Source organism: Sarcophilus harrisii, chromosome 1, assembly GCF_902635505.1.
Source record: "Sarcophilus harrisii chromosome 1, mSarHar1.11, whole genome shotgun sequence".
Taxonomy (NCBI): Eukaryota; Metazoa; Chordata; class Mammalia; order Dasyuromorphia; family Dasyuridae; genus Sarcophilus; species Sarcophilus harrisii.
In genome coordinates, this window is record NC_045426.1 from 462,323,253 (window position 1) to 462,467,431 (window position 144,179).

Genomic DNA, 144,179 nt, shown 5'->3' on the forward strand with positions numbered 1-144,179 from the left:
ATAATTTAATTTTACTTACTTTATGAACCAAAGATAAAGGTAAAAGAAGTTATTGTATGTGATAAAATGATCTACAAATGTGACCAAACTAAATTCCAGACATACATCATATGCATAATTACATCACTGAACTCGCCCTAATTGTTCTCTCATCTGTATTCTCACCTTTTATTCTTACAAACACCACATCATTAACATGTGCCAGTATGATTTCAATAACTTCCTAACCAGTCTTCCTACCTTTGCTTTCTCTTCACCCTATTCCATCCAACACACATTTGCTAGATTTTTAAGACTGATTATCTCTTTGCTCTGATCATAAACTTTTATTGTTTCCCTGTTCCCTAAAACAAAATAAAGTTCAGACTTCTTAGGCTGGCATTCCAAGGCCTCCACATTTAAGTGCCACTCAAAAATTGAGACTTACCTGATACTCTTTCCATATCTGTATTGGATACTTTAGCAAAATGGGATTGTTGTGATCCTGGGAACAAATAATGTATTTTGCTGCCTCTTTGCATGCATTTCCTCATGCTATTCTGCCTTCAATGTTACATCTCCACTTTTTGAAATCCTATTCATTCTTTATAGTCCAGATCAAATGCTATCTTTTCCATGAAATCCTTCTTGAGTGCCCAGTTAGTATTGCTTAGTTCCTAATATTTCCTTTTCTCTATCACTCTAGAATTTCATATAGCACTGTTTAATTTTTCTGACATACTTTCTTTTTGCCATGCTTTATCATTTTATTTCTTATTAAAGCTTTTTATTTTCAAAATAATGCATGGATAATTTTTCAACATTGACCCTTACAAAACCTTGTGTTTTAAATTTTCCCTTCTTTCCCCCCCACCTTCTCCCCTAGAATGCAAGTAATCCAATATCATATATACTTTCAATAAATTATTTGGAATTAGTTATTTATATCTGTCTAGCCCCATCCTAGACTTTAAGCTTTATGATGTTGGGGATTATACTTTGCCTAATATTTATGTCTTTTTCTTTCCCTGGTAAAGATAGATACTTAATAATTTTTTACTAAATAATGAATGAATGAATAAAAGAAGGAATGGAAGAATGACTGGCTGGCTACATGACTGGATAGATGAATGAAAGGAAAAAAGGATGGGTGGGTGGTAGATGGATGACCACTTACATGATTAAAAAACTTGACAAAAGAGAAGACATGAAGGAGACCTTTTACAATGATAGTAGATGAAAGACATATGAAGAAAGAAGTTGTCTGCATCCAGAGAAGGAACTATAAATAGAATATATATGTGTGTGTGTGTGTGTGTGTGTGTGTGTATAATGTGTGTGTGTATATATGTACACACACACACATATATATTCTGTGTATATGTATATGTATACTTATATGTATGTATGTGTATACATATGTATATAATATATATGTATATATTACCTATTTGTGTTTAATGGTAAGCATCACTAGAAAGAAATTTGCATGATAATATTGTATATTTGAAAAGCATAGCAGGTTGTACATAGGTGTGCAGTATCATTATACTATGTATAATGTATACTATGTTATAGAAATGCTTGCTTCATTCCATAATTTAAAAAGAAAAAAAAAATTAAATAGTAGATAACCATAATGATAGCTAGCATTTATATAATGCAGGAGGGTTTGCAAACCTCATTATACACATTATTCATTTGGTTCAGATTGTAGAAATGGAAATGGAGGTTTCAATTTAAAACATGAATTTCTCTTTATTCTTCAAAATTGAAACAGTGTACTCTGGTGGATATTCTATTTTTGACATGTTTTCCAGTCCAATTGTTTGCTAGTTTGTGCAACACTATATATCTTTGGGTAGACAAAAAGGAAAAGAAGAAATTAAAATTACCCTAAAAATTTTTATACCACAAAAACAACTAAGTCCAAGCCAAATTTCTTCATTTAATAATATTTTTCATTTAAAGAATATCTTCTGCTTCTCAATATGATTTCATATATATTTTTTCATCAATCATATATCTATAGACAGGTCAGAGGTACATATCTGACATGCGTTTATGTAACAAGATTTAAGTTGAGCTATATAATGTGTGTTTTTGTGCTATCTCAAGATTGTTGTTTGTTGTTGTTGCTATTGTTATTGATTAAAACACATTCAGTATGGTCCTGTTTCAAATTTACAGAATATTAACAAGCTTCACCCAGCATGGTAGAGATGGATATGTCCCAACCAATACTGTGGGATGGAATGTCCACTCTGCTAAAATTATAGATCCATTTGAGGTTTTTAAGTATGGCATATTCTTTTGCAAGTTAGCCCATTTTTCCTACTGCCACAAGTGTGTCCAAACTGGCATTGAATATCATAGGACATTAATGCTTGTCCTTTAAGATTCAGATATTGTTAACATAACAACCATTGTTCTTTTTTGGAATTGTATTTGTAAAGGAAAGATTTTATTTTTCACAGTTATTTTTGCTCTCATATATTTGTTTATATCTATGGAATGCAAAGTGACAGGACAACTAACATTTGAAGGAAAATATACTATTTTCAGATCAGATACCAGCTGTCAACTTAGATAAAGTATGCTGCTTCTGAAATTTTACAGCCCAGTTCACAAAAATTTTACGTGCTTACAATTCACTTTTTGGTGTGAAATATTCACTGAAATGTCTTGCATATGGAGCTCGTGATAAGAACTCACACAAACATCACGTGTAAAGATTCTATTGGGTCAAAAATGGTCAAATACATTTTAACAAGAAATAGAACTGTAGAAATGGGGAAAATATTTATTGAAGTAGATAAGATTTACATGTAATTTTTGTATGTACAAATTCATTCAAAGAAGCACAATATAATAAGGGACATAAAACAAATTTACTATTGAAGCCATATCAACAAGCATTTATTAAGCACTTTATATGTTCCAGACAATATACTAAATGTTAGTAACACAAAGATGGGCAAAATAAAACAAAATTAAAAAAAAATAGTTCCTGCTCCCAAGGAGTTCACACTCTAATAGAGGACACAAAATTCAAACAACTACGTACATACAAGATATATATATATATATATATATAGAGAGAGAGAGAGAGAGAGAGAGGATAAAATTGAGCTAATTAAGAACAAAAAGGCACTAAAATTAAAGAGAATTGAGAAAAGTTTCCAGTAGAAGATGGGATTTTTAGCTCAGATTTTTTAAAAAAGAAATTAATGTTAACATGTCACATCATTGTTACTTTCTAAATGAGTCATCTGGAACTTCAGAATCAAATGAAATTGTAGAAAGTTGGTGGATAAATCCTTCAAACAAGGACACATTCTTTTTTGAAAGACTATTTACTATTAATGTTTTGATGACATTTTAAAAGCATTAGATTATATACAGTTCCTTTCAGTAATGATCATAGTATATTTCTCTAGCATGGTATATGTACTATATACTACATGGTATATGTACTATATACTACAAAAAATTACAAAATATTAATAATCATTCTGTAGATCCCAACACACAACTTGAGAAATGTAGATATAAAGATTTTTTGGTTTTGTTTTTGTTTTGCTGTCTTGCAAAGAATATGCATTTTTGAGGCACGTAAGTTAATACTGTATATTTGTCATACTTCTAGGATAAATTGTACAATTCTAAATCATAATCTTGAATCTTAGTGCATAGATAAAATTATTTAGTCTCACTACAGTCTGAGAAGGGATTTGAAGTTAAAATACATCTCTTTTTGATAAATACAGCTATCTTAGATCTAATTAACACACTTAACAATCACATATCATTTCTCCAGGAATAATCTCATAATAAATCAAAGTGATACATGGGCCATAATGAAATTTACACAATGGCTTTCTTTTAAAAGCCAAAGTTCCCTATCTGTGTGACCCTGAGCAAGTTACTTATATCCAATTGCCTTGCAAAAAAACAAAACAAAACCCATAATCCATATATATTCATCTATGACTTCATTTTGGTATTCTTTTAACAAATAGTTGCCTGACAATAACCCTTGCTAAATAATTTGGTAATTATTGCAATCACTCAAAATAAAGAATAGTTTTGGGGGAGGAAGGAGAATTTAATTTAATCTACCTTTATGATTTAATGGTGTAAAGAACTGATGGTGCAAAATTTGCCTCTACTCATTTGTTGTAATTTTTGAAATCAGAGTTTTACATTGGGATACCATGATATTATCTAACTTGTCCATGGTAGCAGTCTAATAATGTAAGAGACAGGAGATTTGAGCTGAAGCTTTCTTGACTTTAAAAAGAGCCATTGAACTATTCTACTTTTTAAAGAACATTTGTAAATATATGATGTTACTTTTTCTTAACTACATATATACACACATACATGAAATATATACATATATATACACATATATTTGTAAAGAAAAGGAGAAAGGCAAAGAGAGTTGATTTTTTTTATAAACTATAAAATCACTCATTTTTCCCAACTTCCAACTGCAACAAACATTTTTCAGAGAGGAAAAAAAAAAAAAGAGACCACTTTATTAATCCCTAACCCTAGGAAAACTTTAGCACTGGCTTTTTCCAGCAAATGGTCTATTAAATGTTACTAAAGAAGGTCACAAAGGGTTTGGCTTTGATCACACTATAAAATCATACTTTCTCACTTTAATGGGACCCTCCCTAGTATTGACAACATTTTAAATTTATTTCTTGACTTTTTATTACATTTCCTACTACATCCATTTATTTTGTGCATTTTCACACTCCTTTATTCTCTCCAACTTCAGTAAAAGTTAGTAAACTCGTCTACTTTACTAAAAATGCTTGGGTTTGCACCTTTAAGAGTTTACACATTAGAGCTCACACATTGGAGTTCACAAGTATGGGAGATACACAAAGTTAACTTCGTAACTTTATAAATTCACACCTCCCGAAATCCCACTCTTGGAGGAGGAGTCAAACTTTGAGTTTACACCTCTAAAAGAGCATAAAAAGAGCTTCAGGCAGTCAGTCAGTCAGTCAGTCAGTCATTTCGGAAGATTGCCAGAAGTCGGAGTTGAGCTAGAGGCAGAAGTTGGCAGAGGCAAAAGACAAGCTGCAAGAACTCTTGGAACCAAGTAGGGAGAGAGACCTCTAAGAAAGCTAACCAGGCCCAAGGAAAGAAATAAGACTTGGAAGGAGAAAATAAATGTTTGGATTTTATCAGATGGCTGCATTTGGAGTGATTATTACTTTGAACTGAAACTAAGGCTGCTTCCAGAAAACCTCTCCAAGAAACCTGCTCCCAGAGAGAACCATCATATTATACAAAAGAAGAGAACACCACAAAGTAGTATATGCAAGGTCCCATAGATAGTAGATGTCTGAGGGCACATTTGTACTCAAGAAGATGATTCTTCCTGACTCTAAACCTGGTACTCTATCCCTTGTGCCACCTAGCTACCCTAAGGTAGGGGGAAGGGTAAGTGAAACACTTCAAATAATAGTTGGCAGAATTAATTCTAAATGGAAAACAGAGGAAATGGATGAGTCTAAAATATCTCACAAAATTTTGTTTTCTATGTGCTTGATGGCTATTGACAGAGACAGGATAATATAAAAAGAGATCTTTTTTTGGAGGGAATGGGTATTTATACTCAAATACAGTCTAATTGTAAAGGACAATTTTGGTGTCGCCTCCAACCTAGGTCCTAATATTGCTACTTCCCCATCTTTGTTCAAGTAATTCCTTCTACTTAAGAAGACCTTTTCCTCTCTTTCTAATATCATGTCTATAATTCCACTGGAGTGCAGAATTCCTGATATGGAAATCTCCTCCACATAAATTCATATCTTGTCTGAAATTTATAATCTTAGAGAATTCCCTAAGATACTAAAAAGATCCATGACTGGCCTAAAGACTATATGACAATTTCAAAAGCACAGATTATTTTGACTTCTTATTCTTAGATACTAGATCATACTCAATAACCCAGTGCTTCTACAAAACTATTCCCTAATGGCCTCAGTGCAGTTAGGTAGCTCAATGGATAGAGCACCAGGCATAGAGACTGGAAGATTCATATTCTTGAGTTCAAATCTGGTCTCACAAACTTATTAGTCATGTGATCCTGGCAAGTTACTTTACCTTGTTTGCCTCAGTTTCTTTTTCTGTGAAATAAGGTCAATAAGGAAATGGAAAACTTAGCTAGTTGGTTGGATTTACCATCAGAATGACAATTAGGTTGGATTTACAATTCCCTTTATTCACCCATTCCATATGTCAAAAGGCTTATGCCCTGTCATTTACCCTAGCAAGGTTTGGGATGGTTTAATCTTAAGCCCCTTTGTCAAGAACTTTGTTATTTAGTCATTTCCTTGACTCACAGGGTGAGATATTTCACCTCTCCCTTCATCCTGTTTTGACAAAATCTGTGGAAGCCCAACTTCTCATACTCCTCACATGACACAATTATTTATATGATATACTTGCATATGTTTTACCATATCAAATTTGTATGTCTTGTCTCCTCCAACTAGACCGCAAAAACATGGGCTATGTTCTTTTCTATTTTTATATCTTCCATGACTGATTCAAAGTTATAAACCAGTAGGGGCTTAAATGGTTGTTAAATGATTGAATTAGGACATTTACCAAATTCCTATAGATATGAAACTCATAGTCTAGGAGAAAGTCAAATATCTTTTAAATCCCTTTGGGGTGTTTTTGGCCCACTAATTTAAAGCCACATAATCTGTGGATCCTGGCTAAATGTTAATTGACCAAGTGAGGTTGATAATAGCTAGAATGAGATAATTTTCTTTGCTGGACACTTCTGAGATGTCTACAAAGTACTGTGGGTCAAATTCTGCTCCAAGATCTGGATAGAGACTGTAGAATTTCTTCCAACATGCATCTATTACTTTCTTCAATGACCTGAAACTCCACAAGAACAAGGTTTGGAATGAGAATTTATCTTTTGGCTTTTTGAAGAAAGGTAAGATGGAAAATAATACACATTTAAATACAGGAAGTCTTTAACTGATCCTACTTACCCATCCCCCTCTCCCCAAGCCTCAGGGGAAAAAGAAAAAGTCTCTCTTTTGAATTGAGCCTTTTAAAGAGACTCCTACAAGCATACATACAGACAAAAATACACACACATGTGTGTATGTATGTATGTACTTGCCTCCTGAGCTGAGCTCAAATACCTTATCAGAACTTTCTCATCTAAACAACCAAGGTGCTGAAACCTAGGCTTTTTGATGTGGGTCCTATCAATTAAGGGAAAAGAGAAGAAAGGGAGCAAGAGGAGGCAGGGGTTTGTTTAGGTTTCACTCAGCTCCAGCCTATTAAGTTCTAATTCATTATGTATTTTACCTGATAGTGCTCCAAGTGATAGCTCATTGTATTTCTTTGTAACATTGACATTTCCTTCACACAATTTAAAATTAAACCTTTTATTAATCCAGAAAAGGCTGAGTCTGGAAACAATAGCAGCTCTGGGAGAGTAATTATTTTTGTTCCATTGTGTGGGATGTTGGAGCTTTTGATGAGTTACACTTATACAGTACTTAACAGCTAACCAATCTTCTCATGATTAACAATACATGAGAATTTTCCGATCCTAGCAGCTAGCTGCTCTCTCAAACCCCTGAAACGTTGGTTGGATGTGTTTCTTGGTGTCTTAAATCTTGTTTTCAAAAATACCTCTCATTTTCTGGGGTGTGCATGAAAACGACCATGCTATCAGCAGCATGGAGTAGAGCGCAGCAGGTTCCAAGAGAGGGGATCACTAGAAAATGGATGCAAAAAGCTGTGGGTTGTAAGCCATTAAGCTTTCTCAGTGTGCTTCTAATGAGCTTATGATGGTCTCACAGAATTACTGTTGCTTCTACAGCCTAGTAAATTACAGTATGTACAAATTAAATCAGTGGGACACAATACAAGCTGGTCTTCCCCAGGTCCAACACTTTGAAGGATTTTTATTTATTTTTTTAATCGTGACATACTGCAAGAGTTAAATATTTCCCCTTTTCCATTGTCTCAACTAGCTGACCCCTACTCGCTTTCTGTGATCACATGGGGTTTGATTTTCCTCGAGGTACCCCATATAAACATGCATGTTTTGTGCAAAAGGAGAAACTTGACTTAAATCTATTATTTTATGCAACTGCTATGCTTGTTTTGCTGGGCATTCCAGGCTATTTGATACATGAACAGTAGATTTGTACTATAAATTGGCATTCCAATTCAATCATGCCCTTGTATGTTACTTCCCAAGCATACATGGGCCACTCCTTGATTTTAAAACTGTTCCCCAAAAGAGGGGTTTAGTTAATTGCATATTATTTGAGAGCAATAACTTATGTTACATAGGCTTAAAAAAACATTCTTTAGAAACCTTGGTGAGAGTCTGTAAATGCTGCCATCTGCTTTGTGAATAGCTATAGCTGTCTAGCTAAAATAAGCCAGACTATTTAGCTAAATGTTTTCAAGAATGAGAGAATGCAGTAAAGACCTGGACTGAGAGAAATAATAATATACATAGAAAATGGGATAGCTAGCACCTCCCTCCTGCTATTGCATATGACAATAACAACCAGTTTATACTACATGTAGAACCTCTGGTGAAAGGATAAAAGGTCCCCTGCAAATGTTAATTAAGGTTTGCCACTTTTTTTTTTTTTTTTTTCTGTTAGCATACCTTAGTTTGCAGTTGTAGTAAGCTAAAGCAATGGTAATCTATAGTGACTTAGTTTTGGCCACATTGAAAGTCAGGAGTGGAGACCAAAAATAGACCTTTAGAGTCTTTTACTCTGAGTTTCCATTTCCTGTAACTCGACAGCATATACTCTGTCAGTTGTTCTCCTGTAGAACTCTATTCATTTGTTATCATGTCACTGGTATGATGGCAAAATTAGGCCATTTGATTTGTGGCAAAAAATAAACTCCCTTGTTCTTCTCCCACCCCTGTACCCTCTCACACAGCTATGGGCCTACACTGGCTCTACTCACCATGGCCTACATATAGCCCAAACCAATCTCTGCTTTTCAGAAGGGCAATAGTGCTTTCTATGGTTGCAAATAAATAATTCACATTATTATTTTTTTTCCTTTTCCTCCTTTTTATTTTAAAATAAGGTTCTACAAAGAGCTGGTTTAAAAGCTGGCATCACGTCCCTGCATATGTGAAACATCAGAGATGATTAGTGCAGACAGGAGATTGGAAAACCATGAAGCATTTTTGAAACCTTGATAGGAAGTGACTCTCTCTGGATGCAGATTTATTGATACTGACAACATTGTTGTTTTCCTCATTTTTTAAAAAAGTGAAAGTATCTTGTACATGGAAAAATACCCAAGCCCAGGGAATAATGGAAGAACAACTCAGTAGGACTGAATGTCCTAGCTCCTGAAAGAACCTGAGTGTGCAGTTTAAAAAAAGAAAGGTTAAACACTAAATGCTTCAACAGAACTTCTTTATAAGGAATCTATATAATTTTTAAATGGTTGCAAAAATTTAACTCGACTTAATTTATTTCTTAAGAAGCAAAGCTGTAACAGTGCACAATAATAACTCAGAGCCAGGAATCTCTTTGCAAGCAGTATCTTTCAGGGTCCACATTTGACCTTACTAGATAAGGAGAGAGAAAACACAAAAAAAAATGAATTTTTTTAAAAGTCAATATTTCTTGGATTTAGGGGAGAATTTTTTTTTTCCTTTAGCGTAACTAGGTGGAAAGATCTGAGTTCAAATCAGGCTTCAAATATTTATTACTTGTATGATTTAACCTTGTTTGCCTCACGTGTAAAATGAACACAAGAAAGAAAGAGCAAAGTACTCTAGTATATTTACTAAGAAAATACCTCCAAATGGAATCATGAAATTTAGGACACTAAATAACAACAGCAAAGTTTTTTGTTTTTTTTTTTTAAGATAATTTGTTTGAGGCCTTTCTAAATTCACTACCAGTTGAGACCTAGAACAGCTGGATTAACAGGAAAATTTTAGAATTGTAGTTGGATTTCTGTGCAGACTATCAAACCTTCTAGCAAATATCTCCTGAAATCTTACTAAGGGTTCCAAGAGAAGATAAAGATCCTTGGTAGGGTAACAAGAATTACTATAGATAGTACTCTGTTATGTTGAGACTACCCTGATACATCCTGGGGTTCCCACAGATAGTGATGAAGTCCTGAATGGTGGGTGTTGTTGACAAAGAGAAACGGGAGTATAGATAGAATTGTTCCCTGGAGAAGGCAGGAAGAAGGCTCTGATAGAGATCAGTTTAACACTCCATGATTCCAACTTCTGTAGAGGTCTTCTAGTCACAAATCCAAGTTATGTTGTAGGGGTCACAGGCAGCCTCATCTTGCTATGTTCTGTCAGAAATCCCAGGCATGTCCCGGAGATTAAATTTTCTCTATAAATTTGTTTATGGCCCTGTTATCTTGGCTGCCCTCCTTTGGGGCAGTCTGTCATGACACTCTGTCTCATGATGTCTTTCTCCTTTCCCCTCCCCCATGTCCCGAGGTATCTCTCTTAAAAGTACTTTGTCTTATGGTACCTTTCCTCTCAAACTCCACTTCTTTCCCTTAGAGCTAACTAATTCTTTTAGGATGCTAAATCTTTGTTTTAAGGATTTAGCCTACCAACAAAGGATACCCCCTAACTTCATGGGATATTTCATTTTGTCCTGGCTAATTGCACAAGAGATAATACCAGAGCAGTTCATATGTGATATAAATGGTGCTACAGAGTAGAGACAGATGTCACTGATAAAAATTAGAGAATTTCCTAATGTAGGCTATGTTAGTCAATTGCTTTGAATGTCTAAGAATGCAAAAGGTTTTTCAGATCTAAATAGCCCATTATTTCACACAATATGAATGATTTAAGCAAAATTTAATCAAAGTTCTGAGAATAAATAACTACTATTTCCCACCAGTGGTCATGTAATCATGTTCAATTTACATAAATACAAATTTTTTTTTTAATATAGTCATTTAAACCAGCTGTATCATGCAAAATCAGTCAACAACAGAAATTTAGGGAATTACTTTCATCTTTCCTTAGAATCTGATTTATAGCTTTCCTTATTTCTTCTACCCTTCATATCCAAAGGCTCTCCCTATCTGCTCCTGGACTCAATACTACCTTTAATACTTGGCTGTAACAGGACTCTCAGACTTAGTCATATCTGCCATTAACATCTCAGTCAGGAATATTTCCTTCCTGGTAGGAACTTCTTTGGATAGGTATGAGGCATAGTGTTGAGGTGGGAGGTACATAAAGATATAGATGCTTAGTAATGGCTTTTACTCAAAGACTATCTTTCATTTATTGACTCTAAATCCCTTCATCCCTTAGTTTCTAAACAGAGAAGTCAGATAACATTTATACTTAAGATAATTATATATATATATATATGTGTGTGTGTGTGTGTGTGCCTCCCTATCTGTTGGGGGGAAAATAGGAAGAAAACATGACACTTCACTATTAATTTTATTTGATAACTAATTCATTACACCATAGGAAATTATAAAGAAAATTAAATATCAAAATGAAACATGGAAAGACAAAGCCAGAGGAAAAACACCTTTTTAGCTCTGTACCTTCAGGATCAAATTAAATAAACAACTTGAAAAGTAGTTTGAGTTTGAAGGATTTTGAAGTACAGAAATTGGTGATAAAATTTATTGACTCTAGTTCTTAAATGCTTATGTTTTGTTTTTTGAAATTTATATACCACTCACAAGAAGACAGGAAATTTACAAACCACACCAAAGATTACACAATTAAGCACTTAGGCTTTTGCAGTAAGCTTATTTAACATAGGCAGTTAAACTTCAAGTAAACACAGTGATCACAGAAAGTGTGTTGGTGATTAAAATTGATTGAGGTAGTCAGCTTAAAGTGGGACAACTAGAGAGCCAGGCCATTCTTTCTAACTAGGTCTTACTTTTGGAACACTCGCCAGATTTTTGTTTGAAAGAATCCTAGATTTCTGATCTTCAGAGAATATCTAAAAACCAGCTTTTTGGTTTGCTTTCCACTTTTTGGTGATGCCTTGAAAATAAGGATTGTTTTATACTAAGTCTCTGTATGCCCATTATCTCACATAGTGCTTGCCATATGGAATAGAAGCTGGATCCATAATTTAATTAATAGATGGAACTGTTGAATAAAGAAACTCCTCCCATGAATGTGTATCGATACTTTCTCTAAAATTTATAGATTATTTATGTATTTTCTCAAAGCACCAAACTGTTGAGTAACTTTTTTTTAATAGCTTTTTATTTACAAGTTATATGTATGGGTAATTTTACAGCATTGACAATTGTCACACCTCTTGTTCCAATTTTTCTCCTCCTTCCTCCCACCCCTAGATAGTAGGATGATCAATAGATGTTAAATATATTAAAGTATAAATTAGATACACAATAAGTATATATGACCAAACCGTTATTTTGCTGTATAAAAAGAATAGGACTCTAAAATATTGTACAATTAGCCTCTGAAGGAAATCCAAAATGCAGGCAGGCAAAAATATAGGGATTGGGAATTCAATGTAATGGTTCTTAGTAATCTCCCAGAGTTCTTTTGCTGGGTGTAGCTGGTTCAGTTCATTACTGCTCCATTGGAACTGATTTGGTTCATCTCATTGCTGAAGATGGCTAGGTCCATCAGAATTGATCATCATGTAGTATTGTTGTTGAAGTAAATAATCATCTCCTGGTTCTGCTCATTTCACTCAGCATCAGTTCATGTAAGTCTCTCCAAGCCTCTCTGTATTCATCCTGCTGGTCATTTCTTACTGAACAATAATATTCCATAATATTCATAGACCACAATTTATTCAGCCATTCTCCAATTGATGGGCATCTACTCAGTTTCCAATTTCTGGCCACTACAAAGAGGTGCCACAAACATTTGTGCACATACAGGTCCCTTTCCCTTCTTTATGATCTCTTTGGGATATAAACCCAGTAGTAACACTGTTGGATCAAAGGGTATGCACAGTTTGATAGCTTTTTGAGCATAGCTCCAAATTGCTCTCCAGAATGGCTGGATGTATTCCCAATTCCACCAACAATGTATCAGTGTCCCTGTTTTCCCACATCCCCTCCAACATTCCACATTATCTTTCCCTGTCATTCTAGCCAATCTGACAGGTGTGTAGTGGTATCTCAGAGTTGTCTTAATTTGCATTTCTCTGATTAATAATGATTTGGAGCATATTTTCATATGCCTACAAATAGTTTTAATTTCTTTGAGAATTGTCTGTTCATATCCTTTGACCATTTATCAATTGGAGAATGGCTTGATTTCTTATAAATTAGAGTTAATTCTCTATATATTTTGGAAATGAGGCCTTTATCAGAACCTTTGACTGTAAAAATATTTTCCCAGTTTATTGTTTCCCTTCTAATCTAAACAATCTCATCTTAAAGAATGATTGGGTGACAAAGAAAGAACACTGGGAATTGAATGTAAACTGCTTGCATTTTTGTTTTTCCTCCCGGGTTATTTATACCTTCTGAATCCAATTCTCCCTGAGCAACAAGAGAACTGTTCAGTTCTGCACACATATATTGTATCTAAGATATACTGTAACCTATTTAACATGTATAAAACTGCTTGCCATCTGGGGGAGGGGGTGGCAGGAGGGAGAGAAAAAATCAGAACAGAAGTGAGTGCTAGGAATAATGTTGTAAAAAATTACCCTGGCATGGGTTCTGCCAACAAAAAGTTATTAAAAAAAAAAAAAAAGATGAGATTGTTTAGTTTCCAATTACTTTTTGGTCTATTTACCCCTAACTTTTTGTTGAATGTAGTTTTTATTGCATCGTGATCTGAAAAGAAAGCATTTACTATTTCTGCCTTCTTGCATTTAATTTTGAGGTCGTTATGTCCTAATATATGGTCAATTTTTGAATAGGTTCCATGAACTGCTGAGAAGAAAGTATATTCTTTCTGTCTCCATACAGTTTTCTCCAAAGATCTATCATACCTAATTTTTCTAATATTCCATTTACCTCTTTAATTTCTTTCTTATTTGTTTTGTGGTTTGATTTGTCTTATTCTGAGAGTGCAAGGTTGAGATATCCGACTATTACATTCTTGCTATCTATTTCTTCTTGCAACTCTCTTAACTTATCCTTTAGGAAGTTAGATGCTATACCACTTGGTGCATATATGTTTAGTATTGATATTGCTCCATTGTCTATGCTACCCTTTAGCAAGATATAGTTTCCTTCCTTATCTCTTTTGATTAGATCAATTTTTGCATTTGCTTGATCTGAGATAAGGAAGGCTACCCCTGCTTTTTTGACTTCACCTGAAGCATAATAGATTCTGTTCCAGCCTTTTATCTTTACTCTGTATGTATCTCCCTGCTTTAAATGTGTTCCATGTAAACAACATATTGTAGGGTTCTGACTTTTGATCTAGTCTGCTATCTGCCTCCACTTTATGAGAGAGTTCATCCCATTCACATTTATGGTTAAAATGACTAATTCTGTATTTTCTGCCATCTTATTATCCCCAGATTATGCTTTTCTTTTTCTTGCCTCCCCAACCCTCTTTCCCAGTTTTAAACTTATGGGTCCCAGTTGAATCATGCCACTCACCCTCTTTAGGATCCCTCCCTACCCCTTTTGAATCTCTTCCCCTTTCTTCTACCCTTCTCTTATTACTCTTTTCATTTTCCTTTTTCTTTTCCCTCTTTTTAATGAAGTGAGAGAAGATTCTCTGTAAAACAAATACGTCAATTATTTTCTTTTTGAGCCAACTCTGATGAGAGTAAGATTCACACAATGTTCCTCCCCCTCTCTAAATTCCCTCAGATATGACAGGTTTCCTTTGCCTCTTCATGGAATGTAGTTTCCCTCTTTTTATCCCTTCTTTCCCCTTTTTCTGACACTGTCCCCTTTCCATTTCTAATTCCCTTTTTTATGTTATATCAGTAAAATCAAATTATTCAAGTAGTCTTTATGTATATCCACAACTGTATGTATATACAATTCTCAAGAGTTCCTTTTACCTTTTTTGCTTCTCTTGAGTCCTATGGTTGAAGATCAAAATTTTTGTTTAGTTCTGGTTTTTTCCTTAGAAACAAATGGTATTCATCTGTTTCATTAAATGTCCATCTTCTTCCCTGGAAGGAAATGCTAAGCTTGGCTGGGTAGTTTATTCTTGGCTGCATTCCAAGTTCTTTTGCCTTTTGGAATATCAGATTCCAGGCCCTTCAATCCTTTAATGTGGAGACAGACAGATCTTGGGTGATCCTTATTGTGACACCTCGGTATTTAAAAAAAAAATTTTCTGGCTGCTTGTAACATTTTTTCCTTAATTTGATAGTTCTGAAATTTGGCCACAATATTTCTTGGAGTTTTTATTTTAGGGTCTTTTTCAGAAGGTGTTTGATAAATTCTTTCAATGCCTATTTTACCTTCTGATTCTATTACTTCTGAATAGTTCTCTTTGATGATTTCGTGTAAAATAGTATCTAGCTCCTTTTTTCATCATAAGTTTTGGGAAGTTCAATAATCCTCATATTATCTCTCCTAGATCTATTTTCCAGGTCTATCATTTTCCCAAGAAGATATTTAATACTTTTTTTCTTTATCATTTTTTTTTTTTTTGGTTTTGCTTGACTGATTCTTGATGTCTCAATGAATCAGTTTCTATTTGTTCAGTTCTGATTTTTAATGAGCTATTTTCTTCATTAGCTTTTGTTTACTTCTTTTTGTGTATGTCCAATTGAGTTTTTAAATAAGTTGTTTTGCTTTATGGAAATTTTTTTCCATTTCATTATTTTTTTTTAGTGAGTTATTTTCTTTTTCCAATTCACAAGTCCTACTTTCTTGGGAATTCTTTATCTTTTTGAATTCACAAATCCTACTTTTCTGGGACTTTTTTACCTTTTTCAATTCACAAATTCAGGGGAAGGAGGTTACCAGCTTCCTCTGCAAAGCAGGGATATACAGGTTGCAAAGAGCAGTGAGGTATGAGAGTGCTCTGGGAAAAAGTTCCCCTCTTCCCCCACACTGGAAGTGATTCAGACCAGGTTAGCCAGCTGGCCCAAGCTGTGGAAGTACCCAGTGAAGAACCCCTGCTGGGTGGATTAGCAACTACCCTGAGGCTAGATGCTGAACAGTGAAAGTGTCACTACCCCAGGCCAAAGCCCACAGAGGAGCTGTGGGTATTAACAAGTGACCAGCAAGTAGTCCCTCAGGGACTGGAAGTGTTGTTGCCTAGGGAAGCAAAGTCACACTGTGGAAATTCTATTGCCCCAGGCTGAGCTCCCCACTGTGCAGATTAGAGATTGCCCTGGACTGTGCCCACCTGCTGTGCAGATTGGTAACTGCCCTGAGGAAGCCCTGTACTATGGTATGTGGCTGAAGAACTGTGTTACGGTCTGTGCTGAGTCCCTCACTTTTGGTTTTGGGTGGGTGTAGCCAGATCCTGGTAGGTTTTTAGAGTTTTTAGGGAACTTTCTGCCTTTGGATTTAATTTCTCTGTTGATCTGCTGTTTTGCAACCAAGGCAGAGCAATCAACCTAAGCCAGAGTCACCTCTATAGTTTTCTAATTGCAGAGGCCACCCCCTTTCCCTTCAGCTCTGTTTGCTAGCCTTTCCTACTTCCCCGCCTGCGCTGGTTTGTTCACTCCCCTCGGTACAAACCTTTCCTGGTGATCATCCAGATTATTTTTGGCTAGTGAGCTGTTGTAATTCTAATCCTGGTGGATTTTACCAGTCAAGCAGTATTTTTGAGGCTGAATTTAATAATTGGTCATGAGGTTTTGAGAGGAGCTTAGAAAGTCGCTTGTGCCTTCTCTGCCATCTTGGCTCCATCCCCTTCCCTTTTTTAGCCTTTTTAGTTGCATACCTAATTCATTGATCTTTTCTTTCTCCATTTTATTCCCAAGTTCTATTTTTAAGGCTTGACCTCTTTCCTACCAAGAAACCAGTTACACACACACATGCACTAACACCTACATATATCTTAATTTCTTAGTTGATAGTTTAGAATAAGATAAAGAACAAATATTGTTTCTGATATTTATGCTATAGTTAATAAATGATATCTTTAAAATATGTCTCCAGTTTTATCTTCCTTTCAAATGCCATAATTAAAACCTGGCACCCCAACTATATTTTAGAGGGAAAAAAGAGCAAACTTCTATCTTTTCATTATAGAAATGTTCACCTAAACAAGTCATGGGATTAATAATACAGCTTTCAGTTGATGAGTGAAACAAAATTTTCTTGATGCAGAGCAAAGGAAGCAAGTAGACTGACTCAATAGCAATGCCTTCTTCATCAAATAATGGGTTCAAACTTATTTCTGAACTGATACCTTCTTTTGCAAAAGCTTGGGACATCATCGCATTTAAAGGCATAGCCTTGTTTTTCAGAAGAAGGGAACATGGCTAGAAGCACTGTACTGTATTTTGATTATATGTAGTAAACATGGTTTCAGTCAAGTTTTTGGGGAGCATTTACTTTTGAACTTTGCTCTCTTTCTTTCTTTACTGATGAATTATGACTCAAGAGCAATCTGGAAAAGCTCCCTGTTGAGAATTCCTTCTCTACTCAAGACAGAGTACTCTCCAAATTCTTTGTGGAAAGAGATAGGTTAATGGTTATATTTTTGGAGACTGAAGTAGCAATCAGAATTTTTTCTTCTTTTGTTGCTTTTGCAAGAAATTGAGGATGTCATCTACTCTTATGCTCATGCAGTCCTTTTTGTACTGACAGATATTGATTTATTATATGAGTTTAGAATTCCCCTACAGTCTCTGAACTGGAAAAAAAAATTCTCTCTTTCTTAAGCAATATAGCTTTGCAACTATATTATGACTAAAAATGAAAAATCAGGCATCTTGATACCTACAAGATATGTTTATATAACAGACTCAATATCTCCAAGAAATTAATGGTTTTACTCACTTTCAGTACATTTGATTAAGGATTGATTAAATGAATCATTACAGTTGAAAAACTACTAAAGATATTGTACAACTAGTATCTTTAGCTCTAACTTATATAATATTTAAAGTATTCTTAGTTTATTTTTAATCTAATAAAGTAAAACAACGAATCATTCAAAAAGTAATAAATCTTTATGTACCCAGCATCATAATAGTCATTGTAGTAAATGCTGTAAAATGGACTAAATCCTAAGGGATTTAGCAGGTAATTGTGGAAATTAGATTAGCACATACAAAACAACCAACTTGGATTGGTGACCTTGGAGGTGCCATTTAAACTTTCAGGTTTTTACTTTCCTTATTTGAAAAATGAAAAAAAAAAAGTTGGACTAAGTGTCCATGTCCATCTCAACTTTATAAATTCTGTATATTGGAGAGGAATGAAGTATGGAGAGAGTGAACTAGATTGGGGTATTTAGTCCAGAAAATGATGTTATTTCAAGAATTTTCTTTTTAATTTTCTCTGTGTTGACAATCAGTTCTCAATGAAAATTTTTCTGAAACATAACCAAAATTTCTATCAATACAAATTACTTAATTTTTTCTTATCAGATTTTGGTTAAAGAATTATTTATTTGTTCTACACGCTCATTCTTATGCTACATAATCAGTCACCTCCATAAGAGCTATAAAAGAGATCACAAAAAAGAAAAAAATATATAATTTTAATCATGGAAGAATGTCTTCAAATTCTTCAAAATACTTTGTTTTATTTTGACCTTTGACTGCTCATTCTCTTTGAATTGTGGTTTTTCATGTATCTGTTCTTTGAACCCATAAAAACTAAAATTTTAAAAAGGTAATTGACTTAATAACTTCAGTAAAACATCAAATTGGATCATGAAGAGTAAGTGTTTAATAAATATTTCTTGTATTGAATTGCCCTGAGGAGACAGTCACAGCTATGGGGAAAATTATATCTTTAAAATGAGCTTTTTTATTGAAATAACAGAAATCAAGTATATTTTATATTGCAAAAAGTTGGCATTTCCATGCACATGAAAACTTTGCTAGATGAGGGAGATTCCCCACCCTTCCCTCTCCCCCCTAAGAAATGACCATTTTTATTTCAATGACTTTTAAATATTTTAGTCACGTTAAAAAAATCAAATGATATTTCCAGTGTAGGTCAATTTTGACACGTGTTTTCATGTTATAGATTCATATTTATTTTTGTTCTTTTGGGAGATGACTCAAAAGCAGCAAAAACAAAATAACATTTATGTAGAAAACTTTATTTGAATTTAGTCTGAATAGCCACATAAGATAATAAGAATTATTGTCTGATATTTTTATTAACATAGAAACTATGTGGGTCTTTTAAAAATAATGTAGTAATTTAAAATATATAAAATATCATATTTTTTCAGGTTAGGAATTTAGCAAGATAGAAAATCACTGTCAAGCATGAAAATGTGTCTATCATCTGCATTTTTTCTAAGTGGGAACTTTCCCCATTTTACATATGACACACATATACAAAACCATATGTGCATTCATACACATATATGTATACTTTATTAGTTGACTTAAAAAAAAAACTTTTAGATGTGCAAATGACTATACATATTATGTCATTCCGTCTGCAAAATAAGCCTGTGTTTATCTATATGTAAAATGTGTGAAATGGATATAGACATATTTGTGTGCATATATGTGTATATAACCAGAAACAAAAACATTGTATATTTGCTGTATTTCCATACTCCTGTCATCAGAGCCTAAAAAAGTCAAACAGAAAGCCAAAGTAGATTTATGATATATAAATATACTTGCCTCTAAGACTTTTATTGGAAATTTCAGATGAAAACCAGGAAATGATAAAAACAAGCACTTAATGATTTTTATCAACTGATTTTTTTTTTTCCTTTTAGGATTACCTAGAAAATCAAGAGTTGGCTTTTCCAAAAGTTTAACCACTATTCATAGCTTTAACTAATGAATAAGCAAGGAAAAAAGAAAGCAGAAAAGGGGAGGTAGCGGTGAAGGGAGAAAAAAAAAGCAATAAAAAGAAAGAAATAGAAAGTTGAGCAAACCAAGAGCTTTAAATACTACATAGAATTTACTAATTTTAGTAGGACATATAGGCACTGTAAAATAAAATTTTAAAGATCAAAAAATTTACAATTAGTATTTAAGTCATCATATTTTAAAAATCAAACAATAATTTATTGCCACTTTTATAAATTTTGAAGTCATTACAAAGCTCAATGTAATTGAAAAAGGGTATAAAATTTTACATATAATAACAAACATATATAAAAGGCAAAGCAAAACTCTTAAAATTCAAAATGCTAATAATAAAGTCACAAGAAATTATGGAATTGTGGCTTTATACATATGGTTTTATAATACCCCGTGGGAAAGTGAAATAAAAATGTTTCTTGAAAAGAAAAGCTTGGGAAAATTTCTGACCAGCAAGCACAAAAAGAAAAAGGTGATCTTCAACAGATATTGCATATGTGATGCTATTCATACATGGATAGATTTTTTTTTTCAATTTAGTCAATTTTCATGGATTGAAGTAGAAGGAAAGAGGTGTACACACATTTGAAATTGCTTTAAGACATCTAGCTGGTCGAGAACAGTTTCTGGAAGACCTTTAATGCCATGTGGTCTTGTCAAACAAAACGGGGGAAAAGCTTCTGAAGATGACTAATCGTGCTCAAGAAGCAAAGGTCTTCCATTTTCTATGGCCCTGTGTAACCAAGGATCAAGATGACTCATTACTCTTCAGTCAGGCTGAACCTAAAGAAATCACCCTATTGTCTTCTGCTTTATTCTTCCACATCCATGAGGGTCAAGCAGCAGACACACAGCATAGCCTTAGACCTCTCTATGGAGAGATTATCCCGAAAATTCCTGTGGTTCAAGTCCCCCAATTTTTCAAAAAAAAAAAAGAAAAAAAATGTGGAATTCACACAAGATTTATAATGGAATCAATGCTCACAGGGATATGAATGTACAAAACTGTATTTAGTTCCATCAGATTGACCTTAAACCAAAACCAATCTGATTCTATTTGACCTCCAATAGGTCCTAGAGCAAGTCCCATTTGGTCATTGTTTGAATTCTGATTGAGTCAGATTGAATATAAATAGCAGTCATTTCTGCTTAGGCCAGAAACCCTGAGGGTCTTTCCCTCCCAGATTCATATATGTCTTTATTTAGACTATTTTTTGCACTACCCAGTCTTAATCACTGAATGGTTGCTGCCTCAGTCAAATTGAAACTTTAAAAGGTGAAGATCTCTGATTTCATCAGGGTCATCTCCAGTCATCTCTTTCTACATTTACCACTAGACCCAGATGATTCTGGAGGGGAAAGTGAGGCAGATGACTTTGCACTGCTCTCCCTCTCTTAAATCTGATTCACTTGCTTGTCATAGTATCACCTCCCTAATGTCTTGGTCCTCTTCAATAAGGAAAGACAAACAACAGTTCCATAAAAAAAAAATTTGAGACAGAAGGAATAAAAATATGGTCATTAATAACTGATATGAAAGCAAGTCTAATACAAATTTTATTCATCAAAACATTTCCTGAAAACTTACTAAATTTAAGACATTCTTCTAAGCACTGAGGACAAAATCATGTAGAAGACATATTCTAGAATTTGAAGTATCTTATAAAATTGTTGGGGTAGAGCCAAGGTGGTGGACAGGACACACACTTCTTTCTGAGCTCCCCTACTACCCTCAAACTATTTACGAAATTAAGCCTTTGAATTAGTGCTGGACTGTCAGAATCCATGAATATTGGGAACACAACACATTACCAACAGAAGATAATCTCTAAGATTGCGAGAAAAAATCTATTTTGATCATGTGTGAGCGTGGGAGGAGGCCAAGCACAGGGACAGGTAAACAGGCAGGTAGAGCAGAGAAGCCAACATATGCTGAGCAGACATGGGGGGATGGGGGGGAGAGGCGGTCTCCACAGGGTGGGGAATCTGTGGGAAGGATTCTACTGCAGTGTTGGCTATTCTGTCTTGGTTACAAACCAGTAAAACAGCAGAGAAGTTATAAAATTTCCAACTTAAACACAGAAGATAAAGATTGTACCCCAAAGTGATGGAGTCTTACAGGTCCTGGCCATACCCACCCAACACTGGGAGTGAATCAGTGAGATCCCAGGGCAACATCTGATCCCAGAGCAGCCTTTGATCCGAGTGCAGCCTCTGATCCCACTGCAACCACAGCCATTCCACTGCTACTTCGCTGCTACTTCCTGTTGCCTGTTGAGGAAGCTTGGAAAGCACTTCTTGCCCCAAAAGCAGAGCCCAGCATTTTTTCCAATAATGATTAAAGGTAAAGTGTTCTAACTATATATAGCTTCTATAGTGAAAGAGGGCAGATTTCAAACCCTGAGTAGACTAAAAGCAGATTGTCTCCAAATACTGGGGAGGGGGGTAAAGGGGAAAGGAAAGAGAAAAGCATAATCTGGGGATAATAAGATGGCAGGAAATAACAGAATTGGTAGTTTTAACCATAAATGTGAATGGGATGAACTCTCCCATAAAACTGAGGCAGATAGCAGACTGGATCAAATATATTGTTTATAGGAAACACATTTAAAGCAGAGGTACATACAGAGTAAAGGTAAAAGGCTGGAGCAGAATCTACTATGTTTCAGATAAAGTGAAAAAAGCCAGGGTAGCCATCCTGATTTCAGATCAAGCAAAAGCAAAAATTGATCTAATTAAAAGAGGTAAGGAAGGAAACTAAATTTTGCTAAAGGGTAGCATAGATAATTAAGCAATATCAATACTACACCTATATGTACCAAGTGATATAGCATCTAAATTCCTAAAGGAGAAGTTAAGAGAGCTGCAAAAAGAAATAGACAACAGAACTATAATAGTGAGAGATCTCAACCTTGCATTCTCAGAACAAGATAAATCAAAGCACAAAATAAATAAGAAGTTAAAGAGATAAAGAGAACACTAGGAAAGTTAGGTATTAATTTTTCTTGAGCAGCAAGATAACTGTATAAATATGTGTACATATATTGTATTTAACATGTACTTTAACATATTTAACATGTATTGGATTACCTGCCATCTAGGGAAAGGGGTGGGGGGAAGGAGGGGAAAAGTTGGAACGGAAGGTTCAGTGTTGCAAGGATCAGTGTTGAAAAACTACCCATGCATATGTTTTGTAAATAAAAAGCTATAATAAAAAATTAAAATTTCTGAAGGAAATAAGGCACACTAAAGAGTGATATTGGACCTTTGATCTCATTGATTTAAGGAAATCTTGGATGAAGAAATTCTCTATCAAAGCAAGAAATCACATCCTCTAACATTTATAGTCTCAGAAAGTTGCCTAGAAAAGCCATGACAAACTCAGTGAAACAGGTAATTAGAGACTGCATATTGACTTTAAAAAATCTCAAGTGAACATTTCATAGGTTGTATCATAATTTTTTAAATGTTATTTTATATTATCTCCCAATTCCATTGTAACATGGTTAGGGCTGCACTTGGGAATTTTGCAGTTGCCTATGGGGCCCAAAGCATGAAGAACTTATGTGTCTTTCTTAGAATCACCCACAGAATACTGTCAAAAGTAGGACACCTTCCTGGCTACAATACAAATTATCTATTTTTTTTAAAATGTATATTTAGTACTATGATTCCCCAATTACATGTGAAAACATTTTTTTTAAGAAATTTGAGTTCCATACTCTCCCCTTTCACCTCAGTAAAGGCAAGTAAATTGATATAATTCATGCACAGTCATACAAAACATTTTTCCATATAAGTCATGTGATTAAAGCCAACAGATCCCTGAATGACCAAAAAAAAAAAAATAAAGTTGGAGGAAAAAATGCATTCTTCAATTTTCATTCAGACTCTGTCAGTTCCTTATTTGGGGGTAAGTGGCATTTTCTATTATAAGGCCTTCAGAACTATTTTAGATCATTATATTTCTGAGAGTAAGTCATTCACATTTGTACATCATATAACATCGTTGTTTCTCTTCATAACGTTCTCCTTGCTCTGCTCATTTCACTTTTCATCAATTCATATAAGTCTTTCCACATTTTTTCTGAGAACATCCTGCTTATCATTTCTTGTACTACAATAGAATTTCATCAAATCATATAACACAACTTGTTTAGGCATTCCCCAATTAATGGATAATCCCACAGTTTCCAAGTCTACCACCATAAAAAGAGCTGCTAGAAATATTTTTGTACATAGGTCCTTTTCCTTCTTTTAATTAATTGAGAGAAAAACCTAGTAATGGTACAAAACCAATTATTTAAAAACCTCTACCATTTCTCTTTATTTCTATATCTTTCTCTCTCTTTGTCTTTATATTTCTCTGTCTGTCTCTGTCTCTCTTGTTATTTGTGTCTCTCTGTTTTTGTCTATCTGTGTTGTTTGTTTCTCTCTCTCCCCCAAATATGTTAGCATTTTAGCTCTGATGACCTTCCTCTCACTCTTCTATTCACTCCAAACCCATGAAACCTTTTCCTGACCCCCGGTAAAGGTGCCATTAACCCTGCCAGATAGTTATCAGGGATATTCTGTAAGATTTGCACACACTACCTTTGCACCATCCAGAAATACTTGGCAATCTCCTTTGATTTCTATGTTGTTCATACTCTATCAACTGATTTAAGATTGTTGTGAGTTGTGGGAATATTACTATTCAATTAATACATATTTAATTATTAATTAATTCTACTGCTCTCCATGCTAATATCAAAGGTCATAAATTTTCTTGCAAATTCAGTAAAACATATCTTTTTAGAAATTCCTAGTTCATATAATCAACAAGAGAAGTAATTAGAAATTTTCTTTCAAGAAGTTGATCCTCTCAATCTCTCAAAACTCTTCAAAATGAGTATCAACAGCAAGAAAAAAAAATCATTGCAGTTGTTACCATGCTCTAACAATATAATTGATGAGATTCTAATTGTTGCTCCCACCCTGAACCTCTCCTGTACACAGCAACAAGCAGGTCACACAATGGTTACTGCACCAAGTGATTTAAAAATAAGACAGAATTCAGCCAATAAGAGAGAAACACCAAAAGAGGCAGGATGTTGTACACAGAAGAAATTCCTCAATGTGGAGCCTGCACACTTTCTTTGCTTTGCTATTCTTAAGTGGACTTATTGTATTTGTGGTATTATTATCATACCTTAAGACTTACCACTTCCATCCCAGAGTGGGCTTTTTTGTATGCATTCTGGGTACCTGCACATACAGTTCTACCAAGACATTAGGACCTCGCTATGATTAGCAAATCTCTCCTGGAACTTCACATTTTACATATCTTGTGATGTAATCAGCACTATTTACTCTATAAAACTCTTTGTCTTACTTTATTAGGCTGTTGGTTCCTTCAAGGAGCTTGGCTTATCCACTGAGTATATACATCTCAATAAATGCCTTTGCTTTATTTGGAGATGATACTGAATCCCTTACTTAAACCCCAATACAGCAATTTAATGAACAGCACATAAGGGTTAACCATCATATTAGAGAAAGCTAACCCCTAATTCTTAACCTTCTCCTTCATCACTCTTCCTCCTGGTATAAACTGGTCCATGGCTACCACCAGAATTTAACCATACCACTTGTTCCTCTATCTGTGAAAAGTGGGAAAGCTGATCGGCCAGTGATAGTAGCAGTAATGTATATAATGCAATATTGTAACAAACTGGTACAATGTTTCAATATGTGTGGAGATTTTTTCCCAAAATAAAGGGTAAAGGCATCTGGGTGAAGTTAGGTTTTGTAATCCAGGAAAAAAAAAAATTGTGGCAGAAAAGGAGGCCAATGAAAAGCAGCTTTAAAAGACAGGTTTGAAGTCCAGTGTCCAGATCAATGTCATAGGAGAAAGAGTAAGAAAATAAGTAATGTGGGGATATAAAAGAAAATAAGTGAAATTACCAGAGATTTCAGGTGGAATAAAATTTATTTGAAGACCTTGACCACAAGAAGATAAATCAAAATAAAAGAAATTAATAACATAGGGGAATATGTCCTCCAATTCAAATAAACAGATAAAATAAACATCTTCTGATAAATACCAAAAGATATAGGGAAATAAATCAGTGCCCCGAAGAAGCAAAAGACAATGTGGATTGTAAAAAGAACAAGGATTCACAAGAAAATGTTCCTGAAATGCAGAAATAATAAGCAGAATAGAAAAAGCATAAATCCATAATGTAAAATCTCACATAGAAAACAAAAGAAAGAATAGCTTATTGAGAAAGCAAATACAGAGATGTAAAGGATAACCTGAAAGAAGAGTAATAAAGAACAATACTATTAAAAGAAATTATGATTCTAGGGGCAGCTAGGTGTCACAATGGATAAGAACACCAGTCCTGAAGTCAGGAAGACCTGAATTCAACTCTGACCTCAGACACTTAATACTGCCTAGCTGTGTGACTCTAGGAAAGTCACTTAACCCCAATTGCCTCAGGAAAAAAAAAGAAATTATGATTTTTATACAAGCAAAGCATATTGGTCTTAGTGACATGACATGTAGAGAAAGTTAGAGATTATGTCTCTCAGAAGAACTTTAAATCAAGGAACCTGAACAGCATAATGCAAGGAATGATATAAGAAAACTACTCAACCCAGAAAATAAAGTTTTAATGAAAAGAAGCCACAGATCACCTCCAGAAAAATATTAACAGGGAAAATAAAGGGAAGGAATATGGCCCCCCATGATAATAGTGGAGAATTTAAGCTGCAAATTCCAAGACACATTGTGATCAAATATGACAACTCCAATAAAAAATAATGAATTCTTCAGTGACCAAGAAAGATAAATTTAAATAAAAAGGCAAGAAATTTAAATCATTTAAGTCTATTCTGTACCCACCATTCATTGTAACAGAAAATGAAGTAAGATAGTTGTGTTCTGTGTTCTGTTGTGTTCTTGGGGCATTTTAACTCTACATCTCACAAAAGTTTCAAAATCAAAATGTCCAAAAACAGAACTATTTATCTTTTGCCAAAATTTCTCACCTCAAACTTCCCTATTTCTATTGAGTGTAATACCTTCCAGCCATCCAAGTTAGCAAATTCAAAATCATCCTTGACTACTCACTTTCTTTCACCATATATGTCCAGCAAATTAAGTTTTATTCATTATATGACTTACAATTTCCTTTTTTTATACATCTTTACTAGCACAACTTCAATCTGAGTTTAATTTCTCTGTCGTGACAAGATTATTGCAATGGCCTCCTAATCGGCCTTCTTGCTTCAAGTTGTTCTCAGCAATCCATCATCTACATCCCAGCTTCTTATACTATCATTCATGACCTATACAGGGTCACTTAACTGAATGTGGGAGTTGTGAAATTATGACTTATTATCTGTAAATATTTGATTTGTATACCTATTTTATATAATTGGGATCATGTAAAAATTCCTTGGGAAAAAAGGGGTCTCAAGTTGAAAAAGTTTTCTTTTGAAATAATTATAGCTTTTTATTTTTCAAAACATATACAAAGATAATTTTCTGCATTCACCCTTGCAAAATCTTGTGTTCCAATTTTTTCTCCTTCCCTCCACATTTCCCTCCTCCCTTAGCAAGAAGTAATCCAATAAAAGTTAAACATGTATAATTCTTCCAAACATATTTAAGTGGAAAAAAATATAAAAAGCCTTGCTGTACACAGAAGTCAATGCAGTATTTGTAAAGGCAGATATGACTAAGCAATTCCCCAGTTCTAGTCTCCAGTGGATTTCAGTTACCTCTTAGAAACATCTCTGTTGAGGATGTAAAACCATTCAAAATTTGGTTCTACCTAATATTCCTAGATATATATATACATATTACCTTCCATGAAAAATATAGTAGATATAAATATTGCCAACATTATGTGATACTTTGAAAGTTCACAAAGCCTGTTATATAAATGATCTAATTGATCCACATATAATCTAGTGACGTAGGTACTATTATTTGTGAAGACCGTGTATTTTTAAATCAGCAGGAGTCAGGAATTCAGGTTAGGGGAAAATCGTCAGTCTTTATTCTCAGTGAAGAAGGATCGGAGGTGGAAAAGAATAGGCGATAGCAATGTGTGCAGCTGAGTCAAGAAGCTAGCTGGATCAGCAGCCACACAACCAGCAGCTAGGGAGAGAGGGCCCAGGCCCAACCCTCCCAGCTTCTCTTCCTGTTCCTCTCTCTGCCTCCACCCACCAAAATCGTCATTTCCTGTACAACACATCAGGACTTGCACAGAGAGTGGGCAGGGACCATTCTTTATCCAATCATGTATATTAATAGAGTATAGTCCAATTACTATTTAGCCTCATGTACTTGAGACCTCAGTGCATCAACTCAAACTTCAGCCCATTACATCTCCCGCTTTCTTTTATGGTCATGCCATCCCTGACTCCTCAGGGAGGTCAGAGCCCCCAAGGGGAGGTGATCACAGCCTCCCTGACTTCTCAGGAAAGGCGGTGAAAGCACTAAAAAGGAGATGATCATGCCCTCCCTGACATCTCAGGAAGGGAGATGAAAAGCACCAAAGGGAAGTGAGGGTTGCTAGCAGGTTTCTGGGCTGAAGGGTCTTATGCACAAACCCATCAGCATGGGAGGTATTACAGAAGCACATAGCAATAACGCAGAGGCTATTAGGGATGACCCTCCCCTCAGTCAGTGCAGGCTCGATGTGGTGTAATAAACATGAATTGTACATGCAAGTAGCAGCATAGCAAACAATATAAATCAACATGGTGTTGGAAAAGATCACCAGAAGTCCTAGAAGGAGGTTATGTAAACAACAGTCACACAGACACCTTCTTCAGCAGCCAAGAGATAGTCCAAAACCAATCTATTGTCCATTGTTTCACATGTCAGGGAATCCAATGATCCCCCTGAGTTTTTGAAGTCCTGCAAAAGTCTTTTTATGTGTTAGGGAATCCAATGATTCGAGCAGATTTTGAAGTCCTGTAACAGTCTTATCATTTCTCAGAGAATCCAATGACTCCTGGGAGTTTTCAAGTCCTATGTCTCAGAGAATCCAATGATTCCTGAGGGTTTTGAAGTCCAACAATCTTTGATGTCCATGAGTCAAACGCCATAACTGCCACGCTCTTTCAATGGTGAGCACAATCAAACAGAACCAATCGATATTTCTTGTCTTTCCTTTGTTTCAAGGGTCTGCTTCTGTCTCTCCTCCGATGGACAAGGCGAATATGGCTTGTTGGCACCATCTGATTCCTTTCTCCACCTGTAGCGATAAAAGCAAACCCTTCCCAAAGAGTTAGCCTATTTGGTTCCTTTCCATTCACCACTTTCTGGATCTTTTCCACATCACCTGGCGATTATCTAAAGGATAGTGAGCTCCTCACACTGGACACTAACCTTCCAGTGGGTTATAAACCTGGTCAGCCAGGCAGTACATCTTTTGTCAAAATGAAGAAGTTAATATATAAGAGCTAGATTTAGAAGTTCTCTAGGGTTACCTGTGGCCCCTTTCTTTTGTTTGTGGAGGAGCGTCTTAATATTCTGTTTCTCCTCTCTACTATGCCTGTCCTTGAGGATTGAAAGGTATGCCTGTGGTATGTAAAATCTTATACTGTGCAAAAAGTGTCAAAATATTTTGAAGTATAAGCAGGACCATTGTCTGTTTTATTGCTTGTGGACTCCCATAATGGCAAATTCTTGTATGAGGGAATTAACGACCACTGGGGTTCTTTTGCTGCTGGTATTGCAAAAGTGAATCCGAAAAGGTGTCTACCACAACGTGGATGAAAGACAGACGACCAAAAGATTTATAATGGGTCACATCCATTTGCCAGATTTCATTGGGTCTCAAACCATGAGGGTTCTTCCCTGGAGGCAGTGTAGGAGCGTGGAAAGGAAGGCAAGCCATACAGGCTCTTACTATGCTCCTGTCTTCCTCTCTTGCTATTCGAAATTGTAAACGTAAAGCTCGAGCTGCCTGATGATATTTAGAGTGAGATGCCTGGGCTTCCTGGAATAAAGGGGTATTGACCAACATACTTCATATCTTAAATATTGAAAAGGAGCATGTCTTTGAATTTTTTCTGGAGCTATGTATAATTTGTAATTCCTTAGTGTTTCTATGGTCTTTTGTAGACATGCCTCTAACATTTGTTCCTCAGGTGCACATCCCAAAATGTCATTCATGCAATGTAATAGCATAACTTTTGGGAATGTTTTTCTTACTGGAGCAAGAGCAGCAGCAACATACATTTGACACATAGTAGGTCTGTTTTCATTCCCTGTGGCAAAACTGTCCATTCATATCTTTTATAAGGCTCAGCTAAGTTAACACTGGGCACTGAAAAGGCAAATCTTTTCATATCCTCCTTATCCAGAGGGATAGAATAGAAACAATCCTTAATATCTATGACCCAAAGAGGCCATTCTCTAGGCAACTGAGTAGGAGATGGAAGTCCAGGCTGAAGAGTTCCCATAGTTTCCATCTGTTCATTCACTTTCTTAAATCCTTAACATCCTCCATTTTCCAGATTTCTTTCACAACAAAACTGGGGAATTCCAAGGACTTAGTTTAAGTGTCCTTGGTCAAGCTGCTCCTGTACTATATCTAATAAGGCCTGAATTTTATCGTTACTTAAGGGCCACTGTTCTATCCACACTGGTGTATCAGTTTTCCATTGGATAGGAACAGGTGAAAGTGTTGGCAGGCCTTCAACAGCAGCCCTGCTTAAAAAACCGAAGTACTCATTTTTAACCCTAATTGCTGCAAAATGTCTCTTCCCCACAGATTGATGGGGATTTTTTCTACTATAAAAGGAGTAAAAACTCCTGTTTTGCCTTCAAAAGTCCATTTCATAGGGGCAGCACTAACTTCCAGCTGCTATTGGATCCTCCTACACCAGACATGTAGGTGTCTGCTTTAATCTTTGGATGCTGGGCCAATTGGCACCTCTAATGACGTCCGATCTGCACAGTGTCTACCAATCTTCCAATGGAAGGCCATTTATATAGATCGTGAGCATAGGTCGGTCCAGTTTAACACTACTGTCCAATATATTGCTGGATTTTGTGATCTGAAATCGGAATCTGGGTGACTATCAAAGCTGCTTATTAAGTTCTGTATAGTAAGCCTGATGCTACTATTTCTCCTGGGTGATAAGTCACACATTGTCTCCTATATTGTGACTGGATATCTACACATTCCCCAGTTTCCCACATCAGTGTGTGGATGGACACTGTTTTGTACATGCTCTCAGGAGGTAAAATGGTCAAGCCTACTGTGTCTGGAGGCAACGGATCCATAGGCTGCAGAGGAACAGATTTCACCTCTCCAGGGGTATCTCAGTTGTCTCAGCTGCATACAACCTATTCTCCCTAATTGTAATCCCTTTCTCCCATCAGGTTGCTTCCTGGCTGATTGATTGGTAATCCCTTTCTGCCATCCATTATGGCTTCCTGGCTGATTGGTCATATTGGGTATTGGCCGTCGGCACTCTCTGGGTGCACCATTGGCTGCCATCATGCCCCAAGTATTTTGCCTGGGGCCCTGGGGCTGGGCCCCTCATCCATTTCCCTGAACCTGTCTACATTCTGAGGCCCAATGGAAGCCTCTGTTGCATTTAGACATGGGGTACGGGTCTTGTTCTCCACCCTGCTTTCTACCTGCCTCTATACCAACATTGAGCTTTAATCCCCTACTTTACCACACGAAAGCATTGACGTTCTTCTAGAAGTCCCTTGGGAAGGGCCCTGTCTACCATTTGGGATCTTGGGAAGTCTGCATCATAGTCTGGCTATAAAAGGCATTTGTGCCCACTGGGCACAGCGTCTTATGAACTCCTCTAAAGGGCATCTTTGGGAGTCCTTTAATCCTTCTGCACCCCTATTGCATTTTCCTTGCAAGTTGCCTTAAAAACATCTGTTGATGAATTTTTCCCATTAGTTCTTGTGTGATCTCAAACATCCCAAAAGTCAGCAAAGGCCATCTGGCCCCTTGTGTTATTTTGGAAGGCCTCCCCTTTGTCATTTTATTGTGAATCAAGTCCACGCTTTGATAGCATTAGCACAATTTACTCATATGTTGTACTGGATAATTAATCTTGCTGTGACATCTGCATTGGACCATACCTGTTAGTAGGTTACAGGTGATCGCAGCATGAACAGCGACTATTTTGTTGGGCTTGTATCCACAGAGCTCACTATATTAGAAAACCACATGTAATTTTGTCAGGTTCTAGGATACCCTTCTATAGATTTTTGGTCATTAAGTCAAGATTTCAAAAGAAATTCTGTTATGCATCGTTAAGCTGTGTAGCCCCATAAAAGTGCAAGCCTTTTTGGTCTTTGATGATTTTTTTAAAAGGGCGTATCTTGACTTTGTTGACCAGGCATTAAACTGGGAAATTACAGGAAAGATATTGGCTGGAGCCCCTGGGTCCATGCCCTTTCTTTTTCAAAGCCCTCTTGTAATCTACTCATAATTGGATACTGGGGATGCTGGGGGGAGGGGGGAGGTGCTGGTGCTGTCACTGCCCCCCCCCCATTGTCCCTCCTCCCTCCATCCTGGAGGGTGGAGTTGATGGAGGAGATTCAATCCCTTGCTCCTGAGGTGGGGCTGAAGCTGCCTCCTGAGGTGGAAAGTCACCACACCCTTGCTCACTTAAGTCTCCATGCCCTGTGGGGATATGGTCATTAATCTCTTCATTGCCTTCCTCCTTAATATCAGGCCTCCCTCTTTGGCTACTCCTAGTGGGAGCAATGGGTTTTTTCCTTCTTCTAGGGATAGGGTTTCTTAATGCTAACTGAATTATATTGTATAAATAAAATACCTCAATGGAAATTGAATAAGGACCATTTTCATTGTAATATGCAGACATCTGTTGTCCAACCAGGGACCAGATCTTTCGAGAGATCTGCTCCTGCTCTACGAACCAAGGGGAGATGTGGTTTAATGTACCTAGAAATCTAGCTACCTGTTCCCAAGTTATAAGTAGCCCTTGTCCTTCTGTCAGCTTAAGCATGCTTTCTATAGCACTACTAGTGGGTGGGGTTGAAGGGGTTGAAGGGGTTGAAGGGGTTGGGGGTGGGGATGGAGAGTCTTTAGCTAGCATTTGTCCCATTTTAGCCAAAAAAAAAAATTACTGGTTTAGTTTTTAAGAAAATAAGTTCCCTGTTTGTCTATTAACAATACTCACCCAAGTTCCTGGGCACCGGAGACTTCTTCAGTCCTTGGTTCCATTGGGTACCAAATGTGAAGACCGTGTATTTTTAAATCAGCAGGAGTCAGGAATTCAGGTTAGGGGAAAATTGTCAGTCTTTATTCTCAGTGAAGAAGGATTGGAGGTGGAAGAGAATCGGCGATAGCAATGTATGCAGCTGAGTCAAGAAGCTAGCTGTATCAGCAGCCACACAACCAGCAGCTAGGAGAGAGGAACCCAGGCCCAATCTCTCCCAGCTTCTCTTCCTGTTCCTCTCTCTGCCTCCACCCACCAAAATTGTCATTTCCTGTACAACACATCAGGACTTGCACAGAGAGTGGGCAGGGACCATTCTTTATCCAATCATGTATATTAATAGAGTATAGTCCAATTACTATTTAGCCTCATGTACTTGAGACCTCAATGCATCTACTCAAACTTCAGCCCATTACAATTATTATCCCCATTTTACAGATGAAAAAACTGAGATTATAATATTAAATGATTTGCTTAGCATCTCACAGCCAAGTAATGTCTAAAGCAGGATTGGAACTGAGATATTCTTGACTCAAAGTCCAGCAATCAATTATCAGCTACACAATCTAACTGCCTCATAAAAATTTCCCATTCAGCATTCCATCCCTGGCTCCATATTTTCACATAGACTTTCTCGGTTCAAGGAATACATTTCCTCCATCTGTATCATAAATTTTGTAGGTTTTTTTCAGAGTTCTATTCAAGCTACCTTCTATATATAAAGCTATCCTGATTCTTCCAGGTGCTAAAGTTTTCTCTTCATCAACTTGTCATGGATTTATTTTATATATATTTTGCATCTACTTATATGCAGACATGGTATCCCCTGTTTTGAATGCTACCTTCTTAAGAGCAGAAACTGTTTCAATTATGTCTTTGTTTCTTTGTTGTTTATTTTCAGTTGAGTCTGATTTCATGATCCCATTTGGGGTTTTCTTGATAAAGATACTGAAATATCTTTCCATTTCCTCTTTTTTTTTTCCTGAGGCAATTGGGGTTAAGTGACTTGCCCCATATCACACAACTAGGAGGTGTTAAATGTGTGAGGTCAAATTTGAACTCAAGTCCTCCTGAAGTGGGAGGGAAACTATTCCCTTTACTGAAGTTGTCTTCCCTTTAAGATTATCACTCTGAAACTGTTTTCTTTTGATCTGTGATCCCTTTTGGAGTCTCAGCCCCTCCCCCCAGATAAGTTATTTTTGGAGATGTCAGAGCCTTTGATTCAATTAGAAATCCTGGTCATAAAGCACCAACTTGAAGTATTGTTAATTCCAATAGATCTGGGATGAAAACTGATAAGCATCTAAGCCTGGGGACCAAAAGGGTATTTTAACAATTCTCTTATTGTCACTAACCTCATCACCACAGGGAATAGAGAGAATGCAAACCTCATCACTCCTGCCTTCAGGGCTGGTGCTCTATCCACTGCACCACCTAGCTGCCCCACAGTCCATTTCCTCATTTTACATATGAGAAGGTAATAGGGTGGAATAACTTGTCCAGGATCATAAAGTTAATCAGTTTCTGAGTGCCACCTAGATGACCTTTATATCTCTAGCACCTACCTTAGTACCCGGTACATAGTAAACATTTTGTAAATACTGAGTAATTGGAAGTCCATGTCACAATGCGAGATATTGTTTTTGTCTTCACAGGTCTAACAATATACTTGAGAGATAGGAGATATAAATATATATATATGAAGTTAATGGTGAAAATAGGTAGTGATGTCAAGGGACAAATGAATAATATCAACAATAAGTACTAAAGGAATGTGGAAGAGAGACCACTCTCCGAAGCTGTTTGTTGTTTCCAAAAAAGAAACAATCCAAGCCATTCATTTTGAAAGAAGATCTGGATTTAAATATAATATAAAGGAAGGAGAAGTCTTTCCAGGCAAAGGAAGCAATGGGAACAAGCATCATGAGAAAGAAATCAATGCAATATTGGGAGTAAATGAAGAATATGAAATTGCAAACCAAAGTTTACTTAATACATTCAGTCTTCTTATTTTGAAGGGTTGTCAATTAAGGCCCAAACAAAAGGAGCTAATTACTCAGCCAACAGATAACAAATACTAACTTTCACTTTTCATAGTTTGCAATGTATCTTATATGCATTATGTTTTCATATGAGCCTCATAACAGTCACAAACTTCAAAATTACAGCATGAAAAGAGAACTAGTTTCAGAGGCAAGAGAAGCTGAGTTCAAGTCCTGACTTTGACAGAGAAAGGGTAACAGTATCAGTGACTCTGGAAACGGTACTTAAACTAAAATGCTCCAGGCAATTCTCTTAGATAACAAAGTGCAAAACAGTTGCTAAGAATTAATAGAGAGAATTTCCTCACTCTACCAATAAAATCACAAATCTGTTTTTTTTTTTTTGTTTTTTTTTTTTGTTGTTGTTGTTGTTTTGTTTCTCTTAAGAAGTTGGTAGGTGAATACTATAGGTATTATATTCATTTTACTAATGGAGAAAGAAACTCAAAAAATTAATGTGACTTTCTTAAAATCTCACAACTTGTAAATTTCAGATTCAGGACTTGAATCATCTCTTGATTTCTACTATCTTCTCCACTATATCACAATACCACTCTATTAACTCTTTAGTGCCAGAGCTGGGACAGGAAGCCATTTTTCCTATTCTAAATTCAGAGAGATCTTCCCAATTTGTCAAGAGCAAAGGGTTTGTGTAGAGGAGTGTGGAGGATTAAGATTATCAGAGGTGTTGGGACCCAGACTGTGGACAAATATTATCTCACAAGTAATGGGTTCTTATTGAAAATTAATAAGCATAATGGTAATGTGAAAAAAAATAATGTTTTAAGAACCTGAATCTGGCAGCAATAGATAGGAAAGATTAGAAAGAGATGTTTTTATGATAATTCATGTGTTAAAGTAAGAGTTGATTGGATTCATCATTGAATTGTCCCCAACTCAAGTGAAGTAACTAAAGTAACTAACAAGATGCCATTTTTTCATACCTATATCCAGTATGTACCTGTCTATTCAATCAGTCAGTCAAAGGACATTGAAATAAATCCTAATAATCTAGTTAATCCGGTTGGGAAGAAATAGAATGCTTTTAGGAACTGGATGAAATGAAGAAGATGCTTCACAGAAATTTTATTAGATTTACCTAATGAGACTCAATTAGGCCTTTCTGGCTCATAAAACATAGCAAGACATAGCAAGATTCTAGCACTCCAGCCAGGCAAAATGAGTTCTAGCCAGGCCCCTGGGAGGGAATTGTTTGTAAGGAAACTAGAGGAACTTCTGCCATGTGTTGCTCCTTGGCCAGAGGAAGAGCAATGGATTTCAAAAAGTTGGAGAATTTGGATTTTTTTTATTTCTATCTTAGTTGTGGTCCTCAGAAGAGCAGTGTCAGGTTGCAGTAGTGTTTTAGCATGCTCTGGGGAAATTAATTCAAGGGCTCTACCCTGAAGAAGCTTTATTATGCCTCAAGGGAATTTCTTGAGGTCTATAGAAGTCAATCAGTCAATAATCAATCAATCATTATTTATTAAATACCTACTATGTGCCTACACTCTGCTTTGAGAATATATAGAAAAAAATTAAGATAATTTTTGCCCTCAAAAAGCTTATAATCTAAAGGGAGAAGACAATACACAAAAGGAAGCTGAAAAGGGTGGTCTGGGAGGAAGGGAAGGTACCTATTTCAGTCTAATGCAATGTAGCTGGGTGAGAAATGAACAAATGTTTGACTTGGCTGTTCTCCTTAAACCAAAGTTTGGGAAGGATATAGCATGAGCTACATAGACATAAGCAGCTATCCATAAAGTTTAATAAACTGTATTTAAGGGGTAGAGTATAAAAGGAGGATCTGGATTTTAAGTCTGGTAGAAGAATATTATTGACAGAAATGAAGTTGTAGAAACAGAACTGGTTTTTATAGAAACATAATAAATTCTTATTTCAATGAAAGGAACTGAAACTCTTTTGGAATTGAACATTAGAAAAGTCTAGTTAAAAACTCAAGAAGTAAGTAAGAAGGTAATAGAGTTTAAATGTCATTTTCCCAGAAAGAAAAAAGCAAAAACTATAGTTATTCTGAATTTGAAAAAATACTCCAATTTAAGTATATCCATATCTATGTTGCCTTCTAAGATTGCAATCTTCTGGCAATTATTTAGGACCTTGCATATGCTCACAGTCATCTTGCCTATCTTTTAAAATAAATGGACCAGAAACAATCTCCATTTTTAAGTGCAGAGCTGTGTCAGTGATTCAGATAAATTCTTTAAAAATGTAAATCCCTACAGAGGAAACTGACTTTGGGTCAAGTCTTTGAATTCAAGTAAAATTCCTATAACCTTCCTATCATCCAGTCCATATTGCTATTTACCAAAGCTTTTATTATAAATGTAGAGGTGTGTTGTATGCATGTTTTTACTTAGTTGATTGGCAAAAAAAAAAAAAAAAAAAAAAAATTCCAAGAAAGGCGTTATGCTCACATATAATTCCAAGAAAACATATCAATAAAAATTTAAAAGGAAAAGAAATCAGTATATCACTGCAAATAACAACAAAAAAACTGTAAAGACAGAGAAAGAAACCTACATTATAATTACCAATCACCAAAAAAAGAGATAAGCTTGAGAAGATGGAAAAATAACAAAAATCTGGGTTTATTTTTAGTGTGTCTTTTCCACAGATAGAAATGAGGACATTTTTCTTTTCATAACAAAGGCCATTTCATGAGAAATTGGATTGTGGCCTTGGTAAAGTTATAGAGTCACTTGAGAAAATGTAAGCGTTGTAAGTCACCAAGAAAGTATGCTATTCAGCCAAGATTTCTAAAATGAAATGTAAAAAAGCAGAGATACAGATATTAAAGTTTCTTTGAGAAATTCTCTGAGTAAAAACATTTGTTATCATTATAGATAACATAATGCTTATATAAGCTGAGTCTAAAATATTTTATAAATTGAGCACATTAGTCCAAATGGGTATATTTTTATATCAGTATCTTTGGGAAAGTATTCATATAAATGTAAAAATTATTATGATATGCACACATTAATTCTCCTTAATCATTATATACTTAACATATATGAAAATAAAGCTATTCATAATTTTAAAAACCCATCAATATTGCTTTCCTTTAAAAATTCTGCAGAAAACCTTTATATGTTCAATAATATCATTTCTTTTGTACAAATTAATGGCATTCATAATTTTAATGAATTGACAACATAGGGAAAATTTACATGAACATCTTTTTTGAGTAGACAGAAGCAAGAGTTGTCAGAACTCAAAGATTCTCCAGATTTCATTGATGTGGCTACTACCCTCACCACTACAAATCATAAGACCTCCATTTCTTAGTAGACAGTTTAATGAGCTACAGTGGCAGAAAAAAAAACTGTTATCACCTGGTATTTAAAACTACTCAGATTGCAGACATGCAATCAATCATCAGGCTGATATTCAAAACCTTTTGAGACTCGTAATGCTTACCAGAACTTGTATCCTCCTGTTAAAGCCTTTAAAAACTCAGCATCACCTCCACAATACAAGGAGGGATAAAATTAAAACTCTTCTGCTATCCAGGAGGGGAAAAAAGACTCAAAGAACCTAACTTCTGGAAATCATTCCATCTAGAATTAATTGCATGCATGATATAGCAAAAACTTCTTTAAAAGAGATCCTAATAATATATATATATATATGGATAGATAGAAATATTCCCTGATAGTGAAGAAGTGAAATCAGATCACTTACACATATAGTGGAATTTGCCTTTGCACCATCTCTTTCCTTATGAGAGAGGGTAATAGAAAACATAGTGAGGGAAGACATAGATTATATGAGCTAAGAAGGAGAGAGAAAAAGCTCTAGAATGGCCTCATTTCTTTTTTTTAGTGAAATAAATATGAAACAAGATCTTTAACTGAAAGAAAGAACAGGAGTTATGAAAATCTGAGGGATGAAAAAATGTAGAAAAGCTAGTATGGTATGTGGAATATCAAATGGACTGCCTTACAGCAGTGAGGGTATCATTGAAATTATGTAACACAAATATGTAGATATCAGTAAGCAAATTTAATGTTTTCCTCTCTTTGGTTTCAAATACATGAATAAGAATAGAAATAATGAATAGTGGACACAATACAAAGCTAGGGCTTGATGGAAAAAGATTAGGAATAGTATAAAGTGGCAAGAAACTCAAGAGCACAGGTTAGTCTAGAAGTAAACTGGTGAATCCAAAGGGGTCAAAAAAGCAGATGTGTAATATGTAGCAAGATGGATTTAAGAAAGAATTGAGGCGGGAGGAAGGGTTTGGATCAAGTTGAGAAAAAAGAATTGAGTTAGAAAATGGCAGAAAGATGAAAATGATCTCTAAAAATTAATCAGATAAAAGAAACTTCAGAGTCCATTAACATAAAAGTAGAACATGTAGCTGTTTAAATATCAAAAATATGTTCATCCATGTGCATATATGATGTAGTGATAAAATATTCATAAGAAGTGAGAAAAATTGGGAAACTGGAAAGTTGAGTGTTTTAGAGACTAATACATATATTGAAATCCCTTAACAAGGGGAAAGGAGTTGGGGAGACCCCATTGCAGCATTGAACCAATTGAAGAGACATATCCTGAAGGTATGTAGGTAATGTTACCAAAATCCTAATTGAGGGATAACACATAGATTGAATGTACCTAACAGGTGAAGGCTTTACTGAGTAATGGAACTAGAGAGAAAGTTTGGACATGGAAATGATGTCCAGAAAAGTTGTGTTATCAAGAGAGAGCTGGTTTTTACCTAATATAAGAAATGAAAGGAGTGAGGAAATAAAAAAAAAATTAAGATAATAGATAGGAAGCAAACATCAATCTTCTAGAAAATACAATGGAAAAAAGATGAGTAGATCTAGAATGGAACTTTGCAGGTTTGGTTTGAAGTAAATAAGAACTAGGAAGTTGGTAGTGAGGACTAGGCAACGAGGATTGTTAGAATGTCAGATGTCAGAATGTCAGAATTCCTTAGGTGAGGATTGTAAAAGAGTAGGAATATGGTAACCAATAATGAATGATTTCAGGCAAATTATTGTCCCCAATTGTTGATATAAAAGTGGAACAGGTAAGTTTATATTAGAGACTGAAAACCATGGCTAGGCCTTCTCATGCTATGGAGATAAATAAAAGTTTATTGAACTAAATCATGTTGTATCTTGCCATCAGGATCCTAAATTTACATACTTCAAGCAGCACTGACATTCCAATCCAAAATTATTTCATTCCCAATTCATGGGATGTTATTTACTCTGACTCCCTCATTTTATAAATAAGTAAACTGAGGTTCATAGAGATTATTTAGCTTACCTCAGATTATACAATTATTGAGAAGTAGAGTCTAAATTTGTACTCAGGTGTATTGACTTCAAATCTATTATTCTATCAAAATTTTTCTTTCTTCTATTTTTACACACCACATATATAAAGGATAATACATACATGGTAATATGGTGGGCTTTTAAGATACTATTTTCAGCATAATTTCCCTTTGAATATTAATAGATTTCCACTTGTTCTGGAAATCAAATCAGTTTAGTTTTATCCAGATCCAGAAATTCACATGCAATTTGATTATACCTGAGAAAAGAGACTGCAGAAAATTGGTGGAGAGAGGAAGGAATAAATTAACTATTGTCTTCAGATTAGTCAAGAAAGAATCCCTGGATTCCATACATACAGCCCTCTATTCTGAGAGGATTCATTGTGCTAGATGCACTATGAAATTACATTATTTAATAAGTACTTATTGAACCCCTACAACATGCCCAATTTTCCATCTAAAATGTTCCAGCAAAGAAAGAGTAACAATTTAATTAAGTAGGAGCTAGAGTCAATATGGCAAATCCTATTTCCCAAACAATGTTTTTCACCCATACAAATTTATTATCTGTTTTTCTAAGATTTTGAAACCTTTGAAGAGTGCAAGAGAGTTGTCTATAAGCTAGATTTGAGTGATATAAATAATGCCTCTCATTGCTCTCAAAGGAAGAAAATAGAGACTGAGTAGAGACTGGGAAAATATCTTTATTGATTAGTGGTGAGTTGGAGGAAGTCCTTTGCCTCAATTTGCTCTCTTGTCATCTTCAATAGGAGAAACAGGAACATAATAAAAGGAAGAATTAGTTATCTTTAATTTGCTCCATGATTACAGTTGCTTTTTTTTAAAAGGTTATACATTTTTAAAAGATTGGTATTTTGTTCTTTATATTGAAGATTTTGAATTTCTGAGTAGAAATTTTTGCAGAGTACTATAGTTTTGAAATAACAGTACAATATATTTAGCAGAGCTGTACATTTCCCTTATGCAAAATTTATAACTTGTGGATAGTAAAGCATGTGAATTGAATATGCCTTTTTTTGCAATGTCAAATATAAATGTATGCATATGTATGCATTTGTATATTTAAATTTCAAATAAATTTTATTGATACCTATTGTTTTTATATAACCCATGTTTCCTTTCTTTCTTCATGAAATAAAAAGGAGGAATTTAATAAACAATATATCAAAGTCAAGCATTTTATAACATTTTGCTCCTGTAGCTCCTTATCATATCTGCAAAGAAGAGATGGAAGTACCTTCTTGGGAAACCAATAATAATTTCAAAGCATTCTATTTCAATTGCTTTGTTGTTATTATTTACATTTCTATTGTTGTATTCTTCATATATGTTTTATTTTTTTCTGATTATTTTGCATCTTCTTGTATATCTTCTCATACTTCTCTATAGTTTTCATATGCATCATTTCTTATAGCAGAGTAATATTCCATGATATGCATTTGCTATCACTTGTTTAACCATTTGTTTGATTCTGATTTTCAATGAAGTATTTTCTTCACTCACTTTTTTAATATCTTTTTCTAATGTCCAATTGAGTTTTTAAGTGAGTTGTTTTATTCTATGGAATTTTTTTTTCCATTTTGCCAATTTTATTTTTTAGAGAGCTATTTTCTTTTTCCAATTCACTAATTCTGTTTTTCAAGGATTTGATTTCTTTATCTACTCTATTTTTAAATGAGTGGGATGACTTATCCAGATTCTCGGCAAGCTTCTCTTTCCTTTTCCCATTTTTCTTCTATTTCTCTTGTGAGAGGCTTCTAAATTTATTCTATGAGAGTCTTATGTGTTGAGGACCAGATCATATCCCCCTTTGGGGATTCATCTGGAGACAGTCTGTTTTTAGTCTCCTCAGAGTTTAAAGTCTGCTCTCTATCCATATAAAAGCTATCAATAGTTAGAGTGTGCTTTAATTTTTTGTTCATTTTGTCAAAGAAGAGTCAAAAAACAAAACAAAAAAAAAAACTAACAAGAAAAAACAAATGGTCTGCTTTTTTGGGGGGGGATGGGAGAGGGGGTTGAATGATATTACCAAGCTTCCTCTACATACTGCAGAGGGCAGCAGTGAGGCACTAGCAGGATAGCAATGGCTGTGCTGTGTCTGCACTCTGAGACTCTGAGAGCATGCTGAAACACTGTGGCTGGGTGTGGCCAGGTCCCAAGGGAGCCTAGCTTTTTGGGGTTATAGTCTTCACCCCCTGTGTTTTTAGTTTCTTTGCTTATCCAATGGCTTGCTGCCTGGGCAAAGTAGCCAATGCTATGTTAAAGCTCTCTCCACAGAAATGGCTGAGATCATGCCTCACCCCCTTCCAGTCTGCTCAGCTGTGAGCTGCCTGCTATGCTCTTGCTGCTACTGCCTGCTCTCAGCCTGCACCCGGTCTAACTGTCCCCGCCCTCAAGCAAAGACAAACCTTTTCTGGTGAATTTCAAGGATATCTCTATTATTATTATTATTATTATTATTTTAGTCAAGCACTGACTAAACACAGGGAGAAAACACGGAGCTTAAGCAGATGTGTGTGTCCTCTCTGCTATCTTGGCCAGAAGTGATGTCTCAATTTTTTTAAAGAATGAAATAATTATTAAAAGTAGTCAAGAAATTATAAGTGTCTCTGCTTTGGGCAAAAACCGAATTTTATGTGTTTGATGAATAATTAATATTTTACTACAGTAGCATGCTTCTGTTCCAAGTTTGTGATCTGTCTCCAAAAAGATCTCATCATATTTTTTTTTTTCTGTCTAGTTGATCTGTAGTATATTCTAATAACATTATCATCTCTATTTAAGTCACTATTGTTCATATGGACTTCAATTAACATGGACTTCAACTAATATGCACTTCAACATGCTGTCCTCTCCAGTTCCTCATCTTACTCATATAATAATATCTTCTTAATATTTTTCTCTGTTTTCATCTACATCCTTAATCCCTTTTTGAGTACCTTTTATTTTCATTTAGAATAAGGTTTTACTATTCAAAAGCTATGATCCAATCATAGATTTAATGCTACCATGTCTCAGTGAATAATGAGAGGTAAAAATTTGCCCTTTAAGTTTGGATTTCTGTTGCTGATACTTTAGAACGTGTGTGTGTGTGTGTGTGTGTGTGTAAATATAAATATATTACATATTGTGATAATTATATATGTTTATATATATTATTATGTTCTATAGTTGTGTTAAACCTCTTACTCATGAGTTTTATTGTAAAGTATAGAAAATATTCCAAGTAATGAAGATATCAAAAGTAATGGTACAGATATGAAAATTGGCAAAATGGAACAGAAAATCATATAGTTTGACTGAAAAGGAAAGTCTTTGGCTTTGGTGAAGAGTGTTATAAGATTGAAAAGTTCACAGAAGGGAATTAATTTGATGAAAGTTTTTGAATGAAGGCTTTTAAATAAACTATGCTGGCCAATAAGATATTTCCTTTTTTATTTTTCATTTTATTACTATACTTCTTATTTTTCAAAAACATATGCATGGACAATTCTTCAACATTAGCCCTTGTAAAATGTTGTGTTCCAATTTTCCCTCCCGTCCCCCAAGCCCTCCCCTAGATGGCAAGTAGTCCAATATATGCTAAACATGGTAAAAATATATGTTAAATCTAATGTATGCATAAATATTCATACAATTATTGTGCTACACAAGAAAAATCAAATCAAACCAGTTTTTAAAAAGCAAATTAAAATGCAAACAAGCAACAACAAAAAGAGTGAAAATGCTATGTTGTGAAACACATTCAGTTCCCACAGTTCTTTCTCTGGGTATAGATGGATCTCTTCATCACTGAATAATTTGGAAGGGATTTGAATCATCTTTCTGAAGACAGCCACAGTCATCAGAATTGATCATCATATAATCTAGTTGTTGCCATGTATAATGATCTCCTGGTTCTGCTCATTTCACTTAGCATCTCATGTAGATTTCTCCAAGCCTCTCTAAAATCATCCTGCTGGTCATACCTTACAGAATAATAATATTCTATAATATTCATATATCATAATTTATTCAGTCATTCTCCATTTGATGGGCATCCATTCAGTTTCCAGTTTCTTGCCATTACAAAAAGGTTACCACAAACATTTTTACACATCTGGGTCCCTTTCCCTCCTTTAAGATCTCTTTGGGATATAATCCCAGCAGAAACACTGCTGGAACAAAGGATAAGCACAGTTTGATAACTTTTTGAGCATAGTTCCAAATTGGTCTCCAGAAGAGTTAGATCTGTTCACAGTTCTACAACAATTTATTAGTGTCCCAGTTTTCCCACATCTCTTGCAACATTCGACATTATCTTTTCCTGTCATCTTAGCCAATCTGAGAGGTGAGTAGTGGTATCTCAGATTTGTCTTAATTTGCAGTTCTGTGATCAATAGTGATTTAGAGTCCCTTTTCATATGACTAGAAATAGTTTCAATTTTTTCATCTGAAAATTTTCTGTTCATATCCTTTGACCATTTATCAATTGGAGAATGGCTTAAATTCTTATAAATTTGAGTCAATTCTCTATATATTTTAGAAATGAGGCTTTGTTCACAACCTTTGAGTGTAAAACTGATTTCCAAATGTATTGCTTCCCTTTTAATCTTGTCTGTATTAGTTTTGTTTGTACAAAAACGTTTTAACTTAATATAATCAAAATGATCTATTTTGTGATCAATAATGATCTCTAGTTCTTCTTTGGTCACAAATTCCTTTCTCCTCCACAGATCTGAGAGATAAACTATTCTATTTTCTTTTAATTTGTTTAAAATATAATTCTTTATGTCGAGATCATGAACCCATTTCGACATTATCTTGGTATATGGTGTTAGGTGTGGGGCAATGTCTAGTTTCTATCATATTAGTTTCCAAATTTCCCAATAATTTTTGTTGAACAATAAATTTTATTCAAAAGCTGGGGTATTTGGGTTTGTTAAACACTAGATTACTATAGTCATTGAGTTTTTCTCCTGTGGACCTAACTTATTCCACTGATCAACAACTTTATTTCTTAGCCAGTACCAAATAGTTTTGATGATTGCTGCTTTATAACATAATTTTAGATCTGGTACAGGTAGGCTACCTTCATTTGCTTTTCTTTTTCCTTAATTCCATTGAAATTCTTAACCTTTTGTTCTTCCAGATGAATTTTTTTTCCCCTACTTCAATAAAATAGTTTCTTGGGAGTTTGATTGATTTAGCACTAAATAAATATATTAGTTTAGGTAGTATTGTCATCTTTATTATATTCGCTCAATCTATCCAAGAGCACTTGATATTTTCCCCATTGTTTAGATCTGACTTTACTTGTGTGTAAAGTGTTTTGTGGTTTTGCTCATATAGTTCCTGACTTTCCCTTGGCAGATAGATTCCCAAATATTTTATACTATTGGCAGTTATTTTAAAAGGAATTTCTCTTTGTATCTTTTGTTGTTGGATTTTGTTAGCGATGTATAAAAATGCTGATGATTTATGTGGATTTATTTTTTATCCTGCAACTTTGCTAAAGTTATGGATTACTTCTAATAGTTTTTAGTTTATTTTCTAGGGTTCTCTAAGTATACCATCATATCATCTGCAAAGAGTGATAATTTGGTTTCCTCATTACCTAGTCTAATCCCTTCCATCTCTTTTTCTTCTCTTATTGCCAAAGCTAGCATTTCTAATAAAATATTGAATAGTTATGGTGAGAGTGGGCATCTTTCACCTCTTATCTTAATGGGGATGATTCCAGTTTATCTCCATTACTTGTGATGCTTGCTGATGGTTTTAAATAGATACTACTGACTAAAGAAAAGTCCATTTATTCCTGTATTTTCTAATGTTTTTGATAGGAATGGGTGTTGTATTTTATCAACTGCTTTTTCTGCATCTATTGAGATAATCATATGATATTTATTTTATGATTTGATTTATCTAGCTCAGAGAGAACAAGGTTGAGATCCCTCACTATCATAGTTTTGCTTTCTATTTCTTCTTGAATCTCGCTTACCTTTTCTTTAAGAATTTATACACTATACCACTTGGTGCATATATGTTTAGTATTGATATTCTTCATTAGCTATGGTACCCTTTAGTAATATATAATTTTCTTCATTATCTCTTTTAATTAGATCAATTTTTGCTTCTGCTTGATCAAGATAGCTACTCCTGCTTTTTTTTTTCTTTTTTTTTTTACTTCACCTGAAGTGTAATAGATTCTGCTCCAGCCTTTCACCTTTACTCTCTTTGTATCACTCTGCTTTAAATTTGCTTCTTGTAAACAACATATTGTAGGTTTCTGGCTTTTAATCCACTCTGCTATTCATTTCTGCTTTATGGGAGAGTTCACCCCATTCATATTAAAACTATGAATTCTATATTTCCTGCCATCTTATTTATCCCAAATTATATATTTTTTCTTTCCATTTCCCCTTTCCATCCTCCCCAGTATTTTACTTATGAGCCTCACTTACCTCAAGAAGCTCTCCCCTTTTAGAGTCCCTCCCCTTTTCTTATATGGTTCCCTTACTAGTTCTTTTTTCTTTTCTATTTGCTCTATCCCCTCCCTTTTCCCCTTTCCCCTCCTACTTTTCTATAAGGTGAGAGAAGTTTCTCTGTGAAACCAAATATGTTTACTATTCTTTCAAACTGAGACAAATATGATGAGAGTAAGATTCACACAATGTTACTACCCCCTCCCTTATTTCCCTCATTTATAATAAATTTTCTTTGCCTCTTTATCCGATGTGATTTCCCTCATTTTTTCTCCATTTTCCGTTTTCCAGGAAAATCTTCTTCCCATCTATAGTTTTTTTTAAATATTATAATAGTAAAATTAAGTTATATGTACATTATGTATACCCATAACAAAAATCAAGAATTATTTTCTTTTTACCTTTCTGTGCTTCTCTTGACTTCTATATTTGGAGGTCAGCTTTTTTGTTTAGCTCAGGTCTTCCCATCAGAAATAAATGGAATTCATCTGTTTCACTGAGTGTCCATCTTCATGAAAGAAATGCTCAATTTAATGGGATAATTTATTCTTGGCTGCATTCCAATTTCCTTTGCCTTTCAGAATATCAAATTCCAGGCCCTTCCATTCTTTAAAGTGGAAGCTACTAGGTCCTGGGTAATCCTTATTGTGGCGCCTTGGTATTTAAAATGTTTTTTTTTTTTTTTTCCTGGCTATTTGTAATATTTTTTCCTTGGTTCAATATTTCTGAAATTTACCCATGATATTCCTTGGAGTTTTAATTTTGGGTTCTCTTTCAGGAGGTGTTCAGTAAATTTTTTCAATGGCTATTTTCCCTTTTAATTCTAGGACATCAGGGAAGTTGTCTTTGATGATTTCCTCAAAAATTAGTGTCTAGCATTGATGCATTGTTGGTGGAGTTGTGAACGAATCCAACCATTCTGGAGAGTAGTTTGGAACTATGCTCAAAAAGTTATCAAACTGTGCATACCCTTTGATCCAGCAGTGTTATTACTGGGCTTATATCCCAAAGAGGTTATAAAGAAGGGAATGGGACCTGTATGTGCACAAATGTTTGTGGCAGCCCTTTTTGTAGTGGCTAGAAATTGGAAACTGAATGGATGCCCATCATTTGGAGAATGGCTGAATAAATTGTGGTATATGAATATTATGGAATATTATTGTTCTGTAAGAAATGACCAACAGGATGATTTCAGAAAGGCCTGGAGAGACTTACACGAACTGATGCTGAGTGAAATGAGCAGGACCAGGAGATCATTATATACTTCAACAACAATACTATATGATGACCAGTTCTGATGGACCTGGCCATCCTCAGCAACGAGATCAACCAAATCATTTCTAATGGAGCAGTAATGAACTGAACTAGCTATACCCAGAAAAAGAACTCTGGGAGATGACTAAAAACCATTACATTGAATTCCCAATCCCTATATTTATGCACACCTGCATTTTTGATTTCCTTCACAAGCTAATTGTACAATATTTCAGAGTCTGATTCTTTTTGTACAGCAAAATAACGGTTTGGTCATGTATACTTATTGTGTATCTAATTTATATTTTAATATATTTAACATCTACTGGTCATCCTGCCATCTGGGGGAGGGGGTGAGAGGTAAGAGGTGAAAAATTGGAACAAGAGGTTTGGCAATTGTTAATGCTGTAAAGTTACCCATGCATATAACCTGTAAATTAAAGGTTATTAAATAAAAAAAAATAAAAATAAAAAAAATTAGTGTCTAGGCTCTTTTTTTTTCATAATGGAGTTGAGGAAATCCACTAATTCTTATATTGTCTCTCCTAGATCTATTTTCCAGATCAATTGTTTTCCCAAGTAGGTATTTTACATTTTCTTCTATTTTTTTTCAGTTTTTTGATTTTGCTTGACTGATTTTTGATATCTAGTTGAATCATTTATTTCCATTTGTTCAGTTCTGATTTCTAGTGAATTATTTACATTTACTTTTTTATTTCTTTTTCTATTTGTCTAATTGAATTTTTAATGAATTGTTTTGTTCTATGAATTTTTTTCCATTTCACAATTTCTGTTTTTAGAGAGTTTTTTTTTTCCATTTTGTCAAATCTATCTTTTTATGAGTTACACACTTTTTCCATTTCACTGTCTATTTTGTAATGAATTTTCTTGAGATAGTTTCCGTATTGTCTTTTCCAAACCCTCTTGGAAAGTTTTCATTTCTTTTTCCCATTTTTCTTCTATTTCTCTCTTAAGATCCTTTTTAATTTCTTCTAGAAGAGCCTTGTATGACAGGGACCAATTTATATCACTCTTTTGGACTTAATCTGGAGACTATCTGCTTTTATTTTTACAGGGTTTGAAATCTATTCTTCTCTTTCATCACAAAAACTATCTATGGTCAGAGTTCTTTTTGCTTTTACTCATTTTTTTTTTAAGTTGAGATCGGCTTTTAAGGCAAGGGAGATTTCCCAGCTTCCTCTATAAGTGATAGTGGCTGTACTGGGTCAGTCAGTGCTGACTGTGCAGAGCAGGTGCTTACTGACTTCCAGTGTTGGGTGGGTATGGCCAGATCCTGTGAGATTCTGTCTTTTATGGGTTCCCTATTTACCTTTTGTGTTTGTGTTGGATTTTTTAAAACTTCTCTGCTGAACAACTGGCTTGCAGCCAGGGCAGACTAGCCAAAACTGCTGTAGATTCCTCTCCATAGATTCTCCATCACACACCACCCTCAGCCTGTGCTGCCTGTGCTTAGCATCTTTGTTTGGACTGCTTGTGCTTTGCCCACTTCCCCCCTTGCACAATTGAAACAGACCTTTTCTGGCAATCTTTGAAATTATCTTCTGCTGGTAATTTGTTACACTCCCAATATTCATGGATTCTGCCAATCAGAATCAGAATTCACAGGCTGGATTTGATAATTAGTTTGAGGGACGTGGGACAAGGTCAGAAAGAAACATGAGTCTTCTCTACCATTTTGGCTCCATCCCACAGGAGATATTCTTGAATAAAAGACTGACATAGTTTATTCATTAATTTAGGTGAAATATTCTCAAAGGTTTGTGTTGAATAGTCTGGAATGGAAGAATAGCTAAAAAGTTATTTGTATGGTCTAGGTTTGAGGTAGAAATGGCAAGGGAGTGTCAAATCTAGAGGTAGGGCAATTATGAAAGTTATTTACATCAGAAATAGGAATAAATGTTTCAAATAATTTAGAGACAGAAAGGATGAATGTGTTGTAGAAAATGGGTAATAAGGAATTTAGAAAAAGTTATATGTAGAGAGCAAATGAGAATTGATAGATTATAGAATAGACAAATATAGAATATTCATAAATATGTATATGTGTGTATACATAAACATATGTATACATACAAATGTGTATGAAGCATATGTTATATATTTATATATGTATACATGTGTGTGCATGTATATGTGTACATATATAAATATGTGTGTGTATAAATATGTGAACCTACATTTCAGGTAGAAACTCTTCCCAAAAAAACAGATAATTGTAGTAGACATTTTATAGCAATTTTATCTTGTCAAAAGCTCATTATATATCATATTTGATCCCCATATTAACCCAAGGAAGTGTCCCCCTTTATCAACATGAACAATGAAACTGAACTAGATCAAGTGATTTGTCCAGAGTCACTCAATTAGCAAGAATCTGAGGCAAGATTTAAGTTCATATCTTTGAGATTATAAGAGTCACGCTTTATCCCTTAGGCCATCCTGCCATCTAGATTAAATAGGGGGGAAATGTAGTTTCAAGGTATAATAGTTATATCTTAACTGTTAGCAAAAGAAAGAATGCTTCTTCTCTTAAAACAGATGGTCTGAGGATGAAAAATGTATACCAAAGAGTTCAATTCTGTTGGAGATTGTTATCTATAGTTCAATGCTACAACACATTAATATTACTTTTAGCATTTCAAAAAGAGATACCAATATCTTTAAAAAAAAAAAAGTATAAGAGCTGTATTTTTTTCATGTAGAAAATATTCTCTCAAAAATGCTATAGAAACTTTTTTTTGAAACCTGCAAAAATTTGCAACATTCTGACTTGATTTGCATATGTTATCATATTGCTATTTATACAATACTTTTTATAGAATGATAATAAAATGAAAATTGTTACAGAGATTTTGAAAAATTGTTCTTTGCATGATAATAGCATTTGTGAAGTGACTGCTATGTTCCAGGCAATGTGCTACTTACACATACTTTCTCATTTGATCTTCACAACAACCCTAGAGGTAGGTGCTATTATCAAATATATTTTTCAGCTGAAGAATATGAAATAAAATAAAATCGAGTGACTTTCCCAAGATCACACAGTTAGTAAATATTTGAAGTAAAATTGAACATAGGTATTATTAGCTATAGCTCCAATACTTGATCCACTGGACTATCTATGAACTGGAAAACTTATAATGGCTCCAAGAAAAATTGTTTCTGGCTCACTCCAATTATTGTCTTTCAGATAAACTTATCAAATAAGCAATTCCTGAGGATATACCACAGTGGATTAAATTTTATGTGGCAGAATAGAAGACAGGTAGTTAAGGCTATATAAAGCCTTATTGCTTACCATCTTACTGATGAGAAAAGATGTAAATATATTTGAAGTATTCAGAGAATGAGATCAGAAATCATCTATCCAATTCAATCTGTATTTATTAAATGAAACTGTGCTAGATACTTTTGAAGCCCAAATCTGAAGAAATTGTTCTGTACTGGAAGAGATCAAACATCTAAAGAAAAGACAATCAAGACACAAATTTCTATATTCTGAATTGAAATCTAACAGTTACATAGATGTGATACACAACACTATGAATATTCTAAAGATATCTCAGGGTGTTTATTTAGCCTGAAAAGGAATAACTCAGAGAGACATGATGATATATATATGCCTTCAAATAAATGAGGATTATCAAGTGGAAGAGGGGCTCTGATTATTATCTTGGGACCTAAAAAAGAAAAACCAGAAGCAAAAGGTAGAAGAGACAAAAAAGCAAAGTCAGGCTTGACTTCAAGGGAAAGAAAAAGTTCTAATGAGTAAAGTTATTAGTGAAAAGTATGTAAAGAGGTGCCATGGGAAATAATAGGCTTGCCTTCCTGGTTATATTTTAGAGGTTTTAGGCTTTATTATGATACCTTAATTACTATCTCACTCTGAAATGTCATATGGTATCTAGGGTCTCCTTAATGTGGAATATTCATCGACTCCTTTGGACCTTCTCATGGGTCCCTAGAATATCTCTTCCTTTGCCACCCCCTTTAATCATTGGTGAATTCCTTAAGCATCCTCCATTTTAGGAAAGGTCCCATGCTGGCCAACCTTCATTTCTTTCCAGGTTCTTTTTCTAATTTCTTGGTATTTTCCCCTGTTCTTGTTTTCCTTTGTGTGTTGTCTTTACACAATAACCAAAATTTTAAAAGTATAAAACATCAAGAATATCAAGAGAAATAACAAAGGTAAGAAAGATGTGGAAATAGCAATTCTAGGCCTCAAATTATATCAGGTTTTGTCTTTAATTTTGCTTGTATTTGTATCCTCAGAGCTTAGCAATACCTGGCATTTAATAAATGCTTTTTACTTTATAACCTTGCTTTTTCTGGAAGTTTTCAAGGAAATGATGAGTGAACACGTGGTCAAATTAAGGTGCTTATTTGGGGGGTTTCAGTTGAACTATAATTAGATAGAAATTGTTACCTTTGTAAAAATTCAGTGAGATAGTATTAGTATTTTGCAATTACAACGAGCATTTAAGAGAAGACTATACAGAGAAGATTTGATACCTAATTAGGGACATGAAGCATTTCTATTGATAGAAATGGAGGGAGGTACAATTTTTACCTAGTATTCAATATGACTGAAGGCACAGAAAAGGATAGAAACAATTAAGGAAACTGTTCTATTTGGTAAGAGTATGTTACATATGTAACATACATACATATGTTAAATACATAAAAGAGATTAGTAGGTCAAAACTGTAGAGACCAGATCATAGAAGACTTGGAATGGCAGGTTAACTATCTGGAATTTTTGAAGACACTGAGAAAGTCTTGGAAGGTTTTTGCTTTACTCAAGTTATAAAAAAAAAAAAAAAAAAAAAAAAAAACCCTCAAAGAATGAGATTGTGCTTAAATTAGTTATCTTCGTTTAATATGAATTACTATGTTGAAAAGTATTCATTTTTAGCTTAAGACATGCTTAGTTTCAAGAGCAAGGGTCAAATTTACTTACTTTCAAATTCATAGGATCATAGATGTATAGAAGGGGCAGGAATTTCAGAAATCACCTGATATAGCTAGCTAGCTAGCTAGATACAGATATATACAAATCAGGTGATTTCTGAAATTCCTGATATATATATCTGAAACAGCTCCAACATCATAGAGAAGTACTCATCCAACTACTGTTTAACACTTCTCCTAAAGGGAAACTGATAGAGATGATGTCTTTCCATTTTGGGAAGGTTCTCATTCTTTTTGCAAGTCTTTCCTTACATGATACTAAAATATCAAAATTCCTTCATTTTTGTTTTGCATTTGAGAGTCAAAAAGAACATGTGTAATTTTCATGTTGTATTAAAACCCCTCAAATATTTAAAGTTCAATTACTTTTTGCCTCTTTCCTAAGTTAAAATCCCTAATTGCTTCTTTACATTCTTCTCTGAAGGCAAAAAAAGAAGAGACAGAAAAAATCTAAAAGCACATGATCAAATAAATAGATACAGAAAAACCTGTGACAAAATACAACATTCATTTATCCTTTTAAAAATTATGTATTATAAATATGTAAGGTTTTTTTAATATGTTGTAAGTTATCTAAAACCAAAAGCAATTATTAGCTGATATTCAATCAGGAAACACTAGAGGAATTCTGGGGATGAAGCCAAGACAGCAGAGTAAAGTCAGAAAGCTGCTTGAGCTCTCCCAGTTTCCCTTGAAAATCACATGAAACCAAGATTCTGAATAGAGTGATGGAATAGAACCATTCTCCAGCTCAAAATAGACTGAAAAAAACTTCAAGAAAGGTTAGTCTCACTGGAGTGAAAAGGGTGTTCAGTCCCAGCTCAGATAGACTCTGGGAAAGCCAGTGAAAGGGTCTTAATCATATCAAATCAGTAAGACCCTCAGTCTTGGCTCATTTGGGGAGCAAATCAGTGGGACAGCTTTCAATTCCAGCTCAGAAGGTAAAATCTGGGAAACTGGTTGTTTCCTGAATAGAGCAGACAAAGCTACCTTCTACAAACACAAGGAGCCCCTGTGCTCAAAGCCAAGGCTCAGAGCTGCACAGGAAGTTTGGGACAGCACCATCTTTACCCCAGGAGCAGAGTAACACCTTAAAAATAAAAAAGAGGAAATACAAAAAGAAAAGGAAAGAAAATGCACAAGAAACAAAAAAAGAAGCTTGACCAAAGAAAACTACGATGGTGACAGAAAAGACAATAACACCAAATTCAGATGAAGACAAAATGTCCATAGAGGAAATTTCAAAGAATGATCTGAATGGTTCTCAAGCCTAAAGAGGCTTCTTGGAAATGCCCTTAAAAGGCATTAAAAGGCAGATAAAAGAGGTAGAAGAAAAAAATGAGAAAATAAATGAGAGGTATACATAAGAGAGTCAACAGTTTGGAAAAGGAAGGAAAAAAAGTTGTAAAACAATGTCTTAAACAGTAGAGAAATATATGAAGATAAGATTAAAAAGAGATAACTGAAGAAAATCACACGTTAAAAACTAGATGATGGCAAATGGAAGCTAATGACTTTGTGAGACAGTAAGAATCAGTCAAACAAACTAATAAGAATGAAAAAATGGAAGAAAATGTGAAATATCTCATTGACAAAACAGCTGACTTGCAAAATAGATCCAGAAGAAACAATTTTTTTTTTCTGATTTATTATCTCTTTTTTTTTAAAAATAATTATAACTTTTTATTGACAGAACCCATGCCTGGGTAATTTTTTACAACATTAATCCCTTGTACTCACTTCTGTTCCAAATTTTCCCCTCCCCCCCTTCACTTCCTCCCCCCAGATGACAAGCAGTCCTATACATGTTAAATATGTCACAGTATATCCTAGATACAATATATGTGTGCTGACCCAAACAGTTCGTTTGTTGCACAGGAATAATTGGATTCAGAAGGTAAAAATAACCCAGGAAGAAAAACAAAAATGCAAACAATTTGCATTCATTTCCCAGTGTTGTTCCTTTAGGTATAGCTGCTTCTGTCTATCATTGATCAATTGGAAATGAATTAGATCATCTCTTTGTTGAAGAAATCCACTTCCATCAGAATACATCCTCATACAGTACTGATATTGAAGTATATAATGATCTCCTGATTCTGCTCATTTCACATAGCATAAGTTCATGTAAGTCTCTCCAAGCCTCTCTGTATTCATCTTGCTGGTCATTTCTTTTTTTCTTTTTTCTTTTATTTATTTATTTATTTAATAGCCTTTTATTTACAGGTTATATGTATGGGTAACTTTACAGCATTAACAATTGCCAAACCTCTTGTTCCAATTTTTCACCTCTTACCCCCCACCCCCTCTCCCAGATGGCAGGATGACCAGTAGATGTTAAATATATTAAAATATAAATTAGATACACAATAAGTATACATGTTTCTGGTCATTTCTTACAGAACAATAATATTCCATAACATTCATATACCACAATTTACCCAACCATTCTCTAATTGATGGGCATCCATTCATTTTCTAGTTTCTAGCACTACAAACAGGGCTGCCACAAATATTTTGTCACATAAAGGTCCCTTTCCCTTCTTTAGTATCTCTTTGGGGTATTATCCCAGTAGTAGTGCTGCTAGATCAAAGGGTATGAACAGTTTAGTAACTTTTGGAGCATAATTCCAGATTGTTCTCCAGAATGGTTGGATTTGTTCACAACTCCACCAACAATGCATCGGTGTCCCAGTTTCCCTGCATCCTCTCTAACATTCATCATTATTTTTTCCTGTCATATTAGCCAATCTGACAGGTGTGTAGTGGTATCTCAGAGTTGTCTTAATTTGCATTTCTCTGATCAATAGTGATTTGGAACACTCTTTCATATGAGTGGTAGTAGTTTCAATTTCATCATCTGAAAATTGTCTGTTCATGTCTTTTAACCATTTATCAATTGGAGAATGGTTTGATTTCTTATAAATTAGAATCAATTCTCTATATATTTTGGAAATGAGGTCTTTATCAGAACCTTTAACTATGAAAATGTTTTCCCAGTTTGTTGCGTCAGAGTTTAAAGTCTGCTCTCTATCCATATAGAAGCTATCAATGGTTAAGATCCATTTAATTTTTTTACTCATTTTGTCAGAGAAGAATCAAGGAAGACAAATTATCAAAGAAAAAAAAAATCCAGATGGAATCTGCCTTTTTTGGCGGGGAGGGGTGGTGGTGGTATTATTGAGCTTCCTCTACAGACTGCAGGGGTGGGGAGGGGGCACACAAGGCACTAGCAATACAGTAATGGCTGTGCTATACCTGCATTCTGAGACTCCAAGAGTGTGCTGAGACATTGTGGGGGAGGGGTGGTCAGGCCCTGAGAGACCCTAGCTGTTCAGGGTTGTATTCTTTACCCCCTGTGTTTTTAAGCTTCTCTGCTTGTCTACTGGATTGCTGCCAGGGCAAAGAGCTGGCTGAGATCACACCCCACCTGGCCTGCTCAGCTGTAAGCTGCCTGCAGTGCTCTAGCTGCCGCTGCCTGTCCTCACCCTGTACCCTTCCCAGCCCTCGAGCAAAAACAGACCTTTTCTGGTGAATTTCAAGGATCTCTTCTCTTGGTAATTATTTATGGTTTTTTGTTTGTTTGTTTGTTTGTTTTAGTCAAGCACTAATTCCAAGGCTTGTCATGAATCAAATTCTGAGAGAAAACACAGAGCCTAAGCAGATGTGTGCCTCCTCTCTGCCATCTTGGTATGGAAGTGTAGTTGATTGGTATATTAACTCCAGTTTATCTTATTTCATTGGGCTTGTATTCTACAAAGTTCACTATACTCAGAAAGCCACAAAAAGTTTTGTCCAGGTCCTAAACATGTCCTTCCTATAGATTTCCAATTACTAGGAGTTAAAATTTCATAAGCCAAATTCTATAATAACATCTTAACATAAGATTATGTAGACCTGTAAAGAGCCTTTTTCAGATCTTTGATCATTTCGAGATTAAAAGGAGTGTATCCTCTTCTTTCTTGACTTGAAGAATTAAGCTATTCAATCACAGGATATTTCTATTCTCAAATCCACTGTATTCTGTCCTTCCTCTTTGGATGTAAGTAGTGCCTTTTGCAATTGAGTCATGGATGGGGGGGATGTTTGCTGGGGGCAAGGTGTTGGTGATATCATTGCCCTACCCACTCTTCCTGCTCTCTCCATCCAAGCAGATAAAGTTGATGGGGGAGGGTCAAGAGCCTGATTAGGTATAGGTGGAGGTGAAGATGGGCTCTGAGAGTGAGAACCACCACACCTTTTAAGTTCACTTAACTCCCCATGCCTTTCAGAGATATTTTCATTAACCTCTCCCTTTTCTTCCTCTTTCTCTTCATGCTTCCTTGTCTTTCTGTTCTCCTTAAAACTTTTCTTTTTTCTAGAACTTGTGGCATTCTTGGAAGGTCAATTGTATTATGTTGTATATATAGAATGTTTCCTTAGAAATTGAATCAGGACCATTATCATTGTAATATTCACTTAGTTGCTCTCCTATTAGTTTCCAGTTATCTGCCTCTATTTCTTCTTCCTTGGAGAACCAAGAGGACATACATTGTAATGTTTCCAAGACTCCACCAATCTACTCCCAAGTTACAGCAAACTTGAATCTTTATTAATCTAAGTATGCTTTCTATAGACCTCTTCCTTGGGGTGGGAGTGGGGATAGGGGTGGGAATGGGGGAGAATCTTTTCCTAATATCTGCCCCATTTCAGCTAGAAAATGAAAGTTGCTAGTTTAGCCCTTAACAAAAGTTCCCTGATTGTCTATTTTAATACTCACCCTATTTCCTGATCACAGGGACTTCTTCACTAAAATTGCAGTCCTTAGTCCACATTGGGTGGCGCCAAGTGTAATGTCTGGACTAGCTCCCTGGAGGGCATTAGAATCAGTCAGAGTCAGGATTACTCAAAGTTCTTAGTCTTTAGTGGAAGAAGTGAAAGAGACAGGTAAGCTGTCAAGGGGCTTGCCAAAGATGTATCCTGAATTCTCGAGTCAGGAGTCTCCAGCCTCTCACCTCCTTTTCCTGCTGCCAAGTGACTCTGACTTCTCTCCATCAGTCTTCCAATCCTTGCCTATGATTACCTAATCACCAAATATTCAGCAAATCCCAATCATGAGGAGAGCCATCATTTAAATATATGTTTATAGAGCCATTATCTCATATCAAATAGGCAGTTAGACTTAACTGCTTTCTTGTCTGATTCAAGAACATCTTTATAAGAGTTTGTGCCCTCTACAAGGGTATATTAATGTTATCGAATACTATTGTACTACAGTGCACAAAGGAATGAAGAACAGACATTTTCAGAAAAACCCCAAAAAGCGTATATGAGCTGATGAAGAGTTAAATAAAGTAGAACAGTTAAAAGTTAAGTAAAGCAGAATAATTCATAGAAAAACAAGAATACTACAAAGACCAACACTGGAAAGGTTTAAGAAATCTGATTCAGGCAATGGACAACTACATGACTATAGATGTGAAGAACAATGATGCTCATTTCCTTATAGAACTGTTATGGATCCACATGTCAAATGAGATATACATACCAATGATGCAATTTATTTTTCTTGACAAAGTATATTTATTATAATATATTTGTTTTGTTTTTTATCAAGACTGAAAAGAAGCATAAAAACTTGAAAAGAAAACAACAATGATTCAGTAGACCTAAATTGTTTATACCCTTACATGAGAAGATGATACTTGTCATTCTTGAAAATTATGTCACTAATACAATAGATAGAAGGTATATATACATAGATAGATGATACAGGTAAAGGGCTAATTTAAAGAAATGGCATAAATTAATTAAGGGACAAGGAAAAAAAACAGTACATTGGGTGCAGAAAGAAGGGAGAAGTAGAACAGGGTAATTTATCTGACAAAAAGGAGCATAAAAGACATGATTACAGAAAGATGGGAAGGTGAGTGATGGCCATTGCTTGAACTTTGGACTCATCAGTATTAGCCCCAAAAAAGGAATAAAGGATATAATCAATGGAATATAAAAATCTATGATTTCTGACAGGGAAGGAGGAAGGGAGGAGACCAAATAAATATGGAGGGAAACTGACAGAAGAGAAAGCAGATTGGGAGAAGTAGAAAATAGAAGCAAAACACTGTTGAAGAGGGAAAGGGTGAAAGGAGAGAGAAGACAAACAGAAAGAAAAATAGGATGGAGGGAAATAACTGTGTGTGTGAATGTGATAGACTCTCCCATGAAACCAAAGCAGATTGTAAAGTGGATCAAAAAACAGAATTCTGCAATATGTTGTTGACAAGAAATATACTTTAAACAGAGAGTCACACACAAAGTAAAATTAAGAACCTGGAACATAATCTAGTATGCTTCAAATGAATTTTTTTTTAAAAAAAAAAAAGCATGAGTTGCAATCTTTATCTCAGACAAAGCAAAAGCAAAAACAAATCTAATTAAATGAAATAAGGAAGGAAACTACATCTTGCTAAACAGTACCATAGATGATGGAGTAATTTCAATACTAAACATATTTACACTAAGTAGTATCGCACTTTGAGGAATTTAGTGAATTGCAAGAAGAAATGGACAGCAAAAATATTCCAATGGAGGACCTCACTTGTCCCCTCTCAGAACTTGACAAACTCAACCAAAAAATAAACAAGAGACCAGTTAAAGAAGTGAATAGAATATTTAAAAAGTTAGATATGACAGACATTCAGAAAAAAGCTGAATAGGGAGAGAGAGAAATGTATGCTTTATTTAACAACATAATGAAACTACACAAAAACTGACTGTGTATTAGGGCATTAAAAATCTCAAAATCAAATGTAGAGAAGCAAAAACATTAAAAATTAAATAAAATTGTTTTTGGATCATAATGCAATAAAAATACATTCAGCAAAGGGAAGTAAAAAGAGTAATTTAAGTTAATTGGAAACAAAATAATCTAATCCTAAAGAATAAAGGCGTCAAAGGGGGAAAAAAAATCATAGAAAAAACTAATAGTTTCATTAAAGAGAGTGACATTAATGAGATGACATACCAAAACTTATGGGATGCAGCCACAGTAGTATTTGGGTGAAATTTTATTTCTGTAAATTTTATATTAACAAAATAGAAAAAGAGCAGTGTCATGCAACTTTAAAAAAAAACCTGCCAAAAGAAGAAATTAAAAACCCTCAATTGAGCAACAAATAGGAAATCGTGACACTCAAGGTGAAATTAGCAAAACTGAAAGTTAAAAAAAAATATTGATTTAATAAATAAAATTAGGAGAGGATTTTAAGAGGAAAAAAGCAATAAGACAGATAAGGCACTGGTCAATTTGATTTTCAACAGAAAGAAGAAAACTAAACATCCAATATCAAAAATGAAAAGGATAAAATCACCAACAATGAAGAATTAAAGAAATCCTTAAGAAATATTTTGCCCAATTTATGCCAATAAATATGACAATCTGAACAAAATTGATATTTATGAAAATATAAATTACCCAGCATAACAAATTAGGAAATAGAATGCTAACTATAAATAATATAAATATAAATATAATATTATAATATATAAATGAAACAATATCATAATAATATAAATATAAATGCTAACTAACTACATCTTAGAAAAAAGAAAATGAATAGGGTATTAATGAACTCCCTAAGTAAAAATCCCTACAACCAGATGGGTTCACAAGTGAATTTTACCCAATATTTAAAAAACAAATAATCCCAAAATCATATAAATTATTTGGAGAAAAAATAGGCAAAAAGAAGTTCTAGCAAACTCCTTTTATAACACAAATATGGGGCTGATACCTAAACCAGGAAGAGTTAAAAACAAAGAAAGAAAATTATGAATATTTATGCAAAAATTGAATAAGATACTAAAAAGCATTTGCAGCAATATATAACAATATTTATAAGCTATGGCCATGTAGGATTTATTACAGAAAAGCAGAATTTGTTCAATATTAGGAAAGCACTGAACATGATTAACCATATCTATAATAAAACCAACAGAAATCATATTATTATCTCTAGATATTGAAAAGGCTTTTGATAAAATTCAGCACCCATTCATATTAAAAACACTAGAGAATATAGGAATGAAAGGAATATTCCTTGAAAAGATAAGTAGTATCTATCTAAAACCATCAGCAAACACTTGGCTGGTTGGTTGGTTATTGTTCTTCATTCTCAAACAGGACCAAAATGACACCACTATGTTAGAATCAAGTTACAATGTGTCCAACTGTGGCTGGTTATACCAATATAAGCTTAGAATGCTCTGCCACAGGCTGGACACAAATAGTTCATATGAAGACAAATAGTTCATATGAACAAAGTTTCTTTAATTTTGCACATACTGTAATTCTTTGGGGCCAATTCAATTTTACTTGGCTTATAAAGCACAGCATCTTCTCTGATGAGGGCATGCCATGCTGGGCAGTCCAGTGCCAATGTCTTCCCTGTCATACAATCCATTTTAAAGTTCTTAAGAGATATCTTGAGAGTGTCTTTGTATTGCTTTTTCTGAACAGCTTGTGAGCACTTGTCATGCATGAGTTCTACATAAAAAATTTATTTGGCAAGCATACATTTGGCATTCAAAAATGTAGCCAGCTAAAAAGACTTGTGTTCTCTGCAGTAAAGTTGAAGTGGTTGGCAGTTTAATTCAAGTAAGGACCTCAATGTCTGGTATCGTATCTGCCAGTTGACCTTTAGAATCTTTGTAAGACATTTCAATACCTCTCAAAAACAAAACAAAAACAAAGACATGATGAAAGGAATGGATTAAAAGAAATCAGAAAGCAAACATTATTTATAATGAGGATAATGAAGAAGCTTTTCAATAAATTCAAGAGTAAAGCAAAGATATCCATTATCCCAGTATTATTCAACATAGTACTAGAAATGTTAGCTATGACAATAAGAGAAGAAAAGTAAAATCAATGAAGTAGAATAGGCAATGAGAAAACAAAACTTATTTGCAGATGACGTGATGACATACTTAGAGAATCAAACAGAATCATCTAAAATGATTGAAATAATTAATAGGACCAACAAAGACTGGTAGCAAAAAAAAAAGAAAAAGAAATTCCATTTAAAATAATTGTAAACTATATAAAATATTTGGTAGTCTACCTCCCAAGTGAAAGCAAGAAAGTATATGAACACAATTGCAAAACACTTTTCACACAAATAAAATCATATCTAAACAATTGGAAAAATACGAATTGCTCATGGGTAGGCTGAGACAATACAGTAAAAATGACAATTCTACCTAACTAATTTACTTATTCAGTGTCATGTCAAACTACCAAACGTTATTTTATTAATAGAAAAAAAATTCCAAAATTTATCTGGAAGAATAAAAGATCAAGAATATCAAGGGAACTAATGAAAAATAATACAAAGGAAGGTAGACTGGCAATACCAAATCTCAAACTTTATTAAAAAACAGTATTCACCAAAACTATCTCATACTAAGAAATAGAATGTTGGATCAATAAAATAGATTTGGTATACAAGACATAGTAGGAAACTACCATAGTAATCAAATGTTTAATAAAGCCAAAGACACCACCATTGAGATAAAAACTTAATATTTGCCAAAAACTGCTAGGAAAACTGAAAAACAAAGCACAAACTAGATATAGACCAACATCTTACATCATATATCAAGATAAGATCATAAAGAATACATGGTATGGACATAAAGGGTGACCCCATAAGCAAATTAGAAGAGCAAGGAATAGTCTATCTGAAGAAGGGAAACATTCATGACCAAACAAAAGATAAAGAACATTACAAAATGCAAAATAGATAATTTTTATTATATTAACTTAAAAACCTTTTACACAAACAAAATTAATTCAATCAAGATTGAAAGAAAGCAAAAAGCTGGGAAATGGTTTTTACAACAAATGTCTCTGACAAAACATTCATTTCTCAAATATATAAAGAACAGAGTTAAATTTGTAAGACTACAAGCCATTTCCCAATTGATAAATCGTCATCAGATAGGAACTGGCAATTTTCCAATGAAGAAATCAAATCTGAGGACTTACAGCCAAGATGGCAGTGAGGAGGCACACAGCTGTGTAACCTCCATATTTTTTCTCTCAGAATCCATCTCATTACAAGCCTCTGAATTAATTCTTGACTGAAAAAAAAAAACACAAATAGTTAGCAAGAGAAGACAGCCTTGAGATTCGCCAGGAAAGGTCTGTTTTTGTTCAAGGGCAGGACGGTTTTAGATCAGGCACAGGCTGAGGGCAGCAGCAGTGAGAGCTCGGCAGGCAGCTCACAGTTGAGCAGACCGGAGGGAGTTGGGGTGTGATCTCAGCTATCTATGTGGAGAGAGCTTTGCTACAGGCTTGGATACTTTGCCCTGGCAGCAAGTCAGTAGCCCAACAGAGAAGCTAAAAACACCAGGGGTGAAGAATACAACCCCAAACAGCTGGAGTTTCTTGGGACCTGGCCACCCCTCCCCCACAGCATCTCAGCACCCTCTCAGAATCTTGGAGCACAGGCCCAGCACAGTCCTGCTAGTGCCTCGCTGCTGCCCCCACGCAGTCTGTAGAGGAAGCTCGGTAACACCACCCAGCACCTCCCCCCCCAAAAGCAGATTCCTTTTGGGTTTTTATTCTTTTTTTTTTTTTTTTTTTTTTTTTGCTAGTTTGTCTCTAATTCCTCTCTGACAAAATGAGCAAAAAATTGAAAAGGACATTAACAATTGACAGCTTTTATATGGACAGAGAGCAGACTCTAATCCCTGAGGAGACTAAAAGCAGACTGTCTCCAGGTGAATCCCCAAAGGAGGAGATCATCTGTTCCTCAGCACAGATGAATCTCATAGAAGAAATTAAAAAGACTCTCACAAGAGAGCTAGAAGAAAAATGGGAAAAGGAGAGGGAGGCTTGGCAAGAGAGTCTGGAGAAGTCATCCCACTCATTTAAAGACAGAGTGGATAAAGAAATCAAATCATTGAAAAATAGGATTAGTGAACTGGAAACAGAAAATGGCTCTCTAAAAAACAAAATTGGTGAAATAGGAAAAAATTCCATAGAACAAAACAACACAATTGGACAATTAGAAAAAGATATAAAAAAAGTGAATGAAGAAAATACTTCATTGAAAATCAAAATAGAACAAATGGAATTGAATGACTCGAGGAGACAACAAGAATCAGTCAAGCAAAACCAAAAAATTCAAACAATGGAGAAAAATGTGGAATACCTTCTTGGAAAACAAGAGACCTGGAAAATAGGTCTAGGAGAGACAATCTAAGAATTATTGGACTCCCAGAAAAATATGATGAAAAAAAGAGCCTGGACACTATTTCCAGGAAATTATCAAAGAGAACTGCCCAGAAGTCATAGAAACAAAGGGTAAAATAGACACTGAAAGAATTCATCGATCACCTAATGAAAGGGATCCTAAAATCAAAACACCAAGAAAGATAGTGGCCAAATGCCAGAACCCTCAAACAAAGGAAAAAAAATACTCTAAGCTGCTAGAAAAACCCAATTCAAATATAGAGGAGCCACAATAAGGATCACCCAGAATCTAGCAGCATCCATGTTAAAAGATCGAAGGGCCTAGAATATGATATTCTGAAAGGCTAAGGAACTCGTTATGCTACCAAAAATAAAGCATTTTTTTCCAGGGAAGAAGATGGTCATTCAATGAAATAAGTGAATTTCACCTATTTTTGATGAAAAAAAACAGAAAGTAACAAGAAGTTTGATCTACAAATATAGAACTCAAGAGAAACCTAAAAAAGTAAAAAGAAATCTTGGGAACTATATTTCTGCTGTAAAGATATATAAAGAATACATGTATATCTTGTTCTAGAAATTAGAGGTGGAAAGGACATTGTATCAGAAAAAGGGTAAAGCGGGGGTACTACATCTCACGAAGAGGCAAAGAAAACCTATTATATCTGAGAGAAAGAATGGAGGGGGATGAATATAGTGGGTATTTTACTGCCATCAGAATTGGCTTTAAGAGAAAAAATTTTAGACATATTTAATTTATGGTGAAACTTCTCCCATCTCATTGAAAAGTGAGAAGGGAAAAAGGAAGAGGGAAGGAATAAGCTAAGCAGAAGGGAATACAGAAACTGTGAGGGAAAGGAGTAAGATAGGGGGAGGAACTCTAAGGTGGGAGGGGATACTAAAAAGGGAGGACTATAAGAAGCAAGTGGTGCTCACAAGTTTAATATTGGGAAGGGGGGTAAGGGGAAAAGAAGGGAGAAAAGCATAAACAGGGGTTAACAAGATGCAAGTAATACACAATTGGTCATTTTAACCATGAATTACCATGAATTTGAATGGGATAAACTCCACCATAAAGAGGAAGCAGTTAGCAGAATGTATTAAAAGCCAGAATCCTACAATATGTTGTTTACAGGAAACACACCGGAAGCAGGGCAATACAGGCAGAGTAAAGGTAAAAGGTTGGAGCAAAATCTACTATGCTTCAGGTGAAGTCAAAAAAGCAGGGGTAGCCATCCTGATCTCAGATCAAGCAAAAACAAAAATTGATCTAATTAAAAGAGATAAAGAAGTGCACTATAACTTGCTAAAGGGTAGCATAGATAATGAAGCAATATCGATATTAAACATATATGCACCAAGTAGTGTAGCATCTAAATTCTTAAAAGAGAAATTAAGAGAGTTGCAAGAAGAAATAGACAGTAAAACTATAATAGTGGGAGATCTCAACCTTGCACTCTAAGAATTAGATAAATCAAACCACAAAATAAATAAGAAAGAAGTCAAAGAGGTAAATAGAATACTAGAAAAGTTAGATATGATAGATCTCTGGAGAAAAAGAAATTGAGCCAGAAAGGAGTACACTTTTTTTTCAGCAGTTCATGGAACCTATACAAAAATAGACCATATATTAGGACATAAAAACCTCAAACTCAAATGCAGTAAGGCAGAAATAGTAAATGCATCCTTTTCAGACCACGGTGCAATAAAAATTACACTCAACAAAAAGCTAGGGGAAAGTAGACCAAAAAATAATTGGAAACTAAATAATCTCATATTAAATAATAATTGGGTAAAACAGCAAATCATAGACATAATTAATAACTTCACCCAAGAAAAAGACAATAATGAGACATCATACCAAAATGTGTGGGATGCAGCCAAAGAAATAATAATGGGAAATTTCATATCTCTAGAGGCCTACTTGCATAAAATAGACAAAGAGAAGGTCAGTGAATTGGGCTTGCAACTAAAAATGCTAGAAAAGGAACAAATTAAAAACCCCCAGTCAAACACTAAACTTGAAATTCTAAAAACAAAAGGAGAGATCAATAAAATTGAAAGTAAAAAAAAATTGAATTAATTAATAAAACTAAGAGTGGATTCTATGAAAAAAACCAACAAAATAGACAAACCCTTAGTAAATCTGTTTAAAAAAAGGAAAGAGGAAAATCAAATTGTTAGTCTTAAAAATGAAAAGGGAGAACTCACCAGTAACGAAGAGGAAATTAGAGCAATAATTAGGAATTACTTTGCCCAACTTTTATGGCAATAAATTTGACAACTTAAATGAAATGGAAGAATACTTTCAAAAATATAGCTTGCCCAGATTAACAGAGGAAGAAGTAAATATCCTAAACAGTCGCATGTTAGAAAAAGAAATAGAACAAGCTATTAACCAACTCCCTGAGAAAAAATCCCTAGGACCAGATGGATTTATATGTGAATTCTACCAAACATTTAAAGAACAATTAACTCCAATGCTATATAAACAATTTGAAAAAATAAGGATTGAAGGAATCCTACCAAAATCCTTTTATGACACAGACATGGTACTGATACCTAAACCAGGTAGGCTGAAAACAGAGAAATAAAAGTATAGACCAATCTCCCTAATGAATGTTGATGCTAAAATCTTAAATAAAATATTAGCAAAAAGATTACAGAAAATCATCCTTAAGATAATACACTATGACCAAATAGCATTTATAACAGGAATGCAGGGCTGGTTCAATATTAGGAAAACTATTAGCATAATTGACTATATCAATAACCAAATTAACAAAAACCATATAATCATCTCAATAGATGCAGAAAAAGCATTTGATAAAATCCAACATCCATTCCTAATAAAAACACTTGAGAGTATAGGAATAAATGGACTTTTCCTTAAAATAGTCAGGAGCATATATTTAAAACCATCAGTAAGCATCATATGCAATGGGGAAAAACTGGAACCTTTCCCAGTAAGATCTGGAGTGAAGCAAGGTTGCCCACTATCACCATTATTATTCAATATTGTATTAGAAACACTAGCCTCGGCAATAAGAGTCAAGAAAGAGATTAAAGGAATCAGAATAGGCAATGAGGAAACCAAACTATCACTCTTTGCAGATGATATGATGTTATACTTAGAGAACCCCAGAAATTCTACTAAAAAGCTATTAGAAATAATTCATAACTTTAGCAAAGTTGCAGGTTATAAAATAAATCCCCATAAATCCTCAGCATTTTTATACATCACCAACAGCAAGAGATACAAAGAGAAATTCCATTCAAAATAACTGTCGACAGCATAAAATATTTGGGAATCTATCTACCAAAGGAAAGTCAGGAATTATATGAGCAAAATTGCAAAAAACTTTCCACACAAATAAAGTCAGACTTAAATAATTGGAAAAAATATTAAGTGCTCTTAGATAGGCCGAGCGAATATAATAAAGATGACAATACTCCCTAAACTAATCTTTTTATTTAGTGCTATACCAATCAGACTTCCAAGAAAATATTTTAATGATCTAGAAAAAATAACAACAAAATTCATATGGATTAATAAAAGGTCGAGAATCTCAAAAGAATTAATGAAAAAAAAATCAAATGAAGGGGGCCTAGCTGTACCTTATCTAAAACTATATTATAAAGCAGCAGTCACAAAAACCATTTGGTATCGGCTAAGAAATAGATTAGCTGATCAGTGGAACAGGTTAGGTTCACAAGACAGAATAGTCAACTATAGCAATATAGTGTTTGACAAATCCAAAGATCCTAACTTTTGGTATAAGAATTCATTATTTGACAAAAACTGCTGGGATAACTGGAAATTAGTATGGCAGAAATTATGCATGGATCCACACAACACTGTATACCAAGATAAGATCAAAATGGGTCCATGATTTAGACATAAAGAATGAGATTATAAATAAATTGGAGGAACATAGGATAGTTTATCTCTCAGACTTGTGGAGGAGGAAGAAATTTGTGACCAAAGACGAACTAGAGACCATTATTGATCACAAAATAGAAAAAAATGATTGCATCAAATTAAAAAGCTTCTGTACAAACAAAACTAATGCAAACTAGATTAGAAGGGAAGCAACTGGGAAAACATCTTCACAGTTAAAGATTCTGATAAAGGCCTCATTTCCAAAATATATAGAGAACTTACTCTAATTTATAAGAAACCAAGCCATTCTCCCATTGACAAATGGTCAAAGGATATGAAGAGACAATTTTCAGACGATGAAATTGAAACTATTACCACTTATATGAAAGTGTTCCAAATCATTATTAATCAGAGAAATGCAAATTAAGACAACTCTGAGAGACCACTACACACCTGTCATATTGGCTAAGATGACAGGAAAAAATAACGATAATTGTTGGAGGAGATGCGGGAAAACTGGGACACTGATACATTGTTGGTGGAGTTGTGAACGAATCCAACCATACTGGAGAGCAATCTGGAATTATGCCCAAAAAGTTATCAAACTGTGCATACCCTTTGACCCAGCAGTACTACTACTGGGCTTATACCTCAAGGAGATACTAAAGAAGGGAAAGGGACCTATATGTGCCAAAATGTTTGTGCCACCCCTGTTTGTAGTGGCTAGGAACTGGAAAATGAATGGATGCCCATCAATTGGAGAATGGTGGGTAAATTGTGGTATATGAATGTTATAGAATATTATTGTTCTGTAAGAAATGACCATCAGGATGAATACAGAGAGGTTTGGAGAGACTTAAATGAACTGATGCTAAGTGAAATGAGCAGAACCAAGAAATCATTATATCCATCAACAATGATACTGTATGAAGATGTACTCTGATGGAAGTGGATTTCTTTGACAAAGAGACCTAATTCAGTTTCAATTGATCAATGATGGACAGAAGCAGCTACACCCAAAGAAAAAAACACTGGGAAATGAATGTAAACTGTTTGCATTTTTGTTTTTCTTCCTGGGTTATTTTTTCCTCTTGAATCCAATTCTCCCTATGCAACAAGAAAGCTGTTTGGTTCTGCACACATATATTGTATCTAGGATATACTATGACATATTCAATATATATAGGACTGCTTGCCATCTAGGGGAGAGGGTGGAGGAAGGGAGGGGAAAATTTGGAACAGAAGTGAGTGCAAGGGATAATGTTGTAAAAAAATTACCCTGGCATGGGTTCTGTCAATAAAAAGTTATTATAATAAAAAAAGAAATAAAAAATAATTAAAAAAGAAATCAAATCTATTTATAGGCATATGAAAAAATGCATTAAATTACTTTTGAGTAGAGAAATGCACATTAATACAACTCTGTGGCACCAACTCACACCTTTCAGATTGGCAAATATGATAAAATAGGGAAATGATAAATGTTGTAGAAGATATGGGAAAAATGAGACACTGTTGCACTGTTGGTGAAGTTTTCAACTCATCTAATCATTCTGAAGAGCAGTTTGGAACTATCTCCAAAGGTCAACTAAATTGTACATATCCTTGGGTGCAACAATACCATTACTAAGTATATATCCCAAAGAGATTATGTTTATAGAAACACATTTCATGGTGGCAAAATATTGGAAATCAAGGGCATGTCCATCTACTGGGGAATGGCTGAACAAGCTCTGGCATGTGAATGTGGTAATGGAACAGCATTGTATAATAAGAAATGATGAACAGGCCTATTTCAGGAAAAACCTGAAAAGGCTTATACAAAAATGGCACAAAGTGAAATGAGCACAACCAGTAAAATATTGTACATGGTTATGAGCCACATTTTGTGATGATTACCTATAAATTCCTTAACTCTTCTCAGCAGCACAATGATCCAAGACAAGTACAAAGGATTCATGATGGAAAATGTTATCCATATAATGAATTGAAGGACTCTGAATACAAATTGAAGCATACATTTTTTTCATTTAATTTTTTTTCTTTTTGATCTGTTTCTTTTATAATTGTGACTAATATGCATATATGCTGTACATAATTGCATATATACATATATATCTGTATAATTGAATTATCTACCTTTTAAAAGTGAGGATCAGAGGGATGAGAGGAGGGAGAAAAATTTGGAACTCAAAATTTTGTAAAAAGGAATGATAAAATTGTCTTAGCATACAATTAGGGAAAATGAAATTAATTTTTTTTAAATTATGTGTGGAACTAGAAACATGATTTATATCATGTTCTATGTATAGAACAAAACAACTTCGGGGGAAAAAAAACATTTGAAGTCTTTGTTATCAAAACAATGATAAACCAGAATTCTAGAAAACTAATCATGTATTGCTTCACTTGCCTCCTACCACAAAGGTCAAATTTAAAATACATTTTTATACATGGCTAAAATATGGGAATTTGATTTGTTGAAATAGGCATGTTTATGTTTAGGGTTTCATGTTTCTATTTGTTGTTGAATTGAGGAAGTAATATGGGGAAAAGTTATCAATTAATACAAAATAATTGAGTAGATTTATATAAATGAAACAAAAGAAAATTCTTTCCCAATATCCAGATTATCCATGTTATTCATTAAATATATTGTCTTGAGTTGAATCTCTTTCCTTATTCTGTATATTATACTTCAGTGAATATATTCTAAGATTCCATGTTTTTCTTTTGCTTGCTAGAATACATTTGACTCATAGTAAGCTTATTATTTTGTAATTAATTATCTCACTGGAATTTTCTTTAAATGAGTTGTTTTCTAGCCATTTCTCTTTCATCTTGCACTTATATTGCTGCTTAAAAAATATTCAAGCCTAAGACTTTGTATATTCTTATTAAATTTCATTTTGTTTCATTTAACTTATTTTAGCTTTCCAAGAACTTTTGGATATGCAACTTTGTTTACCAAGATGTTAGCTATCTATAAATTTGTGCCATCTGTAAATCTGTTAAGCATGTAATCTATGATTTCATAGTCACTATTTTTTTTTAATAATATTAAAAGAACAAAGCTAAGGTCAGTAAAAGTCTTACTCTAGGTTTATATACATTAATCACTTTTGTTTTTAAATTAGGGAATTCAAACAAATAAGTATTCTCTCAATTTTATTACCACCTAGCCCACATTTTCCTACTCTCTCCCCAAAGTAATGATGAGAAACTGACAAGTGGCTTTCCAAAATCCAGGTATTTGCTGCATTTCCCTGATCTACCTAACTAATAACCCTGAAGACTGATACCACGCAATTGAAATTGACATCTACCTTAGATACAGAGCCATTTCTAAGTACTGCTCCAAATTCTGCAGTGTCCTGAGGCATTCTGTGAATAGTACACAACCCCTGGGCTTTACTGTCATGTGAATAGTCAACATCATCTGGCTCTAAGTGACAGGAAATGCTATGACAGTTCTTGGGTTTTATCCTAATGGAGTTTGACTAACATATTCTCAAAGTGGCCCTTCTTTTTTTGCAAAAGCTACCTTCTTTATGCTTGAATACATATGTGTGTGTGTGTGTGTGTGTGTGTGTGTGTGTGTGATATATCAATAATCCTAGGGTTTATAGTTTGGGAGCTCTAAGACCTTAGTGGTCATCTAGTTCAAACCCTTTAATTGATGGCCTGAGTGAGACCCAGAGAAGTGAAAGTATTAGTCCAAGATCACACATGCATAGATGTAGTATTCCGCAGATGTAGGCATGGTGCCTGAGTCCTTTGACCCCAAAGGCAGTATTTTTCCAATATATCACAATCAATAAAGGTACTTCTTTATAATAATTTCTGACCAGGCCAAATGTCAGAATCGTTAAATGCAATGCATATTCTGCATAGTAATCCACCTTGCTAATATGACTAAAGACCTATGTTGTGTTATTCTGGGTAAGGAGACTTTACAACTCTTTCGACTTTCCAATTTCAGTTTGTATAGAAAAAGAATCAGTTCTTATGGTTGGGAAATAAGAATCCTAGGCTAACAAACTGGAAGTGTCCAAAATTAGGAAGTGGTTAGCAGATTAACACTAAGACATTAGAATATTCTTGAAGGTACACATGCTTGCTATTTTGTCTTTGTCTTTGTCTTCTCTAGTAGGCTGTATTAGCCACATCAAACATGTGGACTCCTTCTCCTTCCTGCCATGTGTAGTCTATAACAATACCAAATATGACCTGAACCAGATTAAATTTAACAGGAATATGTTTAACAAAATTAATTAGTAAGACATATATAAATGTGTGACTTCTTATTAAGACCTACATGGATCATTATGTATGGTTTAATGGTCCCCTGCTTCTCTTCGATTTTGATATTCCTGGGCTACGTTCTTCTAAAGTTTAATGGTAAAATGAGACTATAAGTGAATTATTGATAAGGTTCCTAAGCAGTTCACATATAGTATCTGAGATGCATAAATCTTTTGCTATTCTTACTATGGAATAGTTCTTTTGGTTTTTGTTTATTTTGTATAACTTGAAGTTATCTGAGCTCATCACCATCTGGTCATCAATATGGTATTGTTACTTCCCAAACAAATGTCATTCAATAAAGGGAAATGAGAGTTAAGCACTTTTTGTTTGAAATTTCTGTGATCTTCACAGACCCCTTATCTTTTTTAGATTCTGGGTATTGCATGATTTTTTTCTAATTAATTATACCAAAACCAAGAATGAACTCTTAGGAAAACTTTATGAATCCCAACTTTATTTAAACATTAACTACCTGGACAATTATTAAAAATGGAATCTATATATTAATATCTCCTTTCCAGGCCATTGCAGGAATACACACAGGTTACTACTAACATACAGGATATTTTTTTTAGGGGGGGAACCATTGATCCTCAATAATTTTATTTTTTAAATTTTTTTTTTTATTTAATAGCCTTTTATTTACAGGTTATATGTATGGGTAACTTTACAGCATTAACAATTGCCAAACCTCTTGTTCCAATTTTTCACCTCTTACCCCCCCACCCCCTCCCCTAGATGGCAGGATGACCAGTAGATGTTAAATACATTAAAATATAAATTAGATACACAATAAGTATACATGACCAAAACGTTATTTCGCTGTACAAAAAGAATTAGACTTTGAAATATTGTACATTTAGCTTGTGAAGGAAATCAAAAATGCAGGTGGGCATAAATATAGGGATTGGGAATTCAATGTAATGGTTTTTAATCATCTCCCAGAGTTCTTTCTCTGGGCATAGCTGGTTCAGTTCATTACTGCTCCATTGGAAATGATTTGGCTGATCTTGTTGCTGAGGATGGCCAGGTCCGTCAGAACTGGTCATCATATAATACTGTTTTTGAAGTATATAATGATCTCCTGGTCCTGCTCATTTCACTCAGCATCAGTTTGTGTAAGTCTCTCCAGGCCTTTCTGAAATCATCCTGGTCATTTCTTACAGAACAGTAATATTCCATAGTATTCATATACCACAATTTATTCAGCCATTCTCCAACTGATGGACATCCATTCAGTTTCCAGTTTCTAGCCACTACAAAAAGGGCTGCCACAAACATTCGTGCACATACAGGTCCCTTTCCCTTCTTTATAATCTCTTTGGGATATAAGCCCAATAGTAACACTGCTGGATCCAAGGGATGCATAGTTTGATAACTTTTTGAGCATAGTTCCAAACTATTCTCCAAAATGGTTGGATTCGTTCACAGCTCCACCAACAATGCATCAATGTCCCAGTTTTCTCATTTTTTAAATTTTTAATAGCTTTTTATTTACAAGTTATATGGATGGGTAATTTTATAGCATTGACGATTGCCAAACCCTTCGTTCCAATTTTCCCCTCCTTTCCCCCACTCCCTCCCCTAGATGACAGGATGATCAATACATAACATGCAAAATATTAATGAGAAATAGTTAATATTTGTCAAGAATTCATTTTTGGAATTAGAAAAATCCAAGGATGTCTACAATGCAAGTGAGTTCAGTATTTTCTCAGTTATAGAGTTTTCATTTCATCTATGGGGGGTGTGACATGCACAAAGGTAAAGATAATGCAAAACAGAGAGTGCTGGAAGCAATAGAGGAACAGACAAAATTTTTTTAGGAAAATTTATAGAGATCAAAAACATTAGCATCCATTGGCAGGATGAGAAGAAGTTTAATGGAGAAATTGAACATTGAGATAAACTTTCAAAAATAGACCTGGAGAGAGACTTTGTTCCAAGCATGACGAACTGCTTATGTGATTGGCCTTACTTTGATATGTGTTAAAATCAAGGATGAGCTTGTAGGCCAATTTAACAGGAACACACACACACACACACACACACACATACATATGTATGTATATATATATAATGTATAAAATGTTATAATGTGAAAGAAGACTGGAAAAGTAAGTCTCCATTTGCTGATATGAGAGTTTTAAATGCTAGGCTCTGAATTATTACAATTTATTCTCAAGACAATTGGAGGAACTGAGAGATTTTTAAACAGGAGGGTAATCCAGGAAGACCTGTACCATAGGAAGATGATTTTTGCCTTCTGTGTGAAAAACAGACTAGAGAGAAGTCAGAGCCAAAGAGCATAGTTAAGAGTTTGTTATGTTAATTCCAAAAAATGCTGATGAATATATGAATAAAAGTGGTGGCGTATGAATGAAGAGAAGGTAATACCCTTCTATGTTGAGTTCTTAAGAAATATTCTTAGCCACTATATACATTATTTTATTTTTTTATTAAACTGGTTATTTTTCATTATGTAGATAGATACATGTGCAAAGTTCAGCATAAAAGAATTTGCATGAAATTCAAATGTGAGTTAAGTTATATAGAAAAAAATTAATATGTGAAATGAAAAAGATGTACTTAGGCACAAATAGTGTCAATAAGGGTTTAATGTCATTTAAAATGGGGGTAATGCTGTGGAATTTTAAAAATATATTAGTTAAATCTGTCCCTTGTTTTATGAGAAATCTACAGTAATTATTTTACTAAGTTTATGAAAACACATTTGATTTCACAGCTTATTGAATACTAGTTGGATTCCAATTGATTATGAAGAACTTAGAATTAGTTCAAGTCATTTGTAGAAACTCATCTTTAAATGACTGTCACACTTCAGCGAATCCATTCTCAATAATCAAACTATCTTCTAGTCAACATACCGCAACACTATTTCACTTAATCTCTAACAAATTGCCATTTGAGTAGCTTAATTTAATATAAAACCTAAAATTTCTATAGTTTTATATCTGAGAATTTTGCTCTTGACTAGTAAACTATATAAAAGCATGTCATATCATTTACCCCCTCCCATCCTTGATAAGTTATATAGTATCATACTTCACACTTCATCAAGATTTTCCCTCTGGCTAATAGTAACCACAAGGAAATACTGTTTTTTCCTCCTATGTAGATGATATTTGATAATTCCTTATCTTTCAATTTTCTCTGAGGTATTTAGAATTACTCAGAATGTCACTTAAGTGTCTTTCATGTAAATCATATAGGTCACCATCCCTCACTATTTAATACTCTTTGGTCAGTTTTCCCTATAAAATGGAATCCAATGACTGTCTAAAAGGTTTAATCTTACCATCCAAGAAGGGGCTTATCTTACAGAAATATGATTTATCAACTTGTGTCTAAATTAAAGCTAAGATTAAAAAGATCTTCATGACTGGAAGTACAAAAGATAAGCTCTGTCTCCTTAAATAGCAGGTGAAGGGGTGTTAGAAACATTAGAGACTGCCTTGTGCTTCAGATATAAAGCAACTAAAAATTCAGAGGGAGTTATTTTCATCTGAATTCAGAGTTGTTGACAAAGTAAATCTCCCAGTCATCTAGAATGAAGCCAAATTGGAAGCTAATTTACTGCTGGCTAATGTCAGAAGCGATCTAACTTGTCCACTGAAGCCACACAAAGAACAATATTCATCAGTAAACCACCTTAATAAGAAGCCACTTTCCTGATATAGTTAGAAAACACAAAAGTCAGAATCAAACTTTTGGTTTTAATAATAAAAGACAGTAAATCCTCTTTATAACTTTCATGACATAAAAGCAAAACACAAGAGAGATGCTCAGATAATTCAGGACCCAGGATATTGCAGAGTAGCTAAAAATAGGAAACTACAGTTATAAACTAAGGGAAATGAAATAATGGTATCTTTTGGAAATCTCCCAAATAGCCTATATGGTCCTATACAAAATAAAATTCATTTCTCCTTCACATTAAGCAAAAATTGCCACATAAGATGTAGCTGATAGGAAAGGACTCAAAAATTCAATTTGGCAACTTACTATTAGATGGGAGATATTCTGATTCAGCTGCAAATTCAGAATGTGTCATGAGGCTCACTCATCTTCAGTTTTGCTCTGTTCAGTGTAGAAGGGCTGCAATAACTTCTCACAAGTTTTAGAGATTTGTTATGCAGTTAGGCTTACCCCCAACCCAAGCTCATTAGCATTTATTCTCCCCAACAGATTTCCAGTAAGACTTTTTCCTAGATGAAATCTCTTTCTGTTCCTTTCCTTTACCTTTTTAGAAATCCAAGCTATACACTCCGTCCATCTTCCTGCAGCACAGAGACAGATCCTGGGTTTGTAGATGATGGGTTTGTAGAAAGATGTAAAAATGCTCTTTGTTCTTACATGTGAATTTTTGTCAGGCCATTCACCTCAAATCTAATAAGTGACTTACTGGATAGGGCATTCTTCAGGTAAATACTTATATTTTCTCAGAAACTCTGATACAGAAACCATTTCATTTATAATTGTGTGGATAGGCATAGCTTAACAAAATACAAAACAAAACCATTATTTACTATGTTGCTTATTTTCACTCAGAAATTAGCCATTTAATTGTTAAGATCATATTCAAGATTTTAAATATATCACAAGATTAAAATCTTGACCAATATATAATGTGGTGGTTTTTCTTGGAGGCAGCCTTAGTCTCAGTTGAAATAAATAATTACTCCAAAATCACAGCCAGCTGGTAAAAGTGCAAACGTTTATTTTTCCTTCCAAAATTAGCCCGGTTAGTTGAGGCCTATCTCTCTGCCTGGCTCCAAGAGATCTAACAGCTTTGTCCTTGGCTTCTGCCTCTGCTTTCTTCAGCCTCCAGCCAGCTCAGACTCGTGGCTTCTCAATCTCCAGTCTGTCCCAAGCTCCGAGAGCTCCCTCTATTTATGTGATCTCCCAAAGGTTAACTCCGCCTTCTGGAGGGATATGGATTCTGGGTTATCTCCCAGAGTGCTCTCTGGTTCTAAGGGAGGTGTGAATTCAGATCTCATACTAGCCCTGAACTCTCCCAAAGGTGTGAACTCCATTGAATACTTAGATACTTATGAGCCCTCTAAAGGTGTGAACACAAGCATTGTTCAATCAGTTCCACTTAGTACCTAGTTCAAGTTCTGGCCCAAAACTCTTTCTAAGATTAAATTAATTCCAATGTCTTAACACTTTGTAAAGATTCCAACAATATAACAAAGTGTGTATGAGGGGGAAGAGTGTTCTTGTTCAGAGTAAAATGAAGCATGTATTAGATACTAAATCATACTAAGAGTGCTATTCAAGTGTAACCAAAAATATTTAGCATATAATATAAAGGATAAAAGTTAAGTTTTAGATTTAAGAGACTGTGTTCAAATCCTGCCTCTGATGTACACAAATTTACTGAATATAAAAGTCATTTGTCTTCTTAGTTTTCCCAAATAATTCTTTAGGATTCATTGATTAAAGAAATCATAGTCCCAAATTAAATAAATAAACAAATTTAAGGCTTGCCACAAGGTCCCTGAAAGTAGTTTCTGGAAGCAGGAATATACATTTAGATCTGGAAGGGATTTCAAAGAACTTCAAGTTCAAACCCTTGTCATCTTTCAAATGAAGAAAACCAAGGCAAAAATATATTGTGACTAACCCAAAGAGACACAGCAGTAAGTGTCTAAGGATGGTTTTGATTCTCTAGATTCCAACTCCATCCACTCTTGTTTTTTATAGCTTTTTATTTACAAGAAATATGCATGGTGATGGAAGTGGATATCTTTGACAAAGAGAAGATCCAACTCAGTTCCAATTGATCAAAGATGGATAGAAGCAGCTACACCCAGAGAAGGAAATGAGTGTAAACTGTTTACATTTTTGTTTTTCTTCCCGAGTTATTTTTGCCTTCTGAATCCAGTTCTTCCTCTGCAACAAGCGAACTGTTCAGTTCTGCACACATATATTGTATTTAGGATATACAATGACATATTTAACATATTTAAGACCACTTGCTATCTGGGGGAGGGGGTGGAAGGAAGGAGGGGAAAAGTAAGAACAGAAGTGAGTGCAAGGGATAATGTTGTAAAAAATTACCCAGGCATGGGTTTTGTCAATAAAAAGTTGTAATTATGAAAAATAAAAAAAAGATTTTTTTACAAAAAAAAATAATACTGGAAAGAATGGGCATTTTTTCTATATGTCTATTTTTAGCAGAAAAGTTATAGCATATTACCATTACATATGATGTTTGCTTTTGCTTTTGAATAGGAGCTTTTCTGATATTAAAAAAGTTCCTTCTATGCATACACTTTGTAGGATTTTTAGCATAAAATGCTATACTTTGTTAAAGACTTTTTCTACTTCGATTTATTGTGGTCTTAATTATTTTATTTTTTTAATATGGTTAAGTTCATTTTTTAAAATGTTGAATCATCTTTGTATTCATAGTATAAATATCACCTCGTTTTAATAAATACTTTCTTAGACCAAAAAAAAGATATATGCATAGGTAGTTTTTCAGCATTGACAATTGCAAAACCTTTTGTTCCAACTTTTCCCCTCCTAACCCTAACTCAGATGGAAGGTTGACCAATACATGTTAAATATGTTAAAGTATAAGTTAAATACAATATATGTATACATGTCCAAATAGTTATTTTGCTTTACAAAAAGAATCTGACTTTGAAATAGTGTACAATTAGCCTGTGAAGTAAATCAAAATTGCAGGTGGACAAAAATAGAGGGAGTGGGAATTCTATGTAGTTGTTGATAATCATCTCCCAGCGTTCTTTTGCTGGGTGTAGCTGGTTCAATTCTTTACTGCTCTATTGGAACTAATTTGGTTCATCTCATTATTTTTGTTTGTTTGTTTTTGCTTTTGTTTTAATAATTATAACTTTTTATTGACAGAACCCATGCCTGGGTAATTTTTTTTACAACATTATCCCTTGCACTCACTTCTGTTCCGAATTCTCCCCTCCCTTCCTCCATCCCCTCCTCCAGATGGCAAGCAGTCCTATAGATGTTAAATATGTCACAGTATATCCTAGATACAATATATGTGTGCTGAACCAAACAGTTCGCTTGTTGCACAGGAAGAATTGAATTCAGAAGGTAAAAATAACCCAGGAAGAAAAACAAAAATGCAAACAGTTTGCATTCATTTCCCAGTGTTCTTTCTTTGGGTGTAGTTACTTCTGTCCATCATTGATCAATTGGAACTGAATTACATCTTGTCTTTGTTGAAGAAATCCACTTCCATCAGAATACATCCTCATACAGTATCATTGTTGTTGAAGTATATAATGATATCCTGGTTCTGCTCATTTCACTTAGCATCAATTCATGTAAGTCTCTTCAAGCCTCTCTGTATTCAACCTGCTGGTCATTTCTTACAGAACAATAATTTTCCATAACATTCATATACCACAATTTACCCAACCATTCATTTTTCAGTTTCTAGCCACTACAAAGAGGGCTGCCACAAACATTTTGGTACATATAGGTCCCTTCCCCTTCTTTAGTATCTCTTTGGGATATAAGCCCAGTAGTAGCACTGCTGGATCAAAGGGTATGCACAGTTTGATAACTTTTTGGGCATAATTCCAGATTGCTCTCCAGAATAGTTGTATTCATTCACAACTCCACTAACAAAGCATCTGTGTCCCAGTTTTCCTGCATCCTCTCCAACATTCATCATTATTTTTTCCTGTCATCTTAGCCAATCTGACAGATGTGTAGTGGTATCTCAGATTTGTCTTAATTTGCATTTCTCTGATCAATAGTGATTTGGAACATTCTTTCATGTGAGTGAAGATAGTTTCAATTTCATCATCTGAAAATTGTCTGTTCATATCCTTGGTTCATCTCATTGATGAAGAGGGCGATGTCCATCAGAATTGATCATCATATAGTATTGTTGTTAAAGTATATAATGATCTCCTGGTCCTGCTTATTTCACTCAGCATCAGTTCATGGAAGCCTCTCCAGGCCTTTATGAAATCATCCTGCTGGTCATTTCTTATGGAACAATAATATTCATATACAACAATTTATTCAGCCATTCTCCAATTGATGGGCACATACTCAGTTTCCAGTTTCTGGCCACTACAAAGAGGGCTGCCACAAACATTCTTGCACATACAAGTCACTTTCCCTTCTTTAAAATCTTTTTGGGATATTAGCCCAGTAGTAACACTGCTAGATCAAAGGGTACGCACAGTTTGATAACTTTTTGAGCATAGTTCCAAATCACTCTCCAGAAGGGCTGGATGTATTCACAATTCCACCAACAATGTATCAGTGTCCCTGTTTTCCCACATTGCCGCCAACATTCCGCACTATCTTTCCCTGTCATTCTAGCCAATCAGACAGGTGTATAGTGGTAACTCACAGTTGTCTTAATTTGCATTTCTCTGATTAATAATGACTTGGAGCATCTTTTCAATTTCTTCATCTGAGAATTGTCTGTTCAAATCCTTTGATCATTTATCAATTGGAGAATGGCTTGATTTCTTATAAATCAGAGTCAATTCTCTATATATTTTGGAAATGAGGCCTTTATCAGAACCTTTGACTGTAAAAATGTTTTCCCAGTTTATTGTTTCCCTTCTAATCTTGTTTGCATTAGTTTTGTTTGTACAAAAACTTTTCAATTTGATATAATCAAAATTTTCTATTTTGTGATCATTAATGATTTCTAGTTCTTCTTTGGTCATAAATTCCTTCCTTTTCCACAGGTCTGAGTGGTAAACTATTCTATGTTCTTCTAATTTATTTATTTTCTCATTCTTTATGCCTAGGTCATGAACCCATTTTAACCTTATCTTGGTGTAAGGTGTTAAGTGTGGGTCAATGCCTAGTTTCTGCCATACTAATTTCCAATTTTCCCAGAAATTTTTGTCAAACACTAAATTCTTATCCCAAAAGTTGGGGTCTTTGGGTTTGTCAAACACTAGATTATTAAAGTTAATGACTGTTTTGTCCTTTGAACCTAACCTATTCCATTGATCAACTAGTCTATTTCTTAGCCAATACCAAAATGGCTTTGGTAACCATTATTTTATAATATAATTTTAGATCTGGTACAGCTAGGCCACCTTCACTTGATTTTTTTTTTCATTAATTCCCTTGAAATTCTTAACCTTTTGTTTTTCCATCTGAACTTTGTTGTTATTTTTTCTAGGTCATTAATATAGTTTTTTTGGAAGTCTGATTGGTATAGCACTAAATAAATAGATTAGTTTAGTTAGTATTGTCATCTTTGTGATATTTGCTCTCCCTATCCAAGAGCATTTATTTTTTTTTTCAAATTGGTTAGATCTGACTTTATTTGTGTGGAAAGTATTTTGTAGTTTTGCTCATATAATTTCTGATTTTCCCTTGGCAGATAAATTCCTAAATATTTTATACTATTGGTAGTGACTTTAAATGGAATTTCTCTTTGTAATTCTAACTGTTGGGTTTTGTTAGTGATACATAAAAATGTTGATGACTTATGTGAATTTATTTTGTATGTTGCAACTTTGCTAAAGGTGTGGATTATTTCTAATAGCTTTTTATTAGACTCTCTCGGGTTCTCTAAGTATACCATCATATCATCAGCAAAGAGTGATAATTTGATTTCCTCATTACCTACTCTAATTCCTTTAATGTCTTTCTCAATTCTTATTGCCAAAGCTAGCATTTCTAATACGATATTAAACAGTAATGGTGATAGTGGGCATCTTTGTTCATTCCTGATTTTATTGGGAATTGTTCCAGTTTATCCCCATTTCATATGATGCTTACTGTCCATCCACTCTTTATAACATATTTTGTCCTTGGGATCTTAATCAAAAAAGTATAGACCTCTTTTTTCCCTCACAAAAAGAAAGGGAATGCTTTTTTATCTGAATTTGTTCATCTAATAAACAAAGCAAATCCTGTAACTACTACCCAGCAAGTCCTATGCTAGTCATTTTCTACCTTTCTCCATCTACCTCGCCTAGCAGCCAGCCTCCCTTTTCAAATATGCTCAGTGATGCCTATTTCTCCTGGTAGAATTGAATTTTTTCATGAAGTGGAAATTGAGAAATATATGTACACAAGATTGTCATGGAGTTTTCTTTTTGGTCCTATCTCTAAAATATTCCTTGTACTCATCCTCTTTCTACTTCTCACTCTCCTTCAAGACCCCATCCATTATCTCTTAATTACCCTCTCCCATTTCAATGTTTTCTATTTTAAATCCATCTTCCTCATTGTTACAAAATTTACATTCCTAAAATAGACACTAATGATATTCCATCATCTCACTTCACCCAACATTCAAAAATTCTGCAATATCTTCTTAAGATAATATATAAACTTCTCATCCCATAGTCTCAAGCCCTTCATAATATCAGTTCCTTCCTATCTTTCCAATCATTTATTGTCCTCCTTATATTTTGATTCAGCCCACCTAGTTGGATAATTCCTTTATTCCCCAACATTCCATCTCTCCTATTTTCAAAAGTGGTCCCCTTTATCCAAAAATTCACTTTCTCCTCACCTCTGATGCACAGTATCTATCCTTGTCATTCTTTAAAGCACAGCTCAAGTGGAAATTTCTAAAGAACTGTCTCAATTTGAATCTTGCCCCTCACGCAAGCACACACACACACACACACACACACACGTACACACACATACCCTCATACTTCTTCATAATTGTTGGCAGTTTCTCCCTCTTGAAATTATCTTATGTTGGGGTAGCTAGGTGGTGCAGTGGACAGAGCACCAATTCTAAAGGTGGTCTAAACTAAGTTCAAATCTGCTCTCAGACTCTTAACACTGCCTAGCTGTGTGACCCTGGGCAAGTCACTTAATCCCAATTGCCTCAGCAAAAAAATAAAGAAAGAAAAATAAATTACCTTGTGTTACTTTGTACATGCTCAGGACTTATTTGTGTACCTGTTAAACCCCTGTAGTACCTTGTCATTCTACTGGGTACTCTAAAGTTGCAATTTACCTGCAAAGCTGACTCTCCATTTTCAAGGATATTACCTTTTCAATTGATCTTTACAGAGCTGCCCCATTTTTTAATAGCCACTGGAGAAATTGCTGAATTCTTAGGCATCTAATGCCTAAACCTCTCTAAAATTCCACAAAATTAAATAAAGAAGATTTTTCTTATCCTGTAGAAGAAAGTAAAAGTAAACATTTCTCCTATCTTCTTTTACAAGCTGCCAATTGGCCACTCATAGTTTTATACCTTGTATAATTTAATTATATCACTCAGGGTAGACATAAATGTCTGAAAAAAAAGCAAAATAGAGCTATGCCATATTGCAAGAGATGCACTGGTAAATCTTTAGCAACTAGCTCCCTAGAGAAAAAATTGCCCTTTTAAGTTTGATCTGCATTAACATTTTCTCCATCACTTTCTTAAGTCTACACTATCAAAAAAGAAAGAAAGAAACAATAAATCACTGCCTGATTCATAGCATTTGTCAACTTCTGAAGTTTGAATGTTCATATTAAAAATTATATTCTGAGTAATTTTTTATTTCATTTTTGAGGCAATTAAGGTTAAATGACTTGCTCAAGGTCACAGAACTAGTAAGTGTCTGAGGTTGGGTTTGAATTTAGATCCTCCTGCCTCTAGGGCCAGTGCTCTATCCACTGCTCCACCTAGCTACCCCTTAACTACTGATTATTGAGTTAGTTCGAGTTGATTTTAACACACCATTATCCTTACATAAATTCTTCTATACTGAACTGGATTAATACGAACCTCTTCCTCTCCCCCTCTTTCTCCTTCCCTCTTCTCTCTTTTTTCTCCCTCCCTATCTCCCTCTTCCTCCCTTCTCTCTCTCACCTCTTCAACTGAGATATACAAATTATGATCTTTCATTGCCCACATATGCATAAATATTTCTAACAGCCCTTTTTGTCATGGCAAGGAACTGGAAACTGAGTGGATGCCCCTTAGTGACTAAATAAGTTGTGGTGTGTGAATATAATGAAATGTTTTATTTATAATGAAATTGTTTTATAAGAAAAAATCATCAGGCTGATTTCAGAAAAGCCTGTAAATATTTACATGAACTGATACTGAGTGAACTGAGAAGATTTACAAAGTAACAACAATATTCTGTGATGATTAACTATGATAGACTTCATTCTTCTCAGCAATGCAGTTATTCAAGACAATTTCAATAGACTTGGGATGGAAAAATGCCTTCCATATCTGCAGAGAGAATTATGGAGTGAATATGGATCAGAGCACAATATTTTCTCCTTTTTTGTTGTTGTTGTTTGTTTTGGGGCGTGTTTTTTTTAATTTCTTTCCCATGTTTTTCCCCTTTTGATCTGATTTTTCTTGCACAGCATAATGAAGATGGAAATATGTTTGAAAGAATTGCACACGTTTAACATATATCATATTGCTTGCTGTCTAAGAAAGGAGGGGAGGAAGGGTGAAAAATTTTAAACAATGTTTTTTAGGGGGAAATGTTGAAAACTATCTTTGAATGTATTTGAAAAATAAGGGCAATCAAAAAAAAACTATGATCTTTAAAATTATGGATTATTAAATTGGACAGAAACCTTAAAGAATACTAAGCAAATGTCTTAATCTTACAGATGAGGAAACCGAGTCCCAGAAAAATCAGATATGCTCAAGATCATACAGCTAGTAAATTAGAGAACCAGAATTCCAAAAGAAGTTTTCTGACTCCTCAATTCTGTGCTTTTCCCTTTGCAACTAATCAGCTAACTTTTATTAAGCAACTATTATTTTGCTGATCCTATATTAGATGTTAGGGACACTGAGGACTTCACTTCTAGCTTCCCCATGGTCCTATATTACTATGTTGATTTTCTTTTTGTTATCCATTTCTTTCTTTCTGTATTATGCCCAACATTGTCCACAGTTTTATTATTGATAAAAACATTTAGCAAATTGTACCTTTTCTCAACCTAATGGTTATTTATTTAATTGATAAGTCATCTTCCTTGGAAAAGTGATTATCTGTTAGAATTTCCAAATTGCATATATTGAAGCCAATAAAGTAGTATACTCTACTTCATATTCCCAAAGGTTTAAAAAGGTATAGGATACCAATCAGACTTCCCAAAAACTATTTTGATGACCTAGAAAAAATAACAACAAAGTTCATATGGAAAAACAAAAGGTCAAGAATTTCAAGGGAATTAATGAAAAAAAATCAAATGAAGGTGGCCTAGCTGTACCAGATCTAAAATTATATTATAAGGCAGCGGTTACTAAAACTATCTGGTATTGGCTAAGAAATAGACTAGTTGATCAATGGAATAGGTTAGGTTCAAAGGACAAAACAGCCAATAACCTTAATTATCTAGTGTTTGACAAACCCAAAGACCCCAGTTTTTGGGATAAGAATGCATTATTTGACAAAAATTTCTGGGAAAATTGGAAATTAGTATGGCAGAAACTAGGCATTGACCCACACTTAACACCGTACACCAAGATAAGGTCAAAATGGGTTCATGATCTAGGCATAAAGAATGAGATCATAAATAAATTGGAAGAGCATAGAATAGTTTACCTCTCAGACCTGTGGAAGAGGAAGGAATTTATGACCAAAGAAGAACTAGAGATCACTATTGACTACAAAATTGAAAATTTTGACTATATCAAATTGAAAAGTTTTGTACAAACAAAACTAATGCAGGCAAGATTAGAAGGAAACAATAAACTGGGAAAACATTTTTACAGTCAAAGGTTCTGATAAAGGACTCATTTCCAAAATATATAGAGAATTGACTCTAATTTATAAGAAATCAAGCCATTCTCCAATTGATAAATGGTCAAAGGATATGAACAGACAATTTTCAGATGATGAAATTAAAACTATTACTACTCATATGAAAGAGTGTTCCAAATCACTATTGATCAGAGAAATGCAAATTAAGACAACTCTGAGATACCACTATACACCTGTCAGATTGGCCAGAATGACAGGGAAAGATAATGCAGAATGTTGGAGGGGATGTGGGAAAACAGGGACACTGATACATTGTTGGTGGAATTGTGAATACATCCAGCCATTCTGGAGAGCAATTTGGAACTATGCCCAAAAGTTATCAAACTGTGCATACCCTTTGATCCAGCAGTGTCTCTACTGGGCTTATACCCCAAAGAGATACTAAAAAAGGAAAGGGACCTGTATGTGCCAAAATGTTTGTGGCAGCCCTGTTTGTAGTGGCCAGAAGCTGGAAAATGAATGGATGCCCATCAATTGGAGAATGGTTGAGTAAATTGTGGTATATGAATGTTATGGAATATTATTGTTCTGTAAGAAATGACCAACAGGACGAATACAGAGAGGATTGGCGAGACTTACATGAACTGATGCTGAGCGAAATGAGCAGAACCAGGAAATCATTATATACCTCAACAGCGATACTGTATGAGGATGTATTCTGATGGAAGTGGATTTCTTCAACAAAGACAAGATCCAATTGAGTTTCAATTGATCAATGATGGACAGAAGCAGCTACACCCAAAGAAAGAACACTAGGAAATGAATGTAAACTGCTTGCATTTTTGTTCTTCTTCCCAGGTTATTTATACCTTCTAAATCCAATTCTCCTTGATCAACAAGAAAACTGTTCGGTTCTGCACACATATATTATATCCAAGATCCACTGCAAACTATTTAACATGTATAGGACTGCTTGCCATCTTTGGGGAGAGGGCGGAGGGAGGGAGGGGAAAAATCGGAACAGAAGTGAGTGCAAGGGATAATGTTGTAAAAAAACTACCCTGGCATAGGTTCTGTCAATAAAAAGTTATTTAAAAAAAAAAAGGGTATAGGAATTATTTGATTGAAAACATAGTTGTCCCTAAAAATAAAGATAATAATCTATATAGTGCCTACCAAACAGATATGTTGTAAATCAATACTTCATAAAATCTAAAGTGTTAGAGAAATGAGTAACTATTATTAGTTATTACAATTTAATATGCTTAGAGCCCCTCCCATGTATCAAACTAAATCAAAGCGGCATTAAATACCCTGAAAATGTACATTTGTTGAATTCAATTAAAGTAGGAAGGATATAAATGCTTTTACTCAAACAGAATAACTAGTCTTTTGGACTAATTCATTGTTTTTATTTATGAGGCCTAGTGAAAAAGTGGCACGACATGCTCACTTATGATTAAGTACTGGAAAAGTAATGATTGTTCTGGAACTGAACTGTTCATCACAACTTACCTCAGCCAGGAAATGAGAAGACTAGATAACAACAGGATGTCAGTGATGCTGGCTGAGGCCCATTAGGCTCTGTATGATAAAGCCTTCGTTGAAGAGTGCATGGTTAACATCAAATGAGTCCTGCTGCTGCCTTGCAGAATTTCTTCCTACCTACTTTTGTCCCTTGTGGCCCCATGGAACAAAGAGACTCAAAATATGGGTCTCAGCCTTCTGTTATCTTTTAACATCTACAGGAAAGATGTTACACCTTCTCTTGTTAGTTTCCTTGTTTAATTAGCAAACATTTTTCTAGTAAGAAAGTCCTTTCTCACATTTCACCTGAATCCCTCCTGCTTTGATTAAAGTGCCATTTCTTCTTGTTCAGTCACAAGTAGAAAAAGAGCAATTGTTCCTATCCTCTGTATAATAACTTATTAAAAATATTTGTTAAGTGTTGACTGTGGGCCCAGGAGTCTTACAAGTTCGTGCTCAGTTTTGGCTCTTGCTGTCAGAGACACTTAGATATTTGCAAGTCTGAAAACAGAAGTTATAAAATATCTTTAATCAAATTATTTCAGCTTGAACAGAACTAGAAAGCTTTCAAGGAACATAAAGCAAGCATTTGGTCATGAATTTCCAATTCCATTTTCAGCTCTCGTTCTTAATACTATCAGATAAGAAATTGGAAGTTCCTGCCATTAAATTGAAAAGAAAAGTCATCATTTTCTCATAGTCACCTACCACCTTTATATCTGTCACTCTCTTTTTGAAATCAAAGGAAGATTGGCAACTAGAGGAAAGTGGCCAAGTATTTTTAAGATATTTGGTTATATTTAGAGAGGAGCTTCCAGAAATCATCTCTTTTCATTACAAATAATCTGAGATGAACTTTTCCAATTCATCTCCAAGTGATTATTTTAATACTGTACCCCCGAAGAACCTAATATTACTTTTATTTTTTATATTATTTGCCAATGAAACACCCAAGGCAGAAAGTAGAAGCTATCAGAACCAAGTAATGCCATTCATAGGAACTACAAAGACACATCCAACTTTCTGTACTACTAAGATTAGAAGAGACATGGATCTCAGTTTCGTTATCTATAAAATAGGAGATGCTATTGAGTCAAATGAATGAATGAATGAATGATAAAATATTCAATTAGTGCTTAATGTGGTCTTCAGTAAAAAAGAAAGAAAAGAAAGAAAGAAAGAAAACTAGTGTCCTATTGACCCAATGTGCTTAAAGGGAGGAGAAGAATTATAGGGAAAAAAAAACTGTCCATTGGTGAAGACTTATAGAAGAGATAATGTTTTAATATTTGTTTATGTTTTAAGTTTTAATATTTTAGCATAAGTTTTAGGATACTATCCTTTCATTCTGTGATCTGGTTACATGATAGTTACATGATAAAGTTACATGATAACTTTATTGTATATTTAAAAAGAATTGTAGATAGTACATAATAATTTGCAGTTTCACATATAATCATCATCCCCTTCCGCATCCTACTATGCTATAGAAATGCTTGTTTTATTTCTAAAATCCAGAATAAAATTTTTAAAAATTTAATGTTACTGAGGTTAGAAATATGCACAAACCTTGTCAGATTCTTTGGTAGATGTGATCTGTGTGGAGAATACCAGGGAGTTTGTTTCTGGAAGAATCATTCCAATGTGTAAGAGAAAGGCTGTTGAGAGATTGTAGAACATGTTTAGACATTTTAACTGCTTTTGTTATTTTATTTTATTTTTGCTCACCAGAAATTTGTTGCAGTAAAATACTCATTAATTGGCTACATAGAAATTAAAAAAAAAAAAAAACTGTCAGCATCAGCCATGGCCTGTTTCATTTGTATCTTGAGGAACTTGATTCTTTTGTTCATGGTATCCTAAGGGAGAACATAAGATAAAGAGGAAGGCTATCATGCCTCTCTTCCTGTGAGACCATATGACCTCATTAAATAGGCTTCAATCTTTACTCTTTCTGTTTGCTCTTTGATGTTCTGAGTGAAAGAAGTAGAGTCCTTGATCTTGGGAGTCTTAAAAGTCCGTAGAGTGCTACAAGACTCTAGCAGTCAGAATACAGACTAGATCTTGCAGTGAGCACAATATTTATCCCACAGGAACAAAGAGCAATCTTTGGGACTCCAGATAGTTAGAGATACTTTCATAACAGTCATGACATATTGTTTTATGAATTTTGTGGGTTTCATGTTGTGTAGGAACTAATTTAAGTGTTACACTTATTCCCCCAGTAACCAAGATGGAAGGGAGAGAGTATGCCTCCAAAAGTGTAAGAGGGTGCTTCTGTTTTGTGGTGAGGGGTTTTTATGGTCAGTTTTGGGGGGTTCCAAAATTAATATCCTTCTATAAAAACTAATCAGTGCTAAGTAGTTAATGGAAATGGGAGAACAGAGGCATCAGGGAAACGATCTAATGACAGTAGAGAACTACTACATTATCTCAGGGTACCACTTTGGAAGCCTGAGAGGAAATGTAGCAAATTTAACCCTAGGATAAAGAAGCTATGCTACAAAGACATGATTAAAACTGGTAATTTTGTATATGTCTATTTACAAAATTTTACCTCAGAGTTAATAACTCAAAGTAAAACATAAAAAGGTATTTGATTTAATTATGGAAAAAGCTCACTCTTTCTTCCATATTCCAGGTACAAGGAGAGAATTAGGCTATGAATACTAATGTCATTACTTCACCTATCAGAAGGCTTGTTTTCCTATAGATAAAGTATAGATCAAAAGGTTAATGGATAGAATTTTCAGTGGGAAAACCTTACCTCCATGTAAAGAAAGAATTTCTAATAATGAGTTACCCCCTTGCTTAGATGATCCTTGGCTAGAAATAAAGTAGAGGGATTTCCTGTTCAGAAATGCATTAAAAAATAACCTCTGAGTTTCCTTCTACTTCTAAGATACTGTGACTCTCAGATAATATTGAGAGTTGATGAAATTAAAAATATGGCATGAAATCAAAGTGTCCTCCTAAAGTAATTATTTAATAATCTTAAGATCTCTTCCACTTTATCACTCAGGAGTCATATTATCCTGCTGTTTACTGACTCGTTTCTGCTTCAAATGATCACATCTAGACTTAGAATAGTCAAAACAATGAATTAAATTGTGTCTGTTCTAAGACAAATCCCATCAATGATAGCATAGTTTTCCCTTAATGAAATAAATGAAATATATCTTTCAACAGATCTCACTACTCTCTCTCTCTCTCTCATCATCATCATCATCATCATTATCATCATCATCATCCTCTGAAGCTTTGGGGAATGCCTCCTTTTCCTATTTCCCTATACCCACCCCCAATGAATATAGCTTCAGTTCTGGGACTCCCACCCCAGCTGAATGACTTTAGTGATTGGAGTGAGGACCCCTGGCAAGGGGCTACATGGAGGCTTCTCCTCTTCTGCTACTGCCTGTTGGGAGGCAGATTAAGCAGGTAGAGTCACCTTGGCCATGGGGAGCTGAAATTATAAAATGTGAATTTATGTAAAATAAGAATTTGCCTTCAGTATCAAATATAAAATCACCTATTTGGTTTTGAAAGCCTTTCACAATCTGACCCTTTCTTACCTTTCTAGCCTTATGTTTTATTTCTCTCCATCTACATTCAATCCAGCAACATGAGTTTATTTCCTATTCCTCACATGCAATATTCCATCTCCCACTTCCATGTCTCTTCACTGCCTTGTCTCTATGCCTATAATTCTTTCTCTCCTCATCTGTCCCTACTGATGACCTAGGCTTTTTTGAAGACTTAGATAAAATACCTCCTTTTGCAAGAGTTAGATCTCCTTTTCTCCAATGCTAATACCTTTCATTTGACATTAACTTCCAATTAGTCTATGACTACCTTATATGTCAAATATTTTTTGCACATTGTCTCCTGCCATTAGAATGTGAGCTCGTGAGAAGACAAGAACCATGTATTTGCAATAGCATAGAGTCTGGAACAGCATAAGTCTTAAAAAAATTTTTTTGACTGTAACATTCTTTCTGATTTTCTTTCCTTTCCTGTTTGCCTCCATTGTTTTGCTATTTTGTGGCTAAGCTAACCCTTGCTGCTCAAATTCCCCATTAAAACCTTGGAGGTATTTTGATGCTTCAATATCTGCCAAGTTTCCCCATGAATACAGTTGTAGCTCAACGTTGACCATCTCTTTCATTCCATCTCCCACATAATACATAGAAAGCACCATGTAAGCTTAAAAATATTAATTTGTGAAGGAAAAGGACTTAATAGATGTCAGTATATTTTCTTATGCTTTTCTTATATATTTATATTTTCATTTCATGTTTGAATAATTTACTGACAGAAAGGGGAAAATATTTTATTCTGTTTCTTTCTACCCATACAGTGCATCAAATGACATTCAAAAGTCATTTACGTGGAGTTGCCTAACATGAAATTTTTCAAAAGCAGTGAGATTGAACTCATTTATATGAGTTCTAAGGGGAAATAATCTATTAGCAGTGATAAAAGCTTTTTCTCCAACTACCCCGTTTTAAACATCAATATAACAATTGGTGATAGAATCTAATTTTTTTTAAATTTTAATAGCTTTTTATTTACAAGTTATATGCATGCATAATTTTACATCATTGACAATTGGCAAAACTTTTGTTCCAATTTTTCCCCTCCTTCCCTCCACTCCCTCCCCTAGATGGCAGGATGACCAATACATGTTAAATATATTAGAGTATAAATTAAATACAAAATAAGTACACATGTCCAAATCATTATTTTGCTGTACAAAAAGAATCAGATTCTGAAATATTTTACAGTTAGGCTGTGAAGGAAATCAAAAATTCAGGTGGGCAAAAATATAGGGATTGGGAATTTGATGTAATGGTTCTTAGTCATCTCCCAGAGTTCTTTCACTGGGTATAGCTGGTTCAGTTCATTACTGCTCTATTGGAACTGATTTGGTTCATCTCATTGCTGAAGATGGCCAGGTCTATCAGAATTGATCATCATATAGTATTGTTGTTGAAGTATATAATGATCTCCTGGTCCTGCTCATTTCACTCAGCATCAGTTCATGGAAGCCTCTCCAGGCCTTTCTGAAATGATCCTGTTGGTCATTTCTTACCGAACAATAATATTCCATAATATTCATATACCACAATTTATTCAGCCATTCTCCAATTGATGGGCATCTACTCAGTTTCCAGTTTCTGACCACTACAAAGAGGGCTGCCACAAACATTCTTGTATATTCAGGTCCCTTTCCCTTCTTTAAGACCTCTTTGGGATATAAGCCCAGTAGTAACACTGTTGGGTCAATGGGTATGCACAGTTTGATAACTTTTTGAGCATAGTTCCAAATTGCTCTCCAGAATGGCTGGATGTATTCACAATTCCACCAACAATGTATTAGTGTCCCTGTTTTGCCCACATCCACTCCAACCTTCCACATTATTTTTCCCTGTCATTCTAGCCAGTCTGACAGGTGTGTAGTGCTGTCTCAGAGTTGTCTTAGAATCTAATTTTTTTTAACAAAAGAGCCAGAATACTCTTCATTTGTCATCCTTTTATAGAAAAGCTATTGCCCTTCACATCATCATCTACTTCAGTTTGTAAATTGAATGAAAATAAATTAAAGATGAAACACAAAGTTCAAACTGCGTTCCATATAGAGGAGGAATCGGTCAATAAACATAAGCATTATTATACTGAACAACAGCCCCATCATTATCTATATGACTAATCATTGTTAATTTGTTGGGCTTCCTGATTCCTTTTATTTCAATGGTAATTCTTTTTTTTTTCTTATTCTCTTCATATTATTTGCCAAGGAAATGTAGCATTTATCTCCCAGAAGTCCTCAGACTAGGGCAAAAGTACAATCGTCTTCATCTGTGTCATAGTATGATAGCATTTAGAGCCAGAACAGAATCTGAGATTATTCAAAATCAACTTATTTTTAAGATAACAGTTGAGATTTGAATCTATTTTCTGACTCCCAAACCAACAACTTCTGCTACAAATGATAAATGAATGAAGTCTTTGAACGTCTCTAACAATCAATGATAAATCAACTTGGAGGTATCCTTGGCAGGGCAGCCAAAGGAAGTATTTTTTCCTAACAATACCAACAACCTTGCTGAGGAATGGAACCAGTCACATTTTCCTAGAAAATAGAGATTAGAGGTTGAATACTGACTTGACAATTTTTTTTTGGTTGATAGGTCTTTATCATTTGCAAATTCAAATATAAATTCTTATGTTTAGCGTGTATGGCTCTTTATAACCCTTTCTGTTTTTTTTTTTTTTTCTTTCCAATCTTTTTATACTGTATTCTCCACCATATACTGTACCAACCAAATGCACTGGCTTAATAATTTCTCATTTACTGACTTCAATCTCAAGCCTTTAAGACCAGACATCCCTTATTCAAAGAATACTCTTGGTTTTCCTGACTTCCTTTAAGACTTCTCAAGTTTCATCCCTGCAAGAGAGCTTTTTTCTGGTCATTCCAACTAAGATTCCCTTCCAGTCAAATAACTTTCTTTCTACAGAGTATATAGGTACATGACTGTTCTTTACACCTTGTTTCCCCTTTTAGAACATAAGTTACATGAGGGCAAGAACTGGTTTTTGTCTTTTGTTGATTCCCCAGAGCTTAGCTTAATATCTGGGACATAGTAAGCACTTGCTAATTGATTTTTGATTGATTGACTGATAGCAATTCATAAAACCTCCTTGCTTAAACCTCACTGAGTCTTATTTTCCTCAAAGGTGAAATGGGGATGATATTGTCTGTTTACTCAGAAAATAGTTATAAGGAAGGCATTTTGTAAATCTTTAAAGGCATTATATAAATGTGAGTAATTACTAAACATGATTTAGGTTTAAAAAAATGATCCTTTCCCCAAATTATCTGAATATTTCTGATCAATGCCTCCTTAAAATTAAAATTTCCTGGAGTTAGTAAAATTCCCCATTTTTATGCACACATAAAGACATAAATCTTAATAAAGATCAAATTAGATAAGTAATAAAAATTTCACTTTTAAATAAAACTATTTTTACAGGATCATTACAAGTTCAAATCAGCTAGATCTTGATTGGTCAGTCAAAAATATTAAGTACCTAAATATGTTGGCACAGTGCTGAACATTGAATATACAAATATGAAAAAGACAGGCCATGTCCTCACAGAGCTTGCAATTTAATAGGACAAGACACCACTGCAAAGGGAGCTGAAAAGAGAAGGAAAGAGATGTAAGTGATGAGTATGAGCAATAAATTCAAAGACAGCATGGGAAATGAATTAGTGTAAATAAAGAATTCCTTCCTACCACACTCTTCATATATTCTGGATATTTTATATATGTCTTAAAAACTGGAAGAGAACATAATCTGCTTACATTCCCAATAGCTCCAACATTATCCAGTACTAATAAAAGTTAATTCGTTGACTTTTCTCCTAAGTCGACACATCACTGAATACACTAAATATTGATTACCATTTATGCATCTCAGAGGGTTGAATTTTTCTTTCCCTATTAAAACACAATGCTTTTGACTTCAAAGACATTTTTATTGGAGTTGCTGAGAGCCAAAGAGGGTTATGATTCAGTGAATTCAACAAATTAAGTAACTTGGATTAATTTTGCATATTTGTTGTGATAAATGTTATACTAGATTTTACTGTACCGAGTTCTGAACTGTCAACCTCCCATTAAAATGAGTATTAGTGGCTTGCGGATAGGAATAGTGAGTATGCATACATTATATAGGTGTTTGTCATTTTCTCCCCTTTATATATGACCCATTTTGCAAAGCTGCCTAAGTTTTCACTGTCAGTGATTATTCTTCTCTTTGCTCCCTATTCAGCTAGGGGCTGCTGTTTCTGGCCAAGAATGCTAGAGACCCCAGTTTTAACAAAAAGGCTTTATAATTAGCTGAACCCACTGGGCAGAGAAAGCACTGAGAGAGCCCCCTTTTCCTGTGAAAACTCTCACAACATTGCCTTAAGCAAACATGGCACGTTACAGACTTCTTTAACATTTTATTTTTGGCACCAGAACCTCCTAAACTGACTGAATTAAGACTTTTTAGCTTATAAATCTTGCTTGGTTTTCATGAATATACACAAGCTTAGTGTGTTATACTGGAAATTCACATCTTTTCCATTCCAAAGTTCTCATAATTGGAACAGATACAACTTTAGAGACTGTGTCATTTTCCTTGCTTTACCTGAAAGAAAAAAGGAAAATATTCTAAGGTTCCTGCAGGAAAAAAAAAAAAAAAGAAAATACCTTTTTCCTCCATTTGAACCCAAAATCTTCAGAAAGCTGAGAAATAATGGAAAGAAAATATCAACAACTAACCTATCTTAGATAAAATAATTAAAATGCAAAACATATCAATTTGTCAAAAAGTAGCCATGTTATAGGAAAAAAAAAAACTTCAGATTTGTTATAATAATGGTTCTAAATTCTCAGCAGAAAAAGCCAGTGGAGTCAACTTTCTCAGAGATTTCAAACAACTCTGATAAAAGCTTATTTTCAGCCCTGATCTGAGCTAGAAGAGAATTCAGCAATTCTGTGTGAGAAGAGAAATGGATATTAAAATGGAAATTTTTTAATGTGCAAATTGTTTCTAGATGATGAATTTTTATTTTCAAGAAGATAAATTTTCCTATATGACTAATTTCTTTTTTACATGTATAAAAATATTCTGCAAAAAATCAAAAGTTTACTGGCTTTTTAAAAATCGTTGATTTTATTCTAGTCAAAAGAAAACAGTAGATAGAATTGCTTATTGGCCAAAATTCATATTTCGGAAATAGCCTTTTCTCTGAATGCAATTTGATGAAATCAACAATGTCAATATCTGTTTGTCAAAATAGGTAAGCCATATATGTGACTATAATTTCAGGAGTATAGGGAGATCTATGGTCCCCAGAAAACAATAACTCTAATAAAATAGATGAAGTTTAAAATTCACATACAATTAACAAATGTATGTATTTCATTCCATTAAGCAAATGTATTAAATATCTACTTATTGCTAAGGTAGTAAGTCTATTTCTTTTAGTCCACATCATGGCACAAATAATTTCTAATAGATTAGGTTTCATATCAAGCTTTAATAGAAAGGAGTCTAGCAAAGATCACTGAAGACTATGGAAGCCTCATTCAAGAGAATGAGACAAAGATTCCAGAAATGTCTAACCAATCTTCCCAACTACTATTTTTTCCTAGACTTTGCTTGGCTAGCTCTATGTTTATTAATACATGTTTTATTTGTTCTTTGTTCTGACTCTGTAGAGGAATCTTGTTATAGAAAACTGTCCTTGTGGAAACTATTTGAAAAGGCAGAATGTTAGCTTGTGTAGTCTTGGAGAGCTTCTTAGAACAATCAGAGATTAAGTAGATGGTTCATCCTCAAAAATCTAATACATAGTAGAGACAAGACTTGAATTCCTATTTTCTTAATGTCTGAATTACTGCAGTGGATGAGTATTGGACTCAGCATTAGAAAAATCTTGGTTCAGATCTTATCTCTGCCATTTACTAGCTATGTAACACTGGGTAAGTCTCCTATGCTCTCTGCGTCTCAGTTTCTTCATCAATAAAATAAGGAGTTTGGATTAAATGACCTCTACGTTCCTTAAGGCATCAAAGGTATAATAAGAAATTATTAAGTTATATAATGCTAGCATTGAAATAGGTTTTAAAGATCGGTCACAAACGGAGAGAGTTTAAGTGATTTCTTTGAGGTTTTACAATGTCAAAGAGGGCTAAATCTAAGAGCCCAGTTTTCTTGAATCCTACAACAATGTTCTTTGTATGGCACCATAATGTCTCTAAATAATCTCTATTTTCTAAGAAAACAGCTGTATGACTTCCAAGAAATGTGAAGCATATACTAGTCTCAGTGGGGTAAAGAACCTAGAATTTCAACATTGGCTTTGTTATGTTTTAGAAACTAAATGAGGCAGACTCCATATATCCCTAGTGATTGTCATTGCAAACTTCTATTTTCTCCTTAATTTTTGGAAACCCTTCTGTCAATAATTAAATTCTTTTCTATGATTTTTTCATTTGAAAATTATCATTATAAGTTTTGTGAAAAGGTAGAAAAATATGTCTATTTCCCACTAATTGACTAAACCACAGAAGATGAATCTTATAGATCAGAAATTAATAGTAACAGAATGATACTTACATTAGTGGTAAAGGCAAAAGACTTATATGAACTGATGCAAATAAAATGTAAAAATGTTTTGCCAATTTATTGCTTCCCTTTTAATCTTGTCTACATTAGTTTGTTTGTACAAAAACCTTTTAACTTAATATAATCAAAATTATCTATATCTATAAGATATAACGATATATCTATATCTATATGGATAATGAGATCCAGTTCTTCTTTGGTCACAAATTCTGTCTTTCTCCACTATCCTATGTTCTTCAAATTTGCTTGTAATAGCATTCTTTATGTCTAAATCTTGAATACATTTCAATCTTAACTTGGTATACGGTGAAAGGTGTGGGTCAATGCCTAATTTCTTCCATACTTGTTGCAAAATTTTCCCTGCAGTTTTTGTCAGATAGTGAGTTTTTATCCCAAAAGCTGGAGTCTTTGTGTTTGTCAAACACTAGATTGCTATAGTTATTGACTATTTTATCTTGTGAACCTAACCTATTCACACTAGGTGTGAATTCCGCCCCTCAACTACTCTATTCTTAGCTAGTACCAAATGGTTTTGATGAACTTTGCTTTATAATATAATTTTAGATCTGGCACAGCAAGCCAACCTTCATTGGCATTTTTTTTTTCATTAATTCGAAATTCTTGACCTTTAGTTCTTCCAGATGAATTTTGTCATAATTTTTTCTACATCTGTAAAATAATTTCTTGGGAGTTTGATTGGTATGACACTAAATAGTAGATTAATGTAAGTAGTATTGTTATTTTTGTTATATTTGCTCAGCCTACCCATGCGCACTTGTTTTTATTTTTCAATTGATTATATCTGACTTTATTTGTGAGGAAAGTGTTTTGTAGTTGTGTTCATATAATTCCTGACTTTGCCTTGGCAAATAGATTTTCAAATATTTTATCCTATCAACAGTTATTTTAAATGGAATTTCCTTTTGTATCTCTTGCTATTGGACTTTGTTGATAATATATAAAAATGCTGATAATTTATGTGGATTTATTTTATAGCCTGAAACTTTGCTAAAGTTATGAAATGTTTCTAGTAGTTTCTAGGTGTTTTCAAATAGTCTCTAGGTATACCATCATATCATCTGCAGAGTGATAATTTGGTTTCCTCAATACCTACTCTAATTCCTTAATCCATTTTTCTCCTCTTATTGCCAAAGCTAACATTTCTAATACAATATTGAATAGTATTGGTGATAGTTGTTAACTTTGTTTCACCCCTGATCTTACTGGGAATGGTTCTAGTGCTACTTACTGATGATTTTAAGTAGATGTTACTGATCATTATAAGGAAAAGTCCATTTATTCTTATACACTCTAGTATTTTTATAGGAATGGATGTTGGATTTTATAAAATGCTTTTTCTCCATCTATTGAGATAAACATATATATATATATATATATATATATATATATATATATATATATATAATATATCGATATAGTCAATAGGAAAACTAATAGTTTTCCTAATATTGATCCAGCCCTGAATTCCTGGTATATATCCTACTTGGTCATAGTGTATTATCCTAGCTTTGACTTTCTGTAGTCTTTTTGCTAATATTTTATTTAAGATTTTTGCATCAATATTTATTAGAGGAATTGTTCTATAATCGTCTTTCTCTGTTTTCACCCCGCCTAGTTTAAGTGGAAGCACCATATATGTGTCATAACAGGAATTTAGTAGCACTGCTTCTTTCCTTATTTTTTTCAAATAGTTTATATAGTATTGGAATTAATTGTTCTTTAAATTTTTGAATTCACATGTAAATAGATCTAGCCCTGGAGATTTTTTTAGAGAGTTGATTAATGGCTTATTCTATTTCTTTTTCTAAAATGGGATTATTAAATATTTTTTTTTCTTCTTCTATTAACCTGGGTAATCCATATTTTTGTAGATATTCTTACATTTTACTTAGATTATCAAATTTATTGACATATAGTGGGACAAAATAACTCCTAATTATTGCTCTAATTTCCTCTTCATTGGTGGAAAGTTCTCCATTTTAACTTTTGAGGCTAACAATTTGATTTTCTTCTTTCCTTTTTGTAATCAAATTAACTAAAAGTTTACCTATTTTGTTGTTTTTTTTCATAAAACCAACTCTTATATTTATTAATTCAATAGTTTTCTTAAGTTCAATTTTATTAATCTCCCCTTTTATTTTACAAATTTCAAATTTGGTATTTAGTTAGGGATTTCTAATTTGTTCTTTTTCTAGCCTTTATAGTTGTAAGTCCAATTCACTGATCTTCTCTTTTTCTATTTTATGCAAGTTAGCATATAGCGATATAAAATTTCCTCTAATAATTACTTTGGCTGCATCCCACAAATTTTAGTATGCTCATTATTGTCATTTTCTTGGATGAAGTTACTGATTCTATCTATGATTTGTTGTTTTACCCATCCATTCTTTAGGATTATATTATTTAGTATACAATTAATTTTTGGTCTATTTTCCCCTGGCCTTGTATTGCATCATGATCTGAAAAAAATTGCATTTGATATTTCTGCCTTTCTGCATTTGAAGTTTTTATGCATTAATATATTGATTTTGTATAGATACCATGAAAGCCTGAGAAAAAATATATTCTTTTTTGTCTCCTTTCAATTTTCTTCCAAAGATCGATAATACCTAACTTTTAAAATTCAATTTACCTCCTTAAGTTCTTTCTTATTTATTTTGTAATTCAATTTATCTAGTTATGAGAGAGCAGAGTTGAGATTCCCCCACTAGTATATTTTTTTTGTTTATTTCTTTTTTGCAATTGTCTTAACTTTTCCTCTAGGAATTTGGATGCTATACCTCTTGCTGCGTATATGTTTGGTATTAATATTGCTTCATTATCTATGGTACTCTTTAACAAGATATATAGTTTCCTTCTTTAACACTTTTAATTAGATCTATTTCTGCTTTTACTTAATCTGAGGTATGGATTGCTACACCTGCTTTTTTTTTTTAACTTCACCTGAAGCGTAATAAATTGTGCTACAACATTTTACATTTACTTTGTATGTATCACTCTGCATTAAATGTGTTTCTTATAAACAGCAAATTGTAGGATTCTAGCTTTTAATCCAGTCTGCTATCCACTTCCATTTTGTGGGAGAGTTTATCCCATTCACTTTTACAACTAAAATAAGTCTGTACTCTCTGCTATCTTATTCACCCTAAGTTATGTTTTTCTTCTTACTTTCCCTCTTCCCTCTTTCCCAGTATATTACATCTGACCCCCACCTCCCTCAAACAGCCTTCCTTCTTTAGACCTCCTCCTCCTTTCTTTTACCATTGCCATACTTGTAATGTCCCCAGTAGCTTTCTGGAGAATCTCTGAACAGGTCTTGGTCTTAGGTGGATAAGTGAATAAGTGATGAAGGCAGGAGAGCCACCACAAGGATGACCAAGGGTAGAGTCTGGAGTTTAGAGTCTGAGTTTAAGCACACATGCGCGTGCGCGCGGACACACACACACACACACACACACACTCTCTCTCAATTTCAAGTCCCCTCAGCCCTTAAATAACTTAGTACAATAACATCACTACAGCACACTAAGCATGTGCCAACTGTAGAACCATTATATCACACTAAGTACTAAGTATCTATGAACTAGAGAACTATTATCTCACCAATCACACTGAGTAAACACCTTGTTTCAAGTATACTTTTTAAGAGTGATGGACCTCTACTTCTGCTTTCTTTTGTTTTAGAACACAGGTGTGTACCAGTAAGCCTATTTCTCCTGGGTGATAGATTACACATTGTCTACCTGTATTAGTGACTGGGATACTTGCTACATATTTCCCAGTTTTGCAAGTCAGCATATGGAGAAACACTGTTTTGTAAGCACTCTCAGTAGGTAAAAGGTCAAGCCTACTATGTGTGAAGGCAAGGGATCTATAGGCCAGAAAAAAAAAAAAGATTTCATCTCTCCAGGGGATATCTCAGTAGTCCCAACTGCATACAACTCTATTCTCCCCAATTGTAATCCCTTTCCTCCATCAGGTTGCTTCTTGGCTGATTGATCGTGTTAGAGTACAGAACATTTAAAGACTCTCTGGGTGTAATATCGCTGCCATCATGCCCCAAGCATTTTTTGCCTGGGGCCCTGAGCCAAGCCCTGCTTTCTGAGTCAGTCTACATTCTGATGCCAAATGGAAGCCTTTGTTACATTTTGGATAAGGGGTTTTGAGTCTTGTTCCCCCACCTTTTTTTTTTTTTCACTTTATTTTATGCCAACATTGAACTTTCAAATCCTCTACTTTACCACATTGAAAGCATTGATGAGTCTCTCTGGAAGTCCCTTGCCAAAAGGGATCCTGTCTTCCCATGTTCATTTCTTGAAAAGTCTGCATCATAGCCTGGGTATAAAAGGTATTTGTGGCCACTGTGGCACAGCATCTTATGTTCTCTTCTAAAGGAGCATCCTAGTGTAGACCTGATATAATTCTTCTAAAATCCTCATTAGCATTTTCTCCAGCAAAAAGATCATATCTCTTATCATAATTTCTGTTGCTACATTTTCACCAATGGTTCATATGACAGCTGTCTGCAGATGTCCCAAGAAATCCACAAAGGATTCATTTGGACCTTGTACTATTTTCGTGAAGCCTTCCCTCTGTTTTGTCTTTCTGATAGGGTGCCCCATGATAGCAACAGAAACAAATTGCTCTTTTGGTGCTATAGGGTAATTAATCAGAGCTAAAGTGTCTGTGTAAGGACCTATACTTTCTAGTTGATCAGAGATGACTTGTATGTTAACTCCAGGTTGCCTATTTCATTGGACTTGTATTCTACAGAGTTCACTATACTCAGAAAGCCACAACAAGTTTTGACCAGTTTCTACATATGTCTTTGTTATAGATTTCCAATCACTAGGGGTTAAAATTTTATAAGCCAAATTCTAAAATACCATCTTAACACAAGACAATATAAACCCATAAAGAATGCAAGCCTTTTTTTCAGATATTTGATTATTTTCAAATTAAAAGGAGTGTAACTTCTCCTAGCTTGACCTGAAGAGTTAAACTCTTCAATCACAGGGTATACTTCTATTCTCAAATCTGATGTAGCCTGTCCTTCCTCTTTACTCTAACTAATGGCTTTTTAAAATAGCTTTTTATTGCCAGCATATATGCACAGCTAATTTTGTAACTTTGACCCTTGCAATCACTTCTGTTCCAACTTTTCCCTTCCTTCCCTCCTCCCCCACCCCTAGATGCCAGGCAGCCTCATACATGTTAAACATGTTACAGTATATCTTAAATACAATATATGTGTACATATTTATACAGTTCTCTTGTTGTACAAGTCACATTTAGAAAGGCAAAAAAAAAAAAATGTAAGCAGTCCACATTCATTTCCCAGTGTTCTTTCTCTGGGTGTAGCTGATTCTGTTCATCACTGAATTGGATCCTCTCATTGAGGAAGATAGCCACTTCCATCAGAATTAATTCTCATATTGTATTGTTGTTGAAGTGTATAATGATCTCATAGTTCTGCTCACTTCACTTAGCATCAGGTCATTGTAAGTCTCTCCAAGCCTTTCTTGTATTCATCCTGCTGGTCATTTCTTACAGAACAATAATATTCCATAACATTCATATACCAAAATTTACCCAGATATTCTCCAATTGATGAGCATCCATTCAATTTTCCAATTTCTAGCCACTACAAAAAGGGCTGCCACAAACATTTTTGCACATACAGGTCCCTTTTCCCTTCTTTAATATCTCTTTGGGATATAAGCCCAGTAGTAACACTGCTGGATCAGAGAGTATGCACAGTTTGATAACTTTTGGAGTATAGTTCCAAATCACTCTCCAGAATGGTTGGATCCATTCACAACTCCACCAACAAAGCATCTGTGTCCCAGTTTTCCCACATCCCCTCGAACATTCATCATTATCTTTTCCTGTCACCTTAGCCAATCTGACAGGTATGTAGTGGCATCTCAGAGTCTTAATGAATATCAACCTCATATATTCCTTTTTAATGCAAGGTTTAATATGACATAGAATGCTGATTTAATTTCTTCCAGACTTAAAAAGGAAAATTTTGTTTTCAACTAATGGAACAAACACAGTACTATAAAAAAAAAGATGATTGCACCTGAAACCTCAAACCTATCATTATAATTCTTTTCAAATATACAATAATGTTATCATGTGAATTTATTTTTCTCCTTTTTTTTCCTTCTCCTTCTCCTAGACCTTGAATTATAATTAGACATAAATATGTATGCATCCACATACATATATGCATACATGCATGCATATATATAAATATACATATTTACCTATTAATATATATGTGTATTTGCACACACACACACAAAATCATTCTATATATACATTCATTTATCAGTTCTTTCTCTGCAAGTAGATATCTTTCACAATTGCTTTATATTTAATTTGGATATTTTTAAGCAAAAAGTGATATTCACTTATAGTTCTTAAAACAACATTGCTGTAACTGTGTGCAACATTCTCTTGCTTCTGCTCATTTTACTTTTTTTATTTCATACAAGTCTATCCTTTTTTTTTCTAATATCCCTGAACTAACCTTTTTTTTTTTTTTCTTTTTTTATTTAATAGCCTTTTATTTACAGGTTATATGTATGGGTAACTTTACAGCATTAACAATTGCCAAACCTCTTGTTCCAATTTTTGATCTCTTACCCCCCACCCTCTCCCCCAGATGGCAGGATGACCAGTAGATGTTAAATATATTAAAATATAAATTAGATACACAATAAGTATACATGACCAAACAGTTATTTTGCTGTACAAAAAGAATCAGACTCTGAAATATTGTACAATTAGCTTGTGAAGGAAATAAAAAATGCAGGTGGGCATAAATATATGGATTGGGAATTCAATGTAATGTTTTTAGTCATCACCCAGAGTTCTTTTTCTGGGCATAGCTGGTTCAGTTTATTACTGCTCATTGGAAATGATTTGGTTGATCTCATTGCTGAGGATGGCCAGGTCCATCAGAACTGGTCATCATATAGTATTGTTGTTGAAGTATATAATGATCTCCTGGTCCTGCTCATTTCACTCAGCATCAGTTCGTGTAAGTCTCTCCAGGCCTTTCGAACTAACCATTTCTTATAGCACAGAAGTAATCCATCACAATTGCACATCACAACTTGTTCAACCATTCTTCATTTGAGGACATCCCTGAAATTTCTAGTCCCACAAAGAGCGCTTCTATAACCATCCTATTCACATTCAAAATTATAATTACCATTTTGAATTTATCTTGATCTTATTTTCACTATTTTTCTTCTCGGGATGTTTTAATTATGCCTATCTTCTCCTCATTCCTCCTACCTATTACTTCAACATCACCCCAAGAGTCCCTCTTATCCTCTCCCAATATTAATCCATAAACCCTTCTAAAAGTTTCTCCTCAACCCTGTCCCCCAGTTTTCTCCCTTGTCTACATGTTCAGAAGACTTCTAAATTTTTCCAGATGTACATTTTGTTTCCTCTTCAACCCAACTGAGAGAAAATTTCCAATATTATCAGCCCTCCACCTCTATCGCTTCTTCTGTATTAGTTCTTCCTTTCATGCCCCATTTTTATAATATGATTATTCCATTTCATCTTTTCCTACCCAATTTCATTCTTTTAGAATCTCTCCATCATATGCTACTCAGCGCCAACTTTTCTTTCAAACTACCTTTAATGTCACTTTTGAAAATACTCTTCCAGTTTTTCCTTAAATTCTTATCAAATGAGGGTTCTTTTACTTCTCAGCTGTTTCTCAGACTCCGAACTTTTTACAATTTTGTTTTAACTTCCTTTTCATTCTGAAATTTCCTTCATTACCTAGAGTCTTCTCCCTTATATATCCCTTCACCCTAATTTTTTCTGAGTCTCCATTTTGTTGAGGAGTCTATTTTCATATAATCCATTTTATTGCTGAGGGACTATATAAAATTTTCCCTCGCTGCTTACCATTAACTTGATTAGATATACTTGGTGGTATATTATATATTTTTCTGTATCCTCTTTTGTCTTGCACCCTTTCATGCACTTCATTCATTCTGAGGTTTAGTCCAAAAGAAAAACTCAAACAAAACCCCAAAGAAACAAACAGAAGCAAAAATAAAACATTGAATCACCTGGAGGGGATGTTCAAATCTGTTATCACCATCACTTCTTTCAAGCCTTACTTTTAATGTTTGTCTTTGTTGTCTTATATTTTCATTAAGAAAGTTTTTGATAGTTTTCATATTGTTTTTGTTGCTGTTGTTTAACCATATCCATGTATTTCTTTATCTAGCATTTTTCTTTCAATAGTATATAGATGAGAAATGATTTATCTCATTAATTTTTTTTCAGGAATTCTATCTTTCTTAAGTTTCTGTTTTCTGGGGTATTTAAAGTTAAATAGTTTCATTTTGTCCTTTAATGCCTATGTTTTTTTTTTTAAATTGATGATTAGAATCATGTTTAAGGAGGCATCTTGATAATTTTGCTTTCTCAGAATTTGTTATTCGTGCCCTTTTGTGATTTCTTGTGGGTGCAAAATATTCTTGTGTTATTTAAATTTTCTTTTCTTTGTATTTGAAGGTCTTTCTCCTAGTCACTAACAAAATTCCTTATCTGTCATAGGAATTGTGAAATTAAAGTCCTGTATTTCTAGGAATTTGCAACATAGTTTTTTTCTTTGTATTTTTACCTTTTTGTTCGTTTTTTACTCATTGAGGCAATCTGTTGATTCCTTTGACTAGCACTTTGTTTTCTGTATTCAAAAGTTTTGGACAGTTTTTTTGTATTATTTCTAGCATTATGGTATCCAAGTTTTTGGACTTTCTATGTTCTTCTAGGACCTATTTAAAACTGGTAAGTTTTGCTTTGGTAGAAATTGTGTTTTAAAAAAACACAAAAAGTTTATGAAACTTTTTTTCTTTTCTTTTAGATTCTCTTTCATTTTATTGTACCAATCAGTACTCTCATTTTGGGGGAAAGATGCACCACTGTGGATTCATTTTTTTCTTTCAGTTATTTCTTTTGTGCGATCATAAAGTCTACTTTCACAATTCATATTTTTTTTCTATTTTAGATCTTTTGGAAATATTCTGTCAGGTTCTTTTGAGGATCTCTATTTCATCTAGTATTCATTCAATTTACTTCTGTTTTATAATATTCTGTGATAACTTTTATACTTACACTCAAGAGTTTTAAGTAAGTTTTCTTCCCTTTGAGATCTTTTGTCAATTTGTAGTCTTTCCTTTTATATTTCCCTAATGCTCATTTTCTGACTCTTTCCACATGATGGTGAATTTCCCTGTGGGCTAAGCCTCAAACTGTCTCAACCTCTTCCCCCATTGAGGAATTCACACATCACCAACCCCAATTCCTACCCAAAATCACTTCTGGTAAACATAATTGATCAGAACTAGATGATAGTCCCTTTGGGTTCATTCACATCGCCTGCATTTATCCATACAAACTTAAGGCTTATCCTCGTTCCTTCTGTTCTTTAGTTTTCTGCCTGAGTACTAATAATCCTGACCACCCTTGTCCTCTTTCAATAGCATACTTCTCCTATATAGAGCTATATAGACTTTCTATAAAGACTTTCTATAAAGAGCTATATAAAGGTGAGTTCTGCTTTTTGTCCCTGAATAATGAAATAAGGTTAGGGGCAGTGAGATATACTTTCTGAGACTGCAGCAGCTGCAAAGAAATTGCTGAATGGATCAAAGAATACAAGGCAGTGAAACAGATATAGTTATTGACAGGGCATGGTGAATTGAAGAAGGGTCTGGTCATTAAAATGAACCTTTTTGTTGTTAATTTATCAGCTATCTTGTTCAGCTTCTTGTCTTGGTCTGTGGAGACATCTATAATCATTTTATTCCAAACTTGATTATTATTTTGACAAATTCTTGACAGCATTGAGAAAGTCTTTCATCTTATTCACTCTCTACTTGTTGAATACTAATGCATCCCTTAAAGTCTTCCTCAAATGCTACCTTTTTTCCTAGTCATTCCCTGTTGATTACATTTTTTTATGAGAAATTTGGAAGTTTTCTATACTTCTAGAATTATTATTGTGAACCATAATCATTTTTTTGCATCTCATAGCTACTACTATTTAACTATTAGATATATAATATCAAAAACAGCAATTTATCTAAACATTGTATTCCTCTCTTAAGAGAATTAGATACATTACTTTTATATACAAAAGATGCATAAGAAATATTAGTCAAATTATTTAAAACAAATTTTTTACTCCTTTCAGGAAGATTAGTGAGAAAAATGTGCTTGTATAGAAGCAAAAAATACAAAGAAATCTTAATTTAAGAGGTGAACTTTATTCTTAATCCTTTCACCACTTTTACCTTCACAAAATATTGTCAGTGCTGACCTGTATATTTAAAGACAATACCAAAAAAATAGTAACAACAATCTCTTATTTTATATCTAAACCTTGGCAATGTAATCTCTACAAATTGAAGAATTTAATAAACCTTTGCTGAGGGCCTAATTTGTACAAAAACTATGCTTTCAGGGTGGAGCATGGCTAGCAAAATAAAAGGCAGGGACATACAAATTAGCCCCAAAACCCAATGGGAGTTGTTGGGGCCTGCTTTTTTTAATTTTGGGTAGAAACCTTGGGGAAAAATTCGGGAAAACCTGGTTGTTTGGTTGCGTTAAGTGTATTTCCTTTAAAAGCCCACAAGAGGTTCGGGTTTGGGGAGGACAAAAATTTCATTTATTCCAAACAAAGGCAAACGGCTAAAAAAGCCCAACCTCCTTTTGATAACCCCCTTTTAAATTTTTAAAGTTCCCCTGTTGGGTTTTTGGGAAAAGGGAAACAAACAAAATTAAAAAAGGGAAAAACGCTTTCATTTTTTTAAGTTTTTTAAAGAAAAAACTTTTTCCTTTAAGAAAAGTAAATTTTTTTTAAAAATTTAAAAAAAATTTTAAAAAAAATGAAAAAAGAAAAGGCTTTATCAAAAAAAAAAAATAAAAAAGGGAAACAACAAAAAATAAAAATTTGCCTTTAAAAAATGATTTTTTAACAAAAAACCCAAGTCTAAAAGGAATTAAAAAAAAAAAAAGCAGGGAGCTTAAAAATAAAAACTTCCTGAAATTCAAATTAAAAATTAAAAAAATCCGGAAGGGGGAAAAAAATTTGGGATTTTAAAAATTTAAAAAATATCCAGGGTTTTTGGAAAAGGGGGGGAAAGCCAAGATAAGAAGCAAAAAGTTTTAATTTCTCTACTTTTTTATCAATAAAAAATTGGGGTAAAAATTTTGGGAAACCTTGTAAAATAAAATTGGGAAAACCCCGGGGATGGCAGTTCCAAAAGATAAGTTGGTTCCCGCCCAAAAAATTTCGGCGCCAAAGGGGAAATTTTTGTTCCCCAGGAAAACCCCAAAATGAAGGAAAAAAAAGGACAATCCAAAAAAATGCCAAAAAAAGTTAAAAATTTCCAGAAAAAAGGTTTTTGGGCAAAATGATTTTTGAAGGGGAAAAGAAATTTTCAAAAAAAAAAAACAAAAAGGGGAAAAGCGGGGGGCAATTTAAAACTTTTAAAAGGGATTTTTAAATGGTATTAAATCGAAAAATGGCGGGGCATTTGTTTTAACCCAAATTTACAAAAAATTTGGTAAAAAGGAACTTTTAATGGTCCTACCAGGGCCAGGAAAATCCTCAGCCCCTTAAAAAGGGTTCCCGGCAAACCCCGGGGGAAGGGGAAACCCGAATAACGGAAGGGCCCATCTCCCCTCGAGGGAGAACGGGAACCCCTGGGGCTCGGGAGCATTTTACCCCTCAGCGGGGGAAAAATTAAAAAAAGTAAAAAACCCCGGGTTCCCTAGAAAAAAGGGGGGAAAGGGAAAAAAAATTAAAATGCAGTGTCCAAAATGCCCAAGAAGGGGAAAAGTTCAAAAGATTAGAAAATTTTAGGAAAACTCCCAAAGACATTTAAACCTTTCCAAATGTTATTTAAAATTAGAAGTGCAGGGAAAACAAAAAGGGGAAAAAACAAAAAAAAAAAAAGGAAAAAAACAGGAATTTAAAAAAAAGAAATTAAAAAAAAAAAAGAAAAAAAAAGGGTTTTAAATATCTTTTAAAGGAAAAATTAATTTAAAAAAAAGGGGAAAGGAAAAAAAAACCAAAAAAAACAAAAAACTTCCTGAAATCAAAAAAAGTAAAAAACCCTAATGAAGAAAAAATTTTTTAAAAATTTAAAACGGGGAAAAATTTGGGAAAACCCAGCCAGAGGCAAAGAAAGTAAGCCCAAACCAAAAAGCACCCAAAAAGAAACTCTTCCTAAAATTAAAGAAAAAGGGAAAAAATCTGAGTTATTGGTTCGAAAAAAGGCGGAAAAAGGGGGTCAGATTTTCCAAAATCCCCAAAAGGGGAGAACCCCAGTTGCCAGGGCAGCCCCAAAAAAGGCTTTTAAAGCATTACCACCCCGGAAGGAAAAACCCAAAACCCCAACCCCAAGGGGTTTTATTGGGGCCAAAATTTTTAGGGCCCATTTGATTGGGAAAAAAATTTTAAAGCACCCCAAAAAATTTAAAACCCAGGGCCACAAAAGGCTACAAGATTTCCTCCCTTGGAAGAAAAAGAAACATTTAAAATTCCAAAGGGGAAAAAGGGAAAGGCTTCAAAGGAAAAACTCCACCAAAGGGGAATTTCCCAGGGAAAAAATTTGGAAATTAAAATTTAAAAAAAATAAAGTCGAAAAAAAACATAACTTTCAAAAAAAGGCCCAAAAATAGAAAATAAAGATAAAAGAAAAAACCCCAAAGTTTTTTTTTCCCAAAAAAAATTAAAATTTAAGTTAAAATAAATAAAAAGGAAAGTAAAAAGGAAAGGATGGGTGGAGGGATTAAATAAAGGAGGGAAAAAAAGGGGGGAAAAAAATTTAAAAGAGGTTTGGGGAAAATAAAGGGTTTAAGGGGGAAATTTGTAATTACATCCCAAAGGGTCTTTGGGGGAAAATAATTAATTAGTTTGAGAAAAGTTACCCCTCTTAAAAAATTTGGAAAAAAGGGGAAAAAAAAAGAAGAAAGGGGAAAAATTTTTTGGGGGAACAAAAAGTAAGGGGAACAAGGGTAATAAACCCATGAAAAAAGGAAAAAAACAGAAACATTGTAAAAAGGCAGGAAAAATTAGAATAACCAAAGTAATGGGTTTTTCCCAAAAACTATGGAGAAAAAAGCCCTAAAATTTTAAAAGAAACAAAAGGAACCATAAAGAAAAGGAAAAAAGGTTGAAAAATTATGCTTAAAGGTAAAATAAAAGTGGGGGAAATTTAAAATTTTAAGAAAATTTTTAAAAGCAAAAAAAAAAAACTTTAAAAGAAAAAAAAAATTTTCCCCTTAAAAAAAAGGTAAAAACAAGAAAAAAAAACTTAAAAACCCCAATTGGCATTTTTCAAAAAGGAATTTAAAAAAGCCAGAAGAAAAAAACAAAAAACAAAAAGACTAATTTAAACCTCAAGAATAGAAAAAAAAAAAAAACAAAATAAAAAAAAATTAAAAATTTAAAAAGAATTAGGAAAAATTGTATTTGGGGATTTTGGGAAAAATTGAAGGAAAAAAAGGGAAAATTTCCCAAAAGGTTAGGAATATCAAAAATTAAAATTTTGGGAAAAAACCCAAAATTTAAAAAAAGGGAAAATAAAATTTTTTTTTTGATTGGAAAAAAAAAAAAAAAAAAATTAGGGGAAAAGGGCCAAAAATAAGAATAAAAACCCCTATTGAAAAATTTAAATTGGGGTTTGAAAAGCACAAATTAAGATAAAACAATTAATTTTCTAAGAAATGGAATGGGATGAACTTTAAAATTTGGGGAGAAACGGTAAAAAAAAATTTTTTAAAAAACCTTTAAAGAGGGGTTTACTTGAATAAAAGGGAAAAAAAATTAATGTTTTGAATAAAAAACCCAAAAAAAAGGGAAAAATTAAAAAAATAAAATAAAAGAAATTTAAAAAATTAAAAAAGGGGAAATTAAAATATTAAATAAAAATTTTTGGAACCACCCAAAAATAAGAGGGTTTTTAAAGAAAAAAGAAAAAAGAATGTTTTGGAAACTTTTGATTAAAAAAAAAAAAAAAAGAGTTTAAAGAAAAGGGGAAAAAAAGGAGGGATTTTGAGAAAATTAATAAAGGAGTTATTTTCTATTTGGGGCCAAATAAATTTTAAGGAAAAGACCCTTTCAAAATTAAATCAAAAAGAAGGGAAGTAAAATTGCCCAAAATAAATTTTTCAAAAAAAAGGAAAAGAAAGGAAAAAAACTAAAAAATCCCAAAGAGGGTAGGAATTTTAAAAAAATTTAAAGAAAAAAGGGGAACTATAAAATTTTATAAAAAAAAGGGTTAAAAAAATTCCCTTTTAAACCAGGGAAAGTTAAAAGGTTCAAAAAAAAAAAAAATTATAAAACCCCCCTTAAATTACAAATTAAATAAAAAAAAAAGAAAAAAATTTTAAAGAAAAATAAATAATTAAAAAAAAGGGGTTGGTTTTTAAAGGAATAAAAAATAATTTTGGCCTTTAAAAAAACCAAATTAACAAAAATAAAAATTAAAAAGAAAAAGAAAAAAAGGTTTTTTGTAAAATAAAAATTTATTAAAAAAATTGGGGAGAAATAAAAATAAAAAACTTTCCAAAATAAAGAGAATTTAAAAACCCAAAAAGATTTAGAAAAGAACCATTAAAAATCTAAGAAAAACAAAAATGGTTTAATAATTTTTAAAAAAAAAGAAAAAATTAAAATGCTTTAAAAAAAAAAAAAATAAAAAGGCCAAATTCCCTTTCCAAAACTAAAGGAAATTTAAAAAAAGGGATTTAAAAAAAAGAAAATTAGAATAATTTAAAAAAACAAATTTTTTAAAAACCCAAAAAATAATTTTTAATCATAAAAAAATAAAAAAGGTTTAAAAGGGAAAAAAATTTAAAGAAAGAAATTAAAAAAATAGGATTATTCCAAGGAAAAAAAACTTTTGAAAAATCCAAATTTTCCAATTAAAAAAAGTTGGGAATAAAATTAAAAAATAAAAGGCCTTTAAAAAAAGGGACAATATTAAGGAACAAAATTAAACTTAATTATTTATTTTATAAATAATCCAAAAAATTTTTAAATGACGAAAAATTAAAAAAAAAGGGCTGGAAAACAGGAAGAATTAAGGGAATTATAAAAAATAAAATTTGAAAAGGGCTTTAAAAATTCCCCAAGTTAAACTATAAATAAAAACCAGCAAATTAAAAATATTTAATTGGCAGAATAATTAAAATTTAAATATTTTCCAAGGAAAAAAACTTTAAAAAATCAACCACTTTTACAAAAAAGGATCCCAAAATTAAAAATTAAATGTTTTAAAAAAAAAAAAAATTGGAAACAATTGGCGATACATGATAAAATTTTTAAGCCGAACAAAAAGCTAAAAAAAAGGAAAAATAAGGGAAAAAAGAAAAAATAAATTGAGGCTTAGGGGTTTACCTTAAAATTAAAAGGGAAGGTTTTAAAAACCAAAACAGAACCTAAAATATTATGATCCAAAAATAGAAAATTTGTAAAACCAAATAAAATTTTGACAAAAAAAAACTTTTGGGAAAGAATTTTTTAAAAAAATTAAATGGGAAAAAATAAAAGGTTCTGATAAAGGCCTAAAATTTAAAAATATAAAAAATTAATTTAATTTATTAAAAAATAAATTTTAATTGAAAAAATTTCAAAAAAAGAACAGGGCAAATTTGATAAAAATAAAAATTTCGAATAAATTAAAAGGGTTCCAAAAAAATTTTAATCAAAAATTAAAAAAAAACTGGGAAAAATAAAAACAAAGGTCCGAAAAGGCCCATTTAAAAAAAAAAATTTTTTAAAAATTAAAACCATTTCATTGTGGTGGGTTAGAACGAACAAATTTTAAAAAATTGAAAAAGCTCAAAAAAGTTTTCCAAAATTCATTATTATCCAAGTGTTAAACAAACTGGGTTAACCCCAAAGATTTAAAAAGAAAAGGGAAAAAATTTATGAAAATTTTAGGATTTTTGGGAAAACTAAAAAATGATTCCCAATTGTGGGGTTTGTAAATTTGAAAAAATTTTGGAAAATTTCTGTAAAAATTTCCAAAGGATATTTCAGAAAACCTGGGAAATTTCCCAAAACCTGTGTGTGAAATTTGGTGGAAGGGGGAAAATCAATTATATTAAAACAATAAATTTGGGAATTGAAATTGGTATCCTTTCAAGAACCAACAATATTTCAAAGGGAGAAAAGAAGAACTGTAAAGGAAAAAGGGGAACCGGGTTTAAAAACACTAATTGTTCCCAGTTATTTATAAATTTGAAAAGAATTTCAAAAATCCAAAAATTTAGAGTTGGGAACTTTGAACAGCAAAAAAAAAGGGGAATATTAAATTAAAAAATATTTAAAATTATTTTCCCTTCACGGAATACATTTAGGGAGTTGTGGGAAAGAAAAAAAAAGTTTGGGAATGTTAATTTCATTATTTTTATATTTATTGAAATTTTAAATTTAAATTTAAAAAAAAAATTTTTAAAAAAAAATTTTTGGGGTAAAAAAAAAAAAAAAAAAAAAAAAAAAAAAGAATTGGAATTGGGTAAAAGAAATTAAAAATAGGTTTTGGTTGGAAAAGACAAAGAACCCAAGAAATAATCGTAATTAAAAAAAAAATAAATAAAAAAAAAAAAAAAAAGTAAAAAAAAAAAAAAAAAAAAAAAAAAAAATTGGAATGAAAAATAAAAAAACTAAGAAGAAAATTTCTTTAAATTGGGCCAAAAATGAAAAATGATTCATTGGAAAGAAAATCATAAAAAAAAAAAAAAATGAAAATGGGAAAAAAATTTAAACACCAAAACACAATTAAAATAATTGAATAATCAGGAAAGATTTAAAACTATAATGAAAAAAATAATCTTTTTTAAAAAATCACAAAGAAATGTCAGAAAAAGAATCAGAAGGAAAAAATTGAAAAACTAAAACCTTTCTGAAAAGAAACCTAAAATAAGAATAAAGGAATATTGGGCCTCGAACTATAAGAAAGGAAAAATTTTACAAAAACAAAAAAAAAAATATTTAAATCCGAGGTGAAATAAGGATCATAAATCAAAGGCCCCTAAAAAAGAACCGGAATAGAATTTCCGAAAGGAAAAATTAAGCACCAAAGAATAAACTACCCAGCTGTTTGGATTTTTCCAGGGAAGAAGATGGAATTTAATGAAACAAAACAAACCATTTGTTTCTGAAGAAAACCAGAACTAAAACAAAAATTTCATTCCAACCATAGAACCAAGAATCAGAAAAGGTAAAAATAACCTTGAGAACTGTTTTTGTTTATATACAAAAGAATACATGTATAATTTGATTGTACTAATAACAAAAAAGGGAAGTAGATATGGAAAAGGGATGATGGCAGAATGAGGTGGGAAGGAGGGATAAAAAGAGGGAAACCACATCCCACAAAGAGGCAAAGGAAATTATATATCGGAGGGAATTTAGAGAGGGGGGAACATTTGTGTGAATCTTACCCCGAGTTGGCCAAAGAAAAAAATAACTGAATTTGTTTTTAGAGCCTTCTCCCTCATTAAAAACGGGGGAGAGGAAAGGAAAAGAAAAAAGTAATAAGGGAAGGAAGGGAAAAGATTCAAAGGGGGGGGGGATTATAAAGAGGGTAAGATCGTGATACAAGTGGGTACATGTTCAAAAGGGAGGGGTTGGGGGAGGTAAAGTAATTGGGGTTAAGGATGGCAGGTAATAAGATTTATAATTTAACCATAAATGGAATGGGATGAACTCCCCATAAAGAGGGAGGCAGATAGAACTGAATCAAAGAGAACCCTCAATATGTTGTTTAAAGAAACAATTAAAAAGGGAGACATAAGAAAAGTGGGGCTGGAGAAAAAGCCACAAAAGGAACCACCCAAAAAAGCAAAATTGATCTAATTAAAAGAGATAGAAGGTAATTACATCCTGCTAAAGGGCAATAAACAACGAAGGATATCAATATTAAACATAAACACCAAGTTTGGGATCCAAACCCAAAGGAGAAGTTAAGAGGTTGGGAAGAAATGAAAAAAACTGTTAGTGGGAGATCCCAACCCTTGCACTCCCAAATTGACAAATCAAACTACAAAACAAATAAGAAAAAATTAAAGAAAAGAAAAAAAGGGAGACTTTGGAAAATTGAATGGAGATAGAAAAGGAATAACTTTTCTCAGCATTCATGCAACCAAAAAATTGACTATTATTAGGATATAAAACTCAAAAATTAAATCGAAAGCAGAAATAGTAAATGCTTTTTTTGATCTGATGCAAAAAACTTAATTCAAACAAAAAGTTAGGGGAAATAGACCAAAAAATAATTTTAAACAATTCCCATCTTAAAGAATGATTGGGTGAAGCAGCAAATTATAAAATACAATTAATAATTTCACCAAAGATAAGACAATGATGAGACGTCCCAAATTTGTGGATGCAGCCAAAGGGTAAAAGAGGGAATTTTTAGGGCTTACTTAAATAAAACAGAAAAGAAAAGTTAATGAATTGAGCTTGCAACTAAAAAAAAAACTAAAAAGACCAAAAATTAAAACCCCCAATCAAATACTAAATTGGAAATTAAATTAAAAGGAGAAATTAAAAAATATTGGAAAGAAAAAAACTATTGAACAATTAATAAAATTAAGAGTTGGTTCATGAAAAAGCCTAAAATAGATAAGCCTTTTAAATCTGATTAGAAAAAAAAGGAGGGAGGAAAAATGAAATTAGTAGTCTTAAAATTAAAAGGGAAACTTTCCCCTGGAAGGAAATAAAAATAATAAGGGTTATTTTGCGCAACTTTAGGCCAATAAATTTGATAACCTAAGTGAAATGGATGATCTCAAAATATAAACTTTCCATAAAAGAGGAGGAAGTAAAGTTTGAATAGTCCCATTTCAGAAAAAAAGAAATACAAGGCAATTAAACCTCCCAAAAAAAATCCCAGGACCAGATGGATTTAATGGAATTTTTACCCAAACATTTAAACAACAATTGGCCCCAATGCTATATAAATTATTTGATAAAATAGGAATGAAGTCCTACCAAATTCCCTTGACCAGAAAAGTAGTGATACCCCAAACCAGGTAGGTTGAAAACAGAGAAAAAAATTTGACCAATCTCCCAATGAATATTGATGCTAAAATCTTAAAAAGATATTACAAAAGACTAAGAAAATCATCTCCAGGATAATACACTATGATCAAGTAGGTTTATACCAGGAATGCAGGGCTGGTTCAATATTAGGAAAACTATCAATATAATTGGCCATATTAATAACCAAATTAAAAAAACCAAGATCATCTCAATAGATGCAGAAAAAGCAGAAAAATCCAACATCCATTCCCTTTATTAAAACATTGAGGTATAGGAATAAATGGACTCTTCCTAAAATAATCAGCAGCATCTTTTAAAACCACGTAAGCATCATATGTAATGGAACAAACGCCCATTCAAAAGATCTGAGTAAAACAAGGTTGCCCCCTATCACCGTTACTATTTAATATTGATTAAAACGTAGCTTTTGGAAAAAAGGGTGAAAGAGATTAAAGGAATAAGCAGGCAATGAGGAAACCAAATTATACTTTGCCGATGACATGAAGGGTTTAGAGAACCCCAGAGGATTCTACTAAAAAGTTATTAGAAATAACCACAACTTTAGCAAAGTTGTGGTTAAAAAACCCTCATAAGTCATCAACATCTTATATCACAACAAAATTTGTCAGAGTTAAAAGAGAAATTCCATTTAAAGTAACTACTGATAATATAAAAATATTTAAATTTATCTGCCAAGGGAAAATAAACCATGACAAAATTTAAAACTTTTAACAAATTAAGTCTGATCTAACCAACTGGAAAAATATAAATGTTCTTGGATAGGCAAGCAAATATAATAAAGATGACAAATTACCTAAACTAATCTATTTATTTAGCGCCATACCCAATCAGATCCCAAAAACTATTTTAATGACCGAAAAAAATAACAACAAAATTCATTGGAAAAAAAAGGTCAGGAATTTCCGGAATTAATGAAAAAAAATCAAATGAAGCTGGCTTAGCTTTGGGAATCTAAAAATTATATTATGAGCAGGTTACCAAAACCTTTGGTATTGGCTGGAAAGATTAGTTGATCAGTGGAATAGGTTAGGTTCAAGGGATAAAACAATCAACAAAATGCAACCTAGTCTTTGACAAACCCAAAGCCCCAGCTTTTGGGATAAGAACTTCTGTTTGATTTGCTGGGAAAATTGGCAACTAATATGGAGAAACTGGCATTGATCCACATCACCAACACCGATAAGGTCAAAATGGGTTCGACCTAAAAAGAAATAAATTATTAATAAATTAGAGGAAACAGGATAGTTTACCTCTCAGACCTGTGGAAGGGGAAGGACTTAAGACCAAAGAGAATAGAGACATTACTATCAAAAATAGAAAATTTGATTATAAAAACTGAAAAGTTTTGTACAAACAAAACTAATGCAGACAAGATTAAAGGGCTAAACAAAATATTTTTTTACAATCAAAGGTTCTATAAAGGTCTCATTTAAAATATAGAAATTAACTCCAATTTATAAAAACAAGCCATTCTCCAATTGAAAAATGGTCAAAGGATAAACAGACAATTTCGATGAAGAAATTAAAACATTTCTAGTCATATAAAGATGCTCCAAGTCAAAATCGGAAATGCAAATTAAGACAACTCTAAGATAACTCACACCGTCAGAGGCTAAGATGACGGAAAAATTAATTGATGTTGGAGGGATGCGGGAAAACTGGGACATTGTGCATTGTTGGTGGAGGGAACGAATCCAACCATTTTGGAGGTAGTTTGGAACTATGTAAAAGATCAAACTGTGCATCCCTTTGATCCACAGTGTTACTATTGGGCTTATATCCCAAAGAGATTATAAAGAAGGAAAACCCCGTAGTGGGTGTTTGTGGCAGCCCTTTTGTAGTGGCTAGAAACTGGAAACTGAATGGTGTCCATCAGTTGAAGAATGGTTTGAATAAATTGTTAAGAATACTAGGAATGTAATGGCTGAGGTTTGAGCTGATGCACTGAGGTCCCGACATGAGGCTAGAAGTATTGGCATCCATTAATATACATGATTGGATTAAGAATGGTCCTGCCCCACCTCAGTGGAAATCCTGATGTGTTTTAGGGAAATGAGATTTTGGTGGGTGGAGGCAGAGAGGAGGGGAAAGACAAGTGGGGAGTTGGGCTGGGTTCCAGACCTTATGCTGGTTGTGGCTGCTGGCCGAGCAGCTTTTGACTCAGTTTCCCATTGCTATCCCATTCCTTCCCCTCTTGATCCTTCTTCACTGAGAAAAAGACTGACGATTTTCCCCAACCTGAATTCCTGTCTCGTGATGATCTTAAAAACACGATTTCACATTTCGAACGTGGGAACCAAGGACTGAAGAAGTTTCCGGGACCAGGAACTTGGGTGAGTATTGTTAATGACAAATAAGGAACATTTTCTTTAAAACAAACCAATCTTTTTTTTTTTTTTTTGGCTAAAATGGGACAAATCTGCTAAAGACTTCCATCCTCCCCCCAAACCCAAAGGTGGTGCTTGGGAAAGTTGATTAAGTGAAAAATCATGGGTTACTTATAACTTGGGGAAACAGATGAGATTTGTGGGTATATTAAACTGATCCCCTTGGATTGTGGAGGGAGATTCTGGAATAATGGTCCCGGGTTGGACAAGAGATGTCCATAATTTCAGAGAATATGGTCCTCATTCAATTTCCATGGAGGCATTTTATTTATACAATGTATTTCAGTTAGCACTAAAATCCTGAAGAAAGAAAAACCAGTGGTTTCTGCCCTCCCCAAATTAGCCATGATATTAAGGGAGGAAGACAATAAGAGATTAATGACCATTCCCCAGAGGGCATGGAGACTTAAGGAGCAAGGGTGGGGTGACCCCCTCAGGAGGTTGCCAGCCCCACCCCAGGAGGAAGTGATTGATTCTCCTCCACCAACCCACCCTCTGGGATGGAGGGAGGAGGGTGGGGGGGTGGGGGACCAACTTGAGCAGGTTCAAGAGGGTTAATGGGCCAAAGAAAAGGGGTGTGGAACTGGGAGCTTCAACCACTTATGTTTCCTGTAATTTCCCAGTTAATGCCTCAGGTCCAAAGTGGAAGAACCCTTTTAATTGTAAAATCTTAAAGATCTTAAAAGGCCGACTAATTATGGGGCTACATCAGCTTATGAATGCTGTTACGAATTTTTTCGGTTTTATCCTGATGACTGGAAATCTATAGGGATATGCCTAGAACCTGGACAAAATTAATTGCTTTTGAATATAGTGAGCCGGGATCAAGCCCCAAAAAATAGTCAAAGTGTTCATGCCGGATCACCTATGACCTACTACAAGGTATAGGTCCATATGCAGAAGTCGGGTTAATTTTCAGTAGCAGCATATTAAAATTGTGCAATGCATCGGGTGGGATTTGATTCACAAAAAATGTAAAGGTGAGGTTCAAAAATAACAAGGGACAAGGCCCTTTGCTGACTTTGGGACATTTGCAGACTGCTATCCAAGAACTAGGGGAAAATCCAAAAAACAGATGTTTTAATAAGGAACTTGCTAAGGAAAAAAGTAATGAGGGTTTGGAAGGATTATTCTAGGATGCCTAAGAACCCCTTTAGAGGGTTCATGACGCGGCCACAGTGGGCCAAAAATGCCTTTATAGCCAACTAGATGCAGATTCCCAAGTCCCAACATGGGTGAGGGGTCCCTTCCAGCAAGGGACTTCCTCGAAAACACCAATGCTTTCGGTGGTAAAGTAGGGCTCGGAAAGTTTAAATGGGGGTAAAAATAGGAAAGACCCAGATCCCTGTCCAAATGCAAAAGAGGCTTCCCATTGGGCCCTCAGAATGTAACAGGTTCAGGAAGGGATGAGGGGCCCAGCCCAGGCCCCAGGCAAAAAACTTGGGGCATGATGGAGCCAATGGTCAGAGAGTGCCTGACGCCAATACCCAAATGACCAATCAGCCAGGAAGATATGATGGCAGAAAGGGATTAACAATCAATCAGCCAGGAAGCAACCTGATGGGAGAAAGGGATTACAATTAGGGAGAATAGGTTGTTGCAGCTGAGACAACTGAGATACCCCCTGGAAGGGGAAATCTGTTCCTCTGCAGCCTATGGATCCGGCTCCAGACCTTAGGCTTGACCATTTTACCTCCTGAGAGCATGTACAAAACGTGTCCATCCCCACTGATGTGGGAAATGGGGAATTGTGATAAATCCCAGTCACCAAACAGGCAACAATGTGTGACTTATCACCCGGGAAATAGTAGCATCAGGCTTACCCTCAGAATTAATAAGAGCCTGGGTGATAGTCACCCAGATTCTGATTCCAGATCACAAAACCAGCAATTTTTGGACAGTGTAACAACTGACCATTGCTCCAAATCTATATAAATGGCCTTCCATTGGAAGGTTGGTAGAACACTGGTGCAGATGGACGGTCTTAGAGGTGCCAGCTGGCCCAGTCACTAAAGATTAAAGCAGAATCAGTCGGTGTGGGAGGATCAATAGCAGCCAGTTAGGTGCCCCATGAGATGGACTTTTGAAGGCAAAACAGGGTTTTCCTTTTAAGTTGAAAAATTTCAATCTGTGGGGAAGAGACGTTTCAAATTAGGGTTAAAATAGTATTGTTTTTAACAGGGCTGCTGTTGAAGGCCCGCCTTTCTCCTGTTCCTATCCAATGGAAAACTGATACACCAGTGTGGATAGAGCAGTGGCCCCTTAATAACAAAAAATTTCGGCCTTATTAGATATAGTAAGGAACAGTTGACCAAGGACATTTAAAACCCTTTAAGTCCGAATTCCCCAGTGTTTTTTGGAAAGAAATCTGGAAAAATGGGGAGGATGTTTTGGGATTTAAGAAAAGTGAATGAAAGATGGAAACATGGGAACCTTCACCTGACTTCCATCTCCACCAGTTGCCTAGAGGGCCTCTTTGGGTCATAGATATTGGATTGTTTCTATTCATCCTCTGGATAAGGAGGATAGAAAAGATTTGCCTTTTTTTTTCGTGCCCAGCGTTCTTAGCTGAGCCTTATAAAGATAGAATGGACAGTTTTGCCACAAATGAAAAACAGCCCTACTATTGTCAAATGTTGTTGTTGCTGTTTCCCAGTAAGAAAAAATTCCCAAAAAATTTGTATTACATTACATGGAGACATTTTTGGATGGCAATTTGAGGCAAATTTGAGGATGTCTACAAAAAGACCATAGAAACACTAAGGAAAAATTATACATAGCACCAGAAAAATTCAAAACATTCCCTTTTCAATATTTAGGAATGAAGTATCCCAAGGGCTTACAGTTCAAAAAACCCCTTAAAACAGAAAAGCTAAACACATTGAATGATTTTCAGAAATTGATAGAAATCCAATGGATCGACCGTGTTAGGTTTTGACTACCATCAGTTCAACCGTTATAGACATTTTTGGGAGAAGTGCTTTAAACACCACGCCATTAAAAAGAAAGTCAAGAGGCTTTGGGAAGTTGAACTGTTTATCCAATTGGTTGAAAGGTCACCAAAACCCTTGGAATCTTTTCCACACAAAGGGGCACCCCGCAGTCCTTCATCAAGGACACAGGTGATAGAGGGGTGAACCTCCCGGCAAACCAGACAAAGCCCCACCCTACCCAGTGCTTTGGTGGGAATTTTATTAAAGGCCACTAAGGGCAGTTTATCTGGGACAAGACCTGAAAGAATACACCTTTTATACCAATAACAAAAAGGTGTTGTGAGACCATCCCAGGAAATTTTATTAGCCATTCCAAATTTTTACATGGGTTCCATTAAAGATAACTAGATTTTCTTTTGGGATGGACCGAAACTTTTTCTTCAAAAGTTCCTCTTCAGGACCAAAACTTAGGATGATCCAAACATAAATTTGTGTTAATCTCATGATCTAACTATAAAAAGAGAGTCGAACCCTTTTTCGTCCACTCAGCAGAATGTTTAATATTTCTAGCTCTTACTTATTATCCAGGAAATAAATATAATATCTGATTGGTTTATTCAGTAGGGTGGGTACAAAAATACAGCCCAAATTTTTACCCAATATATATCGCTTTTAAGAAACTTCAAGAGCAAGTGAAAACATCCAGGTAAGATCTATATATTACATGCCCTTCTCATTGGACTTCGGTCCCATATTTGATGGAACAAAGGCAATACCTTCTAACATGTTGGTCAATCCCTTTGTTCCAAGAAGCTCAGGATCTATTCTAAATATCATAGGCTGCTCTAGCTTTACGTTTACAATTTGAAAAAAAAAGAGGAAGCTAGGAGCATAGTAAAAGCCTGTACTTTTTCCTTTCCACGCCCACACTGCCCGGAAGAACCCTCGTGGTTTGAGACCCAATGAAATCTGGCAAATGGAGGACCCATTATAAATCTTTTGGTCGTCTGTCTTTCATCCATGTCGGTAGACACCTTTTCGGATTCACGAATGCCAACGAGACAGCCAGTTCCCGGAATTCCTACGCTTTTCATTATGGGTGTACAAGCAATAAAAACAGACAATGGTCCTGCTTATATAAACATTTTAACTTTTGTCACAGTATGATTTTACACACCCGGGCATACCTTTTTCCTCAAGGACAGGCGTGGGAGGAGAAAAAGAGATATTAAGCGCTCCTCCCAAAAACAAAAAGGGGAGCCACAGGTAATCCTAGGAACTTCAAATCCAGTTTTTATACTATTAACTTTTGATTTTGACAAAGATGCACTGGGCCCGGCGGCAGGTTTAAACCCACGGAAGGTCGGTCCAGTGAGAGCCCACTATCTTTAATAATCCCAGGTGATGTGGGAGACCCAGAAAGTGTGAAGGAAAGGACCAGATAGGCTAACCTTTTGGGGAGAGGGTTTGCTTGTATCCTGCAGGTGGAGAAGGAATCAGATGGGTCCAACGGAATTGCCTTGTCCATCCAGAGAGACGGAGCAACCTTTGAAACAAAGCCCAAGAAATATCGGGTGGTGCTGCATTGTGCTCACCATTGAAAGAGCGTGGCAGTTATGGCGTTTATATGGACATCAAAGATTGTTGATTAAAACCTCAGGAATCATTGGATTTCTGAGCCTGGAGAAAACCTCAGGAATCTTATTTCTGAGAAATGATAAGACTGTTATAACACTTCAAAATCTGCTGGTCATTTGGACCCCTAACACATAAAAAGACTTTTGGGACTTCAAAACTAGGGGACTTGGGATTCCCTGACATGTAAAAATGGACAATAGATTGGTTTTGACTACCTCTTGCTCGAAGAAGGTGTATGTGTGACTGTTGTTTTTTACCCCTTCAGGGATTTCTGGTGATCTTTTCCAACACCATGTTGATTTATATTGTTTTTATTCCGCATTGCGGTTAATTCATGTTTGTTACACCACATCAGCCTGCACTGATGAGGGGGGGTCATCCTAATACCTCTCTTTATTGCTATGTTTGTGTTTCCATGCTGATGGGTTTGTAAAAGACCTTCAGCCCGAAACCCTGCAACCCCACCCTTTTGTTTTCATCTCCTTCCTGAGATGTCAGGTGGGCGTGAACCCTCCTTTTTAGGTTTCACGCCTTTTCGAGAATCGGGGAGGCTTGGATCCCCCTTGGGGGTTGACCCCTGAGGGTCAGGATGGCAACCACCGGTGTTCTAAAAATAAAAAAAACGGAAATGTAATGGGCTGAGATTTGAGCTGATGCACTGAGGTCCCCAAGCATGAGGCTAGATAGTAACATATCTTATTAATATACATATTGGATAAAGAATGGTCCCTGCCCACCTCGTCAAGTCCTGATGTGTTGAAGGAAATGACGATTTTGGTGGGTGGAGGCAGAGAGGAGGAGAAACAAGCAGGGGAGATTGGCGTTCCAGACCTGAGTGCTGGTTGTGTGGCTGCTGGCCGCTTCTTGACTCAGCTCCACATTGCTATCGCCGATTCCTTCCACCTGTCCTTTCTTCACTGAGAATAAAGACTGACGATTTTCCCTAACCTGAATTCCTGTCTGCTGATTTTCCTTTCAAAAGGAATATTACTTTCTTAAAAATGACCAACAGGATGATTTCAGAAAGGCCGAGAGACTTAACGAACTGATGCTGAGGAAATGACGAACCAGGAGATCATTAAAACTTAACAAAATTATGATGACCGGTTCTGATGGACCTGGGCCATCCTCAGCAAAGATCAACCAAATCTTTAATGGAGCAATAATGAACTGAACAACTATACCAGAGAAAGAACTCTGGGGAAGACTAAAACCATTACATTGAATTCCCAATCCCTATCTACCCATGCATTTTGATTTCCTTCCAAGTAATTGTACAATATTTCAAAGTCGATTCTTTTGTACAGAAAAAAATTTGGTCATGTATATTATTGTGTATCTAATTTATATTTTTGTATTTAACATCTACTGGTCATCCCTGCTATCTAGGGGGCGGTAAGAGGTGAAAAATTGGAACAAGAGGTTTGGCAATTGTTAATGCTTTAAAGTTACCCATGCATATAACCTGTAAATAACAGGCTATTAAATTAAAAAAAAAAAGTCTATTGGAATTGCTTTGGATCATTAAACACTGAAAAGAACTAAGTGTTTCATAGGTGAGTATTGCATATTATTGCTGTTATTGTGTACAATGTATTCCTGGTTCTGTTTGTTTTGCTTAGCATAAATTCATGTAAATCTTCCCAGGTCTTTCTAAAATAAACTTGTTCATCTTTTTATAAACCAATAAATATTCCATTATCTTTAGATACCAAACTTGTTCAGCCATTCCGAATTAAGGCATCCCTTTTTCCAAATATTGACAAACAAAAGCTAAAAAACATTTTTTGGGCTTTTCCTCCTTTTGATTTTTGGTATATAGACCCTTTCCTGTGGGTCAAAGGATAGGCAGTTTCACAGTTCTTTTAGTATAGTTTCAGATTACTCTTCAGAATAGTTGGATCATTTCACATCTCCAAAAGTTCATTAGTGTCCCAGTTTTCCCACATCCTCCAACATTTATCATCTTTTCCTGTCATCTTAGCCAATCTCAAAAGTTGAGGTGATAACTCAGAGTTATTTTCATTTGAATTTCTCTTATCAATAATGATTTAGAGCAATTTTTTCACATAACTATAGATGGCTTGAATTTTGTAATCTGAAAATTGTTTGTTCATGTACTTTGACCATTTATCAATTGGGAAATGACTTATATTATTTTAAATTTGACACAGTTATTTATATATTTTAGAAATGAGACCTTTATAAGAAATATCGCTGTAAAATTTTTTCCCACCTTTGTGCTTCCTTTTTAACCTTGTTTCTGTAGGTTTTGTTTGTGCAAAATATTTTTAATTTAATATAATCAAAGTTTGACTTTCATAATGTTCTCTAGTTCTACTTTGGTAAAGTTATAAGTGTATGCCAACTTTCTGACATTATATTCCAGTTTTCTCAGCCATTTTTGGCAAATACTGAGTTTTTATCCCAGAAGCTGGAGTTTGGGGTTTATCAAATACTAGATTGCTATAAGACTTGATTATTTTGTAGTGTGTACCTAATCTATTCCACTGATCCAGCACTCCATTTGCTTTCAAGTATTCCTGATGAAAAGACAAGAAATGAATAGAAAATTTGACTTTCAAATACATGACTCAAAAGAAGTAGGAAAGTACACAGGAAAAAGAAATCATAAGATATAAAAAAATTATCTATTTCACCTAAAAACACGAATAAAAGTTATCATTATTAGAACAGTTAGGAGTAAGTAGACTATGTTAGAATACTATCCAAAAAACATTAAGGTGTGGGTAAAAGAGACACACTGGAAAAAGGGGAGAGGGAGAAATATAATGGGATAAAATAACATACAAAAAAAGAGAAATAAACAAACTTTTACAATGGAGGTAAAGTCATGAAGAGAGTGGCAGGAAATACTTGAACTTATTGTCATTGAAAATGGCACAAAGAGGAAACAGCAATATATCCTTAGACATACATATAAATTTATCTTATCCAAGAAGGAAGCAGGAGGGAAAAGGGATAAAATAAGGTAAGGCTGATCAAAAGAGAGTTCAGAGAGTTACAGCTAGAGGTATTAAGAAGCAAAAAGATTTTGAGTACATATTATAGAAAATGAAGTCATATCAATATTAAATGTATGTACCAAATCATATAATAACCAAATGTTTAAAGAAAAAAGTTAAACGAGTTACAAGAAAAATAGATAGTAGATGTATAATAATAGAGTACATCTTAAAATTGAAACTAACCACAAAGTAATCAAGAAAGAAGTTAGGAAAATGAATAGAATTTTATAAATGTTAAAAGATAGATGCTGGAGAAAATTTAATGGGAATAAAAATGAATATGCTACTTTTTTTCTCAGCAGAACATAGCATATACATAATTTATCATGTATTAGGATTTTAAAAACCTCACAAATAAATGCAGAAAACAAATATTAAATGCATCCTTGTCAGATCATAATGAAATAAAAATTATATTTAATAAAGAGTCACAATAATATGGATAAACAATTAGTTGAAAATTAAATAATCTAATCTTAAAGATTGAATAGATCAAAGAATAAGTCATTAAAATAATAAAAATTTTCATTAATGGGAATGACAACAAAAAGCTATGTACCAAAATTTATGCAATGTAGTCAAAGCAGCCTCTAAGTGGAAAATGTCTCTAAATGCTTACATCAGCACAACAGAAAAAAAGCAAATCAATGAATAGGGCTTGCAACTAAAAAAAAGAATAGCAAAAAAACAAATTAAATATATTCATATAAACAATAAATTGGAAATCATAAAAGTCAAAGGAGAAATAAATAAAATTAATAGTAAACCACTGGATTGGTAAGTAAAACTGAAAGCTAGTGTTACAGGAGGAAAACAATAAAATAGACCACTCAAAAAAAAAATAAATAAACAACTTGATTACAAAAAGAAAAAAACAAAATTAGTATAAAAATTGAAAGAGATGATTTTACCACCAATGAAAATGAAATTAAAGCATTTGTAGGAATTATTTTATCCATTTATATGTTAACAAATCTAACAATATAAGTGTAATTGATAAATATTTACAAAAATATAAATTACCCAGATTAACAGAAGAGAGAATACTTAACATTATCTTAGAAATTAAAGAAGCCATAAATAAGCTCCACCCAAAAAAAGCCCATGGACAAAATGCATTCACAAGTGACTTCTACCAAACATTTAAAGAATAATTAATCTCAACACTATATAAACTTTTTTTTTTCAAATAAGCAAAAGTAGTTTATAAAATTACTTTAACAACATAAATATGGCTTTGTTCCTTAAACCAAGAAAAGCAAAAACAGAGAAAGAAATCTACAAACTAATTTGTCTGATAAATGTTGAAAAAATTTTCAGTAAAATAAATTACTTAAATTTATTTTAAGTAATAAAGGAAATTTACAAGGAATTTGTAGCAAGGAAATTACAATTATATATCTCAAGATCATATATCAAGACTGAATAGAACCTATAGAAAGAATACTGGTACTATAAGGAAAAGTATTAGCACAGTTGACAATATCAAGAACAAAGCCTACAAAAAATATGATTATCTTATTAGATAGAGGAAAAACCTATTTAACAAAACATTATACTCATCCCTATTAAAACACTATAAAGTACAGTAATAAATTAAACTTTCCTTAAAATGATAGGAAATATCTATTTAAAATTAAAAGCAAGTATTATCTGTAATGGGGATAAGCCAGAAGCATTCACAGTAATGTCAGGGCTAAACCAAGAATACCTAACATCAACACTATTTTTTCAATATTATATTAGAAATGTTGTTATTGTAATAAGAAAAAAAAAGAAATAGAATTAGATGCAGCAAAACTATCATTCTTTTCATATATACTTGGAGAATCCTGGAGAATCAACTCAAACACTAATTGAAATACTTATCAACATTAGCAAAATTGCAGATTTGTACTGGAAAAACATTAATTGTTTAGAATAGCCTGAGCCAACATAATAAAAATGTCAGTTGTACCTAACCTAATTTGCTCATTCAGTACCATACCAAAATCTAAGAAGTTATTTTATAGAGATAGGAGGAATCAATAAAAAAAAAAAAAAAAAAATGTGTAAGAAGTGGGTTTAGTCTAACCAGATCTCAAACTATATTACAAAGTGGTAATCATCAAAAAAATTTGTACTATATAAGAAGTAGAATGGATAGACAATAGACAATACATTGTAGAAAATAACTTTGGTAATCTAGTGTTTGACAAATGGCAAGACCCAAACTTTTGAAAAAAAGAAGTCATCATTTGACAAAAGTTGCTGAGAAAACTGAAAATCAATTTGGCAGAAACTAGGTTTATTAATCCAACATCTTACATAATGTACTGTCAGAATGGGCACACAATTTGGACGTAAAATGCGATATCATAAACATTTAAGTTTAACTGGCAGCTGTATGGATAAAGGATAAATTTGTGACCAAACAAGAGATAAAGAGCATCTGAAAGGGATAATTTTGATTAGTTCAAGTTAAAAAAAAAAAAAAAAAAAACTTTGCAAAACAGAACCAATGCAACCAAAATTGAAAGGAAAACAGAAAACTGAAGGAAATTTTTACAGTAAGTATCTCTGATAAAAACCTTCATCTCTCAAACATATAAAGACCTGAATCAAATTTATAGGAATACAAGCCATTCTCTGAATGATAAATAGTCAAATATGTAAGGCAGTTTTCAAATGAAGAAATCAAAGTTCTCTCTTGTCATATTAAAAAAAAATACTCTAAATCACTACTGATTAGAGAAATACAAATTAAAACAAAAACAGAAAATAACAAATATTGAAGATGATATGAAAAAAATTGACATATTAATGCAAAATTGATAAAGATGTGAACTGATTCAAATATTCCAGAAATTAATTTGAAACTGTGCTCAAAATGCTATAAAACTATGTATACCCATTGATCTAGAAATACCACTACTAAATATGTATGATTAAGATTTAAGAAAAAAATAAAAAAGGAACTCTATATAACAAAGTATTTATAGCAGTTCTTGAGGTAGGAAAAAAATGAAAATTTATGGAATGGCTGAACAAGTTGTAGTACATGATTGTAATGATATACTATTGTACTACAAGAAAAGATAAGCAGAATGCTTTTATAAAAACCTGGAAAGACTAACATGGACTAGTACAAAGTAAAGTGAGCAAAACTTGTCATACAATATAATAATCAATTGTGATTGATTTACTTATTCTCAGCATTTTAAAAGGACTCATGGTGAAAAATACTATTCACCTCCAAGGAAAGAATATATGATATCTGAATGCAGATCAAAGAATAGTTTTTACATTTTCTTTATTTTTCTTGTTAGTTGTTATTGATTTTGATTTTGGTTGTGTTTTCTTTCACCACATCCCTAACATGGAAATATGTTTTGCGTTTATGCACATATATAACCTAAATAAATTATTTTTTTCTCAATAAGAAGTGATGAGAGAGAGGTAGGGAGAAAATTTGGAATTCAAAATGTTTTTAGAAGCATTTAAAATTTTTTACACATAATTAGAAGAAAAAATATTTTAAAAATAAAATAATACTATGCTTCAATTCTTTCAGACAATGTACATCTATATGACATTATACTATGCTTGTTTGTCCTTTGTTTCTCTTACGGTGGATAGCAGTTTCCTTCATAATTCAAAGTCTTTCCATATTTTTTTATCAAACAATTTATCATTTCTTATACTACTGCAGTATTCCAATCTTATATTATCTAGTTATTTTAAATAGTCTAAAACAGTATTGATTAATAAGCTGACATATAGTGTAGCTTCCCTAATATTTTTTGTTTTTGTTTAATTATTTTTTTACATTTAACTTTTCCTGAAATCATGATTACTACCTTTACTTTATTTTTTTACCTAATGAATTCTATTCCTGATGTCTTTTGTTATGTTTATGTGTATCTTTTATTTCCTATTCCTTCTGACTCCTCTGTTTTGTTTCCATCCATCTCCCTGCCCTCCTGTTATTTATCTCCCCCAAGAATCCCTCCCTTATTCTCTCTTGCCACCCTTATCCCATTGTTACTAATCCACATACCCTTCTATACCTCCTCTTATGTTATTCTCTCACCTTATTTTTTCTACATATAAAAGATTTTTATTCCCTTCAAAGAGTATGTATTTTTTTTTTTCTTTAACCCTATCTAAGGTGAATAGGATTATCTCTAAAAATTCTACTCTGTAATGTTCAGGCTACTTTCTGGAGGTCCTTTGAATGGGCCTTGGTCTTTAGGTTGAAAAGTGATGAAGGCAGGAGAGCCACGGGGAGGATGGTGGAAAATGGAATGTCTTATTTCCTTTCCTTTTCAGCTTTTATATACCTTAGTATAATTACATCATTACAGCATACTGAATATGTGTGAACTAGAGAACTATTACATCACCATGCTAAGTACTAAGTATGTATGTTAACTAGAGAATCATCATCATCTCATCAATTCCACTGAGTTCACATCTTGTTTCAAGTATACTTCCCCAAAGTTCTGCCCCTCTATATCTCCTGCTTTCTATTGTTTTAGAACACAGGTGATCATGGCCTCCCTGACTTCTCAGGAAGAAAGATGAAAACACCAAAAAGGAGATCAAGCCCTTCTGATTTCTCAGGAAGGTGAAAACACCAAACCAGATATTGTTAGCAGGTTTCCTGTGGACTGAAGGGTCTTACTTGAAACAGGTATACATAAACCCATCAGTATGGGAAGTATTACATAAGCACATAGTAATATAACACAGGCTAGTGGTGATGTAACAAACAACATGAATCAACATGAGGAATAATACATGTCCATAGGTCCTAGAGATAGTTAAAAACCAATCTATTGTCCATTACTTCACATGTCAGGGAATCCAATGATTCCTACAAGTTTTGAAATCCTGCAACAGTCTCATCATATGTCAGGGAATCCAATGATTCTTGCAGATTTTGAAGCCTTCAGTAATCTCATTAACAATTTTTGATATTCACTGTCAGGCTTTTTCAGTGGCACTTGTAGTAAAAAATGGAACCATCTCATATTTCTTGGGTCTTCTCTTTTGTTTAAAAGGGTCTTCTTCATTTCAAGGGTCTTCTTTGTCTCTTTCTGATGGACAAGGAGAATAGAGCTTATTGGTACCCATCTGCTTCCTTCTCCATCTGTAGAGATACAAGCAAACCCTCTCCCCCAAGCAATTAACCTATCTGGTCCCTTCCATTCACCACTTTGTAGATCTCTCTACATCATCTGGCAATTATCTAAAGGTAGTGGAGCTTCTTGTACTGAACACTATCCTTTCAGTGGGTTATAAAACCTGTCTGCTGGATCAAGCACATCTTAACAAAAAATTTTTTAAAAATAGTGTAAAGAGCTGAATTAAAAAGTTCTCTAGGGTTACCACCTTTCTTTAGCTTTTTCAGGAATGTCTTGATGTCTCTGTTTCTTCTCTCTACTATTGCCTGTCCTTGAGGGTTAAAAGATATGCCAATGGTATGTAAAATTTTATACTGTGTATAAAAGTGTGCAAAATGTTTAGAAGTGTATGCAGGTCCATTATCTGTTTTTACTGCTTGTGGCACACCCATAATTGAGAATGCTTGTATAAGAAATTCAGTGACTACTCAGGCTGTCTCTTTGGCTGCTGATAATACAAAAGTAAATCTTGAAAAGATATCTACTACAACATGGATAAAACACAGATGACCAAAAGATTTATAATGGGTCACATCCATTTGCCAAACTTCATTGGGTCTCAAACCATAAGGGTTCTTCCCTGGAGGGAACATAGGAGTGTGGAAAAAAAGGCAAGCTGTGCAGGCTTTTACTATGCTCCTAGTTTCCTCTTTTGTTATCCCAAACTGCAAACATAAAGCTCAAGCAGTCTGATGATATTTAGAATGAGATGCTTGGACTGCCTGAAATAAAGGAGTATTGACTAACATGGTTAGAAGGCTATGCGTCATTTAATTGTCATCAAAAATAGGACTTGGAAGTCTACTATGTGAGTGGACATGCAAGGTACAAATCTTACTTAGATGCTTTCTCACTTGCTCTTGAAGTTCCTTAAACAGCTGATATATATTAGAGGCTACAAATTTTATTAGGGCTGTGGGAAATTCTTTGTACCACACCTACTGAATAAGCCAAATCAGATATTATATTTACATCTCCTGGATAATAAGTAAGAGCTAAAATGATTGTATATAATTCATTCTTCTGAGTGGACAGAAAAGGAGTTCTCTTTACAATTAAGTCATGAGAGTATATAAAACAAATGTTATGTTTGGAAATATCTGTAAAGATAGTTGGTCCTTTAAGACGAACCTTAGAAACCCTTTCTTCAACAATCCATTGCAAATTATGTAATAGCCAGGTTATCTTTAATGGAGATCTGTGTGTAAAATTTGGAGCTGTGGCCAGTAAAATTTGCCACTCTGGAATGGTTTCCCAGCATACATTAATTTGTGCATTGGCATAAATGGTGTATAACATGTCAGGCCTTATTCCAGATAATTGTTCTACTCACTTAATGGTCTTTAATAAAATTCTTGCCACGTGCACTGGTAAAGGTTTTGGTCTGGTTGTGCTGGGAGGTTCACCTATTCTATCACACTGTGTCCCTGATGAAGTTCTGCTGTGGCAGTAGCAAAACTGATATTTCCAAGGATTTTTGAGTAACTCTTTCAACCACATTGGATAAAGCCAGTTCAACTTCTCTCTAAGCCTGTTGACCTTCTTTTGTAAGCTGACATGGTGAGTTTAAAGCAGTATCTCCCCTTAAAATGTCTTATGATGGTTGCAATTAATAGGTAGTTAAGCCTAAAACTGGATGCATCCATTGGATATCTATCAATTTCTGAAAGTCATTTAAGGGATTCAACTTCTCTGTTTTTAAAGAAAGTTTTTGTACTGTAAGCACCTTAGAATATACTTCATATCCTAAACATTGAAAAGGAGCATGTCTTTGAATTTTTTCTGGAGCTATATGCAATTTGTAGTTCCTTAGTGATTTTATGGTCTTTTGTAGACGTTCTTCTAACATTTGCTCCTCAGGTGCACATCCCAATATATCATCCATGTAATGTAATCACATTATTTTCGGAAATGCTTTTCTTACTGGAGTAAGAGCAGCAGCAACATACATTTTGACACATAGTAGAGCTGTTTTTCATTCCCTGTGGCAAAACTGTCCATTCATATCTTTTATAAGACTTAGCTAAATTAATACTGGGTACTGAAAAGGCAAATCTTTTCATATCCTCCTTAACTAGAGGGATAGAATAGAATTTCTATAACTTAAACATGCCATTCTCTAGGCAATTGAGTAGGAGATAGAAGTCCAGACTGAAGAGTTCTCATAGTTTTCATGTGTTCATTTACTTTTCTTAAATCATTCAACATCCTCCATTTTCCAGATTCTTTTTTACAATAAATACAGGGGAATTCCAAGGACTTAAGGAAAGTTGTAAATGTCCTTGGTCAAGTTGCTCCTATAGTATATCTAATAAGGCCTGCATTTTTTCACTAGTTAAGAGCCACTGTTGTACCCATACTGGTGTATCAGTTTTCTATTGAAAGGGAATAGGTGAGAGTACAGATAGACCTTCAAAAGCACCCCTGCCTAAAAAGCCAAAGTACTCAATCATAATCCTAACTGTTTTAAGATGTTTCTTCCCCATAGATTGATGGGGTTTTTTTCTACTACAAAAGGAGTAAAAACTCCTATTTCAACTTCAAATATCCATCTCACAGGGGTAGCACTAATTTCAGCTGCTATTGATCCTCCTATGCCAGACATATACGCATCTGCCTTAATTTGTGGCCAATGATTGGCCAATTGGCATCTCTAATAATTGTACAACCACACCCATACCTACCAACCCTTCCAATGGTATGCTATTCATATAGATAGTGAACATAGGACAGTCAGCTGTAACAGATGCAGTCTAGACTATTCCTGGATTCTGTTGCTGACAGTCAAAATCTGGATAAATATCACCAAATTGCATATCAGGAGTATGTAGCAGTAAACCTGATGCTACTACTTCACACACAGTCTACCTGTATTATTGACTGTGACATTAGCTACACATTTTCCAGTTTCTCAAATTAGTGTATGGATAGACACTGTCTTGTAAGCACTCTCAGGAGGTGAAATGGTCAAGCTTACTGTGCCTGGAGGCAAAGGATCCATAGGCTGGACAGAGACAGAGTTCACCTCTTCAGGGGATATCTCAGTAGCCCCAGCTGCATAAAACTCTATTCTCCCCAATTGTAATCACTTTCCCTCATTAGCTTCCCTCTCGGCTGATTGACCATGCCAGAGTACTGAATTTCTAAAGATTTTGATGTAACATCAGGTTTTATCATGATCCAAGTGTTTTTTGCCTGGGCCTCTGGAGTTGGGCCCCACTTCATGTTTTCCTGAGTCATTCTACATTCTGATGCCCAATGGAAGCCACTGTGGCATTTTGGACGTGGGGTTTTGGATCTTGTTCTCCCACCCTGCCTTCTACATCAGAATTCAGCTTTCGATGCCCTATGTTACCATGTTGAAAGCATTGATGAGTCTCTCTGGAAGTTCCTTGCCAAAAGGTACCCTGTCTCCCCATTTTCAGATCTTGGAAAGTCTGCATCATAGCTTGGGTATTAAATGTACTTTGTGCTCACTGTGGCACAGCATCTTATGATCTCCTCTAAAGGAGCATCCTTGTGTTGTCATAGTATAATTCTTCTACAATCGCCATTAGCATTTTCTTTAGCAAGTTGTCTTATCATAATTTCTGTTGCTACATTTTCACCAGTAGTTTGTGTGACAGCTGTCTGCAGACATCCCACAAAATCAGCAAACAGTTCATTTGAATCTTGTACTATTTTCATGAAGGCTTCCCCTCTATCTTGTCTTCTTGGGAGGATGCCCCATGCTTTGATAGCACAAAAGCAATTTGCTCATATGCTGCTATAGGGTAATTAATCTGAGCTAAAGTGTCTGCATAATGATCTAAACTTGCTACTTGATCAGAAGTGACTGGTATATTAACTCCAGGTTGTCTGTTTCATTGAGCTTGTATTCTATAGAGTTCCCCATTATCAGAAAGCCACAAGTTCAGTCCAGGTCCTAAACATATCCTCGTTATAGATTTCCAATGATTAGGGGTTAAAACTTCGAAAACCAAATTCTCTAATAACATCTTTACATAAGATGTTGCAGACCCATGAAGAGTGCAAGCTTTTTTCAGATCTTTGATAATTTCTAGATTTCAAATGGAGTGTATTTTCTTTTTTCTTGACCTGACTCTTCAATCACAGGATATATTTATATTCTCAAATCAGAGGTAGCCTGTTCTTCATTTTTAGCATTAATTAATACCTTTTATAGTCATGTCATAAGAGGTACACAAAGTTGCTTCATGGATGGTGCTGATTGAGAAGCACCCCACTCCTTAATTTCAACAGCACTGTACTTAATACCTTTCTTGTTCAATTCTTCATGCTTTTCAGCTGCGTGATCAGTACGGAGTTTCTAAAGGGGCTCACTTGAAACAAGGTGTAGATAAATCCATCAGTATGGGAGGCATTACACATAGTTACATAAGTACATAGCAATATAACACAGGCTAGTAGTAGTGTAACAAACAACATGAATTAACATGAGAATTTACACATTTAAACATTGTCCATTAGTTCATGTGCCAGGAATCCAATGATTCCTGTAAGCTTTGAAATAAACAATTTTTTGTAACATGAATCAACATACAGAATTATACATCTCCATAAGTCCTAAAAATAGTCCCAAAGAAATCCATTGTCCATTAATGTGTCAAGAATCCAATAATAAATTTTAAAGTTATTTTAAGAGTCTCATTATCAGCCATGCTCTTTCAGTATCAAATGTTTTCTTGAATCTTCTCCTTTGTTTTGAGGTCTTTCTCTTTATCTTCTTGTAATTATATTGGAACTGTTTGCTCTGGACACTGCCCTGTTTGGTAAAAAGGCCTGTATTCTCCCCAGCTGTAATCCTGATTGCTTTTCTGTTGGTTGATGACATCAGAGTCTTGAATTTCTAAAGACTCTCTGGGTGTAGCCTCAGCTGCTATCATGCCCCACCTGTCCTTTGATTGATACTTGGGAGCTGAGCCCTGCCTCTTACTTCTCTGAGTCAATCTACATTCAAAGGGCAAGTGAAAGCCTTGATTGCATTTTGGACATGGAATTTTAGGTTTTCTCTCACCCTGTCTTCTCATTCTGTCTCCATATCTACATTGAGCTCTCAAATGTCCAACTTTTCCACACTGAAAACATCGACAAGTTTCTCTAGAATTCCATTGCCAAGAGGGACCCTGTCTTTCCATGTTCATCATAGTTTGGGTATAATAAGCATTTGTGCCCACTGTGGCACAGCGTCTTATGATCTCCTCTAAAGGAGCATCTTTGTCTAGTCCCCATATAATTCTTTTGCAAATCTCATTGGCTTTTTCCTTAGCCAGATGTCTCGTCATTATTTCTGTAGCAGCATTATCTCCAATGGTTCTGATCACAGCTGTTTGCAAACATCCCACAAAATCTGCAAAAGGTTCATTGGGGGCTTGCTCTATTTTTGTTAAAGCTTCATTTCCATCTTTTTGTCCAGGGAGAGAATTCCAATCTTTTATTGCAGCCTTAGAAATTTGCTCATACACTGGTATGGGATAATAAATCTGTTCTGAATTCTCTCCAAACTGACCTTCACCAGCTAGTTGGTCAAAAGTGATTTGTCCAATAGTTCCTGTTGGCCTATTGTGTTGGGCTTGAAGCCTACATAATGCATGATACTCTGAAAGCCACAACAAATTTTGTCCCGGTTCTAAGCATGTTTTCGCTATGGATTTCCAATCATTTGGGGTTAAGATTTCATAAGACAAATTATCTAGCAACATCTTCACATAAGATGATGTAGCCCCATAAAGAGTGCAACCCTTTTTCAAATCTTTAAGTTTTTCCAAATTAAAAGGAGTGTATTGTCTTTCTTTTTGACCTGAGGCAAAGGAAAACTATAATATCTAAGGAAATTTAGGGAGGGGAAAGAACATTGTATGAATCTTACTCTCATTAGATTTGGCTCAAAGAGAAAATGATTGACATATCTGATTTACAGAGAAACTTCTCCCACCTCATAAAAAAAGGAAAAGGAAAAGAGTAATAAAGGAAAGGAATAAGAAAGGGAAAGGGATTCAAAGGGGATGGGAGTAATTCTAAAGAGGGGGAGATGTGTGAGACAAGTTGTGCCCATATGTTTAATACTAAAATGTAAGGGGAAGTAAGAAAAAGAAAAGCATAATCTGGGGATAATAAGATGGCAAGAAATACAGAATTAGGAATTTTAACCATGGTGAATGGGATGAAATCTCCTATAAAGCGGAGGCGGATAGCAGACTAATCAAAAGTCAGAACCCTACAATATGTTGTTTACAGGAAACACATTTAAAGTAGGGAGATACATACAGAGTAAAGGTAAAAGGCTGGAACAGAATCTATTATGCTTCAGGTGAAGTCAAAAAAAGCAAGGGTAGCCATCTTTATATCAGATCAAGCCAAAGATCTAATTAAAAGAGATAAGGAAGGAAACTATATCTTGCTAAAGGGTATCATAGACAATGAAGCAATCAATGACGCAATATTAACACCCATGCACCAAGTGGTATAGCATCTAACTTCCTAAAGGAGAAGTTAAGTGAGTTGCAAGAAGAAATAGACAGCAAAACTAAATACTGGGAGATCTCAACCTTGCACTCTCAGAATTAGATAAATTAAACCCCAGAACAAATAAGAAAGAATTTAAAGAGGTAAATAGAATATTAGAAAAGTTGGGTATAATAGATCTTTGGAGAAAACTGAATAGAGACAGAAAGGAGTACACTTTCTTCTAAGCAGTTCATAGAACCTATACAAAACTTGACCCATATATTAGGGACATAAAGACCTCAAAATTAAATACAGAAAGGCAGATATAGTAAATGCATTCCTTTCAGATCATAATGCAATAAAAACTACATTCAACAAAAAGCTAAGGGTAAATAGACCAAAAGGTGATTGGAAACAAAATAATCTCATCCTAAAGAATGATTGGGTCAAACAGCAAATCATAGACTCAATAATTTCACCCAAAAGAATGACAACAATGATACAAGTTACCAAAATTTGTGGGATGTAGCCAAAGTGGTAATAAGGGCAAATTTTATATCTTTAGAGGCTTCCTTGAATAAAATAGAGTAAGAGAAGATCAATGAATTGGGCTTGCACCTTAAAAAGCTAGAAAGAGGCCAAATTAACCCCCCTCCAATCAAATACTAAACTTGAAATTCTAAAAATAAAGGAGAATTTGATAAAATTGAAAGTAAAAAAACCTATTGAATTAATAAATAAAACTAAGAGTTGGTTTTATGAAAAAAAATAGATAAAACTTTGGTAAATCTGATTAGAAAAAGGAAAGAAGAAAATCAAATTGTTAGTCTTAAATATGAAAAGGAAGACCTTTCCACCAATGAAGAGGAAATTAGAGCAATAATTAAGAGTTACCTTGCTCAACTTTATGCCAATAAATTTGGTAACTTAAGTGAAATGGATGACTACCTTCAAAAATATAGGCTTTCCACATTAACAGAGGAGGAAGTAAATTGCTTAAATAGCCCCATTTTAGAAAAAGAAATAGAAGCTATTAATCAACTTTCTAAAAAAGTTCCCAGATGGATTTACATGTGAATTCTACCAAACATTAAAAAAAAAACTTAACTGCAATGTTATATAAACTATTTGAAAAAATATGGAATGAAGGACTCCTACATGTGAATTCTACCAAACATTTAAAAAAACAATTAACTGCAATGTTATATAAGCTATTTGAAAAAAAAAAAATAGAAAATGAAGGACACTAGACATGGTATGAATACCTAAACCAGGTAGGCTGAAAACAGAGAAAGAAAATTATAGGCCAATCTCCTTAATGAATATTGATTTTAAATCTTAAATAAAATATTAGCAAAAAGATTAAAGAAAATCATCCCCAGGAAAAAACACCATGAGTAAGTAGGATTTATACCAAAAATGCAGGGCTAGTTCAATATTAGGAAAACTATTACCATAATTGAGTATATCAATAACCAAATTACCAAAAACCATATGATCATTTTAATAAATGCAGAAAAAACATTTGATAAAATCAAACATCCATTCCTATTAAAACACTTGAGAGTATAGGAATAAATGGATTTTTTCCTTAAAATAATCAGTAGCATCTATTTAAAACCATCAGTAAGCATTATATGTAATGGAGATAAACTGGAACCATTCCCAATAAGATCAGGAGTAGATCAAGGTTGTCCATTATCACCATTACCATTCAATACTGTATTAGTAATGCTAGCTTTAGCAATAAGAGTTGAGAAAGAGATTAAAGGAATTAGAATAGGTAATGAGGAATCCAAATGATCACTCTTTGCAGATGATATGATGGTATACTTAGAGAACTCCAGAGATTCTACTAAAAAGTTATTAGAAATAATCCACATCTTTAGCAAAGTTGCAGGATACAAAATAAATTCACATAAGTCATCAGCATTTTTATATATAACTAACAAAATCCAACACTTAGAATTACAAAGAGAAATTCCATTTAAAATAACTGCCAATAGTATAAAATATTTGGGAATCTATCTGCCAAGGGAAAGTCAGGAACTATATGAGCAAAACTACAAAACACTTTCCACACAAGTAAAGTCAGATCTAAACAATGGGAAAAATATCAAGTGCTCTTAGATAGGTTGAGCAAATATAATAAAGATGACAATACTACCTAAACTAAGCTATTTATTTAGTGCTATACCAATCTGACTCCCAAAAAACTATTTTAATGATGTAGAAAAAATAACAAAATTCATCTGGAATAACAAAAGGTCAAGATTTTCAAGAGAACTAATGAAAAAAAAATCAAATGAAGGTGGCCTAGCTGAAACAGATCTAAAACTATATTATAAAGCAGCAGTTACCAAAACCATTTGGTATTGGCTAAGAAATAGCCTAGTTGATAAATGGAATAGATTAGGTTAAAAAGACAAAATAGTTAATAACTTTAATAATCTAGTATTTGACAAACCCAGAAGACCCCAGCTTTTGGGATAAGAATTCATTTTTTGACTGCTGGGAAAATTAGAAATTAGTATGGAAGAAACTAGGCATTGATCCACACTTAGCACCATGCACCAAGATATGGTCAAAATGGTACATGATCTAGGCATAAAGAGTGAGATTATAAATAAATTAGAAGAACATAGGATAGTTTACCTCTCAGACTTGTGGAGGAGGAAGGAATTTGTGACCAAGAAGAACTAGACATCATTATTGATCACAAAATAGACAAATTTGATATAATCAAATTGAAAAGCTTTTGTACAAACAAATGCAGACAAGATTAGAAGGGAAACAATAAAATGGGAAAACATGTTTACAGTCAAAGGTTCTGATAAAGACATCATTTCCAAAATATATACAGAATTGACTCTAATTTATAAGAAATCAAGCCATTCTTCAATTGATAAATGGTCAAAGGGTATGAAAAGACAATTTTCAGATGAAGAAATTGAAACTATTTCTAGTCATATGGAAAGGTGCTCCAAATTATTATGGTGGTAATTAGTGTTTTTTTTTTTTTTTCTATTTCTACTTTCCTCATAATTCCAACATTTCAGAAAAGAAACATATTTAATTATTTCTTGTATTGTTATATCAATATTCTTCTTTTGATCATAATTTTCAGGTAGCCCAATTATTATTATTCTTTTTTCTTTTTGTTCTGTTCTCCAGATCAGTTGTTTTTCATGTTTTACAATGTCGTCTGTTTTTTAAATTTTGTTTTATTATTCCTTCATCTTATAACTTTGCTGGCTTCCCTTTGGCCAACTTTAGTTTTCAAAGAGTCAGTTTCTTCCTTAAGATTCTGGATCTCTTTCCAGATATCTTTCAAGTTAGTTGAATTTCTTTTCATAATCTTCTTGTTTTTCTTGGATTATTATTATCCTTTAAATTTTCTTTTCCTCAATCTCTTTCATTTTATTTAAAAATGATTTTTGAATTCTTCTATGAATTCTTTTTGGGTAAATGACTTTTTAATAGTATTCTTTGGGGTAGAAGCTCTTTTTTGCTTCATTATCCTCTTCTGAAGATGAATTTCATTTTTTTCTCCTTTGCCTACTTATTTTTAAAAATTTTACGGCAGCCTGCAATGTAACCATATTTAGTCCTGGAGGGTGAGGAATTGTGCCTGTAGCCTTGAATTCTTTCCTCTGGCTTGGAAGCAAAATTTTTCTGTAAGTGTAAGATCTTTCTTTTCAAGAATCTATTCTGTATATAAAATTCCCACCTTCCATTCAGCAGTTTCACTTGTTCAAAGATTTTAAAAATGTAGAAAACAGTTAAAATTTTAAGATTCATTTCTGAAAACATTAAACAAAGACACAGAAATAAATACTCTGAAATGTTTTTTTTAATAAAAAAAAAATCCCAAAGATTAGAATGTAATTTAAAAAAAAAAGAAAAACGACTCAATAAAGCCAATTGCTATATGAACCACACTTGACAGCATGTGCAAAATTCCACACTTTTGCTTCCCTATTTCCACAAATGTTGAAAGGTACACTGCCTGACTATTTTCTGCTATAAGGTTAGCCATTATAATCATATAGTCTTCACTTTACCGTATTTTTATATATATTATTTTATTTTTACTTTATTCTGAATTTGTATATATGTTTATTTGTGTCCGTGTTTGTTGTGTTATATATATGTATATAATCTTATATAACAGAACTTTATCAGGGTTATTTGATGTGAAGATATCTTTTTCTTCCATATCTGACAGTTTTCCCCACTTATTCTAGCTATATTTATTTTATTTGTGCAAAAGCTTTTAATTTAATTTTAATTAAATTGTCTTTTATCTTCTGTGATCTCTTCTATGTCTTCTTTGGCTAAGAATTCTACTATTAGAAGAGCGTAGATGGAAATAGAGAACTATTCAGAGAACTGGAGGAAGAATGTCAAGGGAATTCAAGTTGGAAAGTTTCTAGCTGTTCAATGAAATGGACTATCTGCTGAGTCTTAAGGTGTAAGGAGTACACTTGAATATGTGTATGGATGAAAATAGAGAATATGTATTAGAACCACCACTATGAAGAATCTGATAACGAGTTTTTAATTTTTACTTTAATTGTACTTAAATGTATAGATGTTATTTCTGCAACTACCTGTAGGTCCTTTGAAGACATAAGCAATACCTTACATAACTCTTCCTTACTACCTAAACTTGTACTTTGTACAAAGAATCTACTCAGGGATGAAATATGAAAAGAATCATGAAGAGGACTAGACACGTAATTTTTAAAAATGAGTTTCAGTTTAGATTCTGATGTTAAACAAATTAATTAAATGCTTTTCTATTTCCTCAACTACAGATGAGGTAATTGATTTTTATTGCCTATTTAACATGATTGTTTATAGAATCAAATAAAATAATATCAGATAATTAATGAAATACTAGTAAATGTTTAAAACCCAGTTCTCTAGGGAAAATGTTTAGACCATTTTCTGTTAATTTTAGTCTCAGGGGTCCTCAACTTTTTAAATAAGGGACCAGTTCACTGTCCCTCAGACTGTTGGAGGGCCAGACTATAGTAAAACCAAAAACTTTGTTTTGTGGGCCTTTAAATAGAGAAACTTCATAGCCCGGGGTGAAGAGGATAATTGTCCTCAGCTGCCACATCTGGCCCATGAGCCATAGTTTGAGGACCCCTGGATTATTAACATATTCTACATTAGCATCTTAAGTCTAAATAATCAGCAAAATAACAAATGAAGCACTGTTTTCCAGTCCCTGCTGATTTCAGAGGTGTAAAATTATCCCACTGAAAATTTGAAAATTGTTCAGATAATTTG